The sequence below is a fragment of the Crotalus tigris genome, unplaced genomic scaffold (genome assembly GCF_016545835.1).
Source record: "Crotalus tigris isolate CLP2741 ecotype Arizona unplaced genomic scaffold, ASM1654583v1 scf7180000023635.1308423, whole genome shotgun sequence".
NCBI classification, from domain to species: Eukaryota; Metazoa; Chordata; class Lepidosauria; order Squamata; family Viperidae; genus Crotalus; species Crotalus tigris.
The window spans coordinates 617,577-727,978 of NW_024100092.1; the positions used below are offsets into that span (position 1 = coordinate 617,577).

The 110,402-nt window shown below is 39.5% G+C and overlaps 1 long non-coding RNA gene across 1 annotated transcript; it reads right to left on the reverse strand.

The window, feature by feature from the left end:
• Positions 1-60,198: 60,198 nt before the first annotated feature.
• LOC120297546 lies at positions 60,199-97,884 on the reverse strand. Its single transcript, XR_005553834.1, has 6 exons — positions 97,484-97,884; positions 91,435-91,551; positions 77,743-77,806; positions 75,273-75,487; positions 70,805-70,880; positions 60,199-62,251 (listed from the first exon to the last, which is right to left on the reverse strand). It is a non-coding gene; the product is annotated as an uncharacterized LOC120297546 (long non-coding RNA).
• Between the last annotated feature and the right edge of the window lie 12,518 nt (positions 97,885-110,402).

Consider the following 110,402-nt stretch of genomic DNA (forward strand, 5'->3'; position numbering starts at 1 on the left):
ACATTCTAGGGGAATTCAACTCAAACATTAAAACAAGGATACTATTAGATCAGGAAAATTGTAATTATGCATGAAATGCAATAAACATGAAAAAGACAATAAATACCATTTGATCTGAATAATATTGGCATCTTTGAGAGTCTTCAATTAGGATACTAAGTTGATAACATTTAAATCAGTGTTTCTCAACCTTGACAATTTTAAGGCATGTGGACTTCAACTCCCAGAATTCCACAGCCAGCAATGCTGGCTGTGGAATTCTGGGAGTTGAAGTCCACATGCCTTAAAATTGTCAAGGTTGAGAAACACTGATTTAAAGTATAAGGCTGCTGACTGGTAAAGCCATGGATTGTCCAGCTTTTGGGAAGAGATATGGAAAGTGAAATCTAACAATGACCTAAAAGCAGAACTGGGAATAATTGTAACTAAGACAAAATCTCCAGAAGTGATATTTCCATCTTCTAGAACCTTCAAATTCTCTTACACTAAAATAAGCATAATGAGGAGGGACATTTCCTTGTTTCAAACATGGCTGGCTAATGCTAAAATACACTATCAAGCACTACAGAGCATTCTGCTGAAGAGAAGGGATTGACGACAAATATTGGAGATAAGAAAACAGATGTTGAGTTCCAAAGGTGCTTTTTCAAGAGGCAACTGGACATTCTTGTTTTTCTTTGAAGACGTTTCACTCCTCATCCAAGAAGCTTCTTCAGCTCTGACTGGATGGTGGGAAATAGAAGGATTTATATTTCTTGTAGATAGCTGGTCATTTGCATTCTTTAGAGAGTCATTGAGGCCATCTGGAGGTTTATCTGTGTCCTCAAGGTCACCTGAGTAGTGCAAATGGTTGTGGAGCATTCTTGGAACTGCTGAAAGGAACTCCTGAAATGTTGAGTCTCTGATGAAAAATAAATGAAAGAAAGCCTACCAAAGGGGCTAATTGATTTATACACCAATTAGAAGAGAAATAATTGCAAAAGTACTGTAAGAAGAATCCAGAGAAATAAATATTTTGGGAAATATTAAAAAGGCAGAATATATTTCCCCAAAGGACTATAAAGGCAGAAACCCCCCCCCCCAAGTCTCTCCGCACCAGACAGAAACCAGGTCTGCAGAAATGCAGATGTTGATAATCTTGTCAGAAAGATTGAGTTCAGAAGCTGGATTAGAAAGAAAAGATACCTATAATCAACAATTCCTCACACCAAAAATTCCAACAGTCATCACCCTGCCCCAGAGAGGAAGGATATACCTTTGGGACATAATAGATTACCCACCCATCATCAGAATACCAGAAGGCACACTCAGACTCAGGTCAAAGGTACACACAGAAAATACAAACTTTAACAGGACAGGAAATAACCTCAAGAGCACCAGAGTATAAAACCCCACCATTCCTGCTACATGTGTCATTCTTTTTCCAGAGGGCCATCATTCTGTCCTGGCTCTCCTTCTTCAATAACTACAACCTTCTTTCTAGAGCAAGTCTCCATTTGGTTTATTCCCAGCTTGGACTGGACCCTGATGAAGATTTTTCTTCAACAGTACTTTAGTATGGATAATACAATGTTGTCCAGGGGGGTAATGAACATCTGCAAGAAACAACCAACTCAGAGCCACCAAGGACCCTCACAGTTCACCTGTAGCTATGAATACTCTGTCTTCTAGTACTTCAGTCTGTGTCTACTGGCCTGAATGCAAGTGGTGCTTAATAATGTTTTTGGAAAGGGAAAGTTTCACACCAATAAAAGTGGCCTCCAGGTTGAGCATAACTCCTAGTGATTCCCTGGACACGTCGATGTACTTTTGTAGCAGCAATACTTTTTTTCCCGCTGCTTTCTTTGAAGATTGTCTTTCCCAATCCGCCTACAATCGGTATTTCCTGGAAGCTTCCTATCCTGCTTATTACCAAGCCTAGCCTTGCTTAACTTCTGAGAGCAACAGGATTTGTGCAGCATCAATCCACCCTTTTTGAGACCCAAGGAAAAGAAAGAAGAAAGAGATTAAAAAGTGCAAGGTGAGGAGACTTCACTTCTGAACTAGAAGGACAAATTTGGGAAAAAAAAAGAAATGAGGATGCTTTGGTGCACAGCCCTGATTTGGGCAGTTGAGTTAACAAGAAATGATTCACCTGTGAGAAACTGACACTACTTTGAAATTTAGACCTATAGGAAAGTTTTTTTTTTTTTTTGCTAGGACAACAGGAAGTGGGGAGGAAGCAAATTGAAGGGTTTACCCCTTGAAACTAATACCAAGCAATCCAACTACAGATCTCTTGCATCAGCCATTTCGGAGAAAAGAGCTTGTTTTGGCATCTGGACTATTTATTTAATAGCTCAGAAATAAGGTTTCCATAGTAGTAAATAAAGTGCCGTAATGTGCCAATGTGTATATTGTCCATGTGATGGTGTGGCTTTTTCTTATAGCACTAGTGAATGGGTGCCAAAAAGTTCCGTTAGAAGGAGAGATTCTATTGGATGGATTAAGGAATGAAGAAGTAACCCCTTAGATTCCTGTGTTGAGGGAAGTATTTGCCACTTGCCTTTGATGAAATAAATTCAGCAGGAGGTGGAAGAGATTCCGCTTGGCCAATCTGTCTGGGATCATGCACTCATGCAATTTTTCATTCATTCATCATTCGACCATTCGTCCTTCATCAAATCTGGCAAGTCTGCCTAATTTAATGGCTTCACACAAACGCATTACAAACTGAATGTTCACTGGCTCCAGGGTTTTCACGGGCTATATAGAGCCTCAAAGAGTAGGAATTGCTCCATTTCCTGCAGTGTGAAGTTATTTTCCTGTGAGTAGATTCCTTGCTGAAAATTATTGAACTGCTAGAGACTTTTTTCTCTCTTCTTGGGAATTTAGTAAATTAAAATAAGCCATTCCTCACACCTGATGGCTCATTGGACTTGGAAAATCTGATAAAATCTGTTGTCAGAAAAAAAGAAAAGAGAAAGTACTTTTCCTTCTCCTTCCTCAGCTTCCAGGAGGGGAAATGAAGAATTCTTTTTTTTTTTTTTTTTAAGCATACTAATTGTGATGCAAAGTTAATCTATTTCAGTCAGTGAGGGAAAATCTTATTCTAAACAAAAGACTTCACTAACTGGCCAGATTCTTTGACAGGAGCAGGATAAATGAATTGAATTTTAGAGTACAGATTATTTTGTGTCTCTGCGTCCTTTTTTGTTTCCCAATTTCAAACACTGCAAAATATGTTTTGTGTGTTTGTGTGGTGTGGTGTGTGTGTGTGTGGTTTAAGCAACCATGTACTGACAAAAAATCCCCTATATTTCTCGATGCTTCATAATGTGTCTGCTTAAATTGCATATATGGATGAGGCTTTCCTGTGGGTTTTGTTTTTTTCTCTTTCACTGCAAGTTTTCTTAACATAACTTAAGAATGAGAATTCCTAACACTTAGTAAGTTGGGATTCTTAGAAACTGGAAAAATTTCAGAAAAAGGACAATAACACGAGACAGTTACTGGAACCTGAATCCTGTAAGAATTAAAGAATTGCACTGAGGCAGGGAGGCAGTATGCAGGAGGTAGGAGATGTGAGGAGGAGAGGAGAGGAAATAGCATTGTTCAAGTATTGAATACGTTGTCATGCAAAGGCAGCTAAGAAAGATTTGTTCTCATCTTTTCATATGGCAAGACACTGTATAAGGACTAAACTTACAAAAGGCAAATTTCCGTTTGAGCAGTGAGAGAATATTTCCTAACATACGAGCATTGGATTTGGAATCAATTATTTTAGAGAAGCAGTGTGTTCCCATTCACTGCAAAGGAGCCTAATAGCCTATCGCTCAGGAAATGTGAAGTGAACACAGTAGTCTAAATGGCCCTTTTCAACTTTTGAATTCTATGAAAAGAAGATATAGATAAAATTTTATAAAAATAAAACAGAATTGAATGCTCCTTGGAGAGTGTAATTGCCAAAAATTAGATGAAATGGCTTCTATTGGCTTGGAGACCTGCAACTGCAATTTTTATCCTACTCCGGTATTTCTGGAATCTTAACCATGTGTAATTTCTATTCCTAAAGTATCATCCCTTTAAAAATCACTCCTATGGATTTTTTAAGGGATCAGATGAGATAGCACAAGAGCTCCGGTCTAATAGTTTGCCTGGTTCATAAAGCTGACTGTGGGAAATATTATTTAATAATCTGTCACAAACACACACCCCTTCTGCCTGGTAGATGTATTTTGAGATATACATGTTTAATCTACTAGGCATGGACCCGAGATGGCGATTACCTGGCCCAGTCCAGAAGGTGTTCTGGACTGGGGATTTGTACAATGTCAACAAAAGGGGAGGCCAGGGAAAAGAAAGGGGTCGGACATTTGGTGGCTAGGATTGTTCACAGAGGTCTTCTAAATAGTTGGGAGGGATATGTTAAAAAATGCAGCCTTTCTTACATCCTGAAGTCCCTAACTGATACCCCCCAAAAATCAAATGTTTGAAGGTTTCAAGTTTGGCTAGCCCACCGAAACCTTCTTGAGTCCCAGACTTGGTGTGTTTTCTTTTGAAGCACCAAAAAAAGACAAAGCACATTTTCCATTTGGTCTAGAATTTTTCACTACTTGACGACAATGAGCTGCATGATAGCATTTATTTATTTACTGGCTTATTTATGCATTTATTGAAACATTTAAATAGTTTACCTGTCCATTATGTACACATTACCCAGGGAGGGCCTCACAACAACATATAAGACAAAAGAGATATAACACAATCCAACCCTATGCAAAAAAAAAAAAAAAAAGCCTCCATATTCACATCCGACATAATCTACTTTGCCAACTACGGTATATGCTTCACAGGATTTCAGCTCCTCTCTTAGCTCAAAAGTTAGGGAAGAGTGGTATCTTCACAGCCTCTTTGGATCTATGAATATGGGCCCTTTGACTCTGGAGGAAGGAGGTTTTTCCCAAGAAAATCCATAGTAGAGATTTGGAACATATTCCATCTTATCTAACGTGTGTGTGTGTTGTGTGTGTGTGTGTGTGTGTGTGTGGTTTTGGAGAGAGGGGGGGAGAGAGGGGGAGTGGAGGGGGGAGAGGAGGGAGAGAGAGAGAGAGAGAGAGAAATTCATATAAAACAGGTTATCCCATTATCTAGCTACCCATCTTAAGAACAACTCTGGACAGATTATAAACACCCAAACAATGTAAAACAACATAAAACAACAGCAGTAAGTAAACAGAGAACTCAGCACCACTGCCACACTTCTCCTGATGCACTCGTATATGAGGCCACTCTGACATTGCTTATATCCACATGCCTGAAGGAAAGACCAGATTTTAAGCGCATCTCCACTAGATAGAAAGGTTAAGGATTTTGTTGGATTCATGGGAGACGTACTTCATAGTGCAGGGACTGCAGTGAAAAATTGCCCACTCTGGTGGGATAGATGACCTGGAGAGAGAGATGTCCGCAGATGACTTGGTCCCATGTGGGGCCTGTGGGGCTTTCCAAGGTAATACGCAACATTTTAAATTTCACCCTGAAAAAACTGTAAGCCTGTGCAGCCCACAGACAGGTGTAACTTGGACAAACCTAAAGAACCCAACATTGTTTATGACACTGCATTTTGACCAGCTATAACTTCTGAGTATCCTTCGAGAGCAGTCCTACTAGAGGGGGGGGGTGGCATTGCGTAATCCAAATGAAATACCAAGGCATGAGTGACTGTGAGCAAGGCCCCTAGTCCAAGAAGATGGCAATCACGTTATAAGTCTCTGCACCAGGAATGCACAGTGGTGCCCAAGAAGAATTTTGGTCACCTAGATACATTTACCAGTAATATTGAGGAAGACCTTCAAATTGTACACCAGCTCTGTCCAAAGGAAGTGGCAACCCCATCACGTCAAGCCTGGGCACCCCGCATTACAAGAACTGTGCTTACCTCCTGCCTGACTATTGTAACTTGCTTTACATGGGGCTGCCCTTGAAAATGCACCTGGAAGTTCCAATTGTTTTCAAATGCAGCTGACCACATGGTTTTGTGCAGATGCCTTAAGTATGCACTCTTATCACCTCTTCTGCGGGAGCTTCATTGACTGTCAATTTGCTTCTGGATGCAATTCAAGGTGCTGTTGTCATCTTTAAGCCCCTCATGGCTTTTTATCTAAGGGACTGTCCTCTTATCAGTTTCATCCACTGACTCAACTAGAGTGGGGAGGCAAGGAATGTTTTCGGTCCCATCTCCTAAGGAGTACATTTGTTGGGCCCCAGAAGAAGGCCTTCTTCGTGGTGGACCCCTTCCATTTGGAATATCCTCCCTGCAGTGATAGACTAGATCTCTTTGCATCCCTGCAGTGATTAGACTAGATCTCTTTGGCCTTCTTTTATATAGCCATAAGACTTGTTCTGCCAATGAGCCTGGGGACCCAGAATGGTATGGAGCCCATCAAGTGGCCCTCATTTAATTGTGTGATACCGTGTGAGGAGGGTATTTTTAAAAATTCTTTTTATATTGGGTTTTTTCATTGTATTGTAAGCGGCCCAAATCCCTGAGAGTGAGGGCCGCCATATAAACCTTTCTATTAAATAATAAGAACCCATGAGTCATCCGGATGGGACTCATCAAATTTGCAGACGACACCAAGCTGGCAGAATAGCCAACACTCAGAAGACAGTGCTTAAGATACAGAAGGATCTGACAGACTTGAACACTGGGCACTAACTAACAAAATGTAAATTCAATGGTGAAAAAAGCAAGGTTCTACATTTAGGCAAGAAAACCAAATGCACAAGTACAGCATAGGTGGTACCTTGCTCAATAGTAGTAACTGTGAGAGGGACCTCGGTAGTCCTAGTAGACAATCACCTAAATATGAGCCAGCAGTGTGCTGCAGCTGCCAAACACAGTGCTAGGCTCATTAACAGAGGGATAGAATCAAGATCACGTGATAGTATTAATACCACTTCAATGTTGTAAGCCACACTTGGAATACTGTTATCCAGTTTGTAACCACGATGTAAAAAAGATGTTGAGACTCTAGAAAGAGTACAGGAAGAGCAACAAAGATGATTAGGGGACTGGAGGCTAAAACATATAACGGTTGCGAGAATTGGGTATGTCTAGTTTAACGAAGAGAAGGACAAGGGGGACATGATAGCAGGTTCCAATATCTCAGGGGCTGCCACAAAGAGAGGTAGCAAGGAGTGGAAACTAAGCAAGGAGAGAGAAGCAACCTAGAACTAAGGAGAAACTTCCTGACAGTGAGAACAATTAATCAGGGAACAGCTGCCTCCAGAAGCAGTAAATGCTCCAACACTGGAGGTTTTTAAGAAGAGACTGGACAGCCATTTGTCCAAAATGGTATAGGGTTTCCTGCCTGAGCAGGAGGTTGGACTAGATGACCTCCAAGGTCCCTTCCAATATTATTATTATTATTATTATTATTATTATTATTATTATTATTATTATTATTATCATTATCATTATCATTATTCTCTCCCTTCCCACCAATACTGACTGAAACCTGCTATGGAGAAAGGAAGAGAACTACTGCAAAAAATGCTTCCCACTTCCCACCCCAGAAGCTGGCTCAGAAGGAATCCACAGTTAATGGTTTCAGAAGTTGGTAAGAGTTCCAGAAGGGCCAGGATGATTGCACCACCCCCATCCCAAGTCCTCCATGGGTAATCAAATAGCACAAACAATGCCATCTCAGTACCGTAGCTCAGCCTGAATCTAGACAAGAGGTCCAGATAATCTGCTTCATCCAGGGCACTCGGGAGCGGCATGCCAACCACCCTTTCAACAATCTTCCTTGGTATACTCCTATTGCTGTGCACAGAAATATACTTGGTAAAAAAAAAACTGCGCAAAATCATGTTTTACTTCACAAAGCACGTCAGAAATTAGAAAAAATGTTGTGCACCAAAGTCTTTACCACGTTTTTAATTTAGGACAGATTGGCAGGCTTCAGTTACAGCCAACTTTGACTGCTCTTGAAATTCAGATTTGGTTAGCACTTGAGTGAGAAAACACCGAACAGTTGGCCTCTGGAGTACCAAGGGTCAAGAAAAGAAGTCTCTCTTTATCCAAGTCTTTGACTCATCAAACCAGATATAGCTCCAACAATTGACTATTATAGAGCTCTTGTATTTGTTGATTGACAATAGATGAGTTAAGCATCTTATTGTCCACAATACATCACTGTTGGATTATATAAGGGCCATTTTCTCATTAATGCTATAGCATCTTCTAGGATCACCCAAGCAACATAAAATCTATCTTTTTTTACCATTATATCAGCACAACAATGGTTTAGATGCCTCTCGAAGAATGCTTCTTAAAGTGTGATTCCCTGAGAGTCCCCAGGAACCTCTCTGGGGCTAGCAAACTCAAAACGATATATTCTCCTGTGTTAAAAAAATAATGCAATATTTAAATCCTATCAAAGAATCACGAGAAGCAGCAGCGAATATGTTTTTAATTTTAATTTTTAATTATTTTTTTTAATTTTTAATATGGTAAATATTGATACATATAACCTACATAAACTAAAGCTCTTTTGGGATCCTCCATAATTTTCAAAAATGGGAAGGGATCTTGACAGGAAAAATAAATTAAGACTGCTGGAGAAGATACTGTAATTCACAAGTATGGATCCTGCCCTAGTTTCAAACTTTGTACCGTCCTAGCTAACTATAAGACAGTTGTAAATATCCTTACAGTGTGGCCATTAATAGCACGGAAAACTGCAGCTGTTATACAGTTTGAAAGTCTGTACTGCTCTCTATTTTCCTGCTGTATCAGATAAGTGTACATTCAGCCCTCAAACTTATGTTGTTAGCTTCTAATATAAGTAGCCTTCAACTAAACTTGTAATCATTTATTTAGCAACTGTTCTAAATAACTGTTCTAAGTTATGAGGGCACCAAAAAAAAGGGATGATCCTTGCAATTACGACCATGGCAGCATCCTCAGAATCACGTGATCAAAATTTGGGTGCTTGGCAACCAGCTTGTATTATGATGGCTGCAATGTCCTGGAGATATGTGACCTCCCCAGCAGGCAAAGTCAATGGGGGAAGCCAAATTCACTTAATGGCTTTATGATTCACTTAAGAACTGCTGCGATTAGGCTAACCATGGCAAAAAAAAAGGTTGTAAAATCAGGCATGACTCACTTAACCACCACCTTGCTCAGCAGTTGTGACATAAGCTAAGGACTGTTGTACAGCATTGCAGGATACGGTGCTATACATCATAAATGGAGATTGGACAGTCTTGTTGAATATGTGCTGCCTAATCACCATGTAACCAACAAAGCGGCTGAATTTTGTACATGTTTGTTCATCATTTTAACTAATAATGCTTCTATGCTGGATTTGAAATAGTTTGCAAATGTAACTGATGTCTTCAGGTGCTGAAACAAACAAACAAACAAAAAAAAGACCCAGAGCAGAGCAACAACAACAAAGAAACAGGCTGGAATCAAAATCACCTTATTATGTATCATTCTTGCATAAATCCTTGACAACTGTAAGCAGCAAATCTGAAGGACACTCTTGAATATTCTTTTCAAAGCTCTTGCAGCGAACAGAGGCTTTTTCTTGTTATTACAACACAGCTCCATTTGTTTTTATTCCCTGTTCGTGTGAGATCTTAAAGCCAACAAGGGACTTTAGTAAGCAAATGTGACATTCAAGAAGACAATCCTATGCAATTTTGGTGGGGAGGGCGGGGGGGGGAAGCCTTCTTCAATGTGTTCACTCCCCTGGTACATGAAATAATTTAAATAGTTATAAGTAAATCCTAATACATGCACAGATAGTTTAGAAAGCAAATGCATTCACAATCATATTCATAGGTTTTTGTTGCCAGTGTTGCTTTTGCACTAACTGTGCAATATAAAAACAAGGAAGGGTTGTGTCATGACCACAAGTTGTAGGATACCATTTATGCCTGATGTGATCGTTTTAATCTCTCTCCTGGCAATGGAAAAAGGGGGGCGGGGAACAGTGCTAAGTGAATTAAAATGTTAGTGCTATTGGTAGGCTAATAAGTAAATGCTGACAGTATGATAAAACTGAAAAAATAATCTCTTGGCATGAGGAATGGCACAATTTAAAGGGAGTGGGAGGTTGAATCCATGGCAAAGTGATGACGGTCACATGTGCTTTGTTTAATGGGATGCTAACTACGCATTTTGTTGTTGTTAATTGCGAAGTCGTGTCTGACCCATCGCGACCCCATGGACAATGTTCCTCCAGGTCTTCCTGTCCTCTACCATCTTCTGGAGTCCATTTAAGTTCACACCTACTGCTTCAGTGACTCCATCCAGCCATCTCATTCTCTGTCGTCCCCTTCTTCTGTTGCCCTCAATCTTTCCCAGCATTAGGCCCTTCTCCAGTGAGTCCTTCCTTCTCATTAGGTGGCCAAAGTATTTGAGTTTCAACTTCAGGATCTGGCGTTCTAAAGAGCAGTCGGGGTTGATCTCTTCTAGGACTAACCGGTTTGAACGCCTTGCAGTCCAAGGGACTCGCAGGAGTCTTCTCCAGCACAATAGTTCAAAGGCCTCAATTCTTTGGTGCTCAACCTTTCTTATGGTCCAACTTTCACAGCATAAATAGACAGTTGTGCAAAGGCTAGTATGAACTCTGTTCATGAAACTTCACCCAACCTCCACTTCCCAGTTTGAACAAAAGTTGGAATAGAGGTTGGTATCCTTTTTTAGAGACCAGGCAAGATTCTACAAGGGATCTTGGTATGTTTCCTTTGATTTTATTTCACTGGCCTCTGTCAGCAGAAGGACGCTGGGCTTCTTGGCTGGAAAGCCAGGAGTCCAGGTTCAAGAACAAAGCGCCACACGATGGGATGAGCTCCTGTCCTTGCCCCAGCTTCTGCCAATCTAGCAGTTCAATAGCAATAGCACTTAGACTTCTTTACTGCTTCATAGTGCTTTACAGCCTTCTTTAAGCAGTTTACAGAGTCAGCCAATTGCCCCCAACAAACTGGGTGCTCGTTTTACTGACTTCAGAAGGATGGAAGGCTGAGTCAAAAGTAAGCAAATGCGAGTAGATAAATAGGTACCACTTTAGTGGGAAGGTAACAGCATTCCACAATGTTATGCAGCCACATGACTACAGAAATGTCTTCAGACAGCACTGGCTCAATGACCCTGAAATGGAGATGAGCACAACCCCCTACATTCAACAACGACTAGCAGAGTAAATCCGCAGGGACTTCCTTTTTTAATCAAGAAAAAAAAAGTCTATTTGGTCACGTATTGTTCTAATTAGGGTAACAGAATGACCAGTCCTTAACCACAGTATCAATCTGCCCTAGTAATAACCCCTTTTCTTTTCAATACATCCTCCTGACATTGCCATTATCTCATCCCCAACACATATCTAAGTCACTGTTACCTATTCCAGATGTAGAAATGGCGTTTTCCCTCTTCTCCTGAGACAGTCTTTGCTGTGGATAGAATCTGGCATGCTTCACTTACTATTTAGATGGTGATGTATCAGGGGCTGGGCTCTGCTCAGCATCTATTGGTTACTTTAGGCTGCCAGGGATATGCTCCTTCCCCTAGAATTGCTGGATACTGACCTCCAGGGCCATTTTGGCTTAGCACGAAGGAGAGTCTGCAGGGGCCAATTGCTTTAGTGGTACCTACAATGGTGTTTGTCAGGTCTCTTGTGAAGAACACAGGAAATCCTCAAGTTACAACAATTCATTTAGTGACAGTTTGAAGTTACAATGGCACTGAAAAAAGTGACATGTCCATTTTTCACACTTACAACAGTTGCAGCATGCCCACGGTTACATGATCAAAATTCGGACACTTGTGACTTCCGGTTCGGGTACGCAGCGACGCCGGTCATGACTGGGGACTTCTCTCCAGCCCGGCCGGATTTTCTTCGTTGGTAGACCCCTTAGTGGGTCGAGAGTCGCCCTGGAGGGGTGACCACCGTGGAAGAGGCTTGCTGGTGATTGCAGGAGAGCTGCAGCTTCTCCCGTGGCTCCAGCTATTTCCTTAGGGTCAACGGAGCAACAATCGTCCTGCAAGATGGCCGATTACTCTGCTGCACCAGCAGAAGTCACAATAACAACTAAGCGTATTAGACCCACCGCGGAGGATCCGGGTGAGACCTTCTTTGCTCTTCTCTTTGCCCTAATTGGATTTTTTTATTGCCTGTAAAAGCTTGTTTGGAATTACTTCCCTGTCTGGAAAAGCAGCTTCTGTGTGTGTGGGAAGAAAGGCTCTGAGAACAAAAATTTTAAAGACTACATTTTATTTTCATTCAGTTTGGGATACAGAAAAAACACTTTTTTGAATTGTATTATTATTTTATTTTGGAAGACTATTCCTTTTTCTACGTTTTCCTTTAAAAAATAGAAAAAAGGAAGAAAAAAATGGTGTCTGGAAAAGTTTTTTTTAATTTAATCTAATGGTGAAAACGTAATATTGCAACTGTGATCATTCTTTAGAGAGAAGGACCTGACCTTCAAACTATTCTTGGAAAAGATAAGCTGATGCAGCTGTGGGAACTGAGGAGGTGGACACTGCTTAACTACAGTTTTTACTAAAAAGAATAAAAAGGATTTTCTTTAATTATTTTCAAAATGGAGAAATTTCACTCTCATTTAAATTGCAAGCTTATACTGGAAAAAATTTATGTTGCTTCTGAAGAAATATGTGCCATAAGGAAAGGATTACTACAGAACGAAGAGCCAACTCTACCCCAAACTCTCAAATTGACTTTCAGATCACATCTGATTATTCTACAAACCAAAACATACCAGAAGAGGAACTAAGGGAGATTAAAGAGGAATTTGCTACAATGGAAGAGATTTCTACAGATCTAAGAGCCAGAAACTCTCCTTTAAATCTTAAAATTGTCTCTCAGACTACATTTGACTATTTTACAAACCAAAATATATTAAAAGATGACTTCAGTGAGAATACAGCATCTTATCTATACTCCTGAGGATCAGAAAAAGCAAAGACTGAGATTTGAACCTTTAAAGCAACGAGGCTTCAAGGATAAGAGAAATAGAGGTCCAATGCAGAGGACAGGAAGCTTCTTACTGTCTCACATGGTACTACAAGTAACAAAGAGAGACCTATCAGCTGAAGGAGAAGCTTTGTTGTGGAAACCTGCTTGACATAAAAAGAAACCTAGAATAAGACTGAAAAGAAAAACTTTAAAACTATAAATACTGGATTTAAGGCATTTTAGAACTATGGATTGATTTAAGGACTAAGCTTTTGAGTTAGAAGTCAGAAAAATGGGTGACTATTAGAGTATATATATTAAAAAGAGTAAGAATGTATTTTTTGGAATAATAGGTTTATTTGTATGAAAATTATGGAATGGAATGAAGAAAACTGAAGAGATGTTTTAGATTGTTTAATAATTAATTGATGTTATTTTAATAATATGTGTTTGTTTGATAATATGGAGGTTATTAGATTTGATAGTTAATTGGATGAAATCAGTACCTTGTCTAATGGACTTAAAGGGTTTAAGGTTGATATTGCTTTGTTAGTTTAAAGAAATTGATTGATGAATTAGATATGTATAGGATAGATCAATATTTTATTTTAACTGGGAGATATCAGTGGAAGACAAAAAAAATAAGATTTATGATAAAATTAAGGAATTAGGATATATTTAGAAGGAATACCTGAGCTGGAAATGTGGTTATTTAAAGTTAAATTTGATTATGGTATTGTAATTGTATAAAGCTCTAAAACAGGTTTAGGATTAATAGAAACTTAAGTCAGAAATAGATTATTTTAAATATATTAAGTTATTTGAGGGAAACAGAGAGGGAATACTTGATGTACTGATTGAGTTATTTATATATGTTTTGTTTTTGGATTTTTGATTACCCCAGTACCACGGTGTGTCTCGAGCACTTTGCCTCAAGAATAAAAAAACCAATAAAATTTGTTTTTCTAAAAAAAAAAAGTTTGAACACTTGTCAACTAATTTATGAGGACTGCACTGTCCCAGGGTCATGTGATCCCTTTTTACGACCTTCTGACAAGCGAAGTCAATGGGGAAGCCAGGTTCACTTAACAACCTTGTTAGTAACTTAATAACTACAATGATTCACTTAACAACTGCAGCCAGAAAGGTCGTAAAATGGGGCCAAACTCATTTAACAACTATCTTGCTTAGCAACAGAAATGCTGGACTCAACTGTAGTCATAAATCAAGGACTACTTGAAGTTCTGTACTGTTCAGAAAGTCAGGTTCACCTAGAAAAGACAATCTGTTTCTGTGAGACATATATTGATGATTCTATGTTCATTAAGTATATTATGGGTTTTCTGCTGCTTCCACCAACTAGGACTTTGCCATGGCCATGCTTTTTCACTATTTTAGCCTTTTTTTTATTATCTCTGAGGAATCATGCATGTGCCATATTATTGCCTTAACCAGTCAACGCTCTTGGGACCATCGTCTGCACTTGGTTCCCAAGTTGTTTATGCAATTCACTGCGGTTATGTCCTGCCTCCTACTTTGGTAATATGAGGCAACATGATGATAACTATTGTTATTATGTGTGGGCCAATCCCAATTGTGTAAATCCGGAAATCAGCTCTAATGGTATATGCTCACTATGGTTATTCAATGGCTACTGGTCATGAGATCAGAACTTGCCTTATTAGTTATTGATTGTCAACATTACTGTTCCTATGCTGCCCTATTTGGGAACAAAGCTCACATGTCATTGTTGCTTTCCCCCGCTTCACCCTATAAGTCTATTAGGTTATTTTTGGGTTCAATGCTGGGTTCAATGCTCTTTCAGAAGAAAGCCTTATTCACTGACAAGCCATATGTAGTCTTCCTTGTGGGAAAGGAAAGTTACTAAGATGTTTTTTAAATTAATTTGATTAATCTAAATCCCTGGATGTAAAGATTTTACTGAAAACAAAGAAATATGGGTAAAACAAGGAGAGGTATGCACCACATATCCAGAATTCAAAACAAATGTAGTCAACCTAGCTAAATAAATTACTTATTACCTCCTTGAATAAGCTCTTGGATTTCAACACATTTGATTTGAGGATGGTTAGAGACAAAGAGAGATTATTTTGGGCCTTCTGCTTGGGTGTTGATAGGTAGGCCCTCCTAATGTTTCCTCCTTTCTTCTCCTGAGTATTATTCTATACAGGTTTGCATGAAAGGTATTGAAAACTATCCTTTTGGGGGAAATTGTCTATTGCTTTGGCAAGTCAAGAAAAATATTCCATCTGTGATGCCTGAATCTAACTAATAAATCAAAAATTTTGTAGTGGCTAATCCCAGCATCCTAACAATTCATAGGACAAATAATAAAGCTGCAATTTAATTTTCAACTAGTCATGTTGCCATATAAATGGAATTATATGGGAGAAGCTTGCTGGGCAAAACAAAAGCTGAAATCCATTTATTCAAGCCTTTCAACGTGGGGTCAACTTTGGGACAGTTTTGTTCCATGCAAAATAATTTGATAGAGTCACAAGCTGTTGTCCCACATGCTTCATAGTGCTCAGCATTCTAGCAACCAAAGAGGCCAATTTGATTCTGCAGGAGAGAAGAGGGGACTCAGAAGTATTTGGATCCAGCTCTCCACTCCTACGGAGATCAACAAAGTGACCTTTCAGATCTCCAACTCCAGCAATCAAGCATATTTTTCCCACTTATTTATCACCACCCAATGTCACTCAATTTCCAATATTCTGGGGCAGCATACCACAATCAAAACAAGGATGTTACAATAAAACTAATTAAAAGGGGGGAAAAAAGATAAAAGATGGCAAGTGTGACAGACCAGATGGAATGAAGTGAGAGGTCTCCTTCTCCCTTGTCAAAGGCTGGGTGAAGAGCCAGGGCTTCACGTTCTTCTGAACAACAGCAGATTGGGGGCCATCTGGATTCTTAGGGGGAACCTCATCCCAGAAAACAGGCCCTACTACAAAGAAAATCTCTGCGCTCCTGAGAGATGGCATTGTTAATCAAAGGAACCCTGGATGTGCCAACTTTGCAAGATCGAATCAGCTTGGCAGATGCTATGAGAGACAAAAATCCCTTCAAGTAACCAGGCCTTATGCCATGTAGGGCTTTATAGCATCTTGAATCAGTTCTGGAAGCAAACTGTCAGCTAATGCAACTCACAAAGCTGAAGTGTTACCTGGGCATTCAAAATATTGTTACCAATTTTTGAGCCAGGAATGATAGACATTAGCAAACATAACACTGGTCTCCTTTTCCCCACATAGTATTGTTTGAACCAGTACTGTTCTTCTCAAGTATATTTTTAAACTATGTTTTTCTTTGTCTACTTGCACCATTAATACATACCTATTGCATTAGGAAAGACAGTTGAAAGTTGTGCTCACAAGACCACAACAAAATAGAGTTTAAAAAAAAAGTCATTTAACATTAACTGCTGCACACTTTTCAGTGCTATGATGATTCGAGAATGATAAATATCAATGAAGATCAAGTATGCTACTAGTATCACCTGTTCTGGGAAACATATTTATACAGCAAGGTTCATTAGAATTGTTTATTTATAGGACCGGAGTTATCATGGTCATTTCACTTCAACCCTGAATATTAGGTCTCAATCATTCTGCTTTGACTCGGGTCTTACCTATTGGAAAGCTACCCTGTAATCGTTCCTTCAAACAAAAACAATAGAATTCTATTACTACCCATGTTTCCCTGAAAATAAGACCGGGTCTTTTTTTTTTTTTTGCCTCCAAAAGAGGCACCGGGTCTTATTTTCGTGGGATGTCTTACTCACCTCTGGCACCAACAGCCCTGCCCAGCAGGTCCACTTCTTCTGAGGCCGAAGGATCAGCTTCATTCTGCAGCTGCATTCTGGCCTGCATTTTGCAGTCAGGCCTTTCCGGAAAGCCTATGCAGTTGAGTACTGAGCTATGGATTCAATCCATAGTTCAGTCCTCAGCTGCAGAAGTCTTGCAGGACTGAGCTATGGATTGAATCCATAGCTCGGTTCTTGGCTGCAAAGGCCTTCCAGAAAGGCCTGTGACTGAGAAATGCAGGCCTGGCTGCAGAAGATGCGGCAAAAGAAGTGAGCTGGCGAGGAGAGACCTGGCTGCAAGTTGAGTGGGTGTGGAACTCATGGGGCAGATCCACATCCCTACTCCCACCCTAGCTTGGTTTTTAAGTGTGTGCTTCGCCCCAAAACTAGGGCTTATTTTGGGGGCAAGGCTTATATTAGGCCCACCCCAAAAATCAAGCTAGGGCATATTTTCAAGGTAGGCCTTACTTTTGGGGAAACACAGTAGAGGAAGCAACTGCCAGCGAATTGTACCCATGGTAGGAATTTCGTATTGATCTTTTTCATGCCATTGTATTGCTGAATTAAATTTTAGAGTGGTAGATACTATGATTTATATCTCCTGCTTTGCACTTCTCTCCTGCTTTGCCAAAGTCCACCTTGGAGGCATAGCCAGTCATAACTCACCTGTTTTTCGAAAAGCAAATGGTAAGGCTAAACCTGAATATAAGGCAGAGCTTACGTTATTCAGGTAGTCGTTCAGCAGCCATTTGAAGCTAGAACAGCTATGAACAAGGAGGATGTACGAATGGGTCTCACAATTGCAGTTATCATGGCGTCCTTGTAGTCACATAATTGCAATTTGGGCCCTTGACAATCAGCTCACCATTAAAACACTGCAGCATTTCCTGGTCATGTGATTGCTTTTTGCAAACTTCCTTGCTGGCTTCCGATAAGTCACACATGTCAATCACATGATCGCAGGAAAGAGCAGCCAATGAAGAAATGTTGTGGCTTAGAATGCTGAGTCAGAATCTTGGGGTGGGATCTGAAAGGCCCAGATAAACTTCACAATTTTCACTCTAGAAACCACAAAATGACTTTATTCCAATTCCTATATCACAGCCAACTAACTTTACAGGTTTATTGTGAAAATAAATTGAAAAATGATCCCCTCAGCTTCAACACCTCAGAGAGAGGGAGGGAGGGCAGGACTGAGGGAGAAAAAGAGAGGGAGAGGAACACGGATAGGGAGAGAGATGAAATAAATAATACTCTATCTTGACTTTTGGACAAGTCAAGTTTATTTTTCAGGATCAAAGTAAAAGGACCGGGCTTCTCCAAAATGGTCCTTTTTTGCCCCTTATAGCCTAACATAGATATTATCGCAGCCATGTACACTACCTACAAACCCTTATTAAAGTAAATCATTCAACCACAAATAGAGCCATGTACAGATAATGAGGTACCATATTGTATCGTCTCAGGTGCCTATGAAGTGAATTGCAAGATTTATTATTTAACAGCAAACCCAATAGTTTCCTTCATGTGTATTATCGTTATGCACATGAGTTCATTTCTGTAGCAATCTGTGTAAAGCTTCTGGTCATCTTCCTTGGTACAAAAGGTGACCTTGAAAATGCAGAATGTGATGTCTGAAAATATTCATGAACTAGAAGATAAAGGCCATTTGCCCTCCATTGGTGTTTCAAAGGGAAAAAAAATAACCCAAACCTCTACATGACAATTACCGTACATGTCTTAATCGTGCAGTATTGATTCCTGAGAATTTATTTCCCATTATAATAATTAGCTAGAGTCACCTCAGTCCTCTTCCTCATCCATTCCTGCACTACCATAATCTAAACTGAATCTTTAGCTGAGTGTATTGTCTGTTCTTCATAAGAATGGTAATGATGTGAACCAGCCGGAATCAAATATATGAGATGGATGGCTTTATAAATCAAAGAAATAAAGAAATAAATAAGTATTGCCCTATCCTGCATTTTAAAACCAGTATAGACATCAGTTCATTATGATCCACCCCAGCCAATACCTCAATAGTTATTTTAATATTTTTATTATTATTAAGTTTTATTCATTTATAACATAAAATGTGAAAATACAAAAGCAAATAGTGGGGGACAACAGTAGAAAAAAGGGAAAACAAAAAAAGTGTGAAAAAAGGAGGACTCTCTGTTGCAGTAAAATCAGACATTAAAATCAGATCTCAACTTTTTACATTTCTATAGTAGTATGCACTAACCATTTCTGTATCGGCAAATCAGTCTAATCGGTAAAACCCAAAATCATATCACTTTTTTCCACCTGAAGCACAAAGTCCAGTAGCGGTTTCCAAGTAGAAACAAAAGTACTTATATTCTTTTCTTTTATCAGCACAGTCAATTTGGCCATCTCTGCTAATTCCATCAGCTTTTGTAACCATTCGTCCATGGTAGGAATCGAGATCCTTCCACTTTTATGCATAGAGCAATCTTACTGACGTCACCATATATAAAATCAGAGTTCCATTTTTTTTCTAGTTCTCTTTCCATCAGGCCCAGAAGGAAAGTTTCTGGTTTAATCTTTATGTTCACTTTAAGAATTTTCTTCATTAATGTATGAATCCGACTTCAATATTTGTTTGCCTTACCACATATGTCCACCATAAATGATAAAAAGTCCCTTCTTTACATTTACTTTTACAACATTCATTTGAAATACCTTTATACATTCTGGACAACTTATCTGGTGTTAAATATCAGCAATACATCATTTTGTAGACATTTTTTTTAGGTTATAATGTAATGTGAATTTTAAACCTCTTATCCACATATTCTCCCCATGTTCAAACATCACATTATACCCAAAATTCCTTGTCCACTGGATTATATGTTCATTTTCCAAGCTCAATTTTAATAATGTTTTATAGAACTTGGCAATTATATGGTCACCACTACCACGTAGTAGGATTTCCAATTCATTTTTAGTGAACTCAAAACCATGGCCTTTTTTGTCTAGCTTAAATCTTTCCTTCATTTATTGATGTGTAAACCAGTGACACGTGTGACCTTCTAATTCTAATTCTTTCCTAGACTTGAGGATGGGGTCTCCAGAATTGAAAGATACTATTTTACCATATGTCCACCAGTCCGGTTTTACCACCATTTCTTTTCTAAAAAAAGCTTCTTGGGGGAACATCCATAGAAGCAATTTTGTAAAAAAAAAACCACCTTGTTTTATATGTATTCCAAACTCTTAATTATGGCATGTCTAATAAAGTGATTATTAAAATCAGCATTTACTTTAACTTTATCGTACCATAAATACCCATGCCATCCAAACCTTAATTAATGGCCTTCCAAATCGAGCAACCTCTTATTCTGAAGGTTCACCCATTCTTTTAACCAAACCAAACAGCATGCATCAAAATACAATTTCAAATCTGGTAAACCCAGACCTCCTCTTTCCTTGGCAAACACCTCAATACCTCAATATTTTTAAGAGGCTATCTATATTCAGCCATCAACAGGCATGTGGCAAAAGAGTGGGAGAGTATGATAATTTAATTCACAGTTGTCATGATGCTCTGCTTTGGCTATTACTCACTCAGTTGGCCAGATGGCATCATGCTGCTGCTGTTGCTGGCATGGATACAATGATTTCCAAGGGCAAAGCTGGGAACAAATTAGGCCAGCACTGTTCAAATGGCCGAAGACTGATTGACAGGATAATTTCTCCATGTTTCTGGAAAAGATCATTTTTTTTAATATGAAAATTTTTCATTTTTTCCCTTGCACCCTCTCATTGGGAGCATTCCTACTAGAATGATCATGAGTTAAGTGAACTGGAAAAGAATATACCAGATGAGACTGATACAAACAATAGCATTTGGTCAAAAGAAGGCTATCAGAAGAATTGTAGAGTTTTCTTGGCTCCTGAAAAGAGAACCCTGATAAGCCTCGACTTTCAGCATTCAATTGGTAACAAGAATGGTACCAACACAGTATTGTACTGATGGCAAGGAAGATATTATGTGAGTGTTGTGGTTAATTATTCATCATTCCATGTTCAGGCTGAGGCTTTCTCAGCCTTGTACCTTCCAGATGATTTGCAGTATAGTTCCCGCTTGCCCCAGTGGCAATGTGGCAAAGAAGGATGGAACTGTGGTGCAAACTGTCTGAAGGCCAGCCATATCCCAGTCCTCCCAGGCCATTTGTAAGAACTGGTCAGTTGGTATTTCTCTATTTTGTTGTTTAAATAGACTGCCTTCACCTGAATAAGATTGGATCTACAACCTGGAGCCATTTGGAAACTCATTTCACCAAATTTTGCAGTGTTGGAAAAGCTCCCTGTGTGCTGACAAAAATGGCAGAGATTGCTCCAGGAAGACTTCTACTTTACAATTACTTTTATATCCGATCTCATTTTCTAGATGAGTGCATGGCTGCTTAAGCAACCATGAATCAATATTTAGATACCATTGGGAATTATTAGTTGGATTGGGAGAACTAGGAACAATTTATAGATGTAAATTATAAGGTGTTCTGCTTTACCCAGGTTTTCACACATTATGCTAGTTCACATGGCTTATTCAAATTAAACCAATATGCTAGTAGGGTGTGTTATCCTATTCCCAACCCAGCAGGGTTGGCTCCCACTGTCTTTTGCATTCAGAAATAATGACCACACTGAATGAATCCTTATTCTAAGACAGTCTAGGGAAATAGCATATTGCCATAACAAGAGAGTGCAAAAAAAGAATATTCAAAAATACAATAAGGCAAGAGGTGATAGTAAAAGAAAGATTCAAAGCTAGCCAACTTGCAGCATCCTTCCTGTTAGATCTCTATCTATGTTCCCTATCATAGAGCTTTCTGAACAGTCAGTGCAGGCCAGTGATGAACCTTTTAGAGACCAAGTGCCCAAAACCCGCCCTGCTCCACCCCTACCCACCCATAGGGCCATCCACCTCCACAGCCCGACGCAGATTGCCATGGCAGCCCAGCGCCATGGCGGCCATGCCCACCTGTTGCATCATCTGTTTGCAACAGGGCGCAAGGGCGGAGTCTTGTCCCCACTGCCCGGCTGCCATGTCCTTGGCTGCACTACTCCAGGCGAGCCATGCCTGGGGGTGACTCTCCAGGGGGGCTGCTGGTGTGGAGGAGACCATGGGGGGGGAGGTGGGGCTGAGGCGACAGCACATGTGTCCCCAGAGAGGCTCCGAGTGCGCTTCTGGCACTTGTGCCATAGGTTCACCACCACTGGTGTAGGCTCTGAATCCCCTTTACTCATAGCTGTTTTTAGGCACTGCATCCTGCTAGATTTACCAAGGGCAATGAAGATGAGTTTATCTTATCATGGAATATATTGCCTACTTCTGGCAGGAATGAGACCACTGAGGTTTAAAGTTTAAAGACCATTGAGGATTCTTATCAAAGATGAGATCATCAAAATTAAGACTATCTCAACGTTAAGGAGCATCTATTGGTCAAGGTTTTCAGATTGTCAGTGGGAAAGATCATCCTATTCTACACAGATGTCCCACGAAGGTCAGGGCAAAATAAAATATGATCCATTCATATTCCTTTAGTAACTAACAACAAATGCTTGCTTCATTCTGTATTATATCATTAAATGGGAATATAGTTTCAACTACCATGCACTACCATTCAAATCCTTCTTGCCAAACCTTTGATAAACTAGCCATTATGTGTTTGTTTATTCTGCATTAAGATAGAAAAAATAGGCCAAATCTATCACCTCTGCTGCTACGGCACCAGGCAGATTAAATGCCAATTGTCAAGTTTTAGGTCCTGTGAGATGAGATGAGAGGGTCTCCCTTACCAGCCCCCATTCTCCAGAAAGGCCAACCTGTTTCAGTTAATAGCAAACTGGTTTGGACCATGTTTTATATGCAATATAAACACTAAGGCAGTATGAGGACAATTAACTACACATTATGTTTGCTATTTATTACATACAAATGTATATTATGTGATACATTTGTAAGTATGTTCTGTCATTTTAACAATATAAATTCCATATTCTTGTACTGGATGGAGCTATTTTCTTCATAGCAATATTAAAATTTTGTTCTGTAGTCCAGGGACCAGTAAGAAAGCATGCTGAAGTAAAAATCTGCTACTCACATTTCCGACCCCTATTCAGCATATGCCACAAAGCACGGCAGGGCTTGTGTCTGCATAAAAAATAGGAGCAAAAGAATGATGGGGTGGAGAATGGATGATTTAGTGCCAGTTATTGTCAGCAAAGAAGGGGTGGCATTTATTTCTCTGATACCACAGAGAGAAATTTCCTATACTTTGTAAGATATATTTCACAGAAATGTGGTGAAGATTCTAAAATTTATTTTTTAAAAAATATGTTTTATTACTTTTTTTACATAATCACTTTAATATTTGGCAAACGGCATGTTGTCTGGGTTTATATTTAAAAAACAATCAATAACAATTAGTTTCCATAATTCTATAGTCTGCATAATAGCTTTACTTGACGTTCTCTTCTTCCAATAATGTTCTCTTTTGCCAACCTTGAATTAATATTATTTGGATAAATAACAATTAAATATAGACATTTTTACGATATTTCTGCAAATAATAACCACATCAATATAAATCTTCTTTTCTGACTGATCATCTTGATTGCCTTATCATAGATCCTGTTTACAAAATTCTTATTTAAATTTGTTTTCCCCACAATATTCAAAACATTCTTACTGTTAAGATTTTCATTACACTTAAGTATTTAAGTCTTTTTCCTCATAGAGGCCATCCCAACACTTTTACCTTTCTCATATCTTAAAAAAAGAAGGAAAAAATGAAAAAAAGAAAAGAAAAAGAAATAAGAAGATAGTATACTACTTAAAATACATAAATAAACTCATAAATTTATTTTTCAATTAAACATTTTAGAGAAAGGATATAAGCAAAGGGAGATAAAAAGACATGAAAAATATAAAAGGTTAAAATACAAATAGGCAAACAAGGGATCTAGAATATCCGGGGAATTTGAGTTTTCCAATATATCATGAAGAACTTATGAATTATAAAATATACTATATCTCTTTTATAAAACTACTGATCACTATTCAACTTTAAGCTGTGAATACGTATTAAGAATCAGGTTCGGAGGACTTCCGGTGATGTCGTTGGTTATAGACCCTGGGACACAATCTCTCCGTGCCCAGGGTCCAATTTTCTGTCGTTGGTGGGCCCAGCAGGGCTGAATGCCACTCTGGAAGGGTGGCCACCGAGAGGTGAACTTTTTGAGGAAAACTCAAAATAGCCTCTGGAACCAGCGAGAGAAAGGCGGAGAGCTTTGCGTTTGCCGCCATTCTCAGCAGATCATCGGAGACAGGAGCAGCCAAAAAGCGGCGGTTTCAACATGTTAAAAACTTTTGAAAATCTTTTGAATTGAAGCTACATTGAAGGAACCAGCTTGTCTCATTATAAAGGAGAAGAAAGACCTATTATTATTCTAATTGGGAAAAGCCACCTTAACTGCTCTTTCTTAGAACTTTTTGGAACATTAGTTTTGTGTATTGACTGTTGGAACTTTTTTTCTCTCTCTTTTACTTTCTCCCTATGTAAACGGTGGGAGAAGAAACAGCGTCCTCTGGTGGCTATTTTGCAACTTCTTCCCTTTGTTCTTTTGCTACACTAACTTTGTTGATTCAGCTGTGGAGTTTTGGCTCAATGCCCAGACGCTTGGCTGACTGCCCAGACATTCCTGCCTTGCTTAGAAATTAATAAGAGAGACTGTTTTTGTTTTTGTTTTCTTTTGTTTTTGCTTGGTGTTTGGTTCCCTTTCTGCATTTATTCTTTTTAAAATAAGGGAACCATAGAAGAAGATTTTTATGTCTTTAATTGGATTATTAAATTGGATATTCTTTTTTTTATCATTACTCCTTTTTTGTCAGCTTTGTTGTGTAGATATAAACATATTTTTTATGTTTTTCTTTTTCCATTTCTTTTTTGTTTAGAGAATTGCTATTCCTTTTCATATATTTTTTTCTACGTTTTGTTGGATATCTTCCTTTTTATCTTTTTATTGAGGGTTTTGGATTTTACATATATATATATATATATATATATATATATATATATATATATATATATATATAATCTGCACGCACTCTCACACCACCACCCAGCACAGATCAACTCCGTAGCCAAGACACACATCTCCAGAACAAGACGCTTAGCTGACGAACAACACCTAAAAACTGAACTACACTCTCAACTAATGTACTAACATCCAACGGATTCCAAAGAAATAAGATTACCAACCTAATCCAAAAAGAAACCCCCACTAAAATCCAAGACAGAGAAGAAGAAAACGGCAAAGCCCTCATCCCACACATAAAACGCACCACAGACAGAATCAGGAAGATCCTCCACAAACACAACATCAAGACAGCATTCTGCACAAACAGAAAAATATCCACCATCCTAAGAAACCCCAAAGACAAAATTGAGTTAGAAAATCAAGGAGTATATGAAATCCCATGCACCGCTTGCCCCACCACATACATCGGACAAACCAACAGAAGAATAAGTCCACACATTGAAGAACACAAGAACTCAGTCAAAAAAGAAGAACCAACTTCTTCCCTGGTCCAGCACCTTAAAGCCACAGGACATGAAATTGACTTTAAAAAGACCAGAACTATCGCCAAAACTGAACACTTTAACAACAGAATAATCAGAGAAGCCATCGAGATAGAAAAACGCCCACACAGCATGAATAAACGAGATGATACCTCCTGCCTACCAGCCATTTGGAAACCTGCCCTTATTGACAAACGAGTCCCTAACACAAAGAATGACACCAGACCCACACTCATGAAAACCACACAGGATGTCACCACCACACATCCACGCAAAAAGCAAACACAAACCCACACTGATGATGAGGCATGACCACAAACCAGAAGCCAGACCACAGTGCATCATTAGCCACTTTAAACCCCTCCAATCCATACATGAAGCAAACTGACACCCACCATGAAGATGAGGCACGACAACGAACGCGAAGCCAAACAACAGCAATGCAGCTCACCATCCCCAACCCCCCTGCAACTCAGACTAACCTGAGCACAACAAAGCCCCCACCCAAAAAGAACATTCCCCCATCCAATCAGAACACAGCCAACCCCCCCATCCAATCAGAGCACAGCCAAACCCCTAACCAATCAGAACACACCTCCACCCAATCAGAACATAGCCAAGCTCCCACCCAATCAGTTCATACCCCCACTGGCAGTTAAAAGGAAGAAACAGCTACGATCACACATTGCTCCTAGAAGCATGAAGCCGAAAACACCAGCCTGAAGATGATGAATGGGACTTCGTTGAAACGTCGTCAAGACTCTATACAATCCAAGACCTGGCTTCTTTAACAGAGACAATTTCACAGCTTCCTAAAAAGGGGGAGCAAGGGCAGGCAAATCATTCACATGCCCCACGAGGGCATCTGCTTTCTCTCCCTACAGATCCAATTCCGCAGCTCCTGCACACGATAGAGTGAAATGAACCCCCAAGCTGCACCTCATGGAAGGAATCCAGCCGGCACAAGACTGAGCAAGAAGCCCTAAGAACCTCGCGCCGACAGCTGATAGGCGCGCTGGATCTACGCACCAAACAGCTGACAAGCAAGACTTTTGAAAATGGTCTTGAGACTGATTGCTTTATGCCTTTAAGAGCTTCTTAAGCATGCTATGTGCACATGCCTCCCTGCAACTGTTGTTTAACTGTTATGTAAATTTATGCGCATACTCCCCCCTTCTCATTTAGCCCTTTGCTCTGATGATGTTAACAGGTTGTTAATGAAAGCTCAGCAATTAATAAAAAAGCCTTTTACCTTACATCCCAGAGCTCTTTATTTTTATCTGATTGACTTTAAATATATATATGCCTCCTAGAAGCACGAAGCCGAAAACACCAGCGTGAAGATGACAATGGGACTTCATCGAAACGTTGCCAAGACACTTCCAATTTTACGTGGGAGAAAACCCGAATAACCAAAGACCTACATACAAACACCCACAAAAACTTCAGAAAACATATATATATCTTAAGAGTGGAGGAGGATGAGGTCTTAGTATCTTTTGATGTAACCTCGCTCTTTACCTCAATTCCGCAAGACCTAGCTATTGCGGTAATAAGGAGCCGCCTGCAACAAGAGGAAGGGCGACATCAGGACTCACTCTGCACTGAGGACCTCATCCAACTCATGAACCTGTGCCTTAGAATATATTTTACGTTCCAGGGCACCATCTACGAGCAGGTGAAAGGCACACCGATGGGATCCCCAATTTTGGGAATCATTGCAGAGGCGGTCCTGCAACAGCTCAAAGCTGAAGTGATGTCCATGCATCGCCCCAAATTTTGGGTTAGATACGTGGATGACACTTTTGCTGTCATCAAAAAGCAAGATAGCACCAAGTTCATGAGAGATTTAAATTCAGTTTACCCAGACATTCGCTTTACAGCGGAGGAAGAGATCAATGGCACACTTACATTTTTAGATGTCCTAGTCAGCCGTCAACCTGATGGCACTCTCCACACGACCGTCCATACAGACAGAATTTTACACTACAAGAGTAATCATCCCATGTCACACAAAATAGGCTGTATCAGAACGCTATTTAAGCGTGTGTACACTCATTGCAACATGGATAGGGCAAAAGTTGAGGAGAGGAATCATCTATATCGTGTTTGCAGACAAAATGGCTATCCAGTTGATTTCATCAGACAGTACAGCAGACCATATGAGCCTCGCAGAATGAAACACACAGGCACCACTATGACATGGAAAACTCTGCCATACATCAATGGGGTATCAGAGGCGGCACGGATGTTAGCGCCATATAACGTTAGTATTGCCCATAAACCAAATCAAACCCTTTGTGCCAAAATAATGCGCCCCAAAGATCCACTCCCTAATGAAGAAAGATCTTCAGTGACATATAGAGTGAAATGTAAGGATTGTCACTGTAATTACATTGGGGAGACGACCAAATGGCTTGGAACTAGAATCCATGAACCCAACCTGGCCATTAAACAACATGAGCAACGCTCGCAGGTGTGGGTCTATATGGCCAACAAGAATCATACGTTCGACCTTGCCGGGGAGGAGGCCATCGCACAGGATGTCTCCAAAGGTGGCCGGTTACTGAAGGAGGCTTGGCTGTCGGATGAACATTCAATTAATCGCCACATAGAGTTATTGCCTGCTTATCAGACACTAAGGAAGTGGGAACAACAACATAACAACCCACAACGAGTGCAACGGGTACAGCCTATGGAAGACCAGAACCGCTGTCTCATGCAACAACAAAGAAATACGACTGGCAAAGGGGAGAAATCCCCAGCACGATTCATACAGGAGTCAATGATGGGAAGCGGAGTGCCACACTCACAACAAGGGATGGCCACAAGACAGGATGCACTGGGGGATCATCCTATAGCAAAGTGTACCCAGATACATCCAAAGCGGGCAAAGAGAGTGGCAATAAGAGAGGCGGTGATTCCTGAACTTACAAATATACAAACAGATGCAAGACTATTAGAAGTAATATGGTCAACTGGAGCGGGCAGACCAGTGATGCGTTCTATGAGCAGAGCACAAAAACTGCCAGTCTTATGAGCAGGCTTTCAAACCTCCGACATTCCACTCTGATGACGTTGGCAGTTAGCCGACGAAATCTAAGTTTATCAAACAGTTGTTAGTTTATTAAACAGTTGTTTTTATTTATCCTGGTTTTTGACTATATATATATTTGCCTATCTCTTTCTTTTCCTGAGCCTTTTGGTGGATTATAATTGGCCATCGGGCCCTCTTTTTGGATTATAACTAACTGAGCCATCGGGCTTGATGATGGATTATAAATAAATACAATAATCAAGATGAATGTTTCAAATTTGGCGAAAGGGGTGAGGAAGGGCTCCTCAGCTCCTGCATCAACCTCAGTTAGTCCATCGCTTCAAAAAACGATTACAACGTTTTTACAACCGGATATGCAGCAGAAGGATACACTAGCCATTCTCCAGGTAATTGCAGATACTAAAATGGAAATGAAAAAGGACTTTGAAGATTCTAAAATGGAAATGAAAAAGGACTTTGAAGACTTGAAAAATGATTTGCTTAAGATGGATCAAAAAATGGAAACCTTTCAACAGGCGATGTCAGATACTCAACAAAGAATGCAAAATATTGAAGATAAGTCAGTACTAGTGGACCAGAAATTAGAAGCTCTCCAAGATGAAAATCAGAGACTGGCTCAATCTAACGCGGAGCTGGAAGAAAGTATGGTGATGATGGAGATGGAACGTGCATCATACCTTCTAAGATTTCAAAATGTGACAGAAGAGAGTGATGAGAACTTGATACTACTGATGAGTGAATTATTGGCGGATTTGCTTGGAATGGAAATGGATCAAATCAAAAGAGAAGTTGATCAAGTTTTTAGAGTGAATTCAAATTATGCAAGAAGAAATAGAGTGCCTAGGGAGGTTCATGTTAGATTTAGTAAAAGAGCAGTACGGGATGAGATCCTGAGATTGGTGAGGGATCAAGCACTGAAATATAAAGATAAAGAATTGGTAGTTCTCAAACAGATTCCAAGAAGAATTAGAGAAGCCCGAAGAGAATACCAATTCTTAACAAGGAAATTGATTAATAGAGGAGTGAATTTCAGATGGCTGATCCCAGAAGGATTGCTAATTATTTGGGATACAAAGAGATATAGATTGAGCACTCCACAACAAGCAGAGGATTTCTTTAACAATCATAGAGTCTTCTTGGAGAAAAGCGAGGCAGAACCTAAGAAACCAGAGGAAACGACTGCAGGAATATCTAAACAAACAGAGGAAGAAGTGCCTAAAAAGACTCAATCAGAGGAAGATGTGAGACCTAAAGACCAGAGACCGATAAGCTCTCCTAGAAAATTGAGATCTCGACATAATTGAAACTATGGAGGAAATCGGAATTCTTTCAATAAATATAAATGGTCTTAACTCCCCATCAAAAAGGAGTAAAATATTCCACAGATTACAAAAGTTAAAAGTGGACATAATTTGTCTCCAGGAGACACATATTAAGATACAGCATTCCAGAATCTTTGAACAACCAAAATTAGGTAAACTTTATTTCTCTTTGGCATCACAGAAGAAAAGAGGGATAGCTTTATAAATAAAAGAAAAGATGAATCCAAAACAAATCTATGTTGACGAAGAGGGAAGAATTTTGATGGTTGAAATTACGTGGAACCAAAAACAAATACTTATGGTTGCAATATACGCTCCCAATGAGAAACAAGATCAATTCTGAGAGTACTTCCGGCGAGGGAATGAGACGGCCATAGGAGGCTGGGTCTCCAACCTCTCAGTCCGGTTTTGCTTTAAAGGGATGGAAAGTTGCCCTGGAGGGGCAACGAAGAAAGAGGGATGTTTCAGGAGCTTGGATTGGTGGCGATCAATCTAAGCGTATTGAATGCCCCCTCTAAAGGGGCGGAAGAAAGGTTGCCAGGAGAGCCGAGGCAGCCCAAGTTGTCTGCAGCCGGAAGGGAAGCTATGAAAAACAGCTGATCTCCAACAAGTTATGTCTGGGTGAGCTGAAATCTTTTCCTTCTCTTTGTATTTGAAAATATTGAGACCCTGAAAGGGAGAACTTGAAAGAGAGACTTTTGGAGTGGCAATCTAACATTAAGGGGAAATGTTAAATGAATACCAAATTACCGGACTACAGGAGTGTGGGGAGAGGATAAATAAGCCAACGAGGACACCTACTGGCGAAAAATAAGAATTAAAGAATTAAAAACACAGTGACCATGGAAAGTTTGAACAAAACAAAGTCTTGGTTTGAGATAATAAATGAAAGACTGTTTATAGCTATACTTGTTGACATTGGCTAAAGACTAAATAGACACTATCCGGGGAAAAGAAAAGAAAAAGAGAACATTTTAAATCCCAGAAGAGACTGGAGGAGGTAGGTTTGCCTCACAACAGCTGATTTCTGATTACTCTTTAGATATAGGTTTAAGACTGTGAGCAATAAAATGAGTACATCTAATATTTCCAGACTTGCAAAGAAAACCTCTTCAGCGCCCTCTGTCGGACAAGCCAGCCCAACAACTTAGAGTTCTGTCGGCACATTGCTACAGCGTGAAAAAGCAAGCACGGCTCAAGATGAAACACAGGCCTCTTTAAAATTAATTCAACAAATTTTGCAGAGAAACCATGAGGAAACACAAAGTAAACTGGAAAAAGTAAGTGAAGAAATTACAGATATAAAGGCACAATTTGAAGCTCAAAATCAAAAGATTATAAAAAATGAACAGAAAATCCAGGAAGTGGAAAATAAAACTGAAGACATTGATAAAAAGATGGAAATGTTATTGCAAAAGAATGAAGGACTGGAACAAACAAATCAAGAGCTAGAACGGGCTATGGCAATGGTAGAAATGAGAGAAGCAGAACATTATTTGAGGTTTCAAAATATTCCTGAAGACAATGAAGAAAATATAGAAATGGTGATTATTGAGCTGTTGGCAGAACTCTTAAATGCAGACCGAGTAGATATTCAGAATGAGACGGATCAAATTTTCCGTATGAATTCAAGCTATGCAAGAAAAAAACAGATTACCAAGAGGTTCATGAAGAAATCAACAAGAGATGAAGTACTGAGAAAAGTGAGAGAGGAACCCTTACAATAAAAAAACAAAGAAATTGTGGTCCTAAAACAGATACCCAAGAGAGTAAGGGATACCCGGAGACACTACCATTTTCTAACTACAAAATTGATTGCCAAAGGCATAAATTTCAGATGGCCAATGCCAGAAGGCATTTTAATAAACTGGAACAATACAAGATATCGACTGGACTCAATTTGGAAAGCAGAGGACTTTGAAGTAAGAAATAGAGTAATTTTGGATGAAGGATTGCAGCAACAAGAGGATAAGCAGATGGGAGAGACGGCCCAAGGAGCAGCGGCACAAGCAGAACAACAGCAGGAGAAAAGTGAACAAACAGGTGAAGGAGAAGGAACTGCCAGAGAACAAAGGACTACAAGATCGACTAGACCAAAATACAAGTAATGAAAGAGGAAATGGAGAAAAAAAATGAATTTTTTTCGGTAAACGTAAATGGACTAAATTCCCCAATAAAAATAAATAAAATTTTTAGGAAACTTCAGAAATTAAATATAGATATAATCTGTTTACAAGAGACACACATAAAAAAACAACATTACAAATTCTTGGAATACCCGAAAATGGGGAAGCTTTATTATACATTAGCACAACAAAAGAAATGAGGGGTGGCGATATACGTTAAAGAGACAATAAATTCTAAATTAATATATTCAGATGAAGAGGAAAGAATTGTAATGGTTGAAATATATTTACATCAAAAACAAATATTGTTAGTGAGTTACAAACAAGTTACAAACAAGGGAAAAAAGAAAGTAATATCTTACCTAAATCCCTGCTACAAATGAAAGATGTACTCTGTATAAAGTATACTTGGAGAGAGATGAATCCGGAAAAAACACAATATACGTTTTACTCTAATAGACATAAATCATGGTCAACAATTGACATGATATGGACTTCTCTTGATTTAAAGAACATGATACAAGAAATTGAAATAGAATCAAACATTTGGGCAGATCATAATCCAATTAAAATGATTTGGAAAGGATTTAAGAAAAGACCAAGATAGTCCTTGAATAAATCAATATTGAAGGAAAAGGAATTCCTACAATTTGCCACAAAAGAAATGGATTTTTTTTAAGTTAATAAAAAAGAAGAAACCTCTATTGAAATTGTATGGGACACGGCAAAAGCATATTTTAGAGGTTTGGCTATAACTTATCTTGCTAAAAAGAATAAGGAAAAGAAACATATTCAACATAGATTGAAAGAACAACTTAATATCCTGGAATCTGAGTTACAATTAGACCCACAAAAGAAAAAGCTGAAAATACAAATGAAACTATTAAAACACAAATTAAACTTATTTGAGACAGATACAATGGCACAACAGTTTAAATGGTCTAAACAGAATTTCTTTGAAAATGCTAATAAACCAGGGAGATGGCTTGCATATAGATTAAAAAAAGAAAGAGAAAAAAGATTAATAAGTAAGCTACGGGACTCAGAGGGTGACTTACATTGCCATAATGATTTAATGAAAAAAATTACGAAGGCTTATTATGAGACACTTTACAAGGTGGAGACGATTCCTAAAGAGCCAATTCAGGCTTACTTAAAAGAAGCAAACCTCCCAAAGGTTCCTGAGAATATGCACCAGAGGTTAAACGAGAATATTTCAATGATGGAGATTACAGAGGCAATACAAAAGCAAAAGAAAGATAAAACACCAGGAGTTGATGGACTTCCCGCCGAATTTTATGTAGCGTTACAAGATATTATAACTCCAACTTTGAAAGACTTATGTAATGAAGTTTTTACACAGACAAAAATACCGGACTCATGGACTGAAGCTAATATTACTTTGATACCCAAAGAAGATATTGATCATACACTAATTAAAAATTATAGTCCAATATCGTTACTAAATGTGGATTATAAAATCTTTGCTGCAATAATGGCAGAAAGAATGAAAAACTTTTTGATTGAATTTATACACCCAGACCAAAATGGTTTCCTACCAAAAAGACAGATAAAGAATAACTTGAGGATTATTTTAAACGTTTTGGAATATTATGAAAATCATCCAGGGAACCAGATGGCACTTATATTTCTTGACGCACAAAAAGCCTTTGATAACTTAAACTGGCAATTTATGTTTCAACAACTTCAAGAAATGGATTTTGGTGAAAATTTTAACAAAGCAATTCAAGCAATTTATAAGAAACAAACAGTAACAAACTTTTAAATGGAGATTACACAGATGGATTTGAGATTTAAAAAGGCACTAGACAGTGATGTCCACTTTCTCCCCTGTTATTTATCCTTACATTAGAGGTACTGGCAAGAAATATCAGACAAGATACAGAAATTAAAGGTTTGGAGATTAAAGATCAGAAATATAAACTGCAGGCCTTTCCGGATGACTTGGTTTTTATTTTAGAGGAGCCATTGGAAAGAGCTCATAAACTTTTGCAGAAAATCGAGAAATTTGGAGAAGTGGCTGGTCTGAAAATAAATAGGGAAAAGACCAAATTATTAACAAAAAACTTAACAGATAAACAGAAAATTCAACTTGCTAAAATGACAAACCTTCAAATAGTCAAAAAAGTCAAATACATGGGCATTTATTTAACTGCAAAATATACCGTAAATGCCGGCGTATAAGGCGACTTCCACGAGCGCTGAAATCGGCGCCAAAGACGGGGGTCGTCTTATATGCCGAGTCGTCTTATACGCCGGAAATACTGGTAGTTTCCGGCGTATAAGACGACGTTCTAGGAATGCGGCCCGGCTATAAAGACGGGTCATCTTATACGCCGGGTCGCCTTGTACGCCGGCATTTACGGTACCACATTAAAAGAAGATAATTATGAGAGATTAATGAAACAAATAAAAATAGACCTGGAAAGATGGGAAAATCTTCAATTATCACTTCTAGGAAGAATAGCGATGGTTAAGATGAACATTTTACCAAAGCTAATTTTTCTATTCCAAACAGTTCCTATTAAACTTACTAAAAACTTTTTTGATGATCTAAATCAGCGGTTCTCAACCTCTGGGTGGCGACCCCATTTGGGGTCGAACGACCATTTTACGGGGGTCGCTAAACAAGGCGATCCGCCATTTTTCCCCCTCAGGGGGCGGCACTGCGCATGCGCGGCGCGTCCCTGTGACGGGGGTCGCCGTCACACAAAGGTTGAGAACCGCTGATCTAAATGCAATGATTTTAAGATTTATATGGCAAAGAAAGAAAGCTAGAATCAAATGTAAATTGTTACAAGAATCTAAGGAGAGAGGGGGCTTTGGACTACCAGACTGGAGACTTTATTATCAAGCCGCTATTCTCCTTTGGCTCAAAGAATGGATTGTATTGAGAAATAAAAGATTGCTTTATCTAGAGGGACATGATCTTCAGTTAGGTTGGCATGCTTTTATATGGTATGAGAAAACTAAAGCACATAAATACTTTCAAAACCATGCGGTAAGAAATATACTACTTTCAGAATGGGAGAAAATCAAACATAAAATATATATGAAAATACCTGAGTGGCTTTCAACAATGGAAGCATTTGCTTATCCAAACCTGATTATGATAAACTGGTTAGTTATAATGATATTTTGGACAAAGAGGGAAAACTTAAGGACAGGCAAACTCTTCAACAACAAGGTATTGACCTGACATGGTGGTCCTACTTGCAAATTCAAACAAGATACGAAAAAGATGTAAAATCAACAGGATTTCATAAAGAACAGACTCCACTAGATAAAATTTTGTTAAAAACAGATAAGAACTTAATCAAGAAACTCTATAAATTTCTTTTAAACTGGAAGATGGAAGAAGAACAAGTGAAAGAAACAATGATAGTATGGGCAAAGAATTTTGGATATTCTATAGATTTAGAAGATTGGCAAAAACTTTGGGATAAAAATATTAAGCTCACAAAAGTGGCAGCATATAAAGAAAACTTATATAAGATGTTTTACAGATGGCATATGACACCAGTTCGCTTAGCGAAAATGTTTAAAAATGTTTCGGATATTTGTTGGAAATGTAAGCAACAACCAGGCACTTATTACCATGTCTGGTGGATATGCCCCAATGCTAAGAAATACTGGTCTCAGATTCATAGATGGCTGGAAAAGATGATGAAAATACAGATAGAATATAAACTGGAATTGTTTTTATTAGGAATATTAATTAGAATATTATGGTAAAGAGAATGGTTATCTGATACTGCATGTTTTAACAGCTGCAAGGATAGTATTTGCCCAATATTGGAAAAATGAGAATCTACCATCTGACCAGACTATAATTACTAAAATCTCAAGAGTGTGCAGAAATGGATAGATTAACATTGGAGATGAAAGAAAAAGTTGATTCCGTTTATTTTATAACTTGGGATAAATTTTATCAATGGTTAGAGACACGCTAGAATTTGAAAAGGATCTAACATCTCAGAATAGATGATTGATTTCTAACCAAGTTCTAATTAATAGGTAGATGACATTGTTATTTTTAGTGATTTAGTGATTTTCATCTATTAATTTTGATAGGTAGGATTTTTTGAGATTTTATTATTTGTGTTTATTTAATAGATTAATTTATTTGTTTATTAACTGTTTGTAATATGGCTATAGTTAAGCTTATTTTAAGATATTCACTCATTATTATGATCCGGACAGTTGCTTGTTTGTTAAAATATGTGATTGTACCTTTCCTTATTTTATCCTAAATCCCCTATTTCCTTCCCCCCATTCCCCTCCCTTACCATACCCATATTGTTCCTAATTTTCCCTTATCTATATAAACTCAATAAAATATTGTTAAAAAAAAGAATCAGGTTCAGCACTGTATAAATCACTGGCTGGTATTATAAGCTACAATAAATAGGATCAGTATTGAGAATCTTCCCAAAATGGGATATCCTATGAAGTTAAAATACAGATTCTACCCTTTGCCTCATCCAAGCCCAAATTTTGGATGAGGCATAAATCCACGTATTATTCAGTTACAGTATAGTCTAAGGATGGTTTCCAGTGAGAATTGAATTTATATATCAGATTTACTTGAAAAGTACAAAATTATTCTGAACATCAAAACAAACTTCCTCAGCTTTTTCCAAGGTGGAAAAAATAGACATTCCAATAAGAATAAATAATATCCTTGCATCAAAAACTGAGATCAAATTGATTTGCAAGACTGATATTAGACTTGCAAGATAGTCTAGACAAGAAGTACAACTAGTAATGCTAGTTCTATATTTAGAAGCTATATTAACAGAATTATGCAAATCTGAAAGTGCCCCCCCCATTCCTCACTTTTACCCTCTCAAAAACTAGGGAGGCAAAATAGCAAATACAAATATAAAAGACCATAATAATATCCTAAAAACACTAGAAATTCTATAGTTGAAGGAAATAAAAATATCTCCCCTCAACAAAGAAGCCAACTAGAAGGTTGCCGACTCCAGGGGAACCCAGTGTCAGGCCCAAGACAGAAATGGCACAGCAAAATCTAACTGTGTTCAATCCTTTATTTGCTTAAACCTAATCAACAGAATCTTGCCAAACTCAAGATATAACCTTCTAACTTACTAGATATATTCTGAGAGAGTCTTGTGTGAATTCAAGTTACATTGAACCTCTTTCCTGCTCCCCCATCCATGCACAGTCTCTTGATCCAGGTCTGTTTCTGGGAAAATTCCATGTTGCCCAAACTCTCCCTCATTGCTCCTTCAGGTGCACATCAGGCTCAGTCCTGTTCACCTAGTCAGTTCTTAAGGGCTTTTTAAAAAATCAAAAGGGATGGGGCTGACTTAATTTTTGGAAGATTATCCCATAAGACAGTTGCCACAACAGAGAAGGCATGTGTCCTGGGACCCATCAATTGTAGATCTGTAGCTGAAGTTACCCACTGCACATCTTTTCCGTGAGATTGATGGGGGTGGGCTAGTATGGATGAAAGTTATGCACCCCAAAGAGCCATTGCCGAAGGAAGAAAGATCATTGGTCGTATACAGAGTGCACTGCAAAGATTGCCAATGTAACTATACGGGGGAGACAGCCAAATGAATAAAAACTAGGATACATGAACATAAATTGGCTGTCAGAAGGCAGGAGCAGTATTCCCAAATATGGACGCACATGATTAACAACGGACATTCATTCGATTTTAAGGGGGCAGAAGCCATCGCCCAGGACACCACCAAGGGAGAACGCCTACTAAAGGAAGCCTGGTTTTCCAATCGATCCATCAATCGATGTGTAGAATTGCCCCCAGCGTATCAGGCACTAAGAGTACATGAACAGCATGTTAAGAGGCGGATGCCAATTGTCAGAGACGAAATCAGGACTGGGGGGGGGGATACTTACTATATGGCCAAGCAAAGGGAGGATCCCAAAGACATGGTAAAGGTAGGGACGGATGAGGAAGCATTAGAGTCACAGACAGGTAAGGGTATTAAGGAGGGAGGAGGTAGGTATGATGAGGGACTGCAAGGAGGAGGGGACCAGGGAAGAGTCTTGGGAGTAGCAGAGCTGATCGTACGACCCAGAACATGGGGGAGAGGAATGCCCGACCCCATGGGACTGATCAAAAGGGAAGGGAAGGGAGAAAAGAAAAGAAGAAAAAAAGATGAGGCACGTAGGAATGGGGGCAAACCCATGGGGGAGGAAGGACAGGAGAGGGGAAGACTGGTAAGAATGGAGGATGATAGTCAGGAACAGCAGGCAGAGCAGCGGATCAGAGGGGGGGGGAAAACAAGAGAAGGAAAACTGACAGGTATGGAGAAGGGCAGGCAAGAACAATATGCAGGACGGCAGACTGGGGGGGGAGGAAAACCTGGGAAGGAAAGTCCAACAGGAACGGATGTCGGAATGTAGGACAGCAGGTTAAGGGAGGAGGAATACTAAGGAAGAGAAGATGGACAGGAATGGATGAACAGCAGGCGGGTCAGCAGATTAGGGGGGGAAACTGGAGAAGGGAAGATGGGTAGTAATGGAGGAGGGTAAACATCGACAGGAATGGCTGACGGAAGGCAGGAGCGATATGTAGATCAACAGGCTAGAGGGTTGGAGAAGGGAAGATTGACAGGAATGGATGACGTAGGGCAGGATTGGCAGGTTAGAGATAGAGGAGAACTGGAGGAAGAAGGATTGATGGGAATGAACGATGGAAAGCAGGAATGGCAGGTAGATCGGCAGGTGGGGGGAGAAAAATTGGGGAAGGAAAGAGGGACAGGAATGGACCATGTAAGACATGAACACCAGGGAAATCGGCAGACCGGGGGAGGGGGGAAACAAACCACCGGAGAGAGGAGGATTGATAGGAAGGCATGATGGGAAACAGGAACAGCAGGTAGACCGGCAGAACAGGAGGAGAGAAAATCTGGAGAAGGGAGGAGCAATAGGAGGGGATGATGGTAGGCAGGAATGGTATACAAGTAGGCAGGTCAGGGGAGGGGAAAAATTGGAGAAGGGAGGGGTGACAGGAATGGATGACAGAAGGCAGAAAGGGTACATAGATCGGCAGGTCAGGAGAGGAGAAAAACTGGAGGAGGGAGATAGGATAGGAACGGACATTGGAATGCAAAAACGGCAGGCAGACCAGCAGACCAGCAGACTAACAGGGAGAATAAAAAGGAGGAACTCCATGGCAGGACTCGTGTGGTGCCGGATCGGTGGGGGCATCTTGCATTGAGTAGAGAGGAGGGATTGGAGAGTGTGTTGGTAATAACAGTGCAGAGAGGGCTGTACAAGGATGACAGAGCAGAAAAATGCAAAATTGGAGTGCAGGAGAGAGAGGGCGGAACAGTTAGGGCCCTCTAAGCCCCACTCTGAGGACGCTGGCAGAGGACCAGCGAAAGCTAAGTTGTTTTAACCTTGTATATAACTGTTTTTATTGTTTTAAATATTGTTTTAACAATAAATAACTAGATTATACTCTTCCCAGAGATCGAGGATTGCATCATTGAACTATATATATTTATATATATAAATTTATATATATAAATATATATATATATATCTAAAATTTGGATTGCTAGCAAAGAATTAAGGGAGAACTTAATTTGCTAGCAATCCAAATTTTAGAAATGTATATGATGTCACAGTTGTGACTGCTGCCTGTGGATGGCTCTAGTTTGAGCTGATACAAGGCAAAAGATTTCTCTCTCCCATATTTGGGTCAACAGGGTGTAACATACAGCACTATATATATATAGGAGCACGAAGCCGAAAGCACCAGCCTGAAGATGACGAATGAGACTTCGTCGAAACGTCGCCATGACACTTCCAATTTTACGTGGGAGAAAACCCGAATAACCAAAGACCTACATATTTTCTGAGGTTTTTGTGGGTGTTTGTATGTAGGTCTTTGGTTATTCGGGTTTTCTCCCGCGTCAAATTGGAAGTGTCTTGGCGACATTTCGACGAAGTCTCGTTCGTCATCTTCAGGCTGGTGTTTTCAGCTTCGTGTTTGTATGTAGGTCTTTGGTTATTCAGGTTTTCTCCCGCGTCAAATTGGAAGAAGAAGATACTGCAATTTACTCTGCCAAGCATAAAAATCTCTCCAGTTCTGCTCATTCATCACTGCAGCCCTTTTTCACTCTCAGTTGTGCGTATTTCTCCAGATGTCTCCCTGCTTCCTTCAATGGCACTTATATTTCTGTGGCATTTTTTTGTTAGCTCATCCCAATTGCACCAAACGCATCAGCAGGATTTTGTACTTACATTTCTACAAATATTGAAAAACAGATAAAACTCTGAGTAGCATTCACTCAGCCACTCAGTTTGCTTTGCTTTTCCCATGCCTCATAATGATGCTGACAGGGGCATGAGCTCACAAAGGAGAAGTAAATAAAACTTTTTGGTGGGCTGAGTGAAAACTATTCATTCAAGAGTTTTATCTCGTGTGGGCGCTTAGGTTCATTTGCTTTTATTTGGTTGCTTATATTTTCTTGTGCTTTTATTTATCTGTATTTACGTAGCTTAGGTTTGGTTTATTTTACAGTATTTGTTTATTCATTTATTTAATATATATCTATTTACACATACTAATTTATATTTTTATTTATTTATTCATCATATCTTTGTTTGTTTAGTTAAGTTAGGATTAGTTTCATTTCGTTAAGTTTACTCTATTCATCATGGAGATCTTCCTGTACTATGCAGGGAAAGCCCTCTTTCAGGTAAGAGATCTTCTGTTTTATTTATTTATTTCTCAACTTGCCTGTCTGACTCTAGATTTTAGGATTCAAAAAGGTAATATGACATAAATAGTAATAATGAAATAAAAAATAGGAATTAAAAGAATTTAGGAACAAGCAAAAAAAATAGAATAATTTGTAAAATAACTTTTAAACCTGAATATTTTAAAATATTTGCACATCTTCTTTCAGGCGCTTTCTTGGTGAATTGTGTTAATATCTTCAGTTTAAACGCATCCACAGGACAGCCTTCCAGAAAGGCTGGGAACACATGGCTCTGTGCCTTTGCTTGGGGTGCAGTGAAAAGCACAGTTGTGGGGCTGGCTAGAGCCCTCAAATCCCTAATTCCTAATTAAGTCAGGAGGCTCAGAGTCACCTTACCCTAAACTAGAGATGGAAGGATCCTAGCCTCTGACCATGCTGTCATCAACACTATCTCAGAGGCAGTGTCAATTGTTCACACAGCAAGGTTTATATTGGAAGAAGAGGGCCATTTTAACCTCACTTTAACAGCAGAGCATCTAAAGAGCAACTTCAGCTGTCCCTGCAGCTGGCTAGAGGCAAAATTCAGGTGATGTCATGAGGATTGTTGTTTAGCAGTGTTTAACAGTAGTTAGTGAGTGTCTTCGTGTTATTTTTTAAAAAATATGGATACAATCTGGCAAATTTGGTAGCCTATGGAAATCTGCTGTTTTATCTCTCACACCAACTTTGACACACACCCCAGTAAATGAATAAATAAATAAAATCCCAAGCAAATTAAGTTTCAGCTACTATCATATCAGCCTGATTTAATTTTACAGAAAGCAGTCTATTATGTGGTGCTAGCTGCAGAGGCAGAGCAGGTAAAAATGAACCCTCTTCATTAATGTATATCCAAGCAGGTTTTGTTGACCCCACCTATGATTATTTCCAAGCAGCCACATTTCCAGAAATTTATATGTATTAAGAATTCAAATCAAATTTGAATATAATTCCTTCCAGATCCCAGTTTTGAGATAAAATAATTTTTAGAAGATTTATATGCAAGTTAATATTGTTTTTAAAAATCTACAAAGAGCTAGAGGATTAAATTTTTATTTCTGACAGATTTTTACAAATACAGGAAAGGACAACAAAATAATTATTCTAAGCAGCTTCATTTGTAATCAGCCTCTTTAAGGATTGCTGTTAAAAATCTAAATTCACCATATTTCATCCTAGCTATAAATACCATCCTTTTGCTTAGAGAAAGTATATATAAATTACTTTGAAAACTTGGATGTGAAGATGCTACAGTGTAAGATTGATAATAGATTGATGGAGTTACCTTCCTTTTCAAAATGTGGCTTCATAGCCCAAGCATTTTGCCAGAACTACTGCAGAGTGCTTTAGAATGAATGGTGGGAAAGCAGCTAAAGCACTTTGCAACTGGATCTGACTCCAGCCAGAAATGAAGTTCTCTCCACGATTATCAATTTCTGCAAAGTTCAATGAAGAAGCATTAAAAGTTCAGGAAGTGTAGCTTGGAAATGGATTAAGGGGAGACAGGACAGCTTTCTGGGTGTTGTAGTTCTTTCTTTAAAAGCACTTTGATTTATGCTTCAAGAATAAGCTTAATTCACTCCTTTGTCTTCTTTTGGCAGTTCTGTCTCCAGAGATATAACCAATATCAAAGCGACAAGGGTGAGTAACCAGCCATACTGTTTGTGTGGGTACCGGTAGCAGCAGTGGGGATAGGAGGGCAGTCCTTCCTCTGCACCCCAGAGGGAAGAAAAACCCTTCCTTCAGAACTGCTGTCTCTGGGAGAGGCTCTGGATTCCCTTTTAAGTTATTGGGGAAAAGATGCAAAGAGATTTGTTTCCCTGCACTAATGAGCAGTCTTAAATGGCTGGGTCATTGGTGGCTTAATATATAATGTCTTTCATGAACATTGTGTAATAGCACAAGTGTTTTTCCATAAACATACGGAACAAGAGGAGACAAAAGAGCTGAGAGAAAAACACCAGGAAAAGATGGCTGAGAGAACGGTCACAGTAAGAGATGTAAGTAAATCATTTCCTTACAATCCTGTTTTAAGCTTCTCTTGTTGTCTCCTTATTTGTATTCTATGATTGATTAATGTTTCTTATAATTTCTGCATCTTAGCTAGAGGAGGAAAACAATTTTTTGGCAAGTGAAGTCGCAAGCCTTGCAAACAAAAACAAATACTTGTAAGGAGAAACTCCTTCAAAGTCAAGGAAGTGAGTATAATTTTAACTTAACATTTTAATTATTGTCATTTTAAAAATGAAAATGATTTATTTCCTCTTACTTTACAAGTATTAGATATTTTGTTATTAATTTGCCAGGATCTCACTTATTCAGAGTGAGAAACAGCTGGCTGAAAAAAGACCAAGGAAAACACAGGTACTATATATAAATAAGGACCTGTAATTAAATTACTAACTTAACTAGTGGAGCAAATTAGCAGATCAAGAAAATGCTGTGGATGTAGCATATGCAAAATTCAGTAAGGCATTTGACAAAGTCGACCACAGCCTATGTCTTGATAAGACAGAACAATGTGGGATAGACAGAAGCACCACTAGATGGTTTCACGCTTGGCTGACCAACCACACTCAGTATGTAGCCCTCAATGAAACCACATCTACCTGGAGGGAAGCCTGCAGTGGGATACCTCAAGGTTCTGTCTTGGCCTTCTCAATATCTTCATCAATGAGCTAGATGAGGGCATAGAAGGGGACCTGGTCAAATTTGCAGGAAGAAAACAAAGAAAACAAATGCACAGCCATACCAGGCTCAATAGTAGCAACTATGGGGGGGGATCCAGGTTTCCTAGTGGATCACCACTTAACAATGAACCCCCAGCGTGCTGAGCTGGCAAAAAAGCCAACACAGTTCTAGGCTGCCTCAAGAATAGGATTGCATCAAAATCACAAGTGATAGTACTACTCTATACCATACCTGTGAAGCCACAAGTGAAATACTGCATCCAGTTCTGGTTGCCACTATGCAAAAAAGATGCTGAGAGTCTGGAAAGAGTGCAAAGAAGAGCAACTAAGATGATAAGAGGTCTGGAGGCTAAATTGTAGGACCATCAGTTAAGGGAACTAGCTATGTCTAGCCTATCAAAGAGAAAGATTAGGGGTGACATGATAGCTGTCTTCCAGTACTTGAGGGGCAGCCCATACAGATGAGGGGGTTGACTTATTCTGAAAAGCACCTAAGAGCTAGACAAGAAGCAATATGTGGAAGCTCTTTAAAGTGAGATCCTATCTTGAACTAAGGAGAAATTTCCTGACAATGAAACCAATTAATCAATGGAATAGCTTGCCTGCTGGAGTGGTGTATGCTCCATCATTGGAGGCTTTCAAGAAAGATTGTTCAGGTATATCAACTCCTACTTTGGGCAGGGGTTGAACTAGAAGACCTCTAAGGTCCCTTCCAGTCCTATGACTCTAGGTGACGAGAAAGCCGCTACTGTTAATCACAGCCATATTATATATAAGGAAGAGGTGAAGGAACTGTATTCAGTTTTAAATAAATAGAGAAGTTACAATGTGGGATCCTTGGTGCTCTCTGAGCTTGGTTGTTTTCTTGCAAACATTTCCTTACCCAAGTAAGTAACATCTGCAGTGCACCTTTACAGCCACTTATTCCTCTCTTCCACTCCCTTCCCCCAGGCTGCCAATGAACAAGGAGCCGGCAGTGATTGTGAGAAATGTAAAAAAACTGGAAGAAGACATCCAGAGGTTCTACAAAGAAATAGAGGAACTGAAAATTGTAAGTATCTTACATGCTAATAAAAATTAGAACCTCAGTAAGTAAACTTATATAGTGCATTAAAGGTTAAATTTTGATTGTGCTTCGTCAATTTCGTTTTACAGGGTGCAGCAAAGGAGAACAAAAAACAGAAACAACTTTTAAAAGTGATGAAGAAAAACATCAAAGAAATGTGCACAGAATTCGACTCCATCTTCCTGAACAAAAAAAAAAGGAACTGGACAACGATGATGGTAAGATTTGTCTGGGAGAGAAAGAGACATGTTTCAATTGATGACTCACTACTTTAGGGAGTCACAATTGGGAGTGTCGTCCCTTCATCCTCCCCTGCTAGAATTTTATAACCTTTTAGCAGCATGCTTTCTTTGAATACATCAAAAATAGTTTTTATAGAAATCCAGTTCTTTTGCATTATTCGATCAGATTAATATTTTGCATTATAGGTAAGATTATAGGTAAATCCAGTGTTAATAAAATGCATTTTAATATGACATAGCATAAAAACAATGAAATATCCATGTAATACTGTTTAAAATATTTGTTTCACTCTTTTCAGATTCTGCTGGAACTTCTGACAAAAATTATGACTGTGTTGAAAAGATAAATAATAGAGTTTTTAAGACATTATGTTTTTTTTATAATCAGTAGAAAAGTTATCATACAAAATTCAGTAGTAAAAGTAAAATAAATTTTGCAACACAATGTTTATTGCTTTACAGCACCTTGGTATCAGGAGCACAAACTGGCATTTTACAACAGTGAGCAATCCTTCCCCAGAATAGAAGTGGAAGTGGATATTATGATGGGTTTTTCTTTCATTCTGATATGTCAATAAGTAAATAAACTCCATCTTGTAATAAATTTGTCACGTTTGAGTATTCTCCAGCAGGATGGCTATAGAATCCACCGGATGGGTTTATTACAGCCTTCCTGCCCGATAGACTAGGTCAGAACTTTGGCCACGCCCCTCCTTTGGGTGTGACTCCAGTTTTGACTTAGTCTCGAGCCCAGTAGCAGCTAAATTTTCAGGCTCCGCAGACAGTTAATATAGTCAAAGCAAATTCTTCAATCCTCTCTTCTCTGGCAAAAAAAAATTCTTCTTGCTAGCTGATCGAGAGCAGAAAAACGGCTGCCGGTTTGTGGCTCGGAGCTCCGAGCCTCCGTCAGAACCGTGATCCCGAGGGCCCCCTACGCAGCGTGGTGAGCGTATTCAGCCCACAGCCTCAGATCGCATAACGAGCCGGGTTTTTAGCATCCAGAGCCTTGGAGCTTTGGCGAAGCAGCCGCAGCAGCTGTATTCCTCTCAGCTGAGACGCATAAGGCTCCACGACGCCCGGAACAGCCGAGAGAAACGCGGATCACTTTCTCTAGCTAAGGAAGGAGGTGCGCTAGCTGCAGGTTGTCAGAGGAGCTCTCCTTGGCCCCCGCCCCCCCTTATCTGAGCTTATTCTACAGATTACCTCAGCTCGGGAAGACACCGTTAAGGATGCGGTCGCCATTTTAGCCTCGTGTCATTCTCACTGACTTTTGGCAGTTAGGGAGCGTGTCCTTCAGCCTGGGCGCCATCTTGGGTGTGATTGCTGTCATCCTCCATTTTAGGAGGGTCAACCACCCGGAGGATTTCAGGCCTTGTTCCTACTGAGTGAACAGTATATCAATAGATTTATACATTTAAAAAGAGAGAGAGAGAGAGAGAAAGAAATAGAGATTACTATCCTGACACCCTTGGGTCTGTTTTATCAGCTCATATATTGGGGGCAATACAATTACTCCGCCCAATCTCTGTTCACAATCCCCCTCAGCACGTCTGTAGGTTATTGTCATCCACTAACCTAGGGGAAGGAGTGAGAGGAAATTCTAATTTATTTCCAACTGCTCTCTAGAGTGGCATTTGTCACCGGCTTAACAGGCCCTTTCCCTTTTAGTAAAGAGCCTGACTGTCCGGCCATTGTGTTGTATGCAGAGCGAGGATTGTAATCCTTCAATCTCTGTAATTGATCTGCGTGTCTGTTTCCTCCACCCCCAGATATTTCCTACTCGGTATACCTGGCCACAATGGCAGATGGTGTCTCGCATTCAGCTACACAGGGTCCCAAACTCCCCCCCCCCCAACAAAAGCACAGATCTACCGAAGCTGAAGTGGGGGGGGAAGAAGAAGACCAAAACAAAACATATTTCTCAGAGGGAACCCTCTAAAACAGCTGAGCGAGAGGCCTCGTGGAGACATTTGGCACTCAAAAAACAATTCTCTAGGGCCCAAAAAATCAGATCCAATGAGGCTGACATGGCTTCCCCTGCCCCATTGGAGGCCCCTATGCCTGAGCCTACCTTGGCTACCCCTCAGGAAATCCTCAGATCTTGGTCTCCTCTGGGGGAAACTGAGCAGAGGGATTCCCCTCACTCCTCATCACCGGCATCTTCACCAGATCAGGTTCCTACTGTGACTGGACCTAACGCCAGATCCCAGGAGGACATATGGTGTGCTCAATTTCAGGCTTTCATGCAAAACGCATTCGCTCAATTTATGTCATCCAAGGGACAACTAACCTTTCAACCTCCTTCCCAGAAGGGGCAGACCAATTTTTCTGTCACGAATGCTTCTGACACCTCCTCACAGATGGGAGAGGCGGAGTCGATGGACCTAGACATGGCCAACATGCCCTTATCGGAGGACGAAGAGACTACTCCTGAGCAGACCGTAAATTCAGGTCTTTTTGACCCTTCCCTTCTTAAATCCCTTCTAATCAAGGCGATCTCTACTGTCAATCTAACCTCTGTACAGGAGGAAAAACCTTCCACTAGTAAGGAGTCCAATCCGCTCTTCGCAAAAAGGGTAACGGAGGATAAGTACATTCCTTGCCCAGAGTTTTTCGCACCTCTGTAGAGGAACAATGGTCCTCGCTGGCAGCCCCACCTACTCCGAACAGTGTGGAAAAGAAGCTGTTTAATGTCGCTCCTTCTTTTTCCGCATTGTTGGATGTCCCCTCAGTTGACAGTCTTCTGATATCATTGTTTTCCACATCTGTTATTCCAGGGGACATGGCAGAAGCCCTGAGAGTGGAAGACAAGAAATTCGAACACTCCCTCCGTCGCACGCATCTGGCCTCAGCATGGGCAGCCAAGGCAGCAACTTCCTCATCTTTCTTCACCAGGGCTTGTATCATGTGGCTTCGCGAACTACAAGCCAGCGTCCCTGCAGATCAGGTCAGAGCACATCAAACTTTGGCCAAAATACTGGCTGCTTCACAATACGCCTGACGCCTCCTTACACGCAACTAAATACTCAGCAAGATCTATAGCAGCCACGGTAGCCTCTCGCAGGCTCCTATGGCTTAAACATTGGAAGACTGACCTAAAGGCCAAGTGGCACCTGTCAACGTCTAAGTACAACGGGACACTCTTGTTTGGGTCTATTTTGGATCCACATGTCAGTGAGGGCAAGGACAAACATAAGATCCTAGTCCACCCCTCAAAAAAGCTGGACAAGAGACCCCCACAGGAGTTTTGTAAACAGGGCTTCCGGCAATCCTGGGACTGGTCAAGAGGCTCACGATCCTTCTACTCCAAACAGGATCATTCCCAGGATCGCCCAAGCACTGGAGCCAGAGGCCAATTTCAATCTAAACGTCCCTTCAGGGGATCGGGAGGCCGTCCTTACAGGCGATCCAAGTGACGCCAGGATGGACTCTCCCAAAGGGGGTCGGTTAGGAAGGTTCAGCGACATCTGGGAACAGACCACCTCCGACGCCTGGGTATTAGAAACCATCAGGTACGGTCTCACACTAGAGTTTTACTCTCCACCACCAGACCGCTTCATCAGGTGTCCCCTCTCCAGAAACACCTCCAAGGCAAACTTGGTAGCCTCAGCCATTTCACACCTGTTATCAATTCAAGCCATAGAACCAGTACCAAGGGAACACGAGGGAAAGGGGTTTTACTCCATTCTCTTTGTGATTCCAAAGACCTCAGGAGGGTGGAGGGCGATACTGGATCTAAAGGGACTGAATTATTTCTTAACCTACAGAAGGTTCAAGATGCAGTCCCTAAAGTCCATATTAGCCAGTATCAGGAGGGGAGACCTCCTCTCCTCAATAGACCTCACGGAGGCGTATCTGCATATTCCCATTCAACCCCAATATCGCAAGTTCCTCAGGTTTTGCTACGCACACCAGCATTACCAATACAGGGCCCTACCCTTCGGTCTATCCTCAGCCCCAAGGGTCTTCACAAAGATACTAGCAGTCATAGCGGCCCACCTCAGAATGATGCCAGTGCGTGTACAATTTTACCTGGACGATATCCTAATCCAGTCCATCTCTCTCAAAGCAGCACAGTCAGACATTCAGACCACAATACTCACCCTTCAGAGTCATGGATTTTCTGTGAACTTCAAAAAGAGTCACATCACTCCCACAAGGAGACTTCAACACCTGGGAGCAATAATAGACACATCCCTTTGCAAGGTATATCTTTCTCAGGAGCATCAAATCAGCATCAGGAAGCTGGTCCACCAGGTACAGAAGGCCAGGAGGGTGTCTCTGGCACAGCTGTCAAAGCTCCTGGGGAAAATGATATCTTGCATGGGCATAGTTCCGTGGTGCAGACTCCACTCCAGACACTTACAGTGGTTCCTCCTTCCTTATCAGAGAAAGAACCCCAGTGCCTCCAACAGGAAGGTCACAGTCCCACATCACACATTACGATCACTACATTGGTGGATATCACCTGCAATGACCAAGGGAAGCATATTCAGAGAACCAACCTGGATCACTCTCACGACAGACGCGAGTCTGTTCGGTTGGGGAGCTCACCTGGAAACTCATCTAGCTCAGGATCAGTGGAAACGCTCGAACCTCACACACAACATCAATTGGCTTGAGCTTCGGGCCATACACCTAGCCCTCCTTCGATTCTCCCATCTAGTAAAAGGGAAACATGTTCTCGTTTTGACCGACAACGTGGCAGCAAAGGCCCACGTCAACAAAGAGGGAGGGACCCGATCCTGGGAACTGATGCAAGAAGCATCGGCTCTGGGCCTTTGGGCAGAGTCAAATTTGGGTTCCATCAGGGCGGAACACATTTCAGGGGAAGCAAATCATCAAGCAGACTCCCTGAGTAGAGCCAAGGTGGACCATGCAGAATGGCGCCTGGACCCGGCTCTGTTCGAGGAGATCTCTCGAAGGTTTGGGCGGCCACAACGGGACCTATTTGCCACCCCGAAGAACACACAGCTCCCCAGGTTCTTCTCCAGATTTCCGATCCCGGGAATGGAGGGAACGGATGCCCTTCAATGTCGGTGGCCGGCGCAACTTCTGTACGCCTTCCCACCACTTCCCTTGATACCAGCAACCATACGCAAGTTGATCCTAGAGGGGGCAGAAGCAATCTTGATTGCTCCACATTGGCCACGACGTCCGTGGTTTGCCGACCTTGTGGATCTCTCGATATCACCTCCGTGGAGGATTCCCCCGGACCGAGTGCTCCTCAGTCAGGGCAAACTTCTACATCCAGACCCCCTGTGGCTACAACTAGCCGCTTGGTACTTGAGCGGCAAAGTCTAGCCAGGCAATCCTACTCACCCGGGGTGATATCGATGATTCAAGCATCAAGGCGTCCTTCCACGAACAGGATCTACGACGCTACATGGAGAGGATTCTGCAAGTGGTGTTCTGTACATAGGTTAGAGCCACTCTCGGTTACTATTCCTAACATCTTAGATTATTTGTTAGAAGGCTTGAATAAAGGCTTATCATCCAGTACTATCCGCAGGCAACTAGCAGCCCTCTCAACGGTTCTTTCCTGCGATAATTCCAGTCCCTTCTCACAACATCCGGCAATTAGTGCCTTTCTAAAGGGAGCGGTCAATACCAGACCACCTGTAGTGCATCGATATCCATCTTGGGATTTAACCAAGGTACTACAGGCCTTGACATCACCTCCATTCGAACCTCTCAGTTCATGTTCTCTCCACTACTTGTCTTTAAAAGTAGCCTTTCTAGTGGCTATTACCTCAGCTAGAAGGATTTCAGAATTAGCCGCACTCTCAGTCAGGGGGGATCTATGCACCTTCTTCGAGGACAGGGTGGTCCTTAGACCCCCTCATTCATTCCAAAGGTTAACGCGATCTTTCATAGATCTCAGGAGCTAATTCTACCTAATTTCTGTCCCAATCCCACACACAGGTTGGAACATCAGTGGTACAAGCTAGACATACGCAGGGCTCTGTGTTACTATGTAAAACGTTCTTCATCCTTCCGTAAATCGGAAGCCCTCCTCCTTCCAACCCTCGACTATGGGGAAGAAAATTTCCTCTTCAACTATAGGTAGGTGGATTAGAGCTTGTATAACTCAAGCCTATTCTTCTCAGTCAATTCCCGTTCCTTCACACGTTACGGCTCACTCAGCGCGCAGCGCTGCTGCGTCGGCTTCAGTGGAGGAGATTTGTAGAGCTGCAACGTGGTCTTCTCCCTCAGTTTTTGTTAGACATTACCACGTAGATTCCTTTGTGGCGGCTGATGCTGCGATTGGCAGACGTATACTCCAACAGGTTGTCTCTGCTCAGGATCCAATAGCCTAGACTCTCCCTCCCGAGGGGACATGAGGGCTTTGGTATGTCCCATCCGGTGGATTCTACAGCCATCCTGCTGGAAAAGGGGCGTTGTCTTACCTGAACGCCTTTTCTCAGCAGGATGATGTAGAATCCACACATCCCCATACAAATAGTCTAGGCAGGTGACTAACAAGGAGCCACTATGTGGAATTCATCAGAACAGCTCTCGTCTTGTCAAAACTGGAGTCACACCCAAAGGAGGGGCGTGGCCAAAGTTCTGACCTAGTCTATCGGGCAGGAAGGCTGTAATAAACCCATCCGGTGGATTCTACATCATCCTGCTGAGAAAAGGTGTTCAGGTAAGACAACGCCCCTTTCATGGTTAACTTACATTTTGTTATATATCTGCATTTTTCCTACCACAGCGAAATCATCCATCATCAAAATGAGACTAGCATGGTAGATTATAGTCCATTCCTTCAACATGCCAGTGCAACCTCAAAATGGCTCTCATTCCCCCTGGAGGCCCTAGGGCAACTACCCACGGCAGTGGGAAAATGGATGCTCCACTATAAGAACTGCTGATTGAACTCAACAATGTGCACTGAGATATCTTCGAAATATGTAAAATACAACTAAAAGGCAAAAATTTAGTTGAACTTGACAGGACTAGGCATCTACTCTACACGAGGGGTACCGAGTATGGATGATGTGACAGAGTTGGTTTTCTCATCCACCAAAAGCTGAAAGGCTCAGTAGTAAAATTTGAAAGTATATCAGACAGAGTAGCCCAATGCATCATTCAACTGAACAAACAATAGAAGCTTCAAATCATCCAAGCTTATACACCAAGCTATAGTGATGATGAGGTTGAAGAGTTTTACGATGATGTGGCCCGGCTTCAAGACAAAGAAAAATTCCAATACAAAATACTAATGGATGACTTTAATGCAAGAATAGAAAGAACAATAACTGGAGAAAAAGCAACTGGCCCGTAGGAAATGGTGAACGAGATAGTACAGGCAATAGACTAGTAGATGTTGCTGAAGAACAGGAGCTTTATATCATGAACTCATTTTACAAGAAAAAGGCTACCAGGAAGACAAAGCATTACATGGCCAGTACATTAAAACAATAGCAGGGAAAGCAGGCTATAACAAGACCTGACAATGGCTAAGAGGAGGAAAGTTGAAGAAAGAGACAGATGGACTAATTCTGGTTGCACAAGAGCAACCCTTAAGAACAAATGCATACATAACAAGAATTGAGAAGACAGCAAATACCGCCTATGCAAAGAAGCTGATGAAACAGTGGACTACCCAGTTAGCTGCTGCAAGATGATGGAACAGACTGACTACAACAATAGCATGATAGAGTAGCAATTGGAAAATCTGCAAGAAATATCATTTGCCTGCAAGCAAGAACTGGTGAGACTGTAAAATAGAGAAAGTCATAGAAAATGAAGAAGCTAAATTGTTCTGGGACTTTAGAATTCAAACAGAGAGGCACCTACCACATAATACCCCAGACTAAACAATTGTTGATAAGAAAGACAAAAAAGTCAGGATAGTGGATGTGGCAGTACCTGGAGAAAGCAGAATAGAAGAGAAGGAGCTGAAGAAGATAACAAAATACAAAGACTTACAAATAGAAATAGAACAACAGTGGCAGAAGTAAGCAAAAGTAGTGCCAATAGTAATAGGGGCTTGGGTATGATTCCAAAACAACTAGAGCAGCACTTGAACACCATTGGCACTGACAAATTCAATCAATTGCACAAGGTGGCATTATTCAGAACAGCTTCTATCCAATGACGATATCTGTAACACCATCAAATATCCAGATCTGCCTATCCCAGGTCCTTGGAAAGGACTTGACAAAAATGCCAAGCCCATTCCAAATATCTGGCTGACTGTGATGAACCATAATAATAATACAAAGTATGCATATAGTAACAGCGGCATGAATAGCCTTCGCTCAAAAATGGAAAGAGAAAGGTATTCCAACCGAAGAGGAAATATTACTGAAAATTTTCAATTGTGCAGAAATGGATAGACTTACATTGGAACTCAAGGATAAAAGTGAAACTAAGTACTACAAAATCTGGGAACAATTTTATGATTGGTTAGATAACAAGAGGGTAGCCAAGACAAATGTATAGTGTTAGAATAAAATATAGATTATAGACAAATGTATATTTAAAAGATAAATAAATATACAGAAATAAGGGGAAAAGTGTTAATATTATATTATAAATAGCAAGCAAGCTCAAGAACTATATGTCTATATAAGTACTAATATTTCTGTAAAGTGACGGAAGATGTATGGAACCAGTGACGTCATATCTATGTCCAATGTTTTTTTTAATTTTGTATTATTAATAAAATTTATAATAAAAATAAATAATAATAATACAAAGTAGTGCCCTAGTGAGTCACTAGCTTGACGTGGTTGTAGGAGTTGGCAGATCTAAACGATTGTTTTCATCTGGAAACCAGGCACCCTCTCCTCTGCCTCAGAAAGAACAAAGCTCTCTAACTAAAGAAGTAAAAGAATTGAAACAAAGAATAACTGAGCATCTAGAACAACACAAAAACATCATCATAAGGCTGCCTCATTGAAGCTTGTTTCAAAGAAACAGCTAGAACAAGCATTAAAAGATACAAATACTGCAATATTAAGTATAAGCACCAACTCACTGCAAGAAACAAATCAACTAATGTACAGCACAGCTGCAATTATAACTGAATACCTGGTATGCAAAATCAAGAAAGAAGAAAAAAAAAACCAAACAGTGCACCATCAAAATGGAAATTAGACTGGGAAATAAGATCAGCAAGTTGAGATCAGATGCAAGCAAGCTAGAACAGATGAAAGAAAAGAAACTGAAAAACAAGAAGACGAAAGAATACCTAATAAAGAAATACCACTTAGAAACAAGGAAGATTAAGGAAGCACTGGAAATAATAAAGCAGCAATTAACACTCTAGCCAAGAAGATCAGCAGATACGAAGCTTGAATTGCAAATTATAGGCAGAACCTCCAATTTTAATCCAATCAGAAACGTTTCTACCACTCCATCAATGAAAAAACTGCAGGGAATTTGTCAGTACCTGGCAAGGAAGAAACAGTGCAGTTCTGGTTGTAGATATGGAATGACTCAAAGAAATGCAACAAAGATGCAGCTTGGTTAAAGGAGGTGAATAAGAATTTTAAAAAAGCTAAAGTGGAAGATCTTGGAATAACAACAGAAATGGTAGCGAAAAGAGCAAAAATTGGTCAGCACCAAGTGCAGATGAGATGCATGGTTTTTGGTTGAAACATCTAACTCAGAAGTCCCCAACCTTTTGGGCACCAGGGACCAGTGCCATGGAGAAAGCTTTTTCCGCGGACCAGAGAGGATGTAGTTTTGAATAATGCCTGCATCCCGAGGATGGAGCTTTGTTTGTTTGTGTGGCCCACTTTCTGGCATGCTGCAGAGCGGTGCCATTCCACGGACTGAGAGTTAGGGACCCCTGATCTAACTAGTCTATACCCACTCATTGCCAAGCAGAGGTGAAATTGAAGAATGGTTAACACCTGAGAAAGCCTACTGGTAGGTTTTCTCAGGTGTTAACCATTCTTCAATTTCACCTCCTTGTAATATGTTGTTAAACTGCTTGGCAATGAAAGATCCAACAAAAGGGGACAGCATCAGGCAACTACAGGCCAAGTACTTGCTTACCAACAACTTCCAAATTGCTAACTGGTCTCATAGCTGATGCAGTCCAACAGCATCTAGTTGAAAACAATCTCTGTATACAAAGGAAACCACTTCAATAGCAGAGGAACAAAAGAGTTCTCTAACACCTAACTGACAAAATGATTTTGGAAAACTGCAAGAGAATGAAGGCCAACCTGAATGTAGCATGGATTGACTACAAAAAGGCATTCGACACTCTGCCACATGACTGGATAATCAAATGCCTAGAAGATTGCAGCTGGTACTAGCAGAAAATGCATTACTACGGTAATGGTTAACCAGCTTGCTAATAGCATTACAGCCCATTCTCCTAGGGACAATAAGTGTTTTAGGGACAGTGATTTTTATTCATTTAGGTTCTGTATAACTTGGAGACGCCATAAAATCCAAAGCAATATGCAAATACAATTGCTGGCCATCAGCAGTCATTCTTTTCTAGCCCTATTACAGCAAGACTATTTCTCATGTGAGCACAGCCAGAGATGCCTGCTCTCAATTTGGCAGCAGAAAAAAAAAAAATATCTCAACAGCCGAGGGTCATAGCAGAGAAAATCTAATGTCAAGAAAAATACATAGTCGTTGCTGAAACAAGACATTCAGTACATCAGACACTTCATGCAGACTAGCTGAACTGAATTTCAGAAGGATCTAATCCTAAAAGCTTTATATAACTAACCACCAGAAAGTCCTTAAGAGAGTCACCCAGGCATTTTAACTCACCAGCTGTTCTCTCTTCAAAGTCTTAATTTTTTCTCTGATTCATGGGTGTGTATATTATAACTCCATTGCTATTGGCTGGTTTGTAACAAAATCCCAAAGTAGATATTGTCTCTGTCAAAGCTTTACAACTTGTGATCCACCAGGGTGAACACAAACATATTTGTGATATAGTGATACAGGAAAGGCGTGATAAATCTGGCGTTGTTATTTTCTTGGGGATTATACAAACAGGTGAGTTATCAAGAACTGGTTAAATCAAAGTAAATTCAACTAGTTGGATTGCAGCTCACGAGGGATCAATATATTTTCAAGTGTTGTAACTTTGGTGACTCCTTCTATAAGTCCTCAGTGCATGACATAAATTTCTATGGCATACATACAAGAACCTTTCTCAATCAAGTAACATTTCATCTAGTCTTGCATTTTGTGTAACACAATGGCCAGCCAGGTGAATTTGGGAAGCTCCCAAACATAGCCCCTGAACCACTGGATCACTTGCTGTGCTGTCTGCAATTTCAGCGATAACAAATTGGCATTAAGACTTGTTGAGTTCTTGCTTTTCAACTACAGGAGGCAGAATTTATTTTCTGTTTGTAGGCCAGAAGCAGGAAGGCCCTTTATTGAAAAGGAAACACCAATCCTCTAAGTCCAATTACATTACTTATAGAGCATAATCCTTCAATTAACTGAGCAATCCTTTTATTGCTGGATAACATCAGCTCCAGGAGATTTCTCCTTGGACAGAAAGGGTATCTGTTTATAGTTAGACCTCTTGACTCCCTGATTGGAAGAAGATGGACTGTTTGAATCCAAATGATCTGATGTAGAATGGTCAGAACTGTCGTGTGGTTCTCGTTCTGTTCCATAAACTTGTTTCCTTAGCCAATCACTTATTAGGTGGATGCCATTTTTATACCTCCAAATACAGTAGTTCAGTGGTTGCCAAGTCTTGTAAAAGCCAGCAGCCCTGTTAGTTGTTACCTTATGACTTATTTATTAAAGGTAGAGGTTTCCCCTGTCCAGTGGTGGTCTGACTGTAGGGGATGGTGCTCATCTCTATGGGAGCCAGCATTGCCCAAAGACATTTCCATGGTCATGTGGCTACCATGACTGTACACCAATGCACACTGTTAACCTGCCACCAAAGTGTTATCTATTTATCTATTTGCATTTACATGCTTTCAAACTACTAGGTTGGCAGGTGTTGGGGCAAGTAACAGGAGCTCCCCCCATTGTGTGGTGCTCGGGTCTCAGACTCAGGCTATCAGCTGTCCATCTGATAAGGTCAGCATCTTTAACCACTGAGCTATTGCACCCCCTTCACCTTCATATTTATTTCATTTATTTATTAGGCTTGTATGCTGCCCATTTTGCCTAGAGGCCTTAAATCTAAGTAGGTTGAAAAAAATTAACCTGAGATATACATATAGGACTGTTAGCTCCACTCAGTCTGGGAAAGTCATAGCAAAGGCAGCAGTGGGGGGGCAGAGGGGGGTAGGGACTTCAGCTTTGGAGTTTTTTTTACTTTTTTCCTTAGTATAGGACACCGAGTATAGAACTTTCCCATTAGTAAATGGTCAGGACTTGGTTATGGTTATTTATAGTAGTGTTCTATATTTCAAAAGAAAATGAACCAATCTCACCTTCAAAGTTCCCCTTTTTCTCAATCCTTCTTTAAAAATCCTCATTGTTCTCTCCACTTGACTACTTCACGATTGATGAAGTTTGTTTAATTTCTGATTGTAAATTTTGATAAATCAGTACCCATTATTTTAGGCTGTCCATGTATAGCAAATATGCCAATGTTTCTAGCCAGTCCTATTAGACTTCATGAGACATACTTCCAACAGCTTTTGGGAGGATAGTATTAAACCATTTTTTCCAAGCCAGTTTCTAATTTTAATCACCAGACACAACTGCAAGCTAAACCTTTCAAGTGGAAAAAAAATTACAGCATTTCTAATCATACTTTTATTGAGATCATCTACAGAGGACTGGTAAAGAGCTAATGTAGTTCCCATCTTCAAAAAAGGGAAAAAATGGATGCAGGAAACTACAGACCTATCAGCCTGACCTCAATACCTGGGAAGATCCTGGAAAACATAATCAAGCAATGAATCAGTGAACACCTAGAGGCAAACAAACTCATTACCAAAAGCAAATATGGGTTTGTCAAAAACAGATCATGCCAGACAAATCTTATTGAATTCTTGACCAGGTGACAAAATTAGTGGACCAGAAGAATGCTGTGGATATAATTTACTTGGATTTCAGTAAGGCATTTGATAAAGTAGACCACAACCTACTACTTGATAAGATAGAAAAATGTGGGTTAGGCAGCATCACCACCAGATGGATTTGTAGCTGTCTGAGTGGCCGGACTCAGCATGTGGTCCTCAATGGAACTGCACCTACATGAAGGGAAGTGTGTAGTGGAGTGCCACAGGGCTCTGTTCTGGGCCTTGTGCTCTTCATCAACGATTTGGATGAGGGGATAGATGGGGAACTCATCAAATTTGCAGATGATACCAAGCTGGCAGGAATAGCCAACACTCCAGAAGATAGGCTTAAGATACAGAAGAATCTTGACAGACTTGAACATTGGGCCCAATCAAACAAAATGAAATTCAATGGTTCTATATTTAGGCGAGAAAAAACAAATGCATAGGTATAGTATAGGTGGTACCTTGCTCAATAGTAGTAACTGTGAGAGGACAATCACTTAAATATGTGCCAGCAGTGTCCTGTAGCTGCCAAAAAAGCCAACACAGTTCTAGGCTGCATTAATAGAGGGATAGAATCAAGATCACGTGAAGTATTAATACCACTTTAAAATGGCTTGGTAAGGCCATCCTTGGAATACTGCATCCAGTTTTGGTCACCATGATGTAAAAAAGATGTTGAGACTCTAGAAAGAGTACAGAGAAGAGCAACAAAAATGATTAGAGAACTGAAGGCTAAAACATATAAGGAATGGTTGCTGGAATTGGGTATGTCTAGTTTAATGAAGAGAAGGATGAGGGTTGACATGATATCTCAGGGGCTGCCACAAAGAAGAGGGAGTCAAGCTATTTTCCAAAGCACCTGAAGGCAGGACAAGAAGCAATGGATAGAAATTATTCAAAGAGAGAAGCAACCTCGAACTAAGGAGAAATTTCCTGACAGAACAATTAATCAGCCAAACAACCTTCCTCCAGAAGTTGTGAATGCTCCAACACTGGAAGTTTTTAAGAAGAGACTGGACAGCCATTTGTCTGAAATAGTATAAGATTTCTTGCCTAAGCAGGAGGTTGGAGTAGATGATCTGCAAGATCCCTTCCAATTATTATTATTATTATTATTATTATTATTATTATTATTATTATTATTATTATTATTATTATTATTATCTCCCTGAAATGTATAAAAAGCTCTCCTTACTTAATATTATATGTTTGGAGTAAAAGAAAGAATTTTTAAGCACAATTATTTACTATTTAAAGGTAAAAAATTTATTATTTGAGAAACACTCACTGAGCTTTTCCCAAACATTCCAGTAAGGTGTCACTCCCTCAAAATGCATTTCCCTAGAGCCAAATCTGAAAGCCGTAATCTTAGTATGTCCACATTGCCATGCTGATGACTTGCCTTACAGCAGATTATGTGAACATAAATTGTTACAGGTAGTTCTCAATTGGTTATAAGTTGGTGTGATCATAAACCAGGTCACCATCCAACTGTACTTGATTTTATGACTGTTTATACAATGGTCATTAAGCAAATCACTCGGCTGTTAAACAAATTGCAAGTCCAAATTTGTAAGTCCAAATCCAGCTTATTCAATAAGCATTTTTGCCAGAAAACGGCAAAAAGTGTTGCAAAATGCAATCACATGGATGCTGTAACTAGTCATAAATGTGAGCGAATTGTCAAATGCCCAAAATGTGATCACGGGATGCAACAATCATAATTTAAAGGATGGGTCATAAGTAACTTTTTTGAAGTCCAATGTAACTTCAGACAGTCATTAAGGGATTGGTCACAAGACAAGAACTATCTATATTGCTAAAGCCCAGTAATATTTCAGAGGGATAGATTTATATTCCTTAAATAGTCTCAACAAGTGTTGATAATCAGTTGTGATAATAGAAGGACACTGCTGTAAATATTAAATGAAATGTGATCATTAGTCTCCACTTTTTTGAGTTGAAAATAACCTCATTCTGTTTTATTCAGTGTCCATGAGGCATAGCTAATAGAACTTTCTCTGGGCTCATTTTATAAAACAACATAGTTCCTACTCCATAGGCAGAAGCATCATCCGTAGGACAAGATTAATTTCTTCTTAGGTTGAGATGAACCCAGACTCATAGATTGCAATCACTTTAAATACTTTTTCTTGCCTTACTTTCCAACATACAGTAATTATCTTTTCTTAGTATTAGTGTAATGATTCTAAGAAGAAGACTGACAACTTAGATAGGAACCAATTATACCAATTCAATATCAATGTCCTCAAGTAGGCCTGACATTCTGATGCGTTCTCTGGTGTGGTGCGGACACTCAATTACTTTATTGGTCACTGGATGAATTCCATTTTTGTTAAATTACTATCATATATACTGTACTTCAAATTTTTTTTTTTGAAAAAGCACTTGCTTCAATCACAGCTCTCCATCTCACAGTCCTTGAAACACTGTCTTAGATGTTTAAAAAAATGACTTGAATCTCTTTGATTGATGGTTATAGTCACAACAAACCTCACCACTATTCTTGGCTGTTCTTCACAAGGTTTTCTGTGTAGGGTTCTAGATGCTTAAGAAACTCTTTAGAGCAATCTAATACATTTGACACAATCTGTTTCTTAAAATTCTTTTCAAATGTTATATTCTGGTATTTTGATCTTTATCACTTTCTGAACTCCATAAGTGGCAGGGCCAGCACCCCCCAAAAAAAGCCTGCTTCTTGTAAGATCATCTAGGTAATATGGACATGTGTATAGGCCAAAAATGGGATTTTGGAAACATACCACCAACTGATGCAATTCCTGTGTAATGTAGCCGTGAATGGTTCCATCTTGTTTTATCAAAGGTACAATATAACTTGCCTGACACAGTTTAGATGATTACATCAAGACGATTATCTTCCTTGACCAATCTGTCCAGTCGCATTTCAGTTTTGTCTCAAAGGATATAAGAAATTGCTCTGGCTTCTGAACATAAATATAGGATTTCATTTTTTTCAATGTACTAACTCCTGTGGAAGTATTGTGTGGTAGGTTGTATGATTAATAATTATTGTATTTCTTTATAACAAAGTCATCCAAATCTAGAACCTTTCTAGTTTCTTGTTGCTAGGAAAATTACATGGATATGTCTATGTTGTTATCAAGAGTTCAGTTGAATATAACAGGGACTTCCTCATGCTTTGTCTTGGCTGGTGGATTGCTTTATAATGATGATAAATATTCTCATACACTATTGTAACGGAGGTAGCAGGGGAGCCATGTTAAATGATGGCAGCAAAAAATACCAAAAGGATTTTTCAAAAAAGCATTTCATGAGTTACTTCTTTCACCAGAGACATCAAATGACAAGACTTTTTCCTCCACTATTTGAGACTTAAAAGAACATTTTCTAGACTAGAAACATAATACAGATATATACTCCTTGTCAACTCGGGATATCCTGGGATAACATACCAACGCAGAACAAGCCACTCTAAGATTTTGTGTGAGTGTGTGATTCTAACAGAAATGTCTATATCTATATCCACATCTACAAGTTAGTTGTTAAACTAGATTATCACTTGAAAGGCCTCTTCCTCCTGCTCCTCCTCATGTCTCCCATTATATAGAGTGAAGCTTCTCATATGATTTTCTCCCTTCTCTTCCTGGTAATAGTAAGCCAGTGGCCTTCTCCATCTCATTTGGGCCTGACCAAATTGCTTAGCCAAAGTGCCTGTTCTTCAGCTTCTTGCTAAAAGTCCTGTTTTCACGCATGACTGTAGCAACAGGGCTGAAAAATAAGGAAGGTTAACGCTCCCCAACAGCAGCAAAACAAAACGAAAATCTGTTGTTTTTCTTTTTTCTGAAATAAATCTTTCAGTCAGCCTCTTTTCTAATACTTTTCCAAAAAGCACAATATTCCATCAGCTTCCTGAGATCAGCTATATATTCAGAGATAGATTTCTCCTTGCCTTCTTTTATCCACCCGCTACAGAATTTGAAACGTACTGCAGGGAATTTATTTAATCATTGATGTCATCAATTATACAGCTGCCCAATTTGCAAATAAGACTCAGGGCAGCTAACAACATATTCAAACAAAAAAAAAAGTAGTGAAATTAAAAACAACAAGGTCATCGAGGATGAACCTTAGGAGAATAAACAGAAACCACTCAATGGGACACCCAACCTCTTGAACCCCAGGTCCTACAGTGTATCCAGGCTTTCAGTGCTTTATGGGAGGTCAATCTGATTTTGGGGAGTATGGTTTTCCAGAACATAGGTACTATGTTTGACTTGGAGGTTAACAATAAGATCACCTCTGCAACCCAGTTAAATCAGTTTCTTAACAAGAACTGGGAACCACATAAACTTTGAAACACGGCTGCAGGTTTCTCTCCACTTGTGATATCATTAGTGAGAAAGACATATTGAACTATGTCTTTGATTCCAAAACAACTGCTTCAATTCAGGCACAGATAAGTTGCTTCTTTACCATTGTTAGTTTTCTTCATCACCATTGTAGAGTCTCGTTCTCAAAAAAAATATGAGGCAGAGTTTAATCATTGTACGTAGGTCCACACAGCTAAGTCATTCCCTGAAAAAGAGAAAAAAATAGGGATTACTAAAAAAACAAAAGAAACTGTATCTCCCAAAAGAATATAATCCTATGTAATTATTAACACCCTGATCTTCTATGAAACTGTTCACTTCTCTTTGAAAACTATCTATGTGGATGGCCTTCACTAAGTTTGGTAGCAGCAGACTCCACATTTTACTTTTATTGGATAAAGTCAGTAATAAATCTCTCCATCTCTCCATCTCTCAACTTTCTAACAGCATGCATGACATTGTACACCTTTGTTTCCCCCCTCTCCTTCACTTTTTCAAAGTTTGAAAGTCCCAGATACTTCTAACTGTTCCTCACAGAGAATCTAATCTGTCCCCTAATTGGTTTATTACTCTTTTTGTACTTTTTCCAGCGTTAATTCACTATGTTCTAAGACAGTGGTGGCGAACCTATGGCACGCATGCCAGAGGCGGCACTCAGAGCCCTCTCTGTGGGCACATGCGCCATGCCCTGGAGATGGCAACCATCCTTCAACCAGGCGCCCGCTAACTCACCAAGGTCCCACGTGGCCGGATGCATCCCAGCATGGCTGGTTTCCCTCCCCTCCGTCCCATCCCTCCTGGCCTCGCAAGCTCTCCTTTTCCTGGGCATGACCCACTGCATTGCCTCCTCAGCTGTCGGCTATCCGTCCAGCTGAGTGGCTCCTCTGAACTGCTGGCGGTGGGCTGCAGAGCCCCAGAGTGCACCAGTCGAGGGGCTGGCAGGCTGTGGCTGCTGACGGACACTGTCGGCCCCCATGCGTTCGCTGGCCTCTGTTTGCGGGGGCCGATGATGTCAGGCAGCAGCCACCCAGCCCCTACCTCACCTTGCCCTGCGACAATGGCACCCCCGCCCTGCTTCGCCTTTCCTCACCCCGCAGGACGAGTATCCTGCCCACTGCCCCATCTGCCAGAGACCCCCCGGATCTCCCCCAACCCTGCCCAGCCCCCACAGGCATCCCTCCCCACAAGCAACATCAAGATGACCATGCCCACCTTGACCACACCCACCCAGTCTGCCATGACCACCACAGCCATGCCCACCTAGTGGGCTACGCCCACCTGGCACCCAACGATAAATAAATGGATTTTGGGTTGCAGTTTGGACATTCAGTCTCTAAAACTTTCACCATCACTGTTCTAGGATGCACACTGTGTTTACACTTTATATGGGCATGGCCCATTAAGACAATCCCTGAGAAGAAGACCAATAATTCCTATATAAAGAGATATTGTTTGGGAATTACTACTGTAAGCAACTGACTACCAATGATAAATGATCAGCGTTCTGCTCTCCCCCACCACTGACCCTTGCTTATGACCCTATAAGTGACTACTTTTTCTGGATCCATCATAAAGGTGCATTTCTCTCCGACTTTTAACAACTGCAATGAATCTGTTCTTCAAAAACCAGGCTTGTTTTATATCTAAATATGTCCTTGGGAAAGAAAGTAAGAGGAAAGTTGTTCAAATTAAAATTCTGTCCTGACATCTCACAGTCTTAAAATAACCCTATCCTTATGGCATCAAAGTAAAATATAGGCTAGAAAATTGTTTGAGAAAACTTCGCAGTAGTTGACTTTGGGGGGGGGAAACCCATCTAGCCTTCTGAAGCATGCATTCATTTGTATATTTTTAATTCTTTGTCTGTTTGTTTGGTCTCACACAAATAAAAATAACTCAGAGGGCCCACATATAATAGCCTCTCTTCACACTGGTCCTGTTGTGAGTTGATGCAGGTTCTTTTAGAACAAGTGTGATTAAATTGTATCTCTAAGTGCTTCAAAATAAAATTTAACCAATCGAAATGGCCTTTAAATATATTTAGTTTGTATCCTATTGACCTATAATCACACTTTTTTCCATGCCAGACTGTCCTATGTGAAGTGTTTTCACTGCAGGGATGTAACTGGAAAAAAAGATGCTGGCTGGTTATTTCTAGAAAAAGAGATCTAAAGACAAATATTTGAGAAGTGTTGGAGGGTTAGCTACAAGAACCAATCCTTGTCATTTATTTGAGGTGATATGGATATGTAGTTTTAAGATCAAGACCATCAAGATAATTTTCCTAGGAAAATAGATACATACAGGTACTATTTACTGATAGTTCAGTTGATTATACTTAGAAATTCATCCAGAGAAGACAGAAATCAAAATCCTATGCTAACTTTTATTTTTAGAATTATATTTCATCTTTTTCTGGATGGAGGTAAAAACTACAAGGGTCATTATTATCATGAAGATGCTGTTTTTCTGCATTCATTTGATTGCTCTCTCAATTCTAAAGATAGCTATGGTCTGGGGCACTGCCCCATAATAAATCAGGCCCTGTGCAACAGATGCAATCCAGTCCCTCATCATATCACAGCAGCTGCTATTCTTTGGACTAAGCAGAGGTCCCAATGAATATGCCACCACAGGTGAGACAGAACAGATTTCCTGCCTGCTGTTGGGGAAAGTGGTTTAAACTTCAAGGGAAAGAATTAGCTTTTCCTATCCTGACACTCATCAGAAATGCTGGGCCTGCAACTGTCAGAATGCTTGCTCAACATTTGAGAAGTTTGCAGTTCTTTCAGATCCAGGGAGCATCTAGTTGGAGAAGGCTGATTAAAATAACCACTAAAGCTAATAATAGGTATTGCTGTTAAAATTCTACTTTATCTGAGCAGCCTATGGGCCAGCTAGAGTTGCATCTATATTACAGATCCTATGGTGAAAAAAAACCGTATCTAATTAAGCTGTCTGTTGTGAATGGATGGATTTATCCATCCTCTAGATCACGGGTGTCAAACTCGCCCAGTCATGTGACGTGTCGCAAGCTATCGTGACTTTTTTTGCATTGCTGGAGCTGGGGTGGTCTTTGTATGATGCAACCAGCCGGCGGGCTGGCGGTTTCACACCCCTACTCTTGATATTTATTATTTATCAAGTGAAATCTATAGTCTTATTTCCTGTCCCAGTAGGATATTCCGTAAGGTGCTCCAACTCAGAAATATATTGCATGAAAACATGAAATAACTACTGCGTTCAGTCAATTCATTAATTTATTTTGCACTCATTTATATCTTTACATCCTGCTAATAAAAATAGATGGATGGATGGATGGATGGATGGATGGATGGATGGATGGATGGATGGATAATTAAAAATGGGTGGATAGATGGGAGGGAGGGAGGAGGGGAGAGAGAGAAGGAGAGGGGAAAGATAAAGTTTTCTGGTATATTTTTTTTATAGTATGCATAAGTCTGAATTTGGAAGAGCAATCCTTGGCCAAAAGAAATTAGTGATGTTTAAAATTATGATTTTCCTGAGAGCATTTAACATAAAGCTACAATTAAAGCAGGTGATTAGGCCAAAATAATACAGATTATTTCATTATTTTAAGAGTCCCATTGCAGCATTCCAGCAGATGATTCAACACTGAGAGTGGGTATAATACAGTTCTGTTCAGTTAACTGTCCCCTTTTGACCCTATGTTCTGTAGCTACATCTGTTCTTTTTTGACCCGTGATAAAAAAATGTACCACCAGACTTGTACTTGGTCTGTTGTGCCCCAAACAATCAGAATTTTGTGTAATTCTTTTTGCCTAGGAAAAGAGCAATATGGTCTTAAAAAGCAGATAGCACATAAGCTAGAGTTAATTGAGCACATAATGATTCCAGAGCCATAAGGTTAAGTATCCAAAAACATACAAAGATAAACAAATCCCAGGAAGCATACAACATATTTTAACTGATGCAATATTCTGTTTTGCTTTTTCTTACAAGGAAAGAATGCCAGGAAGTGAAGTGTAGCAAATAATGCAATATGCTCCATGAAATGGCGAGGGCTACATTAATTTGATAAAATATATTTGCAACCACAGATTTTCTTTTCCTATGAGCATATACAGCATTTACAGTACATGCACAGAACTGAAAACAGTTGGGTCTATACTAGTGGATTGATTGTAGTTATAAGCACCACTAAAAGTATTGATTCTATTAAGAAAGTAGACATTTTTGTCCTGAAATTTGGGATTTGGATTTGGATTTGTCTTCCAATAACTGTAATCTTTCATACAGATCTGAGCATCTTCTAACAAGGATCCATGCTGATCCATGAGAATAAGGTAACTAACTTCTTCTGGAAGAAAAATATTAAGAATAGTTCATAGCAAAGTTTTATTAGGTAGAAGCACCTAGCTGATCTTGGTTGACCTCAGAAGCTAAGCAAAGTTGGTTCTTGTTAATACTTAGATGAGAAAGCCCCCCTGGGAATTGCATGGCAGTTGGCAATTGGAGATATTTTTTAAACATAAAATCTTAGAAGAAAACAATGCTATGTCACTTCTAAACCATTGCCTAGAAAACTGTATGCATACATTCTCTTGAAGTTGGAAGTGTTGAGAGCACCTTCACTTTTTTCCAGCAGTGCAAATTTTGGGGCCTTCTGATATATTAACGCATAGGCTTGGTGAATTACATTGTAGATCACATAGCTAAAAGAAAAAGAGAAACAGCCCTTATAATGTATGGATTATTCTTTCAGCTCTCTCACTTTTGAGGATTTCTGTAAGAAGAGTTTCATTTGGATGCCCTGTGACAGTGCCTCTTAAGACATGACCAATAGAAATTGATCCCTGAGATCCTTTCAGCTCCAACAAGACATTAAACAGATAGAAAATCTAGATCAGTCAGAAGATGTTAGTAAGCAGGGCTTTTCCTTTGCTGATGCCAAAAAAAAAACAAAAAACCAGGGTTCAATCACAATTGTGAAAAATCTTTGCTTTCTCCATGCAGAATACACCAGAGAGAGAGAAGTCTCCATTTTTACAACCCTGTAATTCCATACTTCCTAGAGTCGGGGCAACTGGATGCAGCTGAGCATTTAATGGCTGGATTCCTTTCCTGACACCACGTGGAGTTCGCAGCAAATCATTTTTCTTTGCACACTATGAGAGAAATATCTGCCGCTATCTAGGATTGAACTCTCAACCTTCCGAGTTGGAGCAGAAGTCTTTACCACTAGGCCACTGTTCCCCTCTAACACCAGAGAGACGAGTAATCAGTGTTAATTTGTTTTGCGTGGGAAAAATATCCACTGCTCTGCATAGATGGACATCAAACTTCCTGCTATCTTCTCCATGGAGAAAAAGTACAGCCTGTTTCATGACTTCCCCCCCCCCCATTGGCTTAAATGTGATAGAAAATTGTCTTGACAATACCTTATAGATATTACCTTCACTTCACTGCCACCTTATGAGTGAGATGGACTTACATGTCCTAAGTGTACTCATGTTTCTGTTTTTTCCTCTTAAACCAACAGCATCTACTGACAGAGCAAAGGGTGGGAAGTCTGTTATGCTTTGCTGTCTGTTATAGTCAGAGGCCAAATCAGATAACCAGCAGATGACCACCACTTCAGGCTGATGCAAACACAATAACTTCCCTTTAGTCTTTGTTGAGCGTTATCTGCCACCATCTGCTCAGGTCTCCCCAAAGAGCTGGACACAGCAACTCCGTGCCAGTAATCTAACAGAACTGCACAATAGTGCCAGATTTCTCAGCTGGAAGTGATATAATTGCTTTTACTCTATGTTTCTTACCCATTTAATGCAAGCCAAGGCTAAAATAGCACAATGGTGAAACCAGGAGCAGTGAAATAGCGTAACCTACTGACATAGCATAATATTAAAATACTGGACCACCACAACTACTTCAGAAAAATTTCAACCACCTCAACACAGACAAAACTCAATGGAACTCAGAATTTGGAAGGCAACCAAATTTTGACAGAAGACAGAAAAAGATTTATTTAAACCAGTGGTTCTCAACCTTTTTAATGCCGCGACCCCCAACCGGTCGTAAGTCGAGGACTACCCAACCAGTCGTAAGTCGAGGACTTTCCCTGCCCAGGAGTGCCGTGCATGCGTGATGCCACCCCCTGCGCCGGCCGAGGCGTAGCTGGCAAGAGAGTCTATTCTCTATTCAAGAGAGTCTATTCTATTGGCTTTCAAAAGCCAATAGAATAAAAGGGAGTAACACAGCTAAGGAAAAGGGGGGGGGAAAATGGTGGACTGCGTTGTTTAGCGACCCCCGTGAAATGGTCGTTTGACCCCAAATGGGGTCCCGAACCACAGGTTGAGAACCACTGATTTAAACAGTTGATTAAATTGTTAAAAAAAATTAAACAGATTATATGTAACTTAGAGAATTATACCTTCCACAGTGAGAGAACAAATATCTTTTGCCTGCAATTTAAATGATCTGGGTGGAGTTTTCTTCTTAGTTGTATGGAGGGCAATTTTAAAAGACTGCAAACAATTAATGCTACAAATATACTTTTGACCAGCTTCACAAAAGACAATATTTGTTATGTCCTGGGCCTGCTGAATGACTCAGCAGGCTCAGGAGGCTGCAGAAGGCCTGGGCAGACCATGTGGTTGCCCGAGGACCAGACAGCCAATTACAATTCATTCATTAATTCCAGTTAAGTTCAACATCAGAAGTCCCAAAGTTTCAGGACTCTCACAAATAAAGTAGCATGCTTGTTGACATGACTTTCCATATGTCATGGGAAAGTGAATATTGAGGGAAAATGAACACAGAACTACCTTCCAGCTTATGCTTTTATGGCCTTTATTAGGTGAGGGCTAATATCCCAAAATTAATTATGTAGGCACAATCAAAATGTTTATTATGGAACTGGCAATTGCCATCTTCCCATTTATCTCCTCTCTGAATGAAAGTAGAAATTACTTATTAGGCCCATGGAAGGTGCAAGCAAGAGCATTGCTCTGTCTCACCTGGCTGTGGTGCTAGTGAAGCATCTGCTTCCTTACCTTCTGTTTGTTTCAACTGATTTGTATCAGTTACTGGCACCAAAACAATGCCCTATCTGAGCTGCAACGGTCCAAACAGTTGTTAGATAAAAGCAAACAGAAAACTCCCCTCTTTGTAGAAAACCTTCTACTGCTTGTCCTCATTTTTTGCAGTCCAAATCTGCTCTAACCAATGAAGGAAAGAAATGAGCTTCTGTTTTACAGATGCTCAGATCTTGTCAACCCTACAAACAATATCAATGTCCTGTCTTTGCCATTTGTGCCTTCTCATTACTTCCCATCTCTAAGAACCCTTCATTTTTTTTATAACACATTGGAATACAGCAGGAAGACACAGCATGGGAATTGCAAAGGATGAGGAAAAACCAAGAGCAATTGAGTAACTTCAAGGCTGCATTTAATTAAAGTCACATTTCAGGTATAGCACCAGCAAGAGAAACAACAGGTTCTATCTGTGCCTGCAAAGGAGAATTTGCAAGCTAAAATTCAGTGTCCTTCGTGCTGAAGGATCCACTTGAAACTAATGAAGTTGGCATGTGATTATATTTGGAGAATGTTGCTGCTGAAAAGCCATTACTGGGGCCTCTCCCCGGCAGTGATTGAAACTCCTGTATCCATGATAATCTCTTTTGAGAAAGCCTAGCTGTGAGAAGTGCTCAGCTCTGCCATTCACAGCCAAGTCACTTTTCTCATTAGTTTTGTTTAAAAAAACCACGTCTTTGGGAGGAATTTATTCAGAAAGAAAGAGAAGAAAAAGAATCATATTGGTATCTTATTTAAAGGGGAAAAGCTAGAAGATCTGGTTATTCTTGGCATCAGTAACAACTATCAGTCATGGGCTGCTGGCACTGGTGATGTCACCAAATCTGGAGCCACAAAAAAAAAAAAAAAACCTGACCAAAACAGTATTTGCTACCATCTAACTATAGTCCCAAAGATGCTTTTTCAAAAGGCAACTGGACTTTGTTTTTTTCTTGAAGACCTTTCACTTCTCATCCAAGAAGCTTCTTTGGTTCTCTTCAAATGAGAAACAAAACATCTTCAAAGAAAAAACAAAGTCTAGTTGCCTTTTGAAAAAGCACCTTTGGGACAACCGTGACCTGGATGACTGAGGATCTCCACAGACATACAGTGATAGACTGCATTTTTGGCAGCCCACATCTGGGAGGGTGCAGTAACTCTAAACCTAGGATTATCTTTAGCAACTGAAACGTGCTTCCACAAAACCAGGTAAGCAACCAAGTCAGTCATTCTCTTTCTTCCGGTATATGGATCAACCTTTGGTTATGCTGGCGGGTGGCTCTAAGAGATGATGTTTAATACAGCACTCTCAATCGAGAAAGAGAAGATTAGGGAAAAGTAACATCACTAAAGGTGCCATCAGCTAAGGTACTATTTATTCTGGGGCCAGCCGTACCAATCAGGCTATATTTTCACTGAAAAATTCTACAGACACTGGAGTTTCTAAATTAGAATATTAATGTTATCTATAAAATATTCATTCTGCAAAGAAAAGAGGCATCTTTCCCATTGCCTGTTTCTTACTCTGTCCATGATAGAAATGCAAAGTTAAACAACAGAAGCCTGCTTTAATTTCAGTGTGTGATTCCTTCATGAAACTTTTAAAGAACAATTATGTACTATCAGTGTTGGATCCAGGCTGAACTAAGTGATTTATGCATAAATAGCCTTAGCATACCGTAGATGAAGCAACTTACCTATATTAAATGGGAACTTGGAGTATTGTTATTTTTGGCACTGCTATTTTTTCTCCTTGCTATCCTACATTTCCTTCTGTTAAAAATAAGGTAAAAGACATGACAATTTGACATATAGTGAGTGTTTCAGAAATAAACTAAAATCAGACCCTTAATTATAGTGCTATATTTAAGCCAGAGGCTTGCGAGGATTAATGCAAGAAAGAAGTTAACAAAGGCAGAATAAAAAATAATACAAAATTAGACAATCCTGAGAAGGTGGTGTTGAGACCTAAAGACTTGGCAAGTTTTTGCTGTCATCTGTCTCTCCAGGATGATTTCTGAAACAGGAAGTGAGGTCAGATCAGGAAGAGATGTGATTGGAGAAACCAGTTGTCCAATGGAGGAGATGGCAAAAAAATCAGTGGCATTCGTTTATGCAGCCAACTAACCAACCAGCATGAGGTGTTTTTGGTTTTTTTTGTTTGTTTGTTTGTTTTCATTTTTTCAGTTTGGAGATCCTTGAAGGAAACGTGGGCTCTCTCCAAAAAGATACTCCATTGCCATATGTAGTTGGAATCTCAGAGCAAAAGGAAAAAATATTATGCTAAATGAGTTTTTACATTTAACATACCTTTAAAGCAATTGTCAAATTCTCCACTACAAAAGAACAATGGAAATTTGATATTTTCCCCCCTCTGCTTGAGCAATCCTAAGGGCATACATGGGGGGGGGGGTGAGGAGAAGAGAGCAAGGAGATCCCTTGTCCAAAGCTAGTATCACTGAAAGATTTCCTCCAAATGGAAATACTTTACATTCTCAGATAGGTAGTGAAAAATTACATTTTATTTCCATTCCTGTTATGAAGACCATCTTGGGGAAGGGAGAAAAGGGGAGAGGACAAGTAATGAAATGCATGTTGTTGCCCTCTTAAATATTTATTTGGGATGTTGCACTGCTAATGTAAAAGAGAGTGGTATCTTGTACTATGACATCAAATACACATTTCGTCATTGTGGCATCAGAATGGTTACATAGAAATGCCCATTCAGATAATAGTTCCCTCATTTCCAAATGAGAATATAATTCTGCAAACTGGAATCTCACTATTCAGATATCACTAACTTGTATAATTCCAATGGCTTCTTACAGTCCAAAAAAATCAGTTTATTGCTTTTTAGCAAGCACGGCTTAAAAGAAATGGAATAGGTACAGATGCAGACAAAGATCTTATTTTTTAAAAAAAAGTGGAGGCTGGTTCCAGGAAGAAATGAGCTGGGGAAGTGATGGGCAGATTGCAAGAAATGTAATGAATGATAAGGCAGATAAGAGTTTGTTAGTTGGCTGGTGAAGACAGCTGTTGATGCCTTTGAGCAGGTTGTGATAATGGAATATCCCAAGCTGTCTAGTACAAGACAATTTGGTTCAGGTAGCATCTAGTTTTGGCTAAGTTCCAGAAGACTTTAGGATTTAAGTAGCTGTGATGTGGATTGGCTGCCTCCATTACTATACATATGCAGGGGCTAGACAAAGCAGAAGTGAGAGTCTTGCTAACTATGAGGCAGTGATGGCAGAAGATATGGTGAAATGGTCCTAGGCCACTTTAGATATCAAATAAAAGTTGGCATGATTTAATAACCTTCCTATTTCTCCCTCAGGAAAAAAAAGATTTTAAGCAAAAAAAACAATATATCTAGGAGAAAGTGTGACTAACGGTCCATAGCAAGTACAGTAACAAATGCCACAGCCCAAGAAAAATTTAATCCCATCAGCAGCTATTTAGCTAGGTCAATCCTATCTTATAGATTCTGCGGAAGCAACCGGAGGACTTTCTGCTAGTAGCAGAATGCTGAACTACCCTGGCATCATTTCATTCCCCCTACGAAGCTACATGTTTGAATTATGGAGAAAAAACAGATAGTACCCCAGCATTTCCAACAGTTTAATATATATAACAGTCATAGGCAGGCTTTCAGTTATGTCAGTGGTTCTCAACCTGTGGGTCGGGACCCCATTTGGGGTCGAACGACCATTTCACGGGGGTCGCCAAACAAGGCTGTCCGCCATTTTTCCCCCTTTTCTTTGGCCACGCCCCTGGCACCCGGTGATGTATAAGTGGTTGGGGGTCACCACAACATGGGGAACTGTATTATGGGGTCACGGCATTAGAAAGGTTGAGAACCACTGAGTTATGCACTGTGTTTAGTCATAGCAGAGTTGATTTTGTTTGAGCTTATTGCAATATCTGAATCTGGGCATGGTTTATGACAGAGTTTAATGTTTACCAGATTATTATGGCTTGTTCAACTGACCATTGTTAAGGGAACTCCTTACTTTCTTGATGTGTTAATCTTGTATTATCCATATTCTTGTTTTCTTCTGCAAGGAGAAGGAGAAGGAGAAAGAAAAGGAGGAGAAGAAGGGGAAGGAGAAGAAGGACTGAGAGAGTTACAAACAGGACTAGGAGCTTAAGAGCAATAGCTGCTATGGCCAGCCCAAAGGCTCCCCAACAAATAGTCAGAATGTTGTCCCTGAATATAAATTGATCCAGAAGTAGAAATCAGCAACATTCTAGAAGTGCTTCCTTGACATCTTCTCAATCTTCTTTAACCAGATTAAAGGCATAGCTTTCCCAATCCCAATGGCTTGTCTTCAGTGACAAGGGGCAAGAAATGTACCTCCCCCACCACTTGTATCTTTTTTTTCTTTTGATAAGTAAGCTATAAGTATTGATCTTAGTAAATTGTGCTGGTTTGAAAAAAAAAGTCACCTGAAAATGATTCCTTTCTTCTCTTTCTTTTCACAGCTTAGATTTTTATTAGTCTTCAATTTAGGCTTTTAATAGTAATTTTATTAAATATTATAATTAAAAAGATAAAAATGAATGCAAACTAAAGCAAATTAAAAGTACAGAAAGAAAAAAAAACAGAAAAAAGAAAAAGAAAAAATATAATAATAAAAAAGAAAAAAACCTTATAAATTACTTCCCCATCATCACAAGTATAAACAATTTTAATAATTTATCACCTTCTCTTAAAACATAACAAATTATCTCTTTACCCATATCTCATCTCTTTTCTTTTTAGAAAAGAAATTTTAAGAAACAAAATCTTAAAGCCTCATCATTCAGTTCTAATCAGCAAACGTCCATTTAGGATTACCAGAGATAACAACCTATCTATTTTAAATTTAAACAAATAAACCAACTTTATATTTCTTCCTTTACTTCTAACAATCTTAATGCTTAATCTGCTCAAAAAATGTCCTAGGACTTTATTTCTTTTCATTTATTTCTTTGTTCTTTCTCACAAATTCTTCAAAATTTTAATAGTTCTCTTTTACAAATCCAATATTGGAAAATAATCCAGGTTACTCTTTTGGTTTGTTATTTGTATATCCCTTTTAATTATTAAGACATTAGCCATTTTCATTTGTGTATCCAATGTAGCATCTTTTTTCATATCATTCTTGTAGTCTCTCATTTTTAAATCCACTTTCAGATTAGTCTCAATCTTGTTTGGTAACACTTGTTTCTTCTTTCATAATATCTTTTGAACACAGTGCATCTGCAATAACAGACACTCTTAAAATTATCTTCTGGGTCCATTGTTCACAATATCCTTCAGTATGTCCAATGTTAAAGTATTTTCTCCATTCAGTATTAGTAAGCTAAATTTAAGTATTTTGTCCTATATTGGAGTCTTTAGTTTCTTATGGTTCCATCCTATATTTTTTTAAAAAATTCAAAAAGCATTATCCCATGAGAAGAAATCTTATAATTGTTAAAAATCTTGTATCAAATCCATCTGGACCATTAGTCTGTTTATAATTTTCCAAAATCAACATTCTAATTACCCTTCAGCAATTTTTTAAAAATTGAAATCTTCTAAAAATTGAAGAAAACGCACCCAGTGCCACCAAACCTGTCAATTCAAAGCTTCCTAATAGCTGTAAAGCTATTAAGCAATTTTCAAAAGTAATTAGAAAAGGAAATATTCAAAGTTAAGTGTCCTTCCAAAGGGGCCATCTGCAATGTGAGCAAAAATGGCTATTCCCTCATATCTCAGAACCCAATGTCATGAGGTCTCATTGTGAACATCAATTGTCTGGAGGATGTAGGAGATGACCAGGCTGAGCCCGAGGGAGGGGTCAAACGCATCATCAATCATGAGTCCCTGCACACCCATAAGAGATCTAAATCCAGCCCACTTTGAATGCCTTCTTAATTCCAACTAGTTTTTTTCTTGTGCAGAGAGGAATCACAATGAGCCAGTCTACTCGCCAGGTCTTCATTCCACTGCAGTTGCTTTCAGTTCACCATTTCTTCGCTGGAATTTTCCAATTTAACACTTTTAACTGCATTTGCCAGATGCTTTTCTTTATAGCCATAATAATCGCCCCATGAAAATTCCAAATTACTGAGAAACAATTTGCATGATCAGACCTCTTTCCTTTTACCAATTAACGGATAACAAGATAGTTACCAAACCTGGCTTTCTGAGGTGGAGTGATGCAGAGCAATTCCCTTCTTCTTTCTGGAGAACAGTCTCTGCAGTAGCCCATCCCACAGGGCATCGGATGCTGAATTAAAGCATTTCTCAGGGCTGCAAATGGTCTCCTTGCAAATCATGCTGTCTGGAATCAGATCAGAATGCAGAGCTCTGAAAGGAAGAGCCTTGCTTTGGGAGTGGGTGGTAGCTTTCACTGTGGAATGCAAAACAACCATACACATGAAAAATGTTAGAGTCATCTGGAGACTATGCATAAAAACCAAAGATAGATGAGAAAACTAGCATAATGTGGCATCTGCCTTCCCAATCCAGCAACCCTCTGCAGCAGCCAGCAGCCTTATACTAGATCTACATTCCTAAACGTTTTTAGAAGTTAGCCCTAGAAGCAGAAATGACTTGAAATATATTTCTAAAATCTGTTGTGGAGACAAATCAAATTACTGGCAATGTGGTGTTATCACAGTCTACAACAATATTAACCTTGCCGTATGTCATCCTCCATTATCTACAACCCTGAGGAAAAGCAGAACCAACACAGCAAGACCTGGTAAAGTCAGATAGGTCTGAGTGGTGCTTCAATGCATCCTTACTGTATTGAGGGGCAGGAATTGCACACTTCAGACCAACATCTCTTTGATTTGCCTATCCTTTTTCAGCAACATGTGCAAGACCAATTTTTGTTTTCAAAAGTCAGAAAATTATTTCATGATCATTTTAAGTGCTGTGCCTACTGAAAGACTGTCTTCCCACAACATAGTTAAGCAAGTCAAATGTGTTCAAGGGAAAGACAAAACAAATATATAGCTTAATATCCTAAACTTGGTTACTCGTCATCTCAGGATTTGGGGGGGGAGGTTCCTTTGTTTTTTCAGCTCAGAGTTTTGCACAACCATTGCTTTCAAGTTGTTTAATTGGCTTCTGAATTAGCCTAATAGCCTGACCTGCTAAATCATCTTGTTCAAAAAACAAGTTAACTATGATATATAAATACAAACAATAATATCCAGTTGTGTTCTGATTATTAATTGACTTTGGTACTTTCTCACCCACCACATACTCTTGGCATGCAGATTATTTTAGCAAAACTGCATTGATATCTTAGAAGATTAACTCCCAAAATCCTCGCTATATTAGCTGGGTGAATCTTCTATTCAGTACATTTAGAATCAGAAAAGGGAAGAAAGACTGGAATCTACTGTAAAAAAAAAAAAGCTGACTAATTTTCACCTTTTTTCAACGCACAGCAGATGCGAAATAGACTGAGAGACATCTCAAATATTATTCTTCAGTAGCTAATTTGCCATAAGAGGATACATGCTGATATGAAGTGTAGGAAAAGCGCATGAAATGAACATGCAACTAAGGGGATTTCAAATCCAGTCTCAACAAAATTGCACACCAAAGTTTCTAAACCAGTTTGGAACCCATCCATCCATTCACACACCCAAAAAAAAGGATCAAAGAAAAGGACGAGGACAAAAAACTGGCTATCATCACTTTGGCCCAGACGTGTTTGTGTATGGTTAGATCTTCAGAGCTGCTTTCACAAAGGGTGCCCTGGGTTTTGTCTTTGTGTTTGTTTGTTTGTTTTGAAACAGATAATTATTGGATCAAAGATCCTATGAAGAAAAATTGATATATTAGTATCCGGTTTTATCCTTGTATCCTTTGTTGCTGAGACCCAAAGCAGCGTAGGGAACCAACTTCTAGCAAAGATATTATTGTTATTTAACAATCTAATGAATGGTAACTAGGAAAAATACACATTTCTGACCAAGCAAACAAATAGGGATGAGCAGTTAAGTAAGCCCCATTGGCCAATCTGCTCTGTTTCTAGCTGTTGAACTAAAATTGAAATATTCTTAAAAATATTCTTAAATATTGTTCATGTATATTTAGGATTATTTACTATTTCTGGTTGTGGTTTATATTGAATTTTTGTTTCAGTTGTTATCCTTGCTGGCCACCTAGAATCATTCACATTGGCTATGTAAATTGAATGAATGAATAATTCAATCAATCAATCAATCTTACAAGTTGATTGTATTAATGGAGGAGAAGATTACTCCCACTGGTCCTGATTTTACTACCTCTCCTCAAGCGGTTGATAGCTTATGGTGCACAAGATTCCCACATTTAATCAATTCAAACAAAAACATGATTTATCATGCAAGGGAGAAATGTGTATGGCCCAATGTGAACATTTGGTCATATGGATTATAGAAGCATATCAAAGAGGGGCAGGACTTGGGTAGATGCTTCTACTTAATAAAAATGCCAAGTCCTCTAACTTCTAGCTCCTATGAACCAAGGATAAAGCTTATTAAAATTTAAACCAGTGCACAATGGTTCAATTAGACATTACCCAAGCATTTCCCTTTGTGAAGATGCTATTGAAGCTTCTGTGCTCCATTGCAATACCTCAGTCCTTAAGGTTCTCAGAGCTACCTTTTGCTGTCCAGAAGCTGGGAAGATAAGGATGTCCTCTGCCAATTTCAGTCTTCCTGCCATTCTATAAGAGTAAGTTTAGGAAAGGGGAAATTACACTATAACAAGGTTGAAGTAGTATTCCCACTAGATTCAATTTCTTCTTGATGTCTGTGAGATAGCTCGGAAAGAGTGAAAAAAATCATGAGCTGAGTCGGCATTGGGGAATACTTGATCATCTTCAGTAAGTCTAGATATATTGTGTAATATGAATCAGGTATTATTCATATGATATATAACAAGCCTGATCAGCTGGGTAATATGAAAATAACTCTATTATTCATAAAAATGATTTCCTGACTTAATTACAAATTATAAGATTATGACATCTATTTAAGCTGGAATAAGGTAGAATGAATTGTGAAAAAAAGATTTGCTTGCCTTATATTGTAAGCGCATTTTGTAAGCGCATTTCACTTCTGCAGAGTCAGGCATATACACCGCTATCTACACTTCTCTAGGGAAAGTAGAGATTACATAAAAGAGACAGGTGTATTTCTTGTTTAATGCAGCTAGAACAGAAATATTTCACCTCATGGGACAAAACACAGTGAAAAGACAATACATAAAGCACAATGAGTTATGTTGTGATATCGAGAAATGGGTATGGAAGACACAAAGTTCATGAATTTATAGGTTTTTTTTATTGCTGCTTTCTCAAAAGAGAAAACCCAGATACAGAATTAGAATCCCTCCACATATCCCAGTGCCAGTCTTAAGTGAAACCTCCACATTATTACTGATTGGCTGCAGCATCTGATCTTCACCCAATAATGGTGTGCTCCTCCCTGTTGCTGTTGCTAGCAGCCACCAATCAACAGGAAACTTATCCCCCCCTTTTTTTTCTATACAATATGTAGACAATGGTGTAGACAATGGCATGATTGTATGGGAAGAAGCCCCATACGTCCTATCCAGGGCAGGCAGTTATCTGAGTGACACTGATATGGGCATTATGCGGAATGTAAAACAGATGTCTGCCCATCAAAAAACTGAACTGAATAATAATTGTTATTTGTTGCTATTATAACTTTGTTGTACACTGCCAAGAGTCACTTGTTTTGTGAAATGAAAAATAAATAAACAGAAAACCAATCAAATGGGCTTATTTGCAAATTCAAGGTTGTCCCTTGTTTTATAGGCATAGACAAAAGAGTTTTAGAGAGCTCTCAGACAATGCAGATCGTATATATACCTTCGTCCAAGCTGGACTTCAGAACTGGCCCTCCACTATATGCTTTCTAGCATATAGACAGGCAGGAAAGCTTGTGGCAGTGGGGACTGATTGTTTTGACTCCATAATTAATGTGCTCCACACAGCAATTGCTTGGAGGATCATGGTTCATTAGCAACAAATAGGCTGCCTGTGTGAAAAGGCAGGAGAGGGATTTGCTGCTTAGGCTTTCCTTGCCAATTACAGCATGTTAGAATCAGGGGGAGCCCATTTCTATGTAAACTTTACCATCATACACTAGCCAGGACAATTTCTTGTGTTTGTTGTTCTTTCTAGGTAGCTTTCACCTGCTCAGAACCTAAACAAAGAATAGAAGGAGAGAAGCTTTTGCAGAACTTGCATGTAAGACCCGATAGGTCAGTGGTGGCAAACCTATGGCATGCGTGCCAGAGGCGGCACTCGGAGCCCTCTCTGTGGGCACGCACGCCGTTGCCCCAGCCCTGCCACCCCATATTGCCCCTTCCTCTCCAGCAGCCCCCCCGGAGAATTGCCCCAGGCACAGCCTGCGCAAAGCAGCACAGCCAAGGACATGGCAACCGGGCAGCGGGGACAAGACTCCGCCCTCACGCCCCATCGTGTGCAGATGATGCTGCGGGGTGCGGACAGAGGGCATGTCCGCCATGATGCTAGTGGGCGATCTGCTGTGGCAGGCCGTGGAGGCAGTGGGTGGCCCTGTGGGCAGGAGAGGCAGGGCAGGGGCAAAGCAGTTTTTGAGCACTCGATCTCTAAAAGGTTCGCCATCACTGCAATAGGTAATCTACTTTTGTGCGCTTCAATAACTTTTAGCTGGCATTTTTCCTTTTTCTCGATTTATTATTTATTCTGTATGTTTAGACTTTTATAAATTGCACGTCGATACAGCTCTAAAAAAATAAAAAATAAACAATGAGGTTTAAGTACTTAAGATATTGGGTTAGCATCAGGCAAACTTGGGAACGGTCATTCTCAGCCCCACCTGCTTCACAGTTTTGCTGTTTGGAAATCCTTAGTGAAAGGAAAAATATAAACCTAACCAATAAATACAAGAAAGACCCAGTTCAGAATAGGTACTCTTGGTTTGAGAGTTCTACCATCTGAAGCACCGTGCATTAATTTCAAAATGTTAAATTATATTTATTTCACTGTAGGCAACCCCTGGACATGGGATGAGAGAGATATTCTCTTCTGGTAACTTTGGTTTAGATCTCTGTCCCTATCATGGCATCCGTAAGTTAAGCAAAAGGTGATACAATATTAGCACTAGAAGAAATCATTTGGTATTAGGCTGTGCCCCACCTGGGCTTCAAAAGTAGGATGGGGAATGGAGGATGGGAGTATAGAAAGGTAGTTTTGGACTGTTCTATAATTCCTTTGGGCAGCAGCTGAGTCTTTTCCTAGGATTGCACAGCTGTTCTTCACACAGTCTGAAGGAAATATGGGTTTGACTGAAGGGATTGCAGGTCAGTGCTCTGAGCATGTCCCCATGTGTTCTAAGGCACTTCTTTGCCTTCAAATCCAAAGCACTGCAGAGTCCTACTATTTTACTGAATATGGGGGAAAGGAGAAGTAATAAATTAGGCCAGGGGTTGTTTATTGTATGGATTAATATAGGACTGATTTTAGGTGTCTGCATATTACATCATTCTCATCATCACAGTGGTTATCATTGTATGGGCTATATTCTATTTTCTTGATTTTAATCATCTCCACTGCCTGGACTCACTGATATGAGATGTGCAGCTATATAAATCGTTTGACTAAAGACTAAATAATTTAGGGACGATATAGATATTCCCAGATTCTTTGAGTCTTTTTTAGGTCTAGGTCTGCACCTCAGACATTTGATTTTAGCAACTGAAATGAAACAGAATTGAAGCAGATAGTTCAACTACAATACAGGATGATTTTATCTCATGCCAATTGTACTGCAGTAAACAAGACACCCAACATCTTTTCTGCTTGTCTCTGGAACGACTGCAAGTGTATCTGGTACCTCTACCTACAGCCAATTCCACATGGCCCAGTTTTCCGTACTGTCGTTTAAAAAAAAAAACTCTCAAAGACAGAAATTCAAGCAAATGGAGAAAAATAGTTTTCTTTGCCTCTAGGCTGCCATCTTGTGTTCCACTGAAGAAAGGGACAAAGATGTTAAAACCAACTATCCTTTTAACATAATTGCTGGCCTATCAGGAGATGTGGGTTGGAACAAGTCAAACAAAGAGAAGATATATCTCTTTGTTTGATGTGTGTGTGTGTGTGTGTATGCGCGCGCACATGTTTCCAAGTCACTGTTGACTCCTAGTGACTGCTTGAACTGGTCCCTGAACTTTTCTTCGCTAAGTTTCTGAAGTGATTTGCCATTGCCTCCTTACTAAGCCTGAGAAAGTGTGACTGGCTCAAGGTCATCTAATCAGCTTTGTATCTCTCAGAACATGGCAAGATAATTTAGACTGGCTATCTTGAAAGATGATTAGTCACTCTCCATGGAAAAGCAAAATGCCATAAAATCTGGCATTATTTTAATAAGCTACATACAAAATTAGAAACCCAGAGCAGCTACACCATATGACTCCTATTGCTTATGCTGCTGCTCTTAAAGAACTAGGGATGCAAATCAACCAGAATTATTTCTAAAAAGTAGGAATTATTTTTCCCTTGATCTTTTCAGACCCTTTACTAATTCATTGGGTTCACCCCGTATATGCCAAGAAAATTAAAATGGCTATTTCCTGACTACTATGGCCATCTAATTTCCCCCTCCCACTCCACCCCATGAATGAGAGCCGGGGTACAGCATTAGAGACTAACTAGATGCAAGGGCAGACGCAAGTGGGTTTACAACAAACAGAAATCAGGTAGCTGATGATACAGCTCTGTGGAGTATCAGCTACCATTGTTGTATAGTATTTATTTTTTCCGCTGGTCAAGATGTGCTATTCAGAAAGGGGCGTATTGGCAAGGCTCACTTTTTTTTTAGCATTATCCTTGAATTAGGGGCTTTCCCCCCCCCCCTTTTCAGCCTCCTGACTGGCTTTGCTGTAGGGATTTCTGGTTTATTGTGCTTGCTGAGTGCTGAATTACATATTGATTGTTTGTGTTTATGATCCTTCTTTTGTGAGCTGCTCACCAGAAAGATAGTAGGCTAGGAATACTTTCAATATAAAAAACCAAGAAAGCAGGGAGCAAGTATTAAGACAGTCCAACAATTGGAGATCTAAGCTGACAGGAGACAGAGAAGTGTAGGAGAAAGATTAGGACAGTCAAATACAGCAGAAAATACCTTGGAAATGTGTGGGTGCCAAAATAGCTGGCATTTGCATGCAAGGGCTCTGCACCAGGTGTTTTAGGTTACATCAGACCCATCTTCGTCTTTTGTGTGACATGTTACAGAAAATAAGTATGCATTCATGTCTTCTCTGAGCTTACAGTACATGCATGTGCATACACGTGGATCCATACATGTGCAAGCTCTCTGTGACACTTCATACATCAGAATAATGCTCAAGTTCCCAAAATGTCTACATGTAGTCCTCAACTTATGACCATAATTGAGCCCAACATTGATGTTGCTAAGTGAAACACTTGTTAAGTGAATTTGCCCCATGTTAACTTTTTTTTTTTGCTATAGTTGTTAGGTGAATCACTGCAGTTAAGTTAGTAATGCAGTTGTAAAGTGAATCTGGTTTCCCTATTGACTTTGCTTATAAGAAGATTGCTAAACATGCTCATGTGACCCCAGGACATGGCAACCATCATAAATATGAGTCAGTTGCCCCGTGTCTGAATTTTGATCACATGACCATGGGGATGCTTCAGCAGTCATTAAGTGTGAAAAATGCTCATAAGTCACTTTTTTCGATGCCGTTGTAACTTTGAACAGTCACTAAACGAACTGTTGTAAGTCGAGGACCACCTGTATGCCCTTTTTTATGATTTTAATTCTCATGCAAAGTTTGGGTGCAAGATTCATTAGTTTCACCCACTCCTCATTCTACTCAAGATAGTATAATGGCAGGAAATAAAGAAAAAGGATGGATATTTAAGCCATCGAACTAAGCAGCATTGTAACTTATTAGGTTCTGACTTAATTACAGAACACAATCAGTAAATAAACCATGATTTGTTTTAGAGCAATAAGCTATTTTGAAAATGTGGATTGTTATTGATTGTAACTATGAAGAGTGATCCAATGGAAACAATCATGAATGGATGTGCTGCCATCTTCTACTTTGCTTTTAGAGGTTCCCCAAATCTCTAACTGTGATCAGGGCAGGAGGGGAAGGAAGAAAGAACAATCCGAGAATTGGATCAACAAGCTTGTTTTGTTCTTTTGCAAAACTATTGCTTGATTATTAACCATTCTTGATTAGATAAACTATGCCTTAGAAAGATGAGATAATGAGCACAATGTATTTTGCTGAATTCGCCATTCTTCTTATTTCTTCCTAGGTCAGGCTTTCAGTGGCATGGAAGAGATTGGTCTGCAAGAGTGCTAAATCTCCAGGCACACAACTTCCTACAGAGGAGCTCGTCATTCTTCCCTCTAATAGCATTGATTTCCTATTCATTCTCACTGCTGAAAAGTAGGGGAGAACAGTAAATAAGAGAATAATGTTACTTTCAAATTGGCATTCGGTGATATGTAATCTGATAAAGTATGAGTGAATATCAAAGGGATTCTATTTTGTCAGTTGATGAGTAGAATACCAAGAGAAGTGCACTTAACTTATGATCTTGGTTCATGCTAGCCTGTATTGTCCCCTATTTGTGTCAAAAGGCTCAGAATGTGCTTAGGTCTATCACATATGGGCTGCTAAAATCCAGATAAACAGTAGATGGCAGCAATAAACAAATGCAGATATATGCAGTCTTTTTAGCCAATAAATTCTAATTCTCACATCCGAGTCAGGAGTTGAAAGAGACAGACAAGTCTTTTGAAAAAAATAATAATTCAAAGATGGAATGATTGAATCAATAAAGATATCTATGACAAATTATTTAATATTTAACCCTGTAAAAGAAAGCTGGTTTGGTGAACAGGTTAAGGTACCAGGAATTCTGGTCCTGCCTTAGACACAAAGCCAAATGAATGATTGGCCAGTTCCTCTCTCTGAGCCCTAGGAAAGTGGCAAGGATAAACCATTCCTAAAATCTTTCCAAAAAAACTGCAGGAACTATCCAGGCAGTCACCAGGACTCGACAATCTCAAGGGCATTTTTATTTTTAACCTTATAAAAAGGTTTTATCAAATTATATAAAAATAACTTACCCTTGCTCTACAAGAGAGGAAAGGAAACTTGGCAACAATAATATTCCCTGCCTCGACTCTTCTCCTATTTTTCAGATCAGCCAAGCATTAACAAAGCAAAAGTCAAGTCTCCCTCAGGAGATCCTACAGAGATCAATACTAGCAGCCAGCACAAAGTGGTCACAGCAGCAGGGAAATCAAAAATAGTTAAAAGTGACATTCCTTCAACAGGGCAAGAAGTCATATGTACAAAGGTTTTTGTGTGTGCAACCTTCTGGGGGAGGTAGGACAAACTGAAGACATCTCTACAAAAGCAGAACATTTGGCCATGGCAAAGACTAAAGAACTGATAAGTAGACCAGTTCCTTAGAACCTGTCCAGACAAGAAGAGGACAGAAGATTGTCCATATGTCCTCTGGACAGTTGCTCCTTGGAAAGAGACCAGAGGACATTGGTCTTCTGCAGGTTTGAGCACCAAGAGACAAAGGGATTAGCCATCTCATTCACAGCCATGGCAAAATTTTCTAAAGGACACCAAGTTTACAAGCCTCCCTTTCTAAACACTTTGAAAATTGCCTATTCATCATCTTAAAGCTATTAAAAAATCTTCAGAATAACAAGTTGGAAAAGTTGTTGGTGATTTGAACTTCCACTCCAAACAAAAGAAAAAATAATTATAAGCTTAAAAATGTAAAGAATTTGAAATAAGCAGCAAAAAGCTAAATAAGATTTTGATCTAAGAAAGTTATCATTTTCTTAGATTAAGGACCAACTAAATTTGGAATACTAACTATTACTATAAGATTTTGGTGTTAACTATAAGAAATAGCTTCTTATGGGAACCAGACTAATTTTGGTTATCTTAGGTTCATAATTTATTTTAGAAACTGGACACTAAAGACTAAATATTTAAGGTGAAAGGGAAAAAATACAAGCCTGCTTTTGGTGTCATTTAGTACTAGGACACAAAATGTCATAACACTTAAAGATTAAAGGAGTTCTTTGAAGAATGGAGTCAGAAATTAGTACTTCCAATATCAATGGTGTCAGTAATTATGTGTGTTTCTAAGGACAGTGTCCAAAAGATGTTAATGAGAGAATGACAGATGTGGATTAAATTTTACCTGAGAAGACAGAAAAAGTACCAAAACTGGAACTACAAATTGCATGCCAAGAGAATGGTCTTGGAAAGGATGCTTTATTGAATATAAAAAAGAAATAGGCTGATGTTTTAAAAATATAAGGATAAATACAAATGACAAATCAAGATAATGACCGGGAATCTGTTTTCTTATTAAAGCTTGTTAGTGGATTTCACAAGCCTACAAAAGAGGTTTGTAAAACCCTTGAAGAAGCCTATGCAATGACATAAAGAAAAATTGAAGAGAAATCAAATCCTATGTCAATATTTGAATGAACTACAGAATTTTTTTAACATTTTATTAAGATATAAAGTAAAATACAAAATACAAAGCAAATAGTAGGACACAGTGGGGAGGAAAAAGGGAGAAGAAAGTGAGGGAAAGGGAGGAAAAAGAAAATTGATTTCCAACTTTCTCTGTTGCAGTAAAATAAAGCATGAACGTCGAGCCTCGACTTTTTACTTTTTCACAATAGTAAAAACTAGCCATTTCTGTAACAACAAATCAATCTAATCAGTGAAACTCAAAATCAAAGTTTCATTCTTTTCCACCTCAAGCACAAAGTCCAGAAGCGGTCTCCATGTAGAAACGAAGGTACTTGTATTCTTTTTTTTAACCAAAACAGTCAATTTTGCCAACTCTGCCAGCTCCATCAGCTTCTAGCCATTCATCCATAGTGGGAATCGAAATACCCTTCCATTTTTGTGCATACAGTAGTCTTGCTGCTGTCAACATATACAGATCAAAGTTCCGAATTTTTTTTTCCAAGTCTTTTTCCATTAAACCCAAAAGAAAAGTTTCTGATTTCATGTTTATTTTTACTTTAAGGGTTTTCTCTATCAAAATGTGAATCCTTCTCCAATATTTCTTTGCTTTATTACATGTCCACCATAAATGATAAAAAGTCCCTTCTTTACATTTACATTTCCAACACTACTTTGAAGTATCTTTATACATTCCAGATAACTTGTCTGGCCTTAAATACCAGCGATACATCATCTTGTAGAAATTTTCTTTTAAGTTGTAATTCAATGTAAATTTTAAACTTTTCATCCATATATTCTCCCATTGTTCCAGCATCACAATATAACCAAAATTTCTTGCCCATTGTATCATACAATGTTTTACATGTTTGCTTTCCAAATTCAATTTCAATAGCAAATGAACTAAAGATTAAGATTGTTTGAACTCAAAGGAAGGAATATAAAGTTGGTTATTTGATCAAGGTTAAAATAAGACCTTATTTTATAAAGTGTTATAAACTTTCTGCTAACACAAGGATTAAAAAGTTAATATTTTATGGATATGTTTATAGATAGGGTATGGGAAGAGATAATGTGTAATCTCATGGGATGGAGAGAATCACTAAATTTGTCTATACTTGTAATGAAGGTTGGAAGTCATTTCTTTTTCTTTATCATATTCTTTCTTTTTTCTTCTTTCTCTTTCTTCTTTTTACTTGTGCTTTTATTCTTTTATCCTATTGTCTTTTCTTTAAGCTTAAGTTGCATTACTTTTTTACTATTATAATCAAAATCCTTAATAAAAGTGATATTTAAAACAAGCCAGTATATGTGCCAGGCCCTGTGGTTTAGGCATTTTTTTATAGGTGATTAAGGCAAATGTATGTCAAAATGATGGGAGCATAACTTCAGCTATACCTTCTTACCCGCTATATATTTTATGAGGATCTACACGCTGAGAAGAAAAGAGAAAATGGCAGGAGAAATTTATCAGCACATGATGTGCTAGAGATTTCAAGAAGTAGGAAAAATTAAAGTTTATTATGTTTAATTTATACCTGTACATTATTTTCGAGAGAGAATCTTAATATGCACTTCTCAGGAAAAGCTTCATTTGCATGTCTACAGCTTAAGGAAATATCATGAAAAATTTAATAAGGACTTCTTTGACTCTAAGGAGGTACTATTTTATGAAAATATATTCTGAAGTAATTTTTTTCCTTATTAGGGACAGTGAATAAATTCTGAACTAACTATATCTGGAATAAATTTTGATTTTTTTTAAGTCTTAAAAGTCCTAAAACAGGCAAGATATTTTAAAAAATAATTTAGATAAAAATTTAAGTGATATAATAACCAATCAATATTTTTTTAAAAATAAGTTATCTTTTTGTTCCCCTTCCAAACTATTTATAGTCCATTTGTCATGAATGGACTATTCCCTAGGAGGAATCCTCAAGATTTTTAGCCCAGGGTGAAGTCCTGAGTAATAGTCCAAGCAGATGGAGACTAAGGTTTCAAGATTATTGTGAGTGTCATGAGATGGATAGGCAAGAGATTTATAGCTCTGCTGTAAACCAATTTTCCTTAATTTGGCAACTTCTAGAACTGTTGGAAAAGGAGCTTCCAGGCTCAAATCATCCATAGGGACCCCAGATTTGGTGTAAAATAAGCAATATTGCTGTAACAATCTTGGAAATGCAACACACATAATATTTAGACAAGAGAGTTAAGTTATTTTTGTGTGCACATGCTGAACTTAAAAGTCAAATGTTGTTGTTGCTTATCAGATAACATGATAAGACAGAAAAGAGCAGGACATTAATTGGATCCTCCTTTCATGCCTTTCTTTTTTCCCTGTTTCCCACGTCAACATATTTCCCTCTATTGTTCTTGTTCACTGAAGACACTGGCCCAGTAAATAAAAGTGAGGTTACTGAAATAAATTTTTAGCTATTAGTTTTGAATTAATTAATTAGTTTTGAATTAGTTTTCATATTATCCCTGAATTAAAAATATTTGATGAGATGAAAACTATCCACTGAAAGAATTTGTCTGCCTATGTGAGTCCTGAAGCAATTTTTCTCTCAGCACAAAAAGTCCTTGTTTTAACCATGGATTGTTAAACAAGCCATAATAGTAACCCTCATTCACACATGCTACGCCAGAGAAGCAAACTCTTGGGGATGGAATTCTATTGGGAATTTTAAAAGCAGGTGGTCGGTACATTTCAAAATGGCTGCCATTGATGAGCATTGAGAGTCATGAATCAGTGGTGTGATTGGGCAAACTTGCACCAGCCTGCAAAAGCAAATTATTAAATTTTCTGGAACGTCACAAGCCAACTGACAGTAGAGCTGAACCACTACGACCAATCAGCTATTCTCTGTCTAATCCAGCATTGCCGTGGTCCCAATGGAGCCAGCAGAGCCTGTTCTTAAACATTTGCCAGCAAGCACTGTGAATCATCATTAAGCTGAACCCCTCTAGTCTCTAAGATGGTTGCTCCAGTGTTCCAGTGGAACATTTATTGGAACCTGGAGGTATTTACAAATAAATATTATGCTAGAGTACGATACTTCGCTTTGCAGCAAGCCAGATTGCCAATTAATTATTTATTTAAGAATTATTTCATTGAAAGAATCTTTTTAAAAAGTCAGATGGGCAGGGAGACTCATGGACACTAAGGGAAGATGTAGGACTATTTTTTTTTTTTGTTACCTGCCTCTGTGCTAGACTATAATCAGAGCTTATAGTGGCTAGGTTCACACAGCAGACTGAGTTGAGGTTTAGAAGAGTGATTAAGAAGACATCACATCAGCCCTTTTCAACTTGTATAAAGTCATCCCAAGGTTTTTAGATGGTGAGCCTGAGGCGATGTTTCTTTTTTTTCCTCTTGCACACGATTTTTTTTTTTTTTAGTTCATAAGCAATAATGGAACCCTGACAAGAGAACAATTGACAAAATCCAAACCATGACACTGTAAAACAAAACAAATATGGCTATTTTACCACTAATACTCTGAAATAAATTGTCTCCATTTTTTTTCAGTTCAGAGGTTTACGTAAAGCATGCCACCTGCTTTATAGTTTGACAAATAAAAGCTATATTTCAAAATGCCTATTTTCTTCCACTGTATTTTCTCTTGCTCAGCAGTTTTAACAAAAATAAAGCAAACAAGCAAATGAAATCATACCAATACCTGTCCCTGAAAAGTAGAATGATGTGATTTTACTGATTACATCAGTTTCAGTTCTCAGCTGAAAAATCAACTCAAAGCAAAGGAAGTTATATAAGACAGAAAAAAGTGCCTTCCCTCCATGAAATTGAACATCACAACCACAGTGCAGACAACAGCCCTGAAGTCAAACTTCAAAACAATGGGATCTCCTGTGTTGCCACTGTAAGGTTGTTCACCAAAGCTCATGCCAAACTGGATAGATGACCACTACTCATTACAGACTCTTTGCCAACGACTGATGAAATCTCAGTGCTGCAAATCAGGGGTGTGCAAAATGTGCCACCACAGAAGGTTCTGATCTTAATGTTTTGATATTGAAGCAGATGCACAAAATTCTATGGGAATAGTTGGATCCTGAAACAATTCCAGAGTCAGAAAAGTTTAATTTCAAAAGTTGGACCCCTTTTGCACCATTTAGACTGGCCTGTTATGAGGTCAGAACTTTCTGCAACAGAATAGTTTCCACTTTCCTGGTGCATTTATACATTTACTATTACATGATGACTTATGCTCCTTTGCCTAATTCCATAGAGAACATTCCTGCTCCAGGGTTAGATGAGTTGCTGTTTTCATGCGAGCTGGTAAACAGGTGAGCTGAATTAGTTTTTGTTTGCAAATTGAACTATCAATCTAGCAAGGACCACTGATTGAAGTAAAACGCATTATTACTACAATATCTATTGGTGTTGCGTATAGATGTAAATCAAGCTTTTGACTTACGACCATAACTGAGATCAGAATTACCATTGCTAAGCAAGATGGTTGTTAAGTGGGTTGCCCCTGATTTTACCAACTTTTTTTGCCACGGTTGTTAAGTGAAGCATGCAATTAAGTGAATCATGCAGTCATTAAGGAAATCTGGTTACCCGCCAATGACTTTGTTTGTCAGACAATGGCTGGGAAAGTCACAAGTGGCAATTACATTGACATGGGACTTTGCAACTATTGTAAATACATGCCGGATGCTGTGTAAATATGAGGGCCAGTTGTAAGTCATTTCTTTCAGTGCCGTTGTTACTTTGAATGGTCACTAAATGACTGGTTGTAAGTTGAGGACTACCTGTAGTGTTAATTTTCTTATAGGATGTCCAATTAAAATCAGCAATGTATTAATGGATTCAGATATAAACTAGATGAGGCCTGTACATTATTGATTATTTGAAGAACGTTGATCTTTTCTTACCTCAGATCACCTCAGATCACATGAAATCAAAAATTTGTTTTACTTTCTCTGTTACAAAGTAAATTTGTAAGGCTTCACATCCATATTCAGATTTTCAAACTCAAAGTATTACATCACTATTTGAGTTCAAAGGGAGACACCAGCTACTAAGAAAATTTAGATATTTTGATGTTTCTTCAGACCAAGCAAAAGGGGTAACTGATAGATGTAGCTGTGGTCAGGAGACTAAAATGAGTGGATGGTTCTCGTTTTTACTTTCAAAGGTCAAGAGGAAAGGCCAGCCTGTCGTTTTTTTGTAATAAACCTATGTTGGAACAGGGAAGAATTTCTCCTCTGCAAAGAATCCTGTGGCATGAGGATTCCTGACTAATATCTGGTGGAAAACCCAAATCTGTTGGAGTATTAAGGCTATGGATGCGGAAATCTCCTGAAAACCTTTACCTAAGCCTTAGATAATCACAAATATGTATGAAATGTCTAACAGCCTGGAATATGTTTTTACATATTTCATTGGTAGCCAAACCTCAGTCAGAGTGAAAGTTCTGTAAAGTAACAAATTTAAACTTTCAATAGAAAGAGCTCAGTAAACTATTGCCTGGGGACAAGAATTGATGCTAATATGTGAAGTTCCACCAATTATACAGGCAGGTAGCAACCTCCAGAACCGACACTGTTTAATAGCAGATACTTATTTCTCTTTGCTAGAGGAATAAAATAGGACTTTTCTGAATATCTGATTGATATGAATTCCCCCACATCTCCATAGCTTTATGAAAACAGCTTGCACTTGAATAACCTTTACACAAAAAAGTGTTGGCAATGGCCGCCTATTTCCCCACTAACTCTGGCCTTTTGGTCCCCTTGTATCACACTGCCACCTACCTCTGTGGCTCCAGCTGACCTCTGCTATCTTCTTTCTCCTATAAGGCACATCTGTCTGCGGTAGCTGTTGTCCCTCTGTGACGTCTCAACAAGGCCGCCTAACACCTCACAAGGCTTCTGTGAGGGAAATAAGAGGAGCAGTGGTTGAAATGCACATTGCCAGTTGACTCTGCCTATGGTCTGGAGTTTAGCTCAAGGCTGACTCAGCCTTCCATCCTTCTGGGGTTGTAAAATGAGGACCCAGATTGTTGGGGGCAAGATACTAGCATTTGTTAACTGCTTAGAAAGGGCTGTAAAGCACTGTGAAGTGGTATATAAGTCTAAGTGCTATTGCTATTGCTAAATAGGAAGGCATTGGAAAGACATCGCAAAGGGTACCATGTTTCCCCGAAAATAAGACCGGGTTTCCAAAAGAGGCACCAGGTCTTATTTTGGGGTGATGTCTTACTCACCTCTGGCACCAACAGCCCTGCCCAGCAGGCCCACTTCTTCTGGGGTCAAAGGAGCAGCTTCATTCTGCAGCTGCATTCTGTCCTGCATTTTACAGTCAAGCCTTTCTGGAAGGCCTACACAGCTGAGTACCAAGCTATGGATTCAATCCATAACTCGGTTCTTGGCTTGAGAAGTCTTGCAGAACTGAGCTATGGATTGAATCCATAGCTCGGTTCTTGGCTTCCCAGGCCTTCTGGAAAGGCCTGTGACTGAGAAATGCAGGCCTGGCTGCAGAAGATGCTGCAGAAGAAGTGGGCCGGTGAAGAGAGGCCTGGCTGCAAGATAAGTGGGTGTGGGGTGCATGGGGCAGATCCTCCCTCTGCCCCACCCTAGCCTGATTTTTAAGTGTGTGCCTTGCCCCAAAACTAGGGCTTATTTTTGGGGTAGGGCTTATATTAGGCCCACCCCCCCAAAAAAAAATCAAGCTAGAGCTTATTTTCAGGGTAGGCCTTTCTTTGGGGGAAACACGATAGTAGCTGCCCTTGCTGAGCATACCTCCTCAGCAGTGGGAAGAGGAAGGTGGCAAGGGTCCACTGGGGATGAAGGGGAACATCCGAGGTAGTAATGGAAGGGGAATAAAGGTCAGCCAGCAGAGACATGTGGAGAAACAGAAGCAGAGGTGAGCACAGCAGGGCAGAAGTGTGAAGTCCTCACTTAACAATGGCATGGTTCTTGTCTAACTACTACCTCTAGAGTGACCAGAATTGCTGTTGCTAAGCAATGAAGGTCATGTGATGTTTTACCTAGCAACTATTACACTTAGCAACAGAAATCCTCTCCTATTAGGATAATTGAGTGAGGATTAATCATATATCTAGTACAGGTCCTTGACTTACAACCATTTGTTTAGTGCAGTGGTTCTCAACCTGTGGGTCGGGACCCCATTTGGGGTCGAACGACCATTTCACGGGGGTCGCCAAACAATGCAGTCCGCCATTTTTTTCCCCTTTTCCTTAGCTGTGCTACTCCCTTTTATTCTATTGGCTTTTGAAAGCCAATAGAATAGACTCGCTTGAATAGAGTCTAATTCTATTGGCTTTCAAAAGCCAATAGGAATTGTCCAGGCTGCTTCTGCCCTGCTGAGCCCGCCAAAAGTCCCATTCTGCAAACGGTGCTGCACCAGTTGAGTAGTCCTCGACTTATGACCGATTGAGTAGTCCTCGACTTACGACCGGTTGGGGGGTCGCGGCATTAAAAAGGTTGAGAACCACTGGTTTAGTGACTGTTCAAAAAGTTACAATGGCACTGAAAAAATGACTTATGGCCATTTTTCATACTTACGACCATTGCAGCATCCCCATGGTCAAGTGTTCAAAATTCAGACGCTTGGCAACTGGCATGCATTTATGACAGTTGCAGTGTCCCGGGGTCATGTGATCACTTTCTGTGACCTTCTGACGAGCAAAGTCAATGGAGAAGCCAGATTCACTTTACAACCGTGTTACTGCAATGATTCACTTAACCGCTGTGGCAAGGAAAGTCATGAAATGGGGCACAGCTCACTTAACAACTGTCTCACTTAGCAGAGAAAAAATTTGGCTCAGATGTGGTTGTAAGTCAAAGACTATCTATACGCCCTCAAGAAGTCTTGTTCAGCCACAGATAGAAGACCTGCATTCCCATCCCATTCCCATCCCAAAGCCTCCACTAGTTCCATCCCACTCCCTTTGGCAGAAAAGGCTGGGCCACCCTGACACGCTTGCCACGTGCATCTCAAGGCTGCACACCTTGCCCAGCACCTAGATCCAGGCCAGGAGGAGAAGGAAGAAGAAAGCAATGAAGATCAGTTAGGGTGGTGAATGTGGCAGGAGGCAGCAGTGATGGAGTGCAGGATGGCCAAAAGGGCAGGGATGCGGGAAATTGGTGGGTAGAGGGAATTAAAACAGAGGTAAGCCTGGCAGGGCATCAGAGCCTTGTCTGATGAAGGGAACTTGCCAGGCCCAGCTGGGGAAGAGACAGCAAGATAGAACTGGTCGTTCATGCAGGGCATGAGAAACGCAAGGTCCTTCTCTAACAACAGCATGACCCTCATCTAATGACCGCAAGCTGGACTACTGGAATTGCTGTTAAGCGGCATGGTTACGGAATATTTTGCCTAGTGATCGCTTCACTTAGCAACAGAAATTCCAAGCTGTGTTTGGGGCTATTGAGGCCTACCTATAGGCCAAAGATATATAAACTATGGCTATACTTTGGCTCATGCTGCTCAGTAGCTGCTAATGTTTTGATAGGAGCCCAGAAAACACTGTATTATATGCATACTAATAAATTTATGTGGTATCTTCAAAATGATTCTGGTATTTTAAGTGAGCCAGCTTTGACCACATTAGGAGACAGGTGGATGCCATTATTTGAACCTAAATGTTAGGTTAGAAATGTTCAAGAGATGTTGGCAGCAAAAATGTAAGGGAGATTCCTATTCACTCAGTTATATACTTCTACATCAAACTTATGGCCTAAAATGAAACAGGATTTCATGTCAACCAAGGGGAACAGTATTAAATATTAATAAAATCTCAATTGGTATAAGTGGAACAATTTTAAGCTGTAAGATTCATTTGAACAAATATACAGCAATGTATTCATTATGTGTTTGTTCTTATAGCATTCTGTAGCAGCCAGTCAAATGAGTCTTTTTTATTTATCTTTCAAATAAACTTTCTTGGCTGGCTTCCCCATTCATAAAGCCAATGCTTAGCTTGCAAATATAGTGTTTCCCCGAAAATAAAACCCGGTCTTATATTATTTTTGCCTCCAAAAGAGGCATTAGGTCTTATTTTGGGGGAATGTCTTATATTTTTCGTGACACCTGTCTTGCTTTGTGGCGGCAGCACCAACAGCCCCATCCAGCAGGAGCCCGCGTGGCTGCCGGCCCACTTCTTCTGCAGCCACTCATGGCAGGAGGCAGCACGATACATTGTGCTGCTGCTGGCACAACAAGGCGAGGCAGGTGGGGGATGGGGAGCTGCCCCATGCACCCCACACCTGCTTACTTCAGCCCCCCCCCTCAGCCAGGCCATTCCTTGCTTGGCAACCTTCCTTTTCCCTCCCCTTCCGAGCCGGACTGCCATGCTATGGAGGATGGGCGGGGTAAGCCCGGTTCCCCTCCACTGTTTCGGAGCCAGGGGGGAATGATGGTGAAAGGCTCCATTGCCGCTGTGCACCGGTGGAGGGGCTTTCTTCATTCTTTGCCCCACAGATCACCTGCCCAGCGGCACTGCCACCTCCTTCTCCTTATGACCTTGTGGTCATAAGTCGAGGACAATCTCAACTACATATTTAGAGATAAAGGTGGGGTTTGACAAATGAATCATTTAAGATAAGAAAACCAGTCACAGTTGAAGGAAAAAGCTGTATAGAAATCAGGACCATACTCAAAGAAGGATAACTTAATAAAACACAAGATTAATGCAGGTATTTATGTAGAAAAAGAAACAACATCTACAGCCAGAAAAGGCATATTTTCAGTTTCCATCCCCCTTCCCAAAGAAAAGTTAGAAAAACAACTTTGTGGAACCCCTCCTCACACTTCAGTCAATGGTCTGAACTGGTCCACAGAAAGAAGAGGGACTATTGAGTGAGGTGGAATAGAATAGTGACTAAGTGGGAGAATGGGGCAGAAATCTCAGCATGGCTGGCTGAGGAATTCTGGGAGTTGAAATCTTAAAGTTGCCATGTTTGGAGACCCCTGCTGTAGAACACTAAATTGTGTTATCTTCTTAGAGGACACACTTCTTTTTATATTAGAAAAGATGGACCATCTCTACGCTTTACCCTTCGCTAGCACTGGTACCTTTGCTTTTGTCCACATGGCAACCACATGAATAAAATCTCTTGCCCAAATGGACATTGTCTCAGCCAATTTTAGAGAGAGGGAGAGAGAGACAGAGAAAAAACTCCATCCAATTCTTGCGGCACTACATTTCTTTCTCCACAGAAGCCTCAGACTTTTATAATACTGAATTAGCTCTGTGAATGAACAGCATAAGACTTGCATATCCACATAACACAAGGAAATCTGTCTGAATGGTACAATTAATGTTTAATTAATTTCTACCTTCTTTTCTATCAATGAGTGCCTCAAAGCACCAAAAATACTAACCCAAATAATTAAACCACAGAATTAAAGACATAATTCAATCGTCATACAAACAAATCTTCCAACTCAGGAGAACATTAGCTTAGATCTCAGTACCATGTTCAAGTTTAAAAAGGCTTTTGTTGCTAGGAGAAAGATATCAATTCCCTCCTGAGCATGGAGTCTTCAAAACTAAAATTAGCCTCTATCTCAATAGAGGTCTATTCTGTGTAGGTTTAGGTTGTATTATCAGTCTGGTCACCCACTGACAACTACAAAAATTTGGTAGGGAAAATCTCTTAACGTACAGTAGTCTCCATGTAAGATCATAGCATAAATATATCAAGCTGCAACAGAAGTCCTCAACTACAACTGTCTAAATCTCTGCCTTTTTTTTTTTTTCAGTAAGGGGGAAAGGATTTCAGAATTCAGGGGTTGTTTTTTTTACATAAGCAAGTCAGGTCTGGTTATTTCTTAGATGGGGATGTCTAGAAACCCCACAGCTGTAAGATACAGTGGAAAATCAAAATAACATCCTGCAATAGGCAACTGCTGCTATGTTTTTGAGAATACAGGAGCTGTATTGCATGGATCTGCCCATGAAGTCAACAGGGACCAAGAGAGATTTTACTCAGGTATAAATATTAAAGCAGTAAATATACACAATAGTGTATCTAATCTTAATTATAAATAGCAAAAGCACATTTCAACAACAAGGATCAAAAGTACTAAAGGAATTTATTGCTACCACTACCACTACCATTCACGTATCATGTAAATGGTAAGGTAACCCTGGAGAGACACACACACAAAGAGAAAACACACAGGGTTTCTACAGCGATGCCTCCATATGCACTTTGGGAATAGAACCAGCTGAATTCAAAGATTTCCCAAACTCTAAAAAAGAGGAATATGTGTAAAATCAGAAAAAGCCACATCCCAGTACAAGTGTATAGTGGGACAAATGAAAGCATTAAGATGGTGAACATAGGCTCACTTAACATGGCACAGTTCATTTCTTCGGAGCAGACATGCCCAAGTTGTGCACTATGAGCTAGAAACAAGCGTGCTGATAGCTGGCCATGTTGTCTAATCATATCATAATTACACTTTCACAACTGGTGAATTTTCTTCTGAGCATCCAGCCAGCAATAGGAAAGCAGTAGAGCAAACAGTTAATCCAATAGAAAGAAGACATGTAGGTGGAGGTCAAGGTCTGGTTTTCACTCTGTGTCTTTTAAACTCCCACTGTTGCAAACCTCCTATATCCAGGAAGAAAGTTTCCAGGCACAAACCAAAAATAGAGAAACTGGTATGTGAGCACACTAACCCACATGCATAACATTCAATATATTTGAACATTCACAGGAGCCAATGAAAACACAGATATTGCAACATATGAATTAGACTTGCTCTTAATTGGAAATCCACTAACACTTTCCCAGTCTAATGTTTGTACTGCTTAGAAAACATACATACTTCCTGTGTCTAAAAGCGGAAATTAGACACTTGGATATTCAGCTTGTTCTTGATGAGCTAGTAAATCTGCAGGTGGCTGTAACTTTTCAATTTACAGATTTATCCCTTCCTTTGATACAGTATTGTAAGGGTCAGCAGCTACCCAAAGAACTTGAGGTTCCAAGAGGGCAAATCGGGAGACTCAAGCAGAGGCTTCCAAGTCAAACAGAAATTTATTTGACCAAGTGAAGTTGCTGGGTGGAACACTGTCTGAAACACTAGCAGCTGCCTTCAGAAGTGCCACACAGTGGTCAGTTAGGCACTTCTATTTATATACAGGTAACAACCAATCACAAGGTGACACTTGATGGCACACAGAATATTAACCAATCATCTTTCATTACTTTCCTGCTCTTTCCCTTGTTTCTGGGCCTGTGTACATGATCTTCTAGCCTTCACAAAATGGCTTCCCTAATGCAAGCACAGTGTACAAAAGCAAAATGGCAGTCATTAGGCTAATAACAAGAATACCTTTTGTACAATCCTTATAATATTTTTTCATATACAAAGCTGCTGTTAACATGAAGACATGAATAGGCTACTTGGTGCAACCAATTATTACCCAATCTATGGAGAATCTTGTATCCTGCTGTTACATTTGATTGCATCATTATCTTAGCTAGTAGGGCTGTTCAAGTGTTTCCAAAAACACCCACATAGCACTGGTCTGCAGTTTCTTAAAGCAACCATGTCTTTTTCTGGAATCATTCAGTTGGCTTCTCCAACTCTCCTGCAGGAGCTGCATAAGTTGCCGATTTGCTTCTGGATTCAATTCAAGGTACTGGTTATCTCCTTTAAAGCCCTGGCTTGGGATCAGGTTATCTGAGGGACCGTCTCTTGCTGGTCACATCTATCCAACCTACTAGAGCAGGAAGGCAAGGAATACATCTGGTATATTTGGCGAGATCCAAAAGCAGGTGGTTCCCTCCCTCTGGAACATCATCCCTCCAGAAATTAGATTGGCCCCCACTCTAACACTTTTTTGGAAGGCCCCGAAGATCCCTTCCAGCTTCTATTCTATTCTATTCTATTCTATTCTATTCTATTCTATTCTATTCTATTGTAAATGTGGTTCTGCGAGCAGGCCTGGGGAACCCAGAGCAGGATGGAGCTCATTAAATGGCTGGCATGAATGTATGTTGTCACCAGTGGGGGGGGGCAGTAGGGGGGTTATTATTTTATTATTTTTTATTTTATATTGTGCTTTTATGTCCTATAAGCCACCTTGAGTCGCCTTGTGCGAAGAGGCGGCAGTATAAATTTTCTAAATAAACAAACTGCAGTTCAGTCCCAGGAAAAATTATGTTTGTGTTATGGAGTTGAAGAGAAGTGCAGTATACATATTTATTTGTTTGTTCAAATTCTGTAGCCACCCATCTCAATCAATTTTTTGTGTGGCTTATAGTTCAGAAATATACAATTAAAGCAGTTCAAACATTTTAAAAATTATAAAAACATCCAAAATAAATATATGTAATGCAGCCAAGATACTTGACTAGATAATAGTAAGGCCAGGAAATGGGGCCCAAACACATTCGGCACCTCAGATTTGGGAATAAAGCCAGGTTTTTAAAGCCTTATGAAAGTGCAACAGACTTGAAGACAAGGGGAAGATATTCCACAGACCAGAGGCCAGTGTAGAAAAGGCCCAACTTCTCGTTCTCTTTGGATAAAAGGATCTGCAATAGGCCCAATTTGCTCAATCAAATTGGACAGGTAAACACTTTTGGAAAAAGGCAATGCCTCAGGTAATCTATTATCAACATGGATTAGATGAGGGAAACCAGAATCCACAAATCTGAAAATTAAAATGCCAGAAAGCTTGATCTCGTAAGCTAGAATGTAACCTGATTTAAAATCATGGCTACATTTATTTAAGCTCATTAGCCACAGCTTTTTTTTTTTTTTTGCAAACTGTTTATTTTATTTAAATTAATGTCATGCTACCAGTTTTTCAGACTGTTAAACCATGGAGCAACTGTAATAAGAAATGGATCCATTAAACTGAAGAAAGATTAAATGCAATTATGGAAAGCAACTTCTTCATCATAGCTGTTTCTCTAAACGCTAAAATAAATTCAACTGTATGCAAATGTGCAATTTATTATGGTAGTGGTAAGTCAAACTAAGGTCATTATCAGATAGATGGCTCAAATAAGCAAATTTATATTAATTTTTCAAACATCAAAAAAAAATCAAAAAAACCTCTCTAACTAGCACTGCAAGGAGAGAATTATAAGGATGCATGTATTTTTACGCAAAAATTCTACTGGAATGCTATTTTTAAAATTAATAAATATATACTAAAACAACTTTCCTACAAACTTCAGATTATAGACTTGAATTCCCAGAATACCATAGACAATAGGGGCCTCGCTGAGGATCATGGGAGTTGAAGTCCATCATATCTGGAGAAAGAAGTTTGTGGAAGATTCGCAAATTTTAAAATGTAGTTAGGAAATATATAAGTTCAGTGATTTGTATTTTAGATCTAAAGTGAGGATGAAAATATTATTACTAAATAAACAAATCAAGAAATAGACACAAGGCAATATATGGTAAATTTTCCTCAAAATTTCACTGCAGGGTATTGGATATTACTTGTAATTTTTTGTTTGGTAAAGGCAGGGCTAGATGAAACAAAAGTTGGAATTAAGATTGCCGGGAGAAATATCAACAACCTAAGATATGCAGATGATACCACTCTAATGGCAGAAAGTGAAGAGGAACTAAAGAGCCTCTTGATGTGGGTGAAGAAGGAGAGTGCAAAAGTTGGCTTGAAACTCAACATTAAGAAAACCAAAATCATGGCATCCGGCCCTCTCAATTCCTGGCAAATAGATGGGGAAGAAATGGAGGTAGTGATAGATTTTATTTTTCTGGGCTCCAAGATCACCTCAGATGGGGACTGCAGCCAAGAAATTAAAAGACGCTTGCTCCTGGGGAGGAAAGCTATGGCAAATCTAGACAGCATACTAAAAAGCAGAGACATCACCCTGCCAACAAAAGTGCGTATAGTCCAGGCCATGGTTTTCCCAGTTGCAATGTATGGCTGTGAAAGTTGGACCATAAGAAAGGCTGAGCGCAAAAGAATTGAGGCCTTTGAACTATGGTGCTAGAGAAGACTCCTGCGAGTCCCTTGGACTGCAAGGCGTTCAAACCGGTCAGTCCTAGAAGAGATCAACCCCGACTGCTCTTTAGAAGGCCAGATCCTGAAGTTGAAACTCAAATACTTTGGCCACCTAATGAGAAGGAAGGACTCACTGGAGAAGGGCCTAATGCTGGGAAAGATTGAGGGCAATAGAAGAAGGGGACGACAGAGAATGAGATGGCTGGATGGAGTCACTGAAGCAGTAAGCGTGAGCTTAAATGGACTCCAGAAGATGGTAGAGGACAGGAAGACCTGGAGGAACGTTGTCCATAGGGTTGCAATGGGTCGGACACGACTTCACAATTAACAACAACAACATAAACAAGAAAAAAATGAATAGTAAATTCATCCCAAATGTCATTCTGCTCAATGTAAAGTTCCCACTTTGGTCTTGCTGTTGGACATATATCCCACATATTGCAATTGTAGCAAGGTGACCAGACGTTAAGTGGTAAAATTCCCAGATTCAAAGACTGACAACCCAGAAGAGAGCTGGAAATTCTTCCACACAGACTGAGGAGCATTTGCCAGTCAGTAGAGATGGGGCTGAACTAAATGTTGGTCTGATTTCAGTAAAAAGCAGATTTTCCTTCACTGCAAGTCTTTTTCTATAGGTTTAAGGATGAACTAACATGAACATTTTGTTCATCTTACTTGTAATGATTATATTCCATTACAATTTCACTCAAAATGTATCACTAGAAAATTTTCCACTTGGAGTATGTGGAGAATGCTGTAGGTTTAATCATTCACACTAGACTAGATCATGGAGTGGGGGCTTTGCTCTTGAGTACATCAATATTTCTGGTGATCCTAGGCAGGAAAGACTCATCAGCCAGCCATACTCACAAGAGAAGGAAGATCAGAATGACTGGAATTAGGGCTAACCTAAATGGCAGGTTGTCCGCTAATGGTGGTCAAGTCATAAAAGTTAATTGGTACTTTCCTGTAGCACTAAAGTTCTCCCACTCCTATTACAGCATCATCAGACAGTGATGCAGTGATCTATTCTGAAGGCAGGTGTGGCGTGGGTTTTTTCTTAATAGGCTTTTGAGGGTTTCAAGGGGTACAATGGCAGATAGCACAACATTGATAGGGATAATGGGGACTGGATCTGGAATACCGTTTTTGGAGTTGGTTGAAAATTCTATTAAGCTGATTTCTTATCCTACGGTTTTCATATATTTTCTGTTTCAAAATGTCAACAAAGAAAATGCTGCTTTGGCTTTATGGATTTCAGTGGATATTTTTAAAAAACACTTCATGGTTTAAAAGAAAAAAGAAAAGCACTTAAACAAATATGGTCCTAAGCATGTAATTTATTGGTGAATTTCTGCACCTATGGTCATACGTCCTGAGAATCTGAAGGCTTACTTTGCCAATGAATGCAAAATCTTGGTTGTGTGGGATAAAAGAGAGCACCATATTCTTGTAAAGAAACAAAACAAAAAATAACCAGTGAAACAGCCAGACACATATTCTGACTGCCATAATCCAGTACTGAAGTCTGCCTGTCTTCAGGATGTGATGATGTCTATGTATCAAGGTTAACAAATTCAGCAGAAAAAAAAAACAGCCTTGTACACAGCATAGGAGAAAACATAACCAGAGAGGGCTCTCTAAATTCATTTCATTACATTTTGCCTGAAGCAAGCGATCTAGATATATATTTAAATGTATATCTTTTAATATGTGTATATTTATACTTTAAATTTTGGTGAAGATTGAAAAGTCTTACAATTTTATATAGAGAGGAAACACTGCTCTGTGCAAGGACTTTTAAAAATAAAACTTTTTAGTATAAGTGAATAAAGAAGTTGTCCTTTTATTGCTGTCTCTTCCAGCTGGGAGTTGATTTTCAGACTGAAGGAACACTCTGTCAAAGTACAGTATTGATGTTCCCACAAAACTTTGGCAGAGTACAAGACGTGCTACCCTGCTGAGGCAAAATTACATTTTCCAGGAAAATATAGGGCACAGATATTAAAATAATTCACCTGGAAAGCAGTCTATCAGAATGTAGCCTGTGTGCCTGAATACTAACAAGGGAATATTTTCCTCTTTCTTGAATATGGATATTTCACAAAAGTTGCTTCAGGAAAGGAAGTCACAATCTCTGGCCCATGGACTTTTCAGCATGAACCAGAAGCATCTGACCAGACAGAGAACTCAGGCTACTTTTTCAAATAAAGGTCAGCAGTCCCTGTTCATTCCCAGCCAGTCTTGCCATCATTCTGATCCCCATGATGAACACATGAGAGAGCCTTCATTTTTCCATCGTCCCTCACAGAATCTCAAAACTGAACCATTGTGCAGCCCTAGACATTGAACCTCTACTGCCCCTGTTCCTTGCCACTGTCAGTCACCCAATTTTTTTTCCAAGCAATCATGAGTAGCTTATTTGATACCTCTTGAATCTGCTATTAGAAATGTTGGAATAAGGAGAAATAGGCTATCTTAATATCAAACAAACTCAGTACAACCTAAGTCTGTCTCACTCATGGGCTAGGGATGAAATGGGAATTTGCAGAAACATAATGTTACCAGAGCAAGTGCAGAAAGGTTTTTTAATTACTGTGATTGGCTTAAACAGCGTGGTCCCTATAAATTTTGAAGATATCAGCTGGATATTTCTGATATTATTAGAAAACTAATTATCATGTATGACTTACAGGTAATTCTTGACATCATCATCATCATAATTGAAAGGGACCTTGGAGGTCATCTAGTCCAAACCCTTGCTCAGACAGGAAACCCTACACCATTTCGGACAAATGGCTATCCAGTCTCTTCTTAAAAAGTTCCAGTGTTGGAGCATTCACCGCTTCTGGAGGCAGGTACTATTTGTTTAGTGACCGTTTGAAGTTACAATGGCATTGAAAAAAGTGACTCATGACTATTCTTCACACTTACAACTGTTGCAGCATCCTCATGGTCACATGATCAAAATTTAGATGCTTGGCAACTGGTCTGTATTTATGATGGTTGCAGTGTCCTGAGGTCATGTGATCACCTTTTGCAGCCTTCTGACAAGTAAAGTCAATGGGGAAGCCAGATTCATTTAACAATCGGGTTACTAACTTAACAGCTGCAGTGATTCACTTAACAAATGTGGTCATAACATGGGGCAAAACTCACTTAACAACTGTCTTTCTTAACAACAGAAATTTTGGGCTCAATTGTGGTTGTAAGTTAAGGACTACCTATATATAACTCCTTCCTATCAGGTTTAATGCTAACAACAAAAACTATAATCCTGATATCCTATCCTATGGGGATTCAGATAATGATTTACCCAACTTGGGCACTGATTCTTCTTATGCATGCACAAACTATACACATGTACATATAACTAATCTAGTTTGGGTCTGAATTTCAAAGTGCAACTTATTCTCTCAATAGCAATCATATGTTACATAAATTACATTATATATTCATTTCTGGAAATGTTAAGGAAACAAAGAAATCCATCTTGTGAACTCAGAGTAATTTGTGTAATGCTTGGTCAATACTTGAATTAAGCAGTTAAACCTCATCAACAATACAAATCGGTGGCTAGGATGGTTAGCATTTATTTTGCTAATGTGCCATATATTGAAGTATCCCTTAACCTCGTCAACGCTTCGTTTCACCTCTTACAAACTTAGATATTGTCAGATGGTTATGGATTGTGTATTAAATGTGTGCAGCAAAACTGCCCCATATTAATATTTTCAAAGAGAAGGAATTAATTTAAAACACACACACATATACATAGTAATAATAGAGATGCTGAGAATCCTGGAGCTGAATTCTACTATGTACAAAGCACACTATCCTAAATAAAATAGGAAACTTCTGTCACTTGCCTGAAAAATTGACATCTGTGCAAAGAGCTTATTAAAGCCACGTGACATACAGATTAGAGGCTGACCTAAGACTGATACATCCTCATTTTAACTATGAAGCTCCCTGGATTGCCTAGTACCGGTGAAATTCTCTCAGCCTAACTTATTTCCGAGAAATATTACATGCATTATTTATTGCCTTCTGCTGCTTTTTTGAGGGAAGGAAAGAACAAAATAAAAATGTAATTAAGAAAATGTATTTTCTCCCAAACTAGAACTAACATTGGAATAATGCAGAAATGCAGGGTACTATTGAAGTGGTTCTTGAGAATGGAAATATGTTTGTATCCAGAAACCCAAAACAAAACAAGGAGAGCTGCATACACTTCCATACCTAATGACTGGAAACATTCAGAATTCCTAGAGCACTTCTGCAGCAAGAAACCCTGACTGACAAGAGAAGCCTGGAAAGCTGGGTGTTGGAAAAGTTGCTGCAGCTAGTATTCTTATTAGGAACGTTTAAAAAAAAAAAATGATCCTTCTGAACATAAGACTTAACTCTTTCTTCATTACACATCATACATCCTGAAAACTAAAGTACCCTCTACTCAGTGATGACAAAGGGGGCTTGGAAACTAGATAAAACAGTGAATAATTACCATGCATTAAAAAAAACTATGGAATAATCTAGCTAAAGTGGAATTTTACTTATATTTATATCATCTAAATAAGCAGGAAAAAAATAGGCATTTGCAAATTTCAAAACATGCAAGAATGGGAATAAAGCTACTTGTGACTCATTAAAAGAGTTATATCACTGGCTATGGTTGTGCAATGATCCTGGAAGCAGATGTGGCTGTCTTAATGAATAACAGACAAATGCAACATTTTATTCATGTACTAAAGCATCTGTTTTGGATTTGATCTGAAATACTGCACAGTTCTAGCATTTGCATAAAGGTGAGAAGGCTATCACAATAAGGAAAGCTGTCCTTACTGAACTTCCCTTCTAAGTATTTCTATAATACTGTTACAGCTTTCTTTTAGATATCATCAGTGGTGGGATTCAAATATGTGAACAACCAGTTCTCTGTGTGGATGCCACTTCCGGAAGTCCATTCTGGGCCTAGGCAACAATAAATTAGCTACCGGTTCTGCCAAAGTGGTGCGAACTGGCTGAATCCCACCACTGGATATCATAAAGTATTAGTAAGCAGAAAAACAAAGAGAGAGAAGAAAATCTCTTTCTACTACCTTCCCTATCTATAAAAATCTTGAATGCTCACCTCTAACTACCCATTTTTCCAAATAGTACCCAGTTGGACATAATAATAGTAATACAGAAATGTTCTGGAGATCAGAGGTCAATTGCCTCATTTTCATTTTGAAGCAATTTGCAAATATTAGATCTTACATTTCACTTGGTTTGAAGCTCTCAGAGCTTCAATAAATAAACACCGTAGTGAAGGAATTCCGTTTTATTTTGTCTTATAAAATACTGTAATTTTAACATAAGGAATAGAATTGCTTGCCTATTTCAAAAGTAGGCCATTCTGTAAAGCTATTAGCTTCCCACAGCCCCTTAAATTACACAATGGCCTAGAAAAAGCATTTAACGTGGAGCTGATCTATCTTATCTTCCACTTTCAAAGGCAGATGTTAAACTGGAGTCATTTGTAAAACAGTAAAGAACTTCATTTCAAACCATCAGAAGTCAAGGACTTCCCAACAGTTGATATGATATATTCTTCCTTCCTGTCTTTAAAAATATGTGCAGGTGGTCCTTGACTTACGATCACAATTGAGCTCCAAAGTTACCTTGCTAAGTGAGGCAGTTTGTTATGCGAGTTGCATCTCATTTTATAAGGTTTTGCCACATTAAGTGAATCACTACAGTTGTTAATTGAATCATGCAGTTGTTAAGCAAATCTGGCTTCCTCATTGACTTTGCTTGTAGGAAGCCAGCTGGGAAGGTTACAAATAGCCATCACATGATTCCAGGATAGGGTAACTGTCATAAGTACCAGGCACCCGAATTTTGATCATGTGACCATGGGGATGCTGCAATGTTGTGTGAAAGCTGATCAAAAGTCACTTTTTCCAGTGCTGTTGTAACTTTGAACCGTCACTAAATGAGTGGTTGTAAGTCGAGCACTACCTGTATATTCATACACATGCATGCACACCCAAATATTGGAATTATTTAATCTGTCCATACTACAGTAGTGTGACTAGGCTTCATTGTTTTTTCCAATAATTAGTTGCATTACTAGAGGTTGGGGAAGAATTAAGAACTGTTTTGTAGAACAAGAAGGAAACACCTGATACTTAGTCTGATTCATTTTTCTTCCAATATGCATTAATGCCATACTGCAGGAGGTCGAGCCTATTTTCATCGTGGGTTCCAGGAATTAAATTTTTCCCAAGACGAAATCACTGGGTCGTTGTCATATTTATCTAGCCAACAGATAGCAATAAAGAACAACCAATTCTTTGAATTGTAGCCTCTTATGAGACTTCAGGAAGCTTTTCTTAAGGTAAATTGATTGATTTGCCACCCAACTCACTGTCATGCAATCCTGAGTGGCTTATTATCCTATCTTCTTATCCAGCATATTAAATTATCTTAAAGGTTTTTTCTGTTACAAACCATTGTATTTTAAATCCAAAGAATTTCCACAGGGGTTTTTGGAAGGTGTATTCCAGTAACGTGTCATGTAAAGAATGCCTATTACTAGTGCTATGCTATCATACGTAATCCTTTTTCTCCAGTTTTCAAAAACTGAAAATTTTCAAATTATTATCCAGGAATAATGTTATTCTTATTATTATTGTTAAGTGATTCTAAAAAAAATAATTACGTCGATAAGAAAAACATTAGTGTGTAAATAGAGGCGCATAGGAGGGACAATTTATGCATTCGTGCATTACTCCAAATTAGAAAAAAATGGATATAGATCTGCATAAAATGTGCACATAATTTATGTATATTGGTGCAGACTTGAAATAATGTATGAATCTGTGTAGAAATGCCAATATATTTCACTATACCAGAGAAGATGATGGTAGATTACCTTGTCTGCCTACTCAGTTGGGTGTCTATTTGTTAACTGTTGATAGGCAATGTCATTCCCCCTGCTGCTCTTTCTTATGATTTTTGATACTTAAAAGTGAATTTCATAGAGATAGTCCTTTAAATAAATTGTTGTAAATTAAGACACCAGGGGTAGGGAACCTTGGCTCTTTTATGACTTATGGACTTCAATACTCAGGAATTCTGGGAGTTGAAATCCACAAGTCATAAAAGAGCCAAGGTTCCCTACCACTGCACTATACCATTCTAAAGTATAATGCTTGGAAACAAAATATTTGCTTCTCTAAAATTGCTTACTGCCTAATGATGGGATGAAATCGCAACAGGAATTAGTCTTCTTTCGTGCAAACACCATCCTCACCTTCTAATCAAGGAGAGAAGCAACCTAGAACTAAGGAGAAACTTCCTGACAGTGAGAACAATTAATCAGTGGAACAGCTGCCTCCAGAAGCAGTAAAGGCTCCAACACTGGAAGTTTTTAAGAAGAGACTGGACAGCCATTTGTCCGAAATGGTGTAGGGTTTCCTGCCCGAGCAGGGGGTTGGACTAGATGACCTCCAAGGTCCCTTCCAACTTTACTATTATTATTATTATTATTATTATTATTATTATTATTATTATTATTATTATTATTATTATTATTATTATGGAGAACTCCAGCGAGAGGGAGGGTCACAAATGTTTAAACCATGTGAAATAACTTGTAATTGGCAAGGTAAAATCAGAAGGGTTAATAAAGCTTGTGCAGGGACCCCTTTTAAGCGGGTTCTTTAAGATAAAAAGTTAACATGAAGGATTCAGATCTGAGGAGTTCTGTCTGAGCTTGGTTGTTTGCTTGGAGATGTTTCATGACCCAACTGGTGTTGATGAAGCTATCTAGTTGGGTCATGAAGCATCTTCAGGCAAACAACCAAGTTCAAAGAGCACCAAAAACTCTACAGTTCAACCCTGAACTACAGATATTCTCTACTATTAGAGATGCAGATTCCTGACAAGATATTGCTAGCAAAATAATCAGCAAAGCAAAGCCACATTAGTCCCAAACAAAACTCCCAAGAAGTTGTACACAAAGAGTCCCTTGTCTAACCATTTCCATGTGCATAACTTTTCAATGAGTCAAAAAAAGGGGTCAAAACCTTTTCATAAGTCCATACAGAAATTACATTCTTTTTTAAAAAAAAATATCCTAAATTGCATTGTTTCTCAACTATAAAATCCCAGTGGGAAAAAACCCAGACATGTTTACCTTGTCAAATTCTAAGTACAATTCTCTATTGTAGTCTTTTTTCCTCCCACTTATTAACAGCCAAAAAAGGCTTCAAAGTATTTATTGTTTTGTTAGTTTGGGTACTTAGTAGAATGTGTGAATAGAACATCTCTTGCTCCTTTCTCATGGAAAATTGAAATTCCCTCTTAGTGAAATACTCATTCCCAAATTGAAACGAATTTGTGCTACGCTGATATTCTCAACTATGGTGGTCACTTGATGCCAGCCTTCCCCAGTCTGGAAGCTGTCATCCAACACATGCATTTCCAATAGAGTAGCCTTGCCTAAAACAAAATATGCATATACCGTTTTACATAGTCAATTCCAAATGGGGCTTTTTAGAGTTTCTTGGCTGTTTCACTGTTTCCCTGCATGCATTGTTTCTCAGTACTTCACTGATGAAAGTCACTTGTAGCCTGGGAGGAGAGATGAGAAGAGAGAAAAATAACTCTTGCCTGGACTTCTTGGATTCCAGCCCTTTTATCTGGCAATCCTTGCTGCCTTCCCTCCAGAGCTGCAGTCTTTGCATCAGCCAGTACCCATCCTGCAGACGTCTCCCTTGGTTCTGCTCACCTCCAACTGGGTCTTCCTCTCTGCATTCTTCCTCTACTTATTCCTGATGCACACAGGACTCCATGTGCATCACCCTGGGCAACTTACCCTGACACATCAATGTCTTTGATTCCTCAGGGAGGAAATTGCCTGACGAATGACTTGGAAGAGACAAAGAGCTGGGAAGAGTTTTTCCAATATTGTCTTATACAGAGAGACAGAGATGCTCCATCTAAAGCAGCGGTTCTCAACCTGTGGGTCGGGACCCCATTTGGGGTCGAACGACCATTTCAAGGGGGTCGCCAAACAACACAGTCTGCCATTTTTTTCCCCTTTTCCTTAGCTTTGCTACTCCCTTTTATTCTATTGGCTTTCGAAAGCCAATAGGAATTGTCCAGGCTCTCTCTGCCCTGCTGAGCCTGCCAAAAGTCCCATTCTGCAAATGGTGCTGCAAGTTGTCTGCAGCGAAGGCGAGCTATCTGGAAGGTTCCACCCCTCCCTGCTGAGCAACTACTAAAAATGTAAGTAAAAGAGGGCCAGGGGTGGGAGGCCGGCGGGCGCCGGGAGAGTTGCTGGCACGCGTGGGGCCTGGCAGGTGCCTTACCTCTCTTGGGCTGGGCCAGCTGGTGGCCCAGACGGTGGTCGGCTTGCTCCATCTCTGCCGCTTGCCAGCTATGCCTTGGCTGGCGCAGGGGGCGGCACCATGCATGCGCGGCGTTCCTGGGCATGGAAAGTCCTCGACTTATGACCAGTTGGGTAGTCCTCGACTTATGACTGGTTGGGTAGTCCTCGACTTACGACCGGTTGGGGGTCGCAGCATTAAAAAGATTGAGAACCACTGATCTAGAGTCAGTAAGACCAGAAAAGACAGTTGGGAGACCAAGCACAACATGGCATCTGAAATAGAAAGCCTTAGTTTCTTTGGGCCCCCTCCTCTTTCGCACACTGTGTTCCTGCACCTATCTTCCCTATTTAGTCATCAGGCAGTA